At 37.8% G+C, this 144,179-nt stretch overlaps 6 protein-coding genes and 1 pseudogene across 14 annotated transcripts in view; 2 read left to right on the forward strand and 5 right to left on the reverse strand.

Annotated features, from left to right (window-relative positions):
* Positions 1-407: 407 nt before the first annotated feature.
* Positions 408-791, reverse strand: LOC123638926 (histone H2B type 1-A-like). Its single transcript, XM_045552731.1, has one exon. It carries the CDS (start codon positions 789-791, stop codon positions 408-410), a length of 384 nt encoding a protein of 127 aa, XP_045408687.1.
* A 6,355-nt stretch (positions 792-7,146) lies between these two features.
* Positions 7,147-33,631, forward strand: SLC17A4 (solute carrier family 17 member 4). 2 transcript variants are annotated; one of them, XM_045551926.1, is made up of 12 exons: positions 7,147-7,227; positions 14,541-14,664; positions 24,702-24,907; positions 25,516-25,749; positions 25,834-25,921; positions 26,364-26,450; positions 28,355-28,473; positions 28,596-28,757; positions 31,009-31,141; positions 31,223-31,370; positions 32,277-32,367; positions 33,263-33,631. In XM_045551926.1, exons 2-12 carry the CDS (start codon positions 14,574-14,576, stop codon positions 33,416-33,418), a joined length of 1,515 nt encoding a protein of 504 aa, XP_045407882.1. In that variant the 5' UTR covers positions 7,147-7,227; positions 14,541-14,573; the 3' UTR covers positions 33,419-33,631. The 2 variants fall into 2 exon arrangements, with proteins under 2 accessions (XP_045407882.1, XP_045407883.1); XM_045551927.1 differs by lacking the exon at positions 28,596-28,757.
* EID2B (EP300 interacting inhibitor of differentiation 2B) lies at positions 19,207-20,245 on the forward strand. Its single transcript, XM_045551928.1, has one exon. It carries the CDS (start codon positions 19,207-19,209, stop codon positions 19,636-19,638), a length of 432 nt encoding a protein of 143 aa, XP_045407884.1. The 3' UTR covers positions 19,639-20,245.
* On the reverse strand, positions 32,716-80,429 carry SLC17A1 (solute carrier family 17 member 1). 2 transcript variants are annotated; one of them, XM_045551923.1, is made up of 13 exons: positions 80,285-80,427; positions 78,788-78,871; positions 74,593-74,765; positions 66,457-66,690; positions 66,285-66,372; positions 65,827-65,913; positions 61,792-61,910; positions 61,526-61,687; positions 60,396-60,528; positions 60,156-60,303; positions 53,208-53,298; positions 46,052-46,188; positions 32,716-33,957 (listed from the first exon to the last, which is right to left on the reverse strand). In XM_045551923.1, the coding sequence occupies exons 1-12, from the start codon at positions 80,382-80,384 to the stop codon at positions 46,054-46,056; spliced, it is 1,554 nt and encodes a 517-aa protein (XP_045407879.1). In that variant the 5' UTR covers positions 80,385-80,427; the 3' UTR covers positions 32,716-33,957; positions 46,052-46,053. The 2 variants fall into 2 exon arrangements, with proteins under 2 accessions (XP_045407879.1, XP_045407881.1); XM_045551925.1 differs by lacking the exon at positions 78,788-78,871 and having other exon boundaries at positions 80,285-80,429.
* A 7,772-nt stretch (positions 80,430-88,201) lies between these two features.
* Positions 88,202-118,026, reverse strand: SLC17A3 (solute carrier family 17 member 3). 4 transcript variants are annotated; one of them, XM_045551930.1, is made up of 13 exons: positions 117,820-118,026; positions 113,770-113,893; positions 108,861-109,072; positions 108,428-108,661; positions 108,255-108,342; positions 101,554-101,640; positions 95,877-95,995; positions 95,591-95,752; positions 95,184-95,313; positions 94,941-95,088; positions 94,494-94,584; positions 93,473-93,609; positions 88,202-93,388 (listed from the first exon to the last, which is right to left on the reverse strand). In XM_045551930.1, the coding sequence occupies exons 2-12, from the start codon at positions 113,858-113,860 to the stop codon at positions 93,475-93,477; spliced, it is 1,497 nt and encodes a 498-aa protein (XP_045407886.1). In that variant the 5' UTR covers positions 113,861-113,893; positions 117,820-118,026; the 3' UTR covers positions 88,202-93,388; positions 93,473-93,474. The 4 variants fall into 4 exon arrangements, 3 of the variants coding, with proteins under 3 accessions (XP_045407886.1, XP_045407885.1, XP_045407887.1); XM_045551929.1 differs by lacking the exon at positions 117,820-118,026 and adding an exon at positions 116,643-116,915; XR_006735316.1 differs by lacking the exons at positions 94,494-94,584; positions 117,820-118,026 and adding an exon at positions 116,643-117,046.
* Positions 118,027-124,078: 6,052 nt separating this feature from the next.
* LOC123638927 lies at positions 124,079-124,441 on the reverse strand (annotated as a pseudogene).
* Positions 124,442-139,097: 14,656 nt separating this feature from the next.
* SLC17A2 (solute carrier family 17 member 2) overlaps positions 139,098-144,179 on the reverse strand; it is a 16,230-nt gene continuing 11,148 nt past the window's right edge. For 2 of the 4 annotated variants that reach the window (XM_045551933.1, XM_045551932.1), the window contains 6 exons: positions 143,058-143,176; positions 142,774-142,935; positions 142,134-142,266; positions 141,896-142,043; positions 141,003-141,093; positions 139,098-139,819 (listed from right to left, as the gene is read on the reverse strand). In XM_045551933.1, coding sequence (XP_045407889.1) covers positions 139,685-139,819; positions 141,003-141,093; positions 141,896-142,043; positions 142,134-142,266; positions 142,774-142,935; positions 143,058-143,176 — 788 coding nt within the window. In that variant the 3' untranslated portion in view covers positions 139,098-139,684. Of the gene's footprint in view, positions 139,820-140,955; positions 141,094-141,895; positions 142,044-142,133; positions 142,267-142,773; positions 142,936-143,057; positions 143,177-144,179 lie in introns of all 4 variants that reach the window. The other 2 variants (XM_045551934.1, XM_045551935.1) reach the window with 2 other exon arrangements.

The following is a 144,179-nucleotide window of genomic DNA, read 5'->3' on the forward strand; positions in this document are numbered from 1 at the left end:
CATGATAAAGTTTGAAGCAGTAAGAGATGTCCTAGAAAAAGGCAAGTCTTGTTTCCCACAGCACTTGTTCACAGAAAAGACATCCATATGGCCCCAGAGTTGGTTATTCGTGCTTTTTTCAGAGAACTCCCTTTTCTGCCATGCATCAATTATTTGAAAGTTCGGTTAGTATGAAGTTTAGAACTGAAGAGTCAAGTTACCTGTTCCGCTTATTTTCGTATCACAGTGTGTAAGAAGTGAACTTGTCAAATACAGCAAACATACTTGGTAGCTCAATCAGTGACTTCGGCAGTGAGGCCCACTCACGTAAAAGAAAACACGCACACAAGGCAGCTTACAGCTCTGCAAAGTGGCTCTTAAAAGAGCCTTTGTTTCAGGAAGGTCATCTAGTTAGTGGCTGGATCATTTCACTTGGAGCTAGCATACTTGGTGACAGCCTTGGTGCCCTCGGACACGGCGTGCTTGGCCAGCTCTCCCGGCAGCAGCAGGCGCACGGCCGTCTGGATCTCCCTGGAGGTGATGGTCGAGTGCTTGTTGTAATGTGCCAGGCGAGAGGCCTCGCCCGCGATGCGCTCGAAGATGTCGCTGACAAAACAATTCATGATACTCATGGCCTTGGAAGAGATACCGGTGTCCGGATGGACCCGCTTCAGCCCCTTATAGATGTAAATGGAATAGCTCTCTTTGCGGCATCTCTTGCGCTTCTTCCCCTCCTTCTTCTCAGTTTTAGTAGCAGCTTTCTTGAAGCCCTTTTTAGAAATAGTAGCGCCTTTGGAAGCAACCTCTGGCATACTTAATGTACAGCTCAATGTGAAGGCACCAAGGACATAGCGTGTAATGGAGAGGAAGTGTGGTATTTATAGGCACGACCCTCAAATGACGTCATTGGCATCCAACATCTGATTGGATAGTGGGCGGGGAGTGTATGCAAATGAGGTGAAAACGGTAAGGTTCTCTGATTGGACAGACAGCTATCAGCCAATCAGATAACAAAGGACCGTCTGCCGTCAGACTATGAACCCTCCACGTGCCTTAACTGTTTCTTTTTCCGTTATAACGGCTTTTTTGGGGTTAAGTGTGGGCGCTGGAAACATCAGGGAAAGGCAGGAGCTACGCCTAAGTCCGGTTCATCCGGAGCTGGCCTGCAGTTTCCCGTAGGCTGTGCACCGCCTGCTCTGCAAGGGCAGCTATGTCTAGGGCATTGGTGCTGGCAGGCCAGGGTACTTGGCAGCAGTACTGGAGTACCTGATCGCTCAGATCCTGGAGCTAGTGGGCAACGCAGCCCGCGACAAGAAGATGGCCATCAACTCGCATCACTAGTAGCTGTCCGCATCAATTAAGAGCTCAACAAGCGGTTGGGTGGCGTCACTATCTCTTAGCGTGGTGTCATGCCCAGCATGTATCCAAGCCATGCTGCTGCCCGAAAGATTTAGAGTCACTATCACAAAGTCCAGTACAAACAACCTCACAGATTATAAAACTCCAAGAGTGACTTGAACGTCTGGAAGAAAAATCATAAAAACCCAAAGTTGAAACCACAGGCTCTTCATAGCCACTCAAAATTTCTGAGCAAGAGCTAAGGTTTACCAAGAACAATAACTAATGATTCAGCAACAACAAATTTAATTAACCACAACGTGAACGATCAGCACTCTTCAAAAGTATCTACTTCTTGGTAGGTAGGGCAACCACCAGAGCAAGTTCCTGATAGGGGAAATGCCATCCCTGGGAAAAGGAACAAATTTAGACTGGGACATTGTGACAACCTACATAATTCCTGAGAAAGAGAATATGAAAATGTAGAATCCCACTTTGGGGCATGTATTTTACTCAGAGTAGAGTTAGACTAAATAATGACTGGATTAGAAGCAAAGGAAGATTTGTAAACTTGTAGCTTTCAGCACAATTTAGGAGAGGGATGCCTACAGAACATCAGTCAAGGAGGAGCAAGCATATCTAAACATACATCTAGGCCAGCGGTCCCCAACCTTTTTGGCACCAGGGACCAGTTTCATGGAAGACAATTTTTCCACTGTCGGAGGTGGGGTTAGGGGAGGTGGAGCTCAGATGGTGACACCAGTGATGGGGAGCAGCTGCAAATGTAGAGGAAGCTTAGCTCACTCGCCCAGGGCTCACCTTCTGCTGTGCGGCCGGGTTCCTAAGGTTCCTGGAAGACAATTTTTCCATGAACAGGGAGTGAGGGGGTGGGAGAGGTGGGAGTGGAGGTGGGGGTGCCAGTGGAGCTTTGTGGCCCAGTCCCTAAGAGGACGCAAAGCCATACCCATCTGCCGACGGTGGGTTGGGGACACCAGATCTAAGCTGCACGTTTTCTCAAGTACCTTCTAGCAAAGAATTTTCTTCCAAGAGTTCTACGATGGTTACCTGTACTGAAATCTGTAACCCAGCCATGTTAATAAACCAAAAGATAAAAGGCATGAACAAATATTTGTTACCTTATGTGAAAGCCCTTAGTACAAATGAATAATAGGTTTATATTTTAGCGTGTAGGTTATATCTCAAACCAAAGTGTAATGCCTTTTCCATAGTGAAATACAGTCATGTGACAAGGCTGCTTTTTTATCATCAATTATTTAGGGATATTAGGCACTGAATTCTAACCACTGAAAATGAGGCAAAATATTTTGTTGAGCCTTTAGCACTGTATATTAGTAAACACCATGGAAACAACTGAAAAACAGTGAAGCAGCCAAATTACCAAAATTATAGCATAAAAATGAAACTGCCAAAATTCTCTAAACACAATGCAAAACAAAAATCTGCACAGTTACAACAAACTACAAAACTTCCTTTAAAATTCATGTTAAAAATTATTTTCTTAACAATGATTGTGTCTGTAAAATTATGCTCAAACCTAGAGAACTTAATAAATATGAGAGCTATTTCTTGAAAACAATTATTAAACCCTCTGGGAACTTCACTTAGAAAAAAGAAAAAAAAAATACGATTGTTTTGTTTTAAAGTTACAAGGACACAGTTTTTGAAAACCTATGTTAACATATTTGAGAATACTGATGAAATGTAAGAGTTCCTGAAAAAATATAAATTGCTGAAATTGAACATAGAAAGCAGGACTAAGAAGAATGAAAAAAAATTGAGGTTCTCAATGAGCTAACATCCTGATATATCAGGCTTCCTCTTAGACTTTTAAGGAAAACGTAAATCTACAGCCAATAAAATGATTCCAGATTATGAAAAAATTCTGTTTGTATTTTTTAAGAAATATGACAAACTCTAATGAGGAAAGGATGCTACTAAACACAGCATATGCTCAGTTATAAATGAGTATCTATAAATCTGCCATTAAATATGAACAACCAACTCTGGAAGCCCATTAAAAAATTAACAATGACAAGGATGCATCTAAGAATGTAAGGATGTTTGAATTTTTAGTAAAATGCAAACTTAATTCACTATATAAAGTTAAAGAAAGAATAAATCTTATGTTAAACTCAGTAGATGCTTAAAAGGCCTTTCCTTATATGATTAGTTGGATAATTTTTTGTTTCTTAGTGGAATATTAATCTTGTTAGACAACTTTTCATTACTATTATTTAATATTATTCTAGAACATTAGACAAATATCTAAAAATGATACTAAAAAATTTCTGCTGCGCTAGTAGAAGGAAAATAAAATCAGGTGTAAGTAACATCTGTAGGGTAATGCCCCAGAATTAACTGGCAAATAATTGCATTGGAAATCAACGGTTTTCCTCAGAGCCATCCACACTTTCAGAGAGCTGTGGTCAAGTTTCAACAAATACCATTTTAGTAACTCACTTATATTCACTGTAATAATTGCAGCTGCTTCAAAATGCTGTTGTTAATTTATCATCCTCAGTTCATGCAATTTATATTACATGGGAAGGCATTTTAATATGTAAAATAAAATAGGACTTTTTTGGTGAGCATTGGCTGTTTTTTATTTATGAATTCAGGAAGTCAAAGTAAACACTTATTAAAAGAAATGGCAATATTCCACTGTAATTAGACTGTGGAAAAGGGGAGCATGTAAAGGGATTAAAGACAGATGAAACTGGGAATAAGCAAAGACACATAGGCTTGATCTTAAAGCCCAGAACGGAAATAAGTACAGGTGATTACTCTCTAAAGTGGTTGAATGAAGAGCAGAGAGATTAAGTGAGCAATCATGCTCTAACGTGGTCTGTTATGCAAAAGATCAAACATCTAAGCTGGGAACATCAGCACTGATAGAATTCAAATACACAAACTCTGTGCAGCACAGCTCAAAGATTTTCAAATATTTTTAATTGCAACAAACATTTTGCCAGGAGCGATGGCTCACACCTGTAATCCTAGCACTCTGGGAAGTTGAGGTGGGAGGATAGCTTGAGGTCAGGAGTTCGAGACCAGCAGGAGCCAGAGAGAGATCCCCCCCATTACTAAAAATAGAAAGAAATTAGCTGGACAACTAAAAAGATGTAGGAAAAAAAAAATTAGCTGGGCATGATGGCGCATGCCTGTAGTCCCAGATATTCGGGAGGCTGAGGCAGGGGGATTGGTTGAGCCCAGGAGTTTGAGGTTGTTGTGAGATAGGCTGATGCCATGGCACTCTAGCCCAGGCAACAGAGCAAGACTCTGTCTCAAAAAAAATAAATACATAAAAAAATACCTTTTATTGCATGACCAACATCATACCCAGAAATATATGCACATAACAACAGCTAAAACAAAAGTTTTTGAAAACAATATACTATTGTGGAAAGATTCTGAGATTATTATTCTAAATTATTCCTTTTTTTGGTTTGTTTTTTTGAGACAGTGTTGCCTGGGCTAGAGTGCCAGGTCGTCAGCCTAGCTCACAGCAACCTCTAACTCTTGGGTTCAAGGATCCTTTTGCCTCAGCCTCCTGAGTAGCTATAACTACAGGCTGGTACCACCACATGTGGCTAATTTTTTCTATTTTTCATAGAGACGGGGCCTCACTCTTGCTCAGGGCTTAGACTGGTTTGGAACTCCTGAGCTCAAGCGATCCACTGGCCTCTCCTGCCTCGGCCTCCCAGAGTGCTAGGATTACAGGCGTGAGCCACTGAGCCTGGCCTGGTCTATTGTTTTCTTGTGTATCCTATTTCACAAATGGTTCATGGCTTGGTGTTTGCAACAAGATTGGGATGATGGGAGCAGTCAATCATGGCAGTCCACTCTGCCCATAGGTTTAGTCAATAAAGGAACTGTACTCGCTGGGCCAAATGATTGGTTGAAAGACTGGGAGTGCTGCCCAAGCTTAGCTAGGAAGAATCTTTCCAGAGATTTTAAGACCTGAGGAATGAAGGGACACAACGGATCAGAGATTTAAATGTAAAATGTAAAACTATAAACATTTTAGAAGAAAAGTATAAAAGAAAAATCTTTTGGATCCAGATGGAGGCAAAAAGTTCTTAGACATGAAACCAAAAGAATCCAGAAAAAAAGGTAAGCCTCATCAAAATAAAAATTGTTGTTCTGTGAAAATCCCTATGAAGAAGATAAAAAGTACATGATACAGACTTTAAAATATATGTTTGCAGACCACATATGACAAAAGACTTGATCTGTAATATATAAAGAATTCTCAGTGTTCAGCTGTAAAAAACCAAACTATCTGATTAAAAAATGAACAAAATTCATGAAAAGACATTTTAGCACCACCAAGAACATATGAATGGCAAATAAGCTTCTTGGAGAAGGCAGAACTGGCTGGAATTTAGTGAGTGAGAGAGAGTAGTGGGGCAGAGGTCAGAGAGGCTGGTGTGGTCCAGGTGATATTAGGTCTTGAAACACCTTATACAAAAAGAATTCACTCCATTTTGTCGTAAATTCACTGGGAAGGCTTTGGAAGACTTTTAAAGCAGCAAGTAACATGATCATATTTACATTTCAAACATTCTGCCTGCTATGTGGAGATGGACTGAAAGAGAAAAAACGGTGGGGCCAGGTGAATATCATTGTACCTACTCTGGTGACAGATGATTGTGATGGGACCAGAGGAAACGAAAAATAATTGTGGGAAAAGTCTGAAGGTAGAACTGACAGAACATGCTAGGGGAATGAATTTTGAGGGAAAGTATGGAATCCAGACTGAATGCTTTTAGAAAACAACTGGGAAAATGGTGATGCCATCAACCAAGATGAGGGAGCCTGGGGCAGGGGTAGGATGAAGGGGGATTCAGGAGTTCTGCCTGTGGCCATGTAAAGACTCAGATGGCTAATGGGTACTCAAGGAGAGATGAAGGCAGCTGAAGTCTAAAGCTCAGAGAAAAGGTCAGATGGAGGAGAGACTGGCTGGGATGTACTTGAGAGTGAGTTTAGTTAGGTAAGAAGTTCAAGGACAGAGTCCTATGTACGCCAACATTAGAAATCGGAGAAAAGATGAGTATTCGGCAAAAAGCATTGAGCAGGAGCATTCAATAAGCATAAGAAAAATCAGGCCTGAATAAACCAAATGAAACAGGGCATCAGGAAGGAGCGACTGATAAAATCTATCACTGACAGATAAGGCCTGGGAAGTGACCACTAGATTTGCCAGCACAGAGGCTGGTCATGGAATTGCCAAGAGCTGTCTTGTTGCTAGTGGGTTTGTGAGAAAATTGGAGGTGAGGAAACAGAATGCAAGTATTATGAGTATGAGTCTTCTGAAATGTTTTGCTACAAAAGAGAACAGAATGGCAGAGAGTTAATTTTCATAGAAAACTCAATGGCCTTTTTGTGCAAATAGTTATAATCAGAAACCCACAAAAATCACTCAAGTCAAGCAAAATGTTTTCAGTCTCTCTTCTGCGAAAGACTCAATTCTATTAAACAAGGGGGATGGTGGAAAAGCAACTCAAAAGAGATAAGATGTAGTCCCATCCCCATGAAGATTATATTAACTCTGAGAGACCTCAGATGGTGACAGTGCTGTGTAGATGGTGTTCAGGCTGTCAGGATCCTTATAAGAAGGGGCATTGGTTCTGATTGGAGGATGAGGGAAGATGTAAGTGGTCTCAGCTGGGCTTGAAGCTTGATGAGGATTTAATGAGTTTGATCTGCTCATCAATTAAATAGGCAAAGTTAAAAATTAAATCACTGAGCCAATAAAATCCTCCCAGTTGGTAATGTAAGGGCTAAAGGTTTTGGGTAATCATTTACCTCCCAGGGATTAGACAACTGCAAAAAGCAGAGAGAAATTTATTGGAAAGGAATGAGGATCCTGCACTCTACCTCCCTCAGGTTAGCTTTCAAACTTTTGCCCTTAATACTCTACTTTTGAGATGATGGGGATGGGTCTTTTTCCCTTATAGAGCAGCTTAATTTGCTGTTTTGGAATAGAGATTGTGAGGGTGGGGAAGAGAATGTCTCTCTCCTGGGCTAAGTCTGAAAAGTGAGAGAAAAATGTTGCCTTTTCCTAAAAGAAACAAGAGCCCTGGAACTCCAGGAAGTAAACTCCAGGGAATAAAATTCTCCAAAAGTATAGCTGGAGAGGGAGGGAGAAAGATAAAGACACACAGAGAGAGAGAGGTAGAGAGAGAGAGAGAGAGAGAGAGAGAGAGAGAGAGAGAGGAGAGAGAGAGAGAGGGAAAGTGACTAAGTCATATGATGCATCTGGAGGTGAACCAGCAATTTTAAATTATACCTTTAAGGGTTAATATCATCCAATTATTGGAACCAGATGATCTGCCGCATAAGATTCATATATCGAGCTTGTTTTTGTGGAATGCATTAACTTTTTTAAAAGCACTGATTGAATCTATGGTGAGGCTGTAAGTGCAGATGCTGAATTCTCACAAAGGAAGTTTCATCAGGCCTAAAAGATCAACTTAAAACAGACCAAACCCTTCCAGTGAATTTATGTACAAGGGGGAAAGCAAAGCAAATGAAATTCCATATGGCTTTGGAAAGTAGGTAATGAGTGAAAAGTTTGGGGCAGAGGACTTTTATTCGGGAGCTGTGAATAGAGCCATGAGCTGCTTCACACAAGGAGGAAATGTTCAGTGCCCAGACCAGACAGAGATGACATCTGAGCTATTAATAGCTCTGCACCACACCTTAAGGAAAAGTCTCATTCTACAGTGAACTGGTGACTAGCAGAGGAGCAGGACATATGTTAATCCAAAGGGAACAGACATAAACAGTCCTGACAAGAAAAACTGATGGACACTGATATAAGGGTGACTGGTCAGATTTCTTTGCTGGTTCTTCCTCAGTTACCTGGTCTCAAGATAAATAGATAAGGCTGAAGACTTCCAAAGTTATATTTCTACCAAGGCCCTCTGTTCTAAGCTAAAGACTCTCAGACATAAAGCCTACCTGGCAGTCTTCCCTTCTGGGCCTAACAGGCATCTCAACCCCAACAAAACAAAACTCTTGCTTTTCCTCTGGAACATGCTCTTCTCCCCACTAGTTTCCCTATTTCATTGAACACAACACCATTCACTCATTTGCTCAAACCATAAGTCTAGAAGTGTCTGAAGATTCCCTCCTTTCTCTTATCCCCATATCCACCCCCTTAGCAAGTCTTATTGGTTAATTTCTAAAACAGGTGCTGAATCTGGTATTTTTCACCATGGCCAGCCTTGCCCAGCCATCAGCATCACTTGCACAGGTGAAGACAACAGCTTCTTGAGGCTCTTGGTTCCTGGTCTTGTCCCTTACAGCCATGCACCACATAGAAACCAAAGTAAATCCAGTTCCCTTACCAGGCCTATAGGACCCTGCACGGTGGCTTCTGCCTACTACTTTGATCTCATCTCTTACCATTAGCCTTCTCACTCACTCTGCACTGCCATTTTGGACTACTTTCTACCTCAAAAAACATGACAAACATGCCGGCTCCTTTGCCTGGAATGCTCTTGCCCAGTGCTGCCTTCTCATTGTTCCCATTTCAGCTCAAATATAACCAAACTCCGTAAAGTAGTTAGACTAGGCAGAGTGTTTGCCCTCCTCTCCAGATGCTAATGACCTAGTTGCTACTGTCTTGTTTTCTTCATGGCAAATGTTATTCTTACTTACTTCTTTTCATATTGTGGCCTCCTGGGATGTGACTGTCATGAGGGCATATGCCCATGGCTGTGTCCTTACCCTACAACAGCTTTGTTGTACTTTCACCCTCTGCTACCTGCTTCCACTGCTCTCGTTGACTCCAGCAAAACCATTATTGCTGTCAATAATGGCAATACTGCTTCTGGCAAATGCTTCTATTATAACAAGTATAGGGAGGGGGCAATTTAATGAGAACTAAATCCTTCAGTCATGCAGGAGAAAGAGCTATGGAAGCAGAACATTCTATTTGTTGATTCAGTAAATATTTGCTGAATCAATGAATGAACTAGGGGTCAGTGAACTTCTTAGGCGCTAAAAGAGTCTTTATGGGAAAAAATGTTACCCTGAAAGCTAAGCCTCCACATCTTGTGAATGATCTAATTTTTTCAATTCAACTAATTGCCTTAAGGTATGGACAAGCAAATTATTTTTACAGCAGATTATTCAGTACCTTCATTTTACCAAGTTTCTTCTCAGAGTTACCAGAACCACTCTATTTTGCCAATGTGTGTTACTTTGGATTTCAGGTCAATTTTGAGTTTGTTTTTGAATTCCAGTGCAGACTGGAGGGACCCATGGACTAGCTAGCACTTGTTTCCGAAGGACATAAAGGAGGCAACTCATCTGTCAGTTGCTCACTTACCAACTTTAGGGGTGACTTGCCCAGGCATTATGTGACATTTCCACTTAGAGTTAAAAACAATATCAAGAAATGACCAGATATATTTTCTTTTCTATTAATAGAACTCCACAGAGAGCAAGTGGAAAATGATTCCATTTCATGAGAAACAACTGCCCCACCCTTATCCCTTTACATCTTCTGTCTCCATAACTTCTCTCATCATTTTCCCATGGTAAAAAGTCTACTGGTTATTTTCAGCCTTTGAATAATCTCATCTTGGAATTATTAATAGGTCCAGTCCAATGAAAAGCAGAAGACTCCAAACTTTATCTAAAAGTAAAGCTTCTTCCCTCCTCCAGCCTGGGTCTGGGGAGGGAAGCGGTCATTTGGGTTGGCTTCTTCTTCCCTTCTCTACAAGCTCCTCCTCTCACCCCTCTTGCTAGCTGTGGCTTCTGGTCCTTCCAGGGATAGTGATTAGGGAGACAGAGGGATGGTGAGAGGAACTCTTATGATCTGGCATTGGTGCTCTCTGAGTGGGTGGATGTTTGATGCTGAGTCCTTTAGAGGACCCCACTGGGGACATCTGTCAGTCCTTCCCATGTCACAGGTAATTTGTGTCCACTGACTTGGCCCTTATGCTTCCTCCCTCAGCCATTGGGCATCATGCAGTCTGACTCCTCTTTTGAGGTTATGTGGCCTCTCCAGACAGTTCTCTTGGGCAGGATGTTTAAAAGCTGTAAACTGGGTTGCTCCTGAGTCATGCATATGAGATTCATAAGAGGCCTGCAGCCCTCTGTCCATACATCTCTGCCCCTGCTGCTCGCAGTGTGGTATGGACTTCAGAACCTCCCAGTGTGGTACGGACTTCTCCTGCACTCTGCAGTCTCAGACCAATGTCACCACCTCATGCCCTTAGATTCTGAGGCATGTGTCACTCACTAGTTCCCTTCACATGTACACATGCCTGCACACACACACACAAATCTCTAGGGGACATACATCAAACTCTCTAAATGATCCCCTTGTAGGCAGCTCCTATCATTTGACTTGAAGTGAGGGCCCTCCTCCCCTTTTTCATGGAGTCAGGGTGCATAAGAGGTGGAAAATACCAGCACTTTTCTCTAAAGAAATTCTCTCTCAACTTCTTCAACTCAGCTGTTTGTGCCCTTGAAGTGGGCTCAACAGCTTCCTCCTTTTTAGGTCCTGCATGGTGGTCTTGCCCACTATTCTGAAAAGGGGTAAAACTTATTGTTTTCTTCTCAAAATAGTATATATTCAGTCAAGTTGGAGTTAGAAGAGTCCCATTTTAACCTCCAGTCACACACACACAAACACACATCCCTACACACATATACACTCTTTTTGAGGATGTCAGTCAGAACCAAAGATTCCCACATTTCATAGATTGGGATCACAGATTTGTGAGAGGTGTTTTCTTTTTATTTATTTTTTTCTTTTCTTTTCTTTCTTTCTTTCTTTTTTTTTTTTTTAGAGACAAGGTCTCACGCTGTCACCCAGGCTGGAGTGAGTTGTGTCATCATAGCTCACTGTACCCTTGAACTCCTGGGCTCAGGAGAGCCTCTTGCCTCAACCTCCTGAGTAGCTGGGACTACAGATGTATGCCACTGTGACAATGTTTTGTTGCTGTTGTTTCAAATTTATTTTTTAATACTAGTAATAGTAGTAATAATTCACAGATACATTATTATTGTAATACATTTAAACACGAAAGACAAAGTTACATTCCTGCATAGCCATTCCTGCCCTCCTCATTCCCTTCTACAGAGATGACCAGGATTATCAGATTAATATATATCTTAATTTTAAAAGCAGAGCTCAGGACAATGTGGATGAGAGGTGTCACAGTGTTACTATTGTAATTTTTCTTTTCATAATTTTTATTCACTTGTAAACATGTATACACATAAAATACATTATGCAATATCAGTATGTGTGTTTGACTTATTTAATTATCTTATATTTAAAAATTGTTCTACAATTTGCTTTCCCATCTAATGTTTTTTAAATCTTTATGTGCTTTTATATACAGATCCAATTCTTTTGATGGCTGTATAGTAGTCCAGAAAATATATGCACTTTAACTATACAAATATTAATGATCATTAGTTAGCTTCTGATTTTTTACTTTTACAAATATTGCTACAAGGAGTATCCTGGAACATACTATTCTGTGTGGCTGCATCTGTTAGCCTGTGGTACACACCCAGAAGCAGCAATATCAAGTGGAAGAGTGTAGTTTGACTCCCATTGTAGGGCGGCCAGAGATCACCTCCAACTCCCTTTAGTTCTTAGGAGGCTGTTCGGCTGAATCTAGAAACCAAATTGACACCAGGCACATTAATAAAAGCATACAAATTTTATTAGTTTTACATGTACATGGGGATCTTAACAAGACAGTGAGGACTGAAAAAGTGGATACAGCAAGATGATCTTGAACTTTTTAGATAAAGAACAATAAATTTGAGAAGAAATGACAGGACAAAGAAAACCTGGCTATGGACAGTAAATTCTAGGGGAGTCACTAGGAGATATATGAGAGGGTATAAAACAGGTGGAAGATAAAAGTAACTTTGTTAAGTTTGTCTATTTAGGCTGGGCACAGTGGCTCATGACTGTAATCTTGGCACTTTGGCAGACTGAGGCAGGAGGATCCATGTGCCTATAGTCCCAGCTACTCAGGAGGCTGCGGCAGGAGGATCACTTGAACCTAGGAGTTCGAGGTTACAGTGACCTATGATGGGGCCACTGCACTCCAGCCTGGGTGACAGAGTGAAACTTTCACTCTTAAAAAAATAAAAAGTATGTTTATTCATGTCTATTGCACTCTCCAGTTCAAGCCTCTGATGATAAGGGCTATTTTCTTGCCCTGGTACGAAGAGGGTGCACCTCCCAGAGGAATCTTTATCACTTGCTGCATGCAGGAAGAGACAAATCAGTTTGCCCTTTCTGGAACTATAATTTCTCCAGTGTTTCCAACTGGAAAGAATATACCAATTTGGTATATTTTGAAATGTCATGTTCTTCACTCCTTCACCACAAACAACAGCTTATATTCCCACACTTTTGTCTAAACTTGGTGATAACAATCTTTTAAAATATTCATGAAAGCTGATAGGTAAGAACTAATATGATCTTGTTCTTTTCATTTCCATGTCCTGAAGCAGAGTACATTTTCCCATGTTTGTTCTTCATCTATATTTATATATTGTTCTGATAGTTCCTTACTTTTTGCCTATTTCCTATATTTTGTCTTTTTAAAATAATCTTGACAAAGTTTAAAAACTGCGACTCCTTATCTGATATCATGCTGTAATTAATTTTTCCCCTTCTATTAGTGATCTTTTATGTATCTATTATTATAAATAAGTTTTGTGCATTTTGTGTCCTAGAGTCTCCTTATGATATGCCTAGGTATAGATTGAATTTTATTTCTCTGGCTTCAGTTGCATTGTGATTCCTGAATCTGAAAAATCTTGTGTTTCATCTCTTCTGAAAAATTCCTATTTGTTATTTCTTAAAGTATTGCCTTTCCTCAATTCTCTTTTTTTTCTCCTTCTAGAGTCCTACTTAATGTACATTGGACCTTTTCACTCCCTTTGCTATCATCCCTTATTGTCTCACTGAGCTTTTTATTCTGTATAATTTACATAGCTCTACCTTCTATTTCATTCTTTCATTAGCTATATCTAGTCACTTAATTTCAAATTCCAATGCCTAAATTTTTCTTTTGTATTTCAAATAGTCTTTTTCTTAAATCTGCCCCTTCTTTTTGGTATCTTCTTATGTTTTAGACTCCATAGTATATTTCTTCAATTATTTTAAGCATACTTACATAATATCTTTAACAGTTTATTCTATTTTTGGAAGTTCCCTGCAGTCTAATCCTGCTATATGTTGAATCTGAGAACCTGATTTGGATGGATCACTTCTCTGAGTGTTTATAATTTTGGATTTTGAGTTCATATTAAGTAGAGCTTCATCGGTAGTAAATCTGTGTGACCTGTGTTGAGCAAATCAGCCTGGACCCAATGCTTCAATCAGTTTTTTAGCTGGGGATGCATTCTCAGACAATGAAGACAGTATGAATTCCAGTTTTTGACTCTCTATAACATAAATATGAATTTTCAGAATTTTCAGGGGAGACTTTTTATTTTCAAACCAGAGCTCAGGGCAATGTAGAGAGTTGTCACTGTCTTAATGTTGTAACAGGCGGAGCCCCTTTAACCAAATTTTGAACTGCTTCAAGGCTTCTGGCTTCATATTAAGATCTCCCTTACAATCTCCTTTCTGGCATTGGCACTCCCACAGCTGTAGATCTCAAGTCCCCACATTACTGAAATTGATGCCTCCTCTGTGATCCAATCTCATGGCCACTGAAGAGTTAGTGCATACCTCTAACTTTTCATTATATCCATGAGGATATCTCTTACTATCTTTGGAGCTATATATTTAAAAGGATGTTTGCTGTATTTTATATAATATACTCAGATGTTTATGATGGACAGTTTTTCAGGTAATTTAATCCACTGAAATCTTCCAGATGAAATTTCAAATAAGATGGTCATGTTTTAATGTTCAGTTGATGCTAATATCAGTTTAGAGACATGGGAACACAGAACTAGAAAGAATCTTACCATTTATCAAGCTATTCCAGGGCAGATCCCTCATTTTAGAGAGGCAGATTCTAGGACCCATGGTAACTGTGATCTTTCCATGGCCAGGCAATTGGTTGGTGATAGAACCAGGATGACAAATTAGGTTTCCTGAACCCTAATCTATCACTTTTCCCACCGAGAAACATTTCCTCTTAATTTTTAAAAGTATCGGGGCAGTGTCATTTTGTATTCTTTTATTTCGTTAGGTAAGTGCCAGTCCCTGGGAGGAGAGGACCAAAATGTCTACTGGAGCAGATATCAAGACTACAGTGGGAGATATTTCCAATGATGGCAATTTAAACATGGCTCAACAGCAATCCTCCAGGAGAGGTAAAGTCATGCACAGGAATCTGGATGTGGATAAAACTAGGATCTATGTCACCTTAACTTCTGTTGTTTGGATATATAGTATTCTTCTTGCTACCGGCGATTGCCAAGAATTCTATATAGCTACAAAATATTTTTTACTGATAATTATTTCATTTCTCATAAGAAATCTTGAAGGTATATAGGACAGGCAGGTATTATGATATTATTTAAAGATGAATGAAAATTCATAGCAGATTCTAAGTAGGAAACCTGGAAACCAACCTTGGTTTATCTAAGTCTAGGGCGTGTCCCATTAGATCTCTCTGCTCGTGTTGAACCCAGACCTGCCTCAGAAAGAATGGGCTTTTTCTTTCCACCATGACAGAAAAATCCTGCCTCTTATCTACATGGCAACTTTTTGCTTTTCCATAATATGCCCTAAGGAAAACTGTGCAACACCTTATTTTACCCCAAACACTTAATGACTTATAACTATGTTATTCATTAATTCTCTTAATGATATAGGCTTTTCATAAGATAATGCCTTCAAAAAGCAAAACACTAACCAAGATGGAATGCTTTTTGATACCCAACACTTTAGCTATTACAGTTTCTCTGTTAGGGAGTACGCATACCTTCATGAAGAAGAGGGTTCTTCTAATTTCATCTACCAAGGAAGAAATAAGGAGACATACATGCTAATACTCATCCTACAATCAACCACCATGTGATGTAGCATGAATACCATTCCAGTGGTCTTGGGTAAAGATCTCATCCATCTCCAAATATTTTAGAGTCTATTGTACCATACCATTGGCCAAATTCTCCTATACTAACCCTCTTTCTTGCCTTCAAAATCAGTAAAATGAAGAACATATATATGCATAAACTTTTATCAAGTTGCAGTATGGCCCACTGGGTAAGAGCATAGGTTAGAAACCAGACTGAGTTTTCCATCCTGATTCTACTACTTATGAGCGGTGTGACCTTAGGCAAGTTTACCTATATCTCAGTTCCTCCATTTGTAAAAATGGGATGATAATAACAGTAGCTAACTCATAGGTTTACCACAAGGATTAAATTAGTTAAAATATAAATACTTAGAACAACACCTTGCACATAGTAAACACTTTATGAACATTAGCTATTATTATTACTGCTAACACAGGTTCCCCTCCTCAGACCACGTATTGGCAGTCACTTCAATGTTCATTTATAGTTTGTGTAAAATGGGACTCATATGTGGTCTTTCCAGTTTTTTCCAGTCTTCTAAAACATCTGTCCCACCATGCTGCTCAGTCCTCTGGTGACTGTTCCCAAAGCTACAACTGTATTGGGCAATATCTCTATAACCCCAGCCTATTGTTACAAATGGTATCATGCTAATAACATTCATGCTTTTCTGTGAAGTCTGTTTTTACCTGGTAAGGCAGAACCCCAGCTACTCCTCAGGCTTACCAAGTTATTTTGTTATGTTGTTGCATCTCCAAGTATTAATATTTCTCATAGTGCTTAGGAATAAACCCTGCTGATGGCTTCACCAGTTGATGTCCCAAATCAGCTTTCCTCACATCTCTCTCCAGTCCATGCCCAGGTCCTCTGTATCAGATTCCTGGGGCTTCCTTTGGGTGCTAGTGCCCTCAAAGGCTACTGATGTTTTGGCTGGGCACTGTTGTGCTTCCAAGACACTCAAGAGAACCATGGAACTCAATCATGGAACTCAAATCCAGGTTCCATGAGATGTGGAGAAATGCCCCTTCTTCCATTATATGTCCCATCTGGTCACCTGGTCACACAACGGAACTACTTATGCTCATAGATCCCCAGAGACCCTAAGTGAAGAAAGCTGGGTTCTGAGGTTCTGCTGGAAGGTCAGTGGTCATTATCAGGTTGAACTAAGGATTTGTGGGGCTGGGGTGGAGACAGGCACCACATTGACCTTTGATCCTATTATCCCCCAGAGGCCCAGGAGCTGCTATATCAGTCTGTGTTATATCAGAAAACCAGAAGTCAGTCTAGGTATTTCCAGAAGAAAGGAGTTTAATGTAGAGGACTAGATGATTCCGCAGCTTTTGGAACACTGGGGAAACAAAAGTCAGGTTGGCCACCCTCAGGAAATCCAGAAGTCCAGGACGAGACACTGCCAACGATCCCAGCTATGTGGACAGTTTTTGGGAGGACACCCCAAAGTCACAGGCAAAAATCCCATGTCTACCACGACTGATCCTCACTCACCTGCCTGAAGCTTCCTTGGGAGCATAATGTTTTCTCATTGAGTTCAGCCTTACAAATTGTGCCAGGATGCCTTTATTAGTAGAATCTAAATGAAATCCTTCTTGCATGGTCGTCTAAGGATTGTAATTTCCAGGTATTTGCCCCTCTGTTACTGTGGTGACCACAGAAGGGTGGGGATAGCACTGAGAATTAATAAGCAGTATCAGGGAAAGCTGCTTTTCTCCCAATCAAAAAGCCTACAGGGAGGTGGATATATCCCCACCTATGGGGAAGAATGCACCTGAAGGCCAATTTACAATAGAACCCCTTTCTGAAAGCCACGGAAATAAATAAAACAAGCACAATGTTTTGAGAAAGTACTTCCATCTCGTTTGAAACTAGGGAATCATTCCTACCACACACTACAAACTCCTAGGCTTGCTGTTCGATTTAATACAATTTGGAAAAAATTGAGAGAGGATGCCAAGAGCTGACAAAACTATTACTGAAGCATGGTGCAGTGTTATAGGAAGAAAGACGAAGATGCTGTGGAGCTTCAGCTCATGTTCCAGCTTGGAGTAGCAGTGTCTAGAAGCTGGACAGACCACAGGCACAGTGAGCCCCTCAAGGGTCTGCAGTGCTGGGATGTGCTGGGTAGAGCATACGTGGGCCCACATCCTGGAGTTTTCCCCCCGCAGCTCACCAGTCTTTCCAAAGATCTGCAAGTTGGCATCAGGGGGCCAGTGCAACAGAGGACAGGAAAATATAAGTGATTACAGAAATCAACTTGGAAATTTGGGGGGCTTCCCCCCCAAATTCTGCAGTGTCATTGTAGGATTAAAATGGAAGCGGAGTTAACTTCCCTTAAATTGGTGAAAAAATTCCCTGATATCTTATTTCCTCCCATCCACTGCCACCAGCCCACCCACATACACTGCATGACAGACAACCTCAAACCAGCAAAGGTGGCCCCGTGCTGGGGTTTCAACACGTGAGAACAAAGTCAAGCATGATTGGCCTTACAGGGCAAGGCTGTAGAGGTGGACCACAAGGGACCTATGTAAATACATTAGCACAAAAGAAAGGAACAGGAAAGGAATGTGTTAGATAAAAGAAAAATCAAGAACACTTGTGAAAGATAATAGTTCATTATAATAGCTATAGCATAATGAGTGCATGTTCTATGTCAGGCATCGTTTTAAGCACTTTGTATATATTAATTCATTGAATCCTTACAGCAATCCTTCAAGGAAGGTACTACTAGCATCATCCCCATTTTATAAGAGCCAGAACTCAGGCACAGAGGGAATAAGTAACTCATCTAAATCATCCAGGTACAAAGCAGCAGCAGCCAGATTCACATGAGCTGTTGTTGGCTATTATATCACACAGCTGTGCTTACTTTATTTCAGGAAAATTGAAGAATATTTTCATCTCCAATTTCAAGTTCTTAATAATAATAACAATAAATCTTAGAGTAAATCAATAGGAGAAAGTGAAAGCAGTCCCCCATAGATGAGAAAAGAAACTAAGGAGGAAAACAATGTCACAGTAGAATTAAAGTAGAACTAGCAGCAGCAAGGAGAGAAATTATCACTACAGAAAATCAAGTGACATGAAGTTGAGGTTTGAAAAAGTCATGAAAAATCAAAAGGGTAGCAAGACAGTGAATCAGAAGATGATGGATGTCAGGAAGGGAAGTAAACAAAGATTATATAATAATAAAAGAAAACTAGTTAATTAAACATCAAATCCACTGAGTCTACAACCTCAATGAAAGTATGTAGAAAAACAAAACAGACAACTTAAATGTAGAAAATAATGTGAACTCAAATCATGCAGGAAATTAAAATGAAAAATATATATAAGCACTTTGATAAAGAAGATGCCATTCATGGCAATAAAACCAAAAATCCACTGCTCTAACTAATCAAGCAGAGAGATTAAATACAACAAGTAATCATGAAAATATAGGGGACAGAAGCATTTAAAATGTATAAATATGCTAATTATGGAGAAAATAGGTAAGCAAATGATTTTCTAGAAATTATAATTTATAGTTATATAAATTTAATTATATAATAACATAATTATGATTATAAAATTTAATTATTAAAAGATTTAATATTTTAAATATAATTTAATTGCAGTATACTTTTCTAGAAACTATAATTTTAAATTTATAAATTTGAATACAGAAAAATAAGAAAAATTACACATGTCAAAAAACATGTAAGAAATGGAGAACATTGTCAAAAAGCTATCCCTTTTAAAACAAACAAATTATGTCCTGGTAGTTTAACTAGAAAAGTTATGTGAAATCTTCAAGGAGCAGAAAATGGATTTAGGATGTCCAGGCTGCCAAGAGAGAGCAGTGTCCCAGAGATGGGAACAGCGAATGGCGTCAGCCACGTCCTGTGGGCGGCAGTAGGCGGCGGCAGTCGGGCACAGGAGGTCCGGAAAGGCCCAGAGGCCGAAGCCGCCCGACCCACGGTGTGGGTGCCGGACCCAGCTCTCCGGCACATCCCCGGCAGCGCCGCGGGCCTGCTGGCGGTGCCCTGCTTGCATCCGCAGCTGTTGTTCCGCGGGTACGTGCAGAATTGCCCCTTGATCCCCGTGCGAGTGCTGCGAGACTTCGAGGAACGCCGCAGGGTGTTTGTGGAAGGCTGCAGGGCCAGGGAAGCTGCCTTTGATGCGAACCCGCCGCAGATGGACTTGGATGCCGCAGCTTTCACTCTGGCTCTGACCGCGTCGGAGGCCATCTCCCCTCTGGCCGACTGAGTGGGCTGTGACGAGATTGGTGGCAAGGGAGAGGCGGGTGCCTGTTCGGATCGAAAGGACAGACGGAGGCCTGTGCCGATGCATTAGTCATCAAGGGGGAGAAATGCAAAGTAGGCGAGAATATGGCAATGCGCAGCTGAAAGGAGGAAGCGCACTCAGAAAAAAAGAAACAGATACTCTAGAATGTCGAAGCTTGTTTTCAAAGAGGTCCTGAGACATTTCTGACTTGCTACTTTGTCAGCGATTCTTTTTCCTGCATTTGTGGAAAATGTTTCAAGATTGTTTCACCGTACAGGATGGTTTTGCAGAGTTAAGATCTGAGAAAAAATGTGCCAATAATGGAACCCATTGAAATTAACCAAGATGATGAAAGAGGTTAAGGAAATACAGTTGTTAAGAATCCGGTTGGGTATGCATTATAAGAACTGGAAGGCTATTGAGAAAACTCTGAAATTTCAGAATTTGTGGTCATATCATGTCAGTCAACAACTCTTAGACTAATGTTTGTGTTTCCTGGAGTACTGTAAATGAATACTAAATATTCAAATAGAAAAATCCTGTCAGATAAATATGTTTTCAAGTCCATGTGAACTTGGGTAGGTGTGGGAATAGATTTGTTTTTGTTAATTTTAAAGCTTTTTGTTGAATTCTAGAATATGTAATCTCACAAGACTCAAAAAACGAAGTATCAAAAGATGCCGTGAGAAGTCTCTCTGATATTCATATCCTCTGTCAAATTCAACACTATTCCTAATAAGTATCATTGTTAGTGGCTTGGGGGTTTATTTATTTATTTGCTTATTTTGATTTTGTTTGTTTTTACTGTATGCTTTTCGGCATTTTCCTAATGTATATGCAAATAAATATCAATCTAAATATTTTGCATTTTTCCCTTTTTAAATCAAGGTAGCATATTGTATACCTCCATCAACATCTTGGGTTTTTTCACTTTCGTTGGAGAGATTTCTATATTAGTTTTGTTTTCTGTTTGTTTTTTTTTTTTTTTTAAGCAACCTCAATATAAGGCTGTATCATGTAATGAACTAGTCATCTTTTGGACATCTGGGTTGTTTCCAAAATGTTTTAACATTTTGTATATATTTATACATGTTTACTCATTGTCCATAGAGTAGACTTCTGTAAGTGAAAGCTCTTGACTCAAGGGCATATGCGTGGTATTTTGTATAGTTACTACAAGAGTGCTGTCTTTGGGTGATGCTCTGCCAGTGTACCTTCCAGTCTTTCTCCACAGTGTGGCCAGCCAGACTTAGCTTTGGGAGAATCAGACAGTGAAAAATGGTTTCTCAGTGTAGTTTTAATTTGCGTTTCTCTGATTATGATCAAAGATGCACATGATTTCAAATTCTTAAGAGCCGTTTGTTTTTGCTTCTCAGTAAACTACCTGTCTGTATCCTTTACTTACTTTTTTATTGGCTTGTAAGTTTATTTATATAGCAATCACTAAAGAAGTTAGCCTTTTGTGATACAAGATGGAAATATAGTATCTCAGTTTTGACTGTTTATGATCCTTTTGCCATGCAGAGAAGTGTGTGTTTGTTTTAACGTAGCTGTATATATTCCGTTTTTTTCTTTTGTGGCTTCTAGACTTTGAGTCATGGTTAGAAAGGCCTTTGCCACTCCAGAATCATGAAGGACTACTTTTAAGTTTTAAATGTGAACATTAAGATTTTTTATTCCTTTGGGATGTTTTAGCTTCTGGTAGTGCTATTTCACCCACGTTGCTCTCCTTTTCTGAAGTTTTTCTGGCTATGTGCTTTTTTAATTTTTCTGTTGTGGAATTTTAGGATCAACTTGACTGGTTTCAGTTTTTACAAAAGCTGTTAGTATTTTTACTTGGAGTGCATTAAATTCATATACTTTTGAGTGAGAATCGAGACGTTTATGATGTCTTCCTATCCAATAATGTGGTAAGTCTTTCCTTTTATTCAGGTACTTTCCCATGTCCCTACACGTGGTGGTGGTTTTGTTTTGGTTTTGGTTTTTTTAACATGCTCCCTAGAAAAGTACCAGATGGGTTTTATAAATTTCCTTTATATAGTTCTTAACACTTGTTGTTTAAAATGTTCCAAGGGTGCTTGGTTTGTTTGTTTATGGCTATTGTGAATGAGGTTTTGTTTGTAAATTTGAATGCTGTTGATTATTTTTTTTTTAGTGCTCTACTAAACTTACTCTATTCTCTTATTGTTTGTATGAGTTTGGTATAATCACATTATTTACAAAGAGCAATGGTTTTATCTTCTCCTTTCTAGTTTTAGTATCTCTGATTCCTTTGTCTTGTATAATTGCTTTGGCTACAAGCTCCATCCCAACATAGTGTTTAGTGGCTTTAGTGTTTCCCCACTAAGTATGATACTGACTTTTGAGTTGAAATAAATACATTGCATCATGTTGAAGTATAAAAAAAAAAAAAAAAGGAGCAGAAAATGCCTATCTACGCTGTGCAGAAGAATTTCAAATAATTTATGTGGACATCCTACCTTAAGAAGATGGAGTATAGGTACTCACTCCTGAAGTGTGGACTGGTGGATATGAATTCTTTCACAGTACATTTGTATGTGTTAATTCATACAAAAAATTAAAAAGAAAAGGAGGGGAAAAGAAAGGGTAATTTCACAGTGGAGAAACCTGACAAACACTAGCTCAAGCCAGGGGATCAAGGTCAACATTGACAGCAAGGAACATGATGACAGTGTGCATTCTTGGTATGAGGTGATGAGAATGGCAGTTTGCCTCTATGGTCTTCCTCTCAAAAACACATAATCCCAGCCTAATCTTGAGAAAAATGTCAGACAAATCCCAATTAAGGGACACTCCACAAAATACCTGACTGGTACTCTTCAAAACTGTCAAGGTCATTAGATACAAGAAAAGTCTGAGAAACTGTTATAGCCAAGAGAAACCCAAGGAGAGATAATAGCTAAGTGTAAGGTATAAGTGTACTCTGAATCGGATTCTGGAACAGAAAAATGACATTAGGTAAAAACTACAAAATCTGAATAAAGTGTGAACTTTAGTTAATAAAAATATATCAGTGTAGGTTTATTAATTGTGACAAATGCATCATACTAATGTAATAATAGGGGAAACTTTGTATAAGGTATACAGGAACTCAATATTTCTATAAATCTAAAAATTCTTCAAAAATTAAAAGTTTATTGAAAAAAGGAAAATGCTATGTACCTAAAATACTTCAGATCATAGATTGAGATGGAAAACTTATAACTTTTAAAAAAAGTATAGTATAGTAAAAATAACACACACATAAACCACAAATTAAGCTCAACTATATATGCTAAATAAGATTCTAGCTAAAATATTAGCAAATAAATCATGTTTTTTCATTAAAAGTAGCCTATTAAGAATAAGAAGAGATCATGCCAAGAATGCAAGGATATTGGCTATTATTAATAATAATTATAATGAATTTACTTATTCAATTGTCATCACAGTACCTTAAGGTAGACTCTATTATTAATCCTGTTTTACAAGTGAAATATGGGGGCCACAGAGAGCTCAGTATCTTGTCCCAGAACACACAACTGTAACTAGGGCAGCTGGGATTAGAATCCAGGTATCTGATTCCAGAATTGAAACACATTTGATAAAACTCATGCATTTCCATAAAAATATTTAAAAATAGGAAATGAATAGTTTAATGGGATTAAAGTACATGTTACACCAACAACAAGCAGTGTACCAACTAATGGAGTAATGTGAGAAGCATTCTCAGTAAATTCAGATATAGCAGGAATTCCCACTCTCACCCTTCCTATTCATGTTTTGAAAATGCCAGTGAATGAAAGTACCCAAGAGAATGAAGTAAGTGTTGTAAATGGTAAGTATAATCAACTGTTTTTTCCATTATTTGTACATAATGTGTCTTTATTTATTTATTTAGTCTAAACCAAAGGGGAGGAAAACCGTGACAGAAATGATAGGCAAAAGAACTCAGTTACAGAAACAACAAAAAGTACTTTACAAAATGTGTACGGGCCTTAACTGAAGATAATTATAAAATTCCACCTTGGGACAGAGTAAAAGACTTGAATACTCGTACATGGGTAGGCATCCCTTCTTGGCAAGAAGAAGACAATACTATAAATGTGGCAATCCTTTGTAATTAATCTGTCATATCAATACGACATTGATCAAAATTCCAATGTGAATTTTTCTAAACGGTGTGAGGGGAGGGGATTTTGATTAAATGCTCTCAGAGTTAAACCAAAGGTGAGGATCTGTCAGTTCCTGGAACTTAGCAAGAGCATCACTACACAAAAGGAAATAGCACTGGCCACTCCAAGAGCTTTGCTTTCTTTTGGGAGCCAGGAATCAGGGCACTAACATACCTTGAAGCAGTGATCACATATTACCTCTGAGATTTCTCTACAGGGATAATTGATCAATCCTTAAAGCTATTGTCAAACTAATGTATTTGGATTCAACCACAGGGATAGTTCCAGAGTGCCTACGGAACACTGGCAAATTTTGTGTAAGCACAGATTACAATACTAATGTGGAGTTTAAATACTTCTATAATCTAACCTTAGCTTTTATCTTTCAAGTTTCATCTCCCCCCAGACCCCAAATAAGTTTATCTTCCATGTTCTCCTGTTATAAATGGCACTTTGAGCTATCCCAGCTGCCCAAGCAGGGCACTTGGAAGTCATTTCCAACAATTTCTTCTCTCTCACTATTCATATATAGTCAGTCACTACTTCCAGGCAATTCGTTCTCCAAATCCACTTCTTTCCATTCTCACTGTCTCTGCTCATCCCAGGACTCCTGCTTGTACAGCTCTTCCCTAATGCTTGCTCTGACCAATTCCACACATTTTTCAAGTCTCTGCTTGAGCAATGTTTCTGAGGGCGCCACCTCCCCTATTATCTCCCAGGGACACAGGGGTCCACTAGACATCTACAGAGCAATATCTGCTCTCCCTATAGTTCTGTGTTGCAGTCAGACACCAATATTTTCCTTCTTCCAGACTTAGGAAGGGTGGGAGAAAAGCATTCTAAGATTTTTTTGTGCCCTTCTCCTCTTAGGTTTTTGTTCATTCCCACATGGGATAGCCCTCATCTTGCAGCTCTGTAATTTTTCGATTTACACCCAACAAATGAACTTGAGCATTGCCATCCCAGCCATGGTGAACAACACAGCCCCACCGTCCCAGCCCAATGCCTCCACAGAAGTGCCCTCCACTGAGTCCCAGCACTACTGGAATGAAACTCTAAAGGGGTTTAAGGCAGTGGTAAGTTTAATAAGACTGGACTCTTTTTTTTTTTTTTTTTAACTCAAATGGTCTGACTTAAAGGGTTATCTAGTTAAAGAGTGAAATTCATTTACCTAGTAAATATTTATTGGTCATATGCTATGTGCCAGCAATAGCACAGGAATATAATATGTAGCTAAGGAGGTTATATCCCTACTTAGTGTCTATGAGTGTAACCAGAGGCTAAGTTAGAATGAAGGAAAACAGATTTTACCATTTAGTGGACATTAAATTCTTCCTGTGCAATGATGAAAATCACCACAAAATATGTTTCACAGATTTAAGTCTACTTTCTCTTCCTTCCTTCCACATATATTTTTATTACTTTGCCTATGATGCTTTCTTCTTTATAGGCTTTCTTTCTTTACAGACTCTCTTATGTTTTAATTGGTCAGTTAATTGTGTCAGGGAGAGGTGAAAGAGTGTGTTGGGCATATATTTAGGATTTCTTTTTATGAAATTGGTATATTGGAGGAATTCAAGAGGTAAAAGGAAAGAGAACTGCCAATTATTTTTTTCCTCTCAAGTCCTCACAATAAAAACTGTCAACTCTCTAACTGAACAGTGAAAATCTCTTTGCCATCTAGGCTCCTACGTATGACTGGAGTCCTGAAATCCAGGGAATCATCCTCAGCTCCCTGAACTATGGCTCATTCTTGGCTCCAATCCCCGTTGGCTACATTGCTGGAATATTTGGAGCCAAATATGTGGTTGGTGCTGGTTTGTTTATTTCCTCAGTCCTGACCCTCTTCATTCCACTGGCAGCAGATGTTGGAGTGACCTTGCTCATTGTCCTTAGGGTTGTCCAAGGCATAGCCCAGGTACCAAGATATTTTCCAAGTACAAGCAGAATATAGGTTTCAGAATGACCTCAGATATCCAAGAATGGAATTTTTTTCTCCCAGGTTATGGTATTAACAGGTCAGTTTTCAATTTGGGTCAAATGGGCTCCCCCACTGGAAAGGACTCAGCTCACTTCTATTGCTGCATCAGGTAATTGATACCCTAATCCTCACCTTATTTGTCTGAGAGTGCTCAGCAAATGCTTGTCAACAGAATCAATACCTTATATTCCGATTACTCTGGTCTTCATAGTCCTTGCTCTAAATCACTATCCTATACTGTCTTTCTTGATCATAACTGAATGCTTTCTATGCACCAAATGTCCTTATGTGTTATACATACTAACTTCATTTTAGCCTCAAAACAATCTTACAAGTCAGCTATATGTAATTATTTCCATAATAGAATTTGAGACACAAATAGACTAATACCTTGTCCAAGATTGCACAGCTACTGAGTGAAGTAGGATTTGAACAAAAGTAGTCTTATATGAAGATCATACCTTCAATCATTGTGCAACTCAGCTTTGTAGAAAACACAGAGTCCCAAGACTGACCTTCTCACCCGGAACATCCTTGTGTCTTCTGTTCAGGGGCAGTGCTTGGGTCTTTCATCATTCTCCTAGTTGGTGGTCTCCTCTGCCAGACCATCGGATGGCCTTATGTCTTCTATATCTTTGGTGAGTTTGTGTTTTTCAAATCTCAGAGTTTTATTTTATGACAGAGAATGCTGGGCATGATTTCTGTGATGCAACTTATCTACAGTTAACCAAATCCTAATAGATATGGATATTTACATAGCTAAAGTTGATATATTCAGAGCTAATCATGTTGTGAATCTTGCTGGCTTGTAAAGACGACATTTAAGTTTTAGTAGCCTGAGTATATAGCCAGAATAACCTTATAACTTTAAAAGAATTGTAACATTTCTCCCTGCTTCTAAATTGAACCCAAAGGATCCCAGAGCAATTTCTTTCACAAGATGTTGAAAATGTTATCTTGGTGGGACTATATTTTTAGTTATGCTTATTTATTCAATACATTTTTAAAATTTTTTTCTGTTATTACGACAACCAGAAAATTGTGTGAATGTTACCTAATCATAGGTAAAATAATGATTAGAGTGGAGAATCAGCCAATAGAGCTTGCAGAACAGGGCAGACTATGTGAGATTCAGGAGTAGACATAAAATGCACAGAGATGCTGCAGAAAAGCTCCAAGGGTACATGGAGTGTTCCAGAGGCAATATTTTACCACGTCACCATTTACCTTTATGGACCTCTGGTTGGGATCTGCCCAGATGCTGTCAACTAATGTTTATGTTTCTTTGATTCTTGAAACATTTTCTGAAATCCCACCTGCAAATTGCCTGATTCTATATGGTAAATTCTACTAATGTTTTCATTAGAGAACAGTCCTCTTAGATAAAGCATTCCTGTAACACAGGTCAATATATTCACACACACACACACACACTCAAAATTATGACAAGTGCTTACTATAGCACATCCAGCCTTTAAAGGTTCTGTCATGAAAACTTCAAAAGGGCAGGTTACAAAAATTATATAAACAATGAGAGAGCCTTAATGTGCGTGTGGATTTTGAGAAACAGTAATGAGCATATACAACATAGAAACTCACTAAATATTTGTTGAATCAATATTAACATCCTCCAACTCCAATGTGCAACATTGCTAATTTTCATATCTATCCCTTGCCACTTGATTAAGTTCTTGATGGCAAAATTGTGTATTTATATTCTTATTTTTTCAGAATTTTGCAAAATTCCTGGTGTATGGTGGCTGCTGTATGATGTTTGTAAATGAATGTGTAAATGACAAGCTAGAATTTCTTAAGATTCTAAAACGGGAAATTAGAGATGAGCCATATTTTCGCTCAATACTGATAATGTTGAGTCCCCAACTCTGTAATAATGTACATATTAGAGAACATTTCTTTGCTGAGGATTAACTTCATTTCATGTCTGGAAATTGGGTAATTAATTGCAAATAATAATGGACTGCTCCTAACTCCTAAGTGCTTTCAGAAAGGTAAGAGATAGATACGGAAAGGTTTAATGGTGAAAGGAACTTTGAAAACATGACAGCAGGAGGGATGCTTCACTTGGGGTAAACAAATTAAGAACTTGTAACAATGTGCTATAGCTTTAATAACAGTGCATTTCAAAACCTTCTAAAACTCAGTGGTTTAAAACAACAATCACTTATTCTCATAGTTCTGTGGGACAGCTGGGTGGCTCTGCTCTCTGTGTCTGTCATTGGCCTTGGACAATGGATTAGTTGAAACATGTTCGTTCTTCCCATGGCAATGGCCAAGTCCCAAGAGGACAAGTAAAAAACTGCAGTGCTTCTTAATGCCTAGGCTTGGAAGTGCCCCATGCCATGCCCAAAGTCAAGTGGTGGGAAAGCACCCTCCACCTATGATAGGGCCATGCAAGGGTGTAGATGCAGGGAAGATTGGAGTATTGGGGCCAGTCCTTCTGTTAACCACAGGAATAATTTCAGGGCAGAGTTAATCTGAATGAAAAACTTCAATCCAGTGCTAACTGGATCCTCTTTCCTAGGTGGAATTGGCTGTGCCTGTTGTCTTCTCTGCTTTCCTCTCATTTACGATGACCCCGTGAATCATCCCTTTATCAGCGCTGGTGAGAAGACATACATTGTGTGTTCACTGGCTCAACAGGTACATTGAAAAACACTGCTGCCATTTCTCTGTGTCCATCTGGATGTCTCAGAGGTGAAGAATGCAATAGAGAAAACACTTGTCTTCTGATGGAGGGGATACTGACATGTGCTTTCTTCCAGGATTGTTCACCAGGCTGGTCTCTTCCCATTAAGGCTATGATCAAATCTTTACCACTTTGGGCCATTTTAGTCTCTTATTTCTGTGAACACTGGCTTTTTTATATCATTATGGCATACACACCAACATACATCAGCTCTGTACTTCAAGTCAACCTCAGAGATGTAAGTACAGAGAAAACTTATTCTGTTCTTCTGTTTAAATGTTTCATTATATGATTCTTTGTCTCTCTCATGATCACAAAATCAGGGACCCAGGACCTCCATGTAGGAAATGCAACCTGGTTAACTTGGATTCTGATTAATTTCAATGTGGTTTACTATTTATTAGAGCAGGGTGGTATAGTTCTAGGTTAGCTTGATATTCATATTAATAGAATGTCATATTTTTAAGAGACCTATGCAAAAATTTTATACTCACTCCAATCAATATTTGCAAACAAGACACTTTGCTGGCAGCATAAACAATAAATAAGAAAACAGATTCTGCCTTTGAGAAAATTATGACAGAGAAACATAACGTGCTGAAAATAAGACAGTATTAATAGGACATAAAGTCCTAAATAAGACTGACATAAAAATTTGTGGATAATGCCTTTTTAAAAAACATTTTATTCAAGTATAACATATATAGAGAAAAATGCACATATGTGTAAAGCTCTCTGAATTTTCAAAAAATGAAGGGATGCTCTGATCAGCTGACAGGAGCCTTTCAATTCCTGCTAGATGGATGTCTTAAAAGTGTATCAGATGTCACAACCATGACAGTTCACAAGGCCACTGAGTTACCATTACACTCTCACCCTTTGTATTCAGAAAGCAGCCTTCTCACATTGACTGGGCTCCTCTGGAGAAAACTTGCTGAGTGGCCAGCAGAGAGCTGACCTTCTCAGCAGTGGTAAGAATCCGGTGAGCATGCAGGCAAGCAGGCTGGAGGCATGAGGTACTGAGATCAGGAAACCCCGGGATGAAGTGGCTCTTCTTAAAGAGGAGGAGGGCCAGAGGCAGGCAGTGAAACCAGCACGTCAAGCCAGGGAATCAGGGACAGAAGGGCCAGACAAGCAAGAGGCCAGTGCTGAGGGACAGACATCCTGAGGCAGGCTACTGGGAATGATCTGTCTCTGGTGCAAGGCTAGCTCCCCATCCTCAGAGGCCAAGGCTGAGGAGGAGGGAGATGGGGGAATAAATAGAAAGATAAGTTGTGACCAGACAGCAGAACTTCCCATGCTGAGAAGTCAGGAGACCTGGACTCCATAGCTATTAGGAGTTTTTCACTGTGACATAATCTTGATGGCCTTGGCTTACTCGTCCATAAAATGAACCTCTTGAACCAGGTAAGAGCTAACTCCTTTTCTTTGTTTGGCTTATACAACAAAGGATGGTCTCCTTTTCATTGCATTTTCTTTAATGGAATTTTAATTTAGAGGTTTTAATTTATAACACAGTTCAACATTTTAAAAACTATATAGAAAGTTAGAGTGAAAAATCTTTCTCTCATTCCTGTTCTTAGCTGCTCTGTTCTCCCAGCCCACACAGACAGTTGTCTCTTATAGACAATTCTTTAAATTACTAATCTATTCTTCCATTGTTTCTTTGGGAGAATGCAAGCACAGATGCATGTATAGTCTTATTTTCCCAACTTTTTTTTTTTAACACAAAACATACTCTGTATATGCTGCTCTGCTTTATATACTAGGTTTTTGCCACTTAATATACCATGGGGATCTTTTCATATCAGTACATGAGAACATTACTGAGCAATATTTGGGTTGTTTCCAAACTTTGAGTAATGCTGCAGTGAAAATCTCGTTTATTTGTCATGCGTTTGTGCAACTGTTTCTGTGGTGTAAATCTCTGCATGTGAGATTGCTGAGTTAAAGGGTAAATGCACTCTAAACTTTTATATGTATTGTCAAATTGCTCTACATAGAGCATTAATAATATCTGTGAGTATCTGATTCTCCACAGTGGCAGCACACAGTATGTCAAAAAATTTTTGAGTTTTTGCCAATTTGATCCATGGAAAATGGTATCTCACTGCAGTTTTATTTTGCATTTCTTTCATTATGAGTGAAGTTGAGTACCTTTTAGCGTGTTTAGGAGGAACTTATTTTTCTTTTTTTCTATAAATTTTTCATATCCTTTGTTTTTATTTTGGTCTTTTTAATATCTATTTCCAGGTGATCTTTATATATAAAGAGAACATTAGTTCTTTTTTTTTATGGCAGACTGAGCTATATGCATATTTCCCCCTGGCACTAAAATTATATTGGCTCATTCTAATAACATGAAATTTGTATTAAAAGTGATGTGCATATAGAGAAAGCCACAGATATGAACAATCTGTCCAGGGTCAATCTGTGTCATGGTGGGGGTAGTAAGGGCATATGTACCTGACCTCATCTCTGGTTTTCAGAGTGGGATACTGTCATCCCTGCCGTCTGTTGTTGGCTCTATCTGCATTGTCCTTGGAGGTTTATTGGCAGACTTTCTTCTCTCCAGAAAAATCCTCAGACTCATCACCATCAGGAAACTCTTCACTGCCATTGGTAAGGGCTGAGATGGACACAGGGGTGAATGTGGGAAGCTTAGGGCAGCCTCCTATTTACTCTGTTTATTTCCTACCCCAGGGGTTCTCTTCCCATCTGTGATCCTTGTGTTCCTGCCCTGGGTCAGATCCAGCCACAGCGTTACCATTACCTTCTTGGTACTATGCTCTGCCGGCAGCAGCCTCTGTCAAGCAGGATCCCTTATCAACTTCTTGGATATTGCTCCTCGGTAGGGACCCCTTTCTTTGCCTCATCCTCACATAAGGTCAGTTCAGGTCCAGTAACAGGAAACCTGCCCTGACACACGGGTAAAATGTGACATATGCAATAACAGGTCACAGGAAATGTCAGCAACAGCCCTACATCCAAATAATGCCTGGAAGAGACCCAAAGCTCTTGTGAACTTAGTTTTTTCAGGTGTGAACAAGAAGAGTCAGTGCCCATACTCACAGCTCAGCTGAGGGAGACACACACAAATCTCTCTCTGTTGAGGAATGCAGCAGTTACACAGGGTTGGATCATTGAAAGGATTCATGAGACTCTACAGCATATGCTCATGTAAGGCTTTGATAAAGGGGAAGGACACAGCATTGCAGAAGAAATATTTACCTCTGATACAGGTAAATACCAGAGTTCACTAATACTTCCAAATGTAGCTCACAGGGTCCTGCCCCTCTCAATAGGGAGCGCTTCGTCTTCAGATAATGAACCACCAAGATACGTGGTAGATACTGGTAGATACGTTGGTCTCAGGGGAGCCAACATTTCATCCAATGAGGGGTCTTTTATACCCAAGGAGGGGTATTTTATACCTAAAAACAAAGCTACAAAATCAGACTCAATATCAGAAACAAACACTCCCCCCCAACAAAACCTCTAAACCAGGTGCAAACCATCAAGGTGCACATTTTGTATAAACAATGTTGACAAATTAGTACAGGTTATCCCTTGGAAGTCTCAGACCCTAGCACAAGATTATACAAATCATTAGTCAGTATGTTTATCCAGGTTTAACCAAGGGGTCACACAATTCCAGGCATACACAGAGACAAGCACAGAGTTGTAACAGACCAGCTGAGATTAACTGTTTGTTTTTGCATGGGAATGTTTCCCCCCCTCTTTTTTTCTCTCCCAGGTACAGCAGCTTTCTCAGGGGATTAATGCAAGTCTTTGCACACACAGCCGGAGCCATTTCTCCCACTACTGTTGGATTTTTCATCAGTCAGGTGGGGTCAAATGTTCTGATAAATATTCACAAGAGAAACCATAGAGGCATGGTGTTTTTACATTTGTATAGCATCCTAGAAGATGCTTTTAAAGTAGTCAAAATAAACATTCACCTGATAAAGACTTTACATGAAGAAACATGTATTGGACATTCACATAAATATCATTCCTTAACTTTCCTGTGGTTTTCCACCAGTAAGACAGTAAAATGGATGGAGAATAACAAAGAAAGGGTATTCTTTATGAAATCAAGTCCTTTCTCTTTTTCAAAGCCTTGAATCCCTTCCAGACACTGACTAACACATTGTCAGAAAATGGTTGTTTAAAATGAAAATTCTCAAGCTGACCTTGTTTGTCCTGTCATTCTTTAATTCATTCATTCATTCAATAAGTATTGAACATCAGCATGTGCCATTTTATTCACTTAAGAATAAAATAAACAAAAGTTCCTCCCTTTGTGAAACATATTGTAGGAAAAAACCAAAAGAAAACTAATGAAATAAGTAAAATATATGGCATATTGAATAGTGATAAATGCTAAGAAAAGATGAGAATAGGGCACATAAAAGGAGGTGGAATTTCAATTTTAACAGAGTGGTCAAGGAAGGACTCACTGAAGAAGTAACGTTTAAGCAAGGCCTGGAAGGAAGTGAAGGAGTGAGCCAGATGGGAATGAGAGGTGGAGAACACTCCAGCCGAGGGAATGGCCAGTGCACTGGCCTTATGGCAGACATGGTCTGGTATATTCCAGAAGCAGCCAGCAAGCCCACACAAGCTGCAGCCGATGTGGGGGGTGGTGTGGGGGGAGCAGGAGGACCTGGAGCAGAAGCATTTCTGAACCAAGAGGGACAATAACTGGGTGACTATTAATAACCTGTTGTTTCCTGCCTCCAGGACTCAGAGTTTGGCTGGAGAAATGTGTTCTTGCTTTCAGCTGCTATTAACATATTGGGCCTGGCCTTCTACCTCATCTTTGGCAGTGCAGACCTGCAGGACTGGGCTAAAGAGCAGACATTCACCCACCTCTCAGCAAACAGAGAGATGCGTTAGAACCTATTACTTAGTTGTTCATCATTTTCCCTCACAGACATTCCTCTTCCATGCCTGCCTGACTGATCAGCCATTTAATTGGAATTGACTTTGTTTCCAGTGTCTTCTCAGAGACCTTGGCTATGTAATACTAAAGTTTTTTTTTTTTTTTTTAACCATTCCTGGAGATTTTATAGCGGAGAATAAAAAGAACAGTGATTTAACTGTGAGCTCCTAAAAGCACAAGTGTATTGTGATTTCTAGTTGATCTCCTCTCTTTCCACTATTATTCTGGTAAAAGCATCAGGGTCTGGGGGACAATTTCTCACCAAAGCAAAACAGGAAGCCAGAACCACAGGAGTGAGAACTGAGAGTCACAAGGGAGTTGTGCCCAAACATGTAGAATAGATGATGAACCCTATGACCTGCTGTCAAAGGAAAGCCTGAAACAATGGAAAGCTTCGTGTACGCAATCCAAAGTCCTGGGCCAGGAGCCAAAGCAGGTGAAGTCGCTCTCACAGGATACAGTGTCATTCTGAAGCCTGGTGTGGGCAGGATGCCTAGGAGAAAAATGCCAAGAAGGAAAGGAAAATAGGAGTGAATCCATCATGACAAGAGGAATAAAAATGTCTATAATTAATGGGGGTGACAAACTCAATTTACATTCTAGGTTTTTGATTTTCAAACTCAAAAAGAAAAGAAGGGCAATTTTTCAACATAATAAAATACTTATTTTAAATTAACAACCAATTTATTATTTAAGAATAAGCACAAAGGCTATGCAATTAAAGCCATAAGGAATAAGGGAATCCTAATATTAACCTACTATTTTAAGTTTTCTCTGGAAATTTTATTTAGGGCAATGAGGCAAAGAAATAAAAAAAAAAGAGTGTAAATATTAAAAGAGAAGAAACAAAATTTTTATTATTTGCGGATGGTGAGGATCATCTACCTGAAAACCCAAGAATCAATTCAAAACTTTATTAACAAGATATATACATGTAAATATATACAACATTGCATTGCTAGCTGTAGTTTTTCAGTTAAAAATTAGGTATATTCAAACAGTATCTTTCCAATATTCCTGCCCAAACTTGTGAGAAAATACAATAAATAAAAAATCAAATTCAAATTCAGAGAATATAAGATAACTTTAAGTTTTATAAGAAATGCACAGGAAATACAGGAAGCAAATTATGGTAATTGACTGAGGAAAAACTGAACCAAGTTCAGCACTGGCAGTCTTATTATGCTCTTCTAAGTAAGGTTGTACTATTATTAATATAACTATCAATTTCTCCCAAAGAGATTTAGTGCAATTCAATGCAATTCTAAAAAATACTGCAATAGGTTTTTTTAAAAATGGCCCACTGATTATAATCTTTCCTATAAACTTTCCTGGAAGAATAACAGCTGATACAAGAAAATAATATTTTCAAAAATAAAAATGATAAAATTTTTGACTTGCCTGATATTTACATAATTAAAAATTTAGACTAATGAATATATTATATAATAATTCCCAGTAATAATACATATTAAACTAAACATTAAGCCCAGCAATAGACATAAATATATAGATTTTTATTTTACTAAAAGTTGGTAAGGCCAGAGGGGCAAAAGTGAATTATTTTTCAAAAAAGATGTTGGTAAAACTCAAGCACTTGGATAACAAACCCAAATCCCTATTTAAGCCATGCAATATAAAAGTATATAGACGAACTAAAGACACTAAAAAGGGATCAAGAATTGTCTAGAAGGAAACAATTATATGCATCCATTCTTCTTTCTCTCCTTTTCAGCTCTGTGTGAGCTCACACCTCTTGGATGACAGACTACCCTAATTTATGGTCACAGCCAATTTAAAAAGCCTGCAGGAGGTTGAGCTGCTATGACAGTCCTGAGTTTCTTCTTTGTCCACAGCCCATGTGGCTGAGATTGTGTCCCAGGGAGAGGCCACAGGCCTGTGAAGTGAACAAGTCCACTCTCCGGGGCAACAGGTGGAGGGAATCTTTCCTGTCACTCACCTGGTTTCATTCTCTGTCTCTGGCTTCAGGGAACAAGAGCAGGACAGTATAGTCTGTTTCTCTTTACAGACTCAAACACATTCACTTAAATCTACCAATAATAAAATCCATTTATGTCAATGCAACATAAAAAATTTAAAAGAATTTAAGAGCACATATTTATACTTTTTAATTTACATAAATTCTAACCAACTTTTAATATTCTCATTATATAAACTACTGAATAGCCTTATTACAGTACAATAGATACTCTGACAACTCAGTTCACAAATTCTCATATTTCTGTGCTACATAGTATTTGTGCCCCAATGGTGGTAACAGCGATACACTATAGAGTGAAAGCTGAAAGATCTGTGTAAATTACAGAATTACCCCTCAGAGGGCACCAGCTTCCAAAGCCAATGTTCAACTCCCTGACATCTTGATAGCTCAGGAATTTCATACTGGGCAGAATGTGCTCCTTACCAGACAAGTTTTGCCTTAGGCTTCCTGCCGGCTCCCACTTTTGTCTGTTTTAATTCCTACCTTACTGGCCACTTTCTAATCTTTTGTTTCCACCATCTCTATTTGGTCTATCCATGTTGGCATGGTAACTGGGTCTGTATTTTTGTGAACATACTTTTCCCCTAGGTAATCCCAACTACATGCTGATAATCCCAAAATGTTTATTTTATTTGGACCTCTCTACTGTGTTCCTGACTTGTATGCTTACCTGTCTCCTGGATACTTTCATGAACAAATGTGAACCTAAAGAGCCAATCCTTCAAAATGGATATTGAAGTGCTATCAGGGCCTAAATTTAAAATAGAGCCAAGTAGCCACTTAGTGATTAGGAGTCATACACTTACTCTGACCTCCTTGAAAACCCGCACGATTTTTTATCACTGGGACTTTCAGAGCTCACCTGAACCAACCAATCAGAGCTCACTTGCCTCAGCCAATCAGAGCCCAGGTGTATTGATTAGAGATCAACTGTATTGACCAATCAGAACTAAGCAAGTTTCAATCCTTCATTTGCATAACCAGAACAGATTGGGAACGTAGGCTGGGACTTTTGCTGTAAAACCTGAGCCTCCGTGTTCTCCTGAAGTCTCTTTCGTTTTACCCTGGAGGTAGTGTCTGTAGTTTGGAAACTGTTCACTGGAATAAAGTCTATTTACTCCAGGTTAGTTTTTCAGAGAACTTTTGTTCATTTTTCTGAGTCAAGTGATATTTGAAGCGGACCTCCAACTCTCACCGTATCACCTTCATGAACTGATGCCATAGCACCTCCAAGAGCTCCTTGAGCTCACTTGTTTTCTCAGGGGCGTGAGGGGCTTGGGTAAGTCCTGTCAAATTCAGACCTCCCAATCTTTGGTAGAGGTCTCTGAGACTTCGTTCCTTTCCTATAGGTGCCCTCCATGCAGACCCCAGAGGGATCGAACCTTCTTTTTCTTCTGGGGGTTGGAGGGGGGGCAGCTTGTCAGTGTTAGCTGGTTCTCTTTATTTGGACCCCGGAGGCTTGCCTCTGAGCCAGCCCTGGGTTTAGGGTTGGGCCTTCCCATCACGTTTAGCCAGTCTACAATTTTGTGGAGACACTCACGCTAAGGGCACTGCAAAGGGACACCTTCGTCAGGTCAGTGCATTGGGTAGCCCATGTTTTAAGTTTTCCTGATCAGCCACCTTCTGGGATTCCAGCTGGTGGAATTTACAAGCAGAAATTATGGTCCAAGAAGTTGTAATCGGCTAGGTGTCTGGAAAAAAATTACCCAAAATAATCTTAAACTTTGTTGGCCAAAATGAGCATTCTTTGAAATTTAAAATTTGCCTGTGTGCACAGTTAGAATAAAAATAATACCAAACCAGAGACAACAGGAAGCCCTTTTCACTTGGCACTTTGAAGGTTCTAAACGGAATCAAGAGGCTACCACCATTGCCTCCCTTAGAGAAAACAATTCCAAATTAGGTGAATGCCTTAATTAGGTGAATAGAGAGATTAGTGCTTGTGAAACTGAAACTAAAGCTGGAAAAACAAAAACAAAAAAACTCTGGAAGAACTTTCCTTCACTAGCCTCCCTTTCCTGCTGCTCTGCCTGTCTTGTGCACCTTTCTCGCTACCTCCCTTCTATCCTTCACTCTCTCCTTTTTCACTCTTTCACTTGGTAATTTTGAAAAGGTTTTTAAATTTTTCTGCTTGTCTGTATGTTTCTTGTGTAGTCCTCTGATGAATTTCTGTGATTTTGTTACCTTAACATCCATTTTTGATATTCCTCTAACACATCTAGACTTCTTGGAGAAGCTTGAAATCTCTCTGTGCTTGGTATGTAAATTTGTTACTCTGAATTCTCTCTGTGCTTGGTATGTAAATTTGTTACCCTGTTTTCTCTAAAATTTGGTAAGGGCTTCAGCCATGTAGAACAGATAAATTTCACCCTCTTTATTTATAGAGATGCAGTTTGAATCCAACTGTCCTTTTAAACTAGTGAGTTTTACCCAACTCATGGCGAAAGTTTTAAACTTACAAGATCTTTATTTGCTGTATTTTTGTGTGTCTTTTGAGTTATCCACAAAATATGCATGTATTTAACTTTAAGGTTCTTACTTTTATGGATACTTGCCTGGTATGCAGTAATGTAAAATTGGTTGATAGAAAATTTAGTTTGGGATGATGGCTGGATTTGTCTGATGTCTCATGAAATTTTCCAGGCATAACTGTTGAGAATGAATGGATTAGGTAGATATGGATGAGATAAAAGCTTGTTAATGAACTTTTGATAATGGTTATGTTGTTTACTTCAGAAGCTTTCTCACATCTTTTTAGTAATTATGCCTTTAGAATTTTGCTAAGCTAAATTAAATGATCGATGTTCATTGACTCTCTAGATCACTTCTGGATATTATGCTGAGACTTTGGTTGCTGAATGAGTTTAGGCTCATATACTTTCAGCTTCTTATTTCAGAGGAACAAAAGCTATTTGAGTCTGTCAGTAAAAATGTCATGTTCTATATTAAAGAGTTTTGCTGTTAGAAAGACCATGTTTCTGGAAATTGTAAAATATACAATGTGACACATCTGTTCCCCCTTGCCCTTCTGCTTTGATTGGAAGCTCCTGAAGCCCTCACCAGAAGCAGATACTGTCATGACGCTTCTTGTACAGTCTGCAAAACTGTGAGCCAAATCAACCTCTTTTTTTAACAAGTTATCCAGATTCAGATTATTTCCTTCATAACAATGCAAAATGGACCAACACAAAGATTGAACAGAAAAGAGAATAATTTTGTATGAGAAAGAATCTTGTGGTAAATTTTTGCCCTAGAGTAAAATGGTTATTTAAGAAATAGAAAGTATAGTACAAAGCAGAAAGTCTCAGCATGTCATAGTTTAAGTAAGTCATGAAAGATAAATGAAAAGAAAGTTTATTAAATTCTGTGTAATTCGGTTGGCTACAATTAGAAGGAAATTGTTTATGGGTTTTTCTAAAGATTGAACTTTCATGTTAAAAACACTGATACAGAACTTAAAGATTTTGGTCTTTCATGTTAGAACAACAAAGTTTTCTCAAAATATTGATTTGCTCTTAGTAAAACTGCAAGAGGTTTTGATTTTTTATTCCAAAGTCTATTCTCTTAACAGCTATTCTCTAAACTATTAACAGTTTCTATTTCTGCCACTTTTCTTCCTAAGAACTGTCTAGTTTCCCTGGTTTCAGGTTGAGAAGGTAGCCCTTCTTTCTGCCCTTAAAAAAGGTATATCTTTTTGTTTGGCTGGGCTGATGATGCTCCTTCAAACTTCATCAGTTCCTGTACCTCTGCTGTTGTGGCCTGACAATAAAGTGTTAATATATCTTGAAGGTGTAGAAAAGCAATGTTTCCCTCCAGTATAATTTGATTTTGTATTCTTGGCTTTTTTTGATGTCTGAATTGTTCCATGTAACCCAGACTTCCTATTCTGTTACTGAGAACCACATATTCCTCTGCTCAAGATACTAGTTCTCTTGTTTACATTCCTCTGTAATAGTGTCACTAACACTTCCCCAAGCACCTGGGTAGATGCTTCTAGGCAGGTTGAATTGGAAACATCTAAGATCCTAAAGCTGGGCAAATCCCTGAAAGGGACATCTGCAGATAGCCTCCTGGCTGGACTTACTGGGTTAAATTCCAATTTCCAGATATTTTCGGCTGCTTTCCCCGGGTATGGGATCCCTTCTGTGTTCTGCCTTACAAGTCTTAATGATGTTCCTCATATTTGGGCTAAGAATTTGGTTCTTGCTTAAAATTGTTCTTCCTTATGAACAGTTGTCTGCAAGAGTCCCCCACCAGAACTGTATTTACCCAACCCTTGAGAATTTAAACTTGCACTAGCCATAAACTGCAAGCAACTTAACCCAAGAGACTTTGATTCAAATTTAACGGGTACCTGAGTGCCTCTCATAAATAAATGGCTCTAATTGCTCAATTGGCCACTGTGCTGCCACTAGGATCCCTTCATATGACTAAATGGACCTGGAGCAGGTAGCCAACCAGTCCAGCACCAAGATGGAACACCATCAACATGTTTGATCATAAACGCTCTCTACCAATAGGTTTTGATTAAGCAGGGGAAATGTGAACAAATGTGAACCTGAAAGAGCCACTCTTTCAAGCTGGATCCCGAGTGGCTAACTGGGCCTGAATTTAAAATAGAGCTAAGCTGCTATTTGTCCACTAGGGATCACACACTACTCTTGAGTCCCCCTGAAAACCCGCACGATTTTCTCTTTGGGACTTTAAGAGCTCACCTGAACCAACCAATCAGGGCTCAGCTATATATCTCTCTCTCACACACACACACACACACACACACATACATACACACATATTTATATATATATATACACACACACACACACACACACACACCCCAATCAAAAATAAGCAAATTTTAATCCCTCATTTGCATAAACAGGTCTGATCTGTACTCTTGCTATAAAAGAGCTTTACTTTTGTGCTCTAGAAGGTACCTGCATTTTATACCTGAGGCTGGGTCTTCCTGGTTTGCAAACTGTTCACGGTAATAAAATCTCTTTTCTCTGAATTTGTTTTTCAGAGAACTTTTGTTCACACTTTGAGAATTCTAAACAAGCGTGGCCAACTTAATGTGGACAAAACCCCATCACAGTTCTCCTCCCTGCAAGCCTTCCAATCTCATTAGCGAATACCCCTTAGTTGCTAAAGGCATAATCTAGGTCCTATCCTTGATTCTTCGCTTTCTTGCACAGTTCACAATCTCCCTGCCTTGTCTGGCCACCATCTGAATCTGGTTGCTTCTCACCACCTCCTCTGCCTCCATCCTAGTCCACACTACTACCTCTTACTTGAATTTCTGAAACAGCTTCTGTCCTGGTCTCCCTGCCTTCACTATTGCCTCTCTAGACTCCTTTCTCTAGAAGGTGGCCAGAAGGATCTTTATAAAGCATTAATCAGGCAAGTTACTTCTCTCCTCACAAGCATCCAACGGATTCGACCAGAAATGAATTCAAACCAAACTCTTACCATGACCAGCAAGTGCTATGTGATCTGGCCCTTAACCACTTACAGATTTTCTCTTTTTGCTCACTAGATAAGCATCCTGCCCTCCATTCTCCCTTTTAGGCATCCTGAACTCACTCATTCCAGATTATTTTCCTTGGTTATTTTTTATGCTTGGAGCACTCTTTCCCTTGATTTTAATGTGGTCTTTTTTCTTATCACTGAAGTCTCAATAAAAATGTCACCAACTGTCCTCCAGCTAAAGCAGCTATCCAGAACACTGTAACCCCATTTCATGTTTTTCATAGTATATCTGTGCCTGGAATTATCTTAACTGTTTAAATATAGTTATTCATCTCCCCTGACCAAAGTGTAAAGCTGTTTTAGGCACAGAAGTGAAGACAGGGATTCTTAATCTGAGGTCTGTGAATTTTCTTAGAAAAAAATACATTGTTATTTCCCTAAACCCGGGCTGAAATTTAACATTTCCATTACAAACGTAGGCAACAAGCCACAGTAGTGGTAGTACCAATGACTTTGATACCAGTAGAAATCACCAGTATTTTCTTATGACATTACCATTGTGAACTCTGGAAAAGCCAATCCTTTAATCCTGAGTGTCCAACTGGGCCTAAATTCAAAATAGATCCAAGTGGCCATTTGCTGAATAGAGGTCACACACCTGTGAGTGAATTCCTGCAAAATCCACAGTCGTTTAACTTTGGGACTTTCATAGCTGCCTGTCACTGTTTACTTCACCTGAACCAACCAACCAACCAACGGACTTGTGACCTGCATCGATCAATCAGAACTCAGCATGCATCAACCAATCAGAACTAAGCAAATTTGAATCCTTCATTTGCATAAGTGACCCTGGGTGGGCACTTTTTCTATTAAAGGCAAATCTTTGTTTTCTTTTTCTCAGTATATCTTCGTTTTACACCAAAGGTTTAACACATTGTCCTCATTAGCAAACTGTTCATGATAATAAAGTCTCCTTCCTCAATCACTCTTCAGAGAACTTTTGTTCACATGACTACCAGTATCTCAAAATGCATTGTTTTGGTCACTCTTTTTTAATTAATGCATTAATAAAGCAGCATGTATTATCATAAATTTGCTTTTTAGTATCTTGATAACTACTTCAACATAATTAGTTTCCTGTAAGATCTGCATTATGTTCTGACTAGTCCACACAAAAGAGGTTGAGACGCCCTCCTATAAAGGAACTTCCATAGGCCGAATGCATGCCATTTTATATAATTATTGTCCCTGGAATCCACAGAAATAAATTCAAAGAAGCAAAAATAGAAAATTAACAAAAAGTAGGGAACTACTTCATACTGAAACCAACAAGGAGTATTTGCTAAATTCAAAACACTGAGGACCAAAAGAAAAGGTGACGTTGGAAGATCCAGCTGCCTACCAAGCTCCAGAATCGGCAGATTCAACTGGAAGGGAGAGATGGAAAAGCTGCTTGGGCTGATGTGGCCCTCCCCCTGCCTCCTCCCACCCCCCACCGCCTTTACTTTCGTGAGGCAGGGCTGGAGAGGAGGCTTCTGGGAACCAATGGACCCTTGTAATCCTGGCACCCCAGTCACGTTGGCAATGGCTTCTGGCTGACAGAGAACCACGTGGCCATGACTCAGCCCTTTCTTATTTTCTTGCAACTTATTAAACCTTAATGGAAAGTTATAAAGTAACCAGTTTTGTAACACTGGTCAATTTGAGAGTGATGGGAAAAGTACTGCTGATTCTACAAGTAAAACATCTGTGCTCTGCCAAATGGCTGACAGCCCTGAGCATGCAGGTTGAAGAAACAAACATCAGTATGAGAAAAAGAACAAGACCAAGAACATCTCTTGCGTTATGGCACTGTCTGTACTGGCATTCCCAGAGCCCCTCTGTTACCTAGCCTAATATCTGAAAGGTGAATTTAAAATTTCCACCACCAGCCTAATGGGAAGATGCCAAGGGTGACCAGGTGAACAGAGAGGAGAATGGAGAAAATTGTACCCACACCATGTTTCGGGAATTACAGGCTCAGGAAGAATTGGCCCTTGCCAAAGAAAAGTAATTAGAAAAATTGAATGTGTTTGATATTTTGGAAGGGAAAAGAAAGGAGAAATGGAACATAGTATGTAACTGGAAAAATGAACACACATTTTCAAAGATTTAGAGAGTGTAAACACAATCAAAATTTTAAATATTCTACAAATCTTCCGAATTACTAGAGGCAGGCAGGAATGCAGGAGTAGGAAGAGGACCACAAAGATAATGAGTAATTTTTTTCAAGGGAATATAAAATGAGGTGAAAGAAAATGAAGTATATTTGTAATGACAATAAATGCAGTTGGATTCAACTCATCTATACAAAGACAACTCCTGAAGTGGGTGAAATAATTGAACCCAACTATATGCCCTTTGCAAGAAAAACATATTGAATGAAATGACTCAGAAAGGTGCAATTTAAAGGCTATGCAAAAGTATTCCAGGGAATCTAAAAGAAAGACACACAATTTGAAGTAGTCATTATCAATATCAGGAAGTGAATTAAAATTAAAAATCATAAAATTAAAAAGGCTAATGAATTTATAAAATCATAAGTAAATTTCCAATTAAGATATACTGGTCAAAATCTTTTTGAAATTATAACGTAGAATGCAGTATTCAATACAAACTCCTTGGATATGAAAAGGGAAATGAGAAAATAACAATAATGGAAAACTTTGGTATAACCTTCAATATTTAATAGGCCAAATATAAAAAATCAAATAAGATTTATGGGGTCTGAATAAAGCAATGTGATGGTTCCTGTAACTGTGCCCAACTCTGTACCTTAGAAATAGAGGATAAACCTTTGGTAAGGCCAATGGGATATTTTCTAGTGCTGTTATATGATTGTTCTTAAGGATAATCTCAGTCGTTTCAACATTAAAATATTCAGATAAGCTTTTATATTTTTAAACTGCTGATTATATTCCATTCATTTAAATAAAATTTATTAACTAAGGCTGCATTGATAAAAATGTTTAATTCCAGATCTGGGTTTTTCCCATTTTTAATCAGCAATCTTGAGTATGCTTGCATCTTGGCAAATTGCTGTGAGTGTACCATTATGGAGATTCTTAGTAGTGGTGACACTGAGTCAGTTGAATCCTTACTCAATTTAATTTTTGATTGATACTATCAAATTTTACTCCAAACATCATTTGGATCATTTCTTTCAATAAATTTACTGAAATAAATTCTAGCTAATAATAATAAAAAAGCTTACTGGCTATTTTTGTTTAAAGTGAAACAATTTGTTTATTAATGGGTTTTCCAGGAAACTTACTGCATATATTTATTGTTTCTTTAGTTTTCTAATCAACCCACTTGGATTTTGTAGGTAAATGATCACATCTTCTATTCATAATGGTAATTTTATCTTCTTTTCCAATTTGTATTCTTTCATTTCCTTCTCTCTCTATTCCTCCCTCTTAAGTAAAAACCTCACTGCTTATTGCACAGGTAAAATGCCAGCCTATATATTGACCCATTGCACAAACTCTACCTTCTTCCTATCACTGAGGATACAACTGTAGGATCCTATCCAAAGCCAACTCCTGCACTGGTGCTTGAATTTCATCCCCTCTGGATGACTCAAGAACTTTAATTGTGTATTTGTGCCTTCTCTCCTACATTGTGAAACCTCATTATTGGATCATACCATCAGCTTATATACTATTACATGTATCTTCTGAAACAAACAAACAAAAAATCCCTCCTTGATTCCATATCCCTCTACAGATACCACACCATTTCTCTGCTGTCCTTTATAGGAATGTCTATCCTGGCTGTCTCCATTTCCTCAGCTCATATCCTCTTTTTTCCTCTTTTTTTTAACTATAAGAAAACACAACAAAATAAAACATAGACACAGAGAATTTCACAAAACAAATGTTTGGCTCAATGAATTATAATAAGGTAAACACTCTTAATCACTAGCCTAGACATGAAAAATAGAATATTGCCAGGATCCCAGAAGTTCTCCACATGGTCTCTCCCTCCCCTTAAAAGTAGCAACTACCCTGACCTTTATAATATTCACTTCTGTATTTCTTTATAGATTTATCACCCACGTGTATATCCCTACAGGGTTTAGTTTCACCAGTACTTAAAAATTTGGTATGTCTTTTAAGTACCTTTTAATCCAGAGAGTCCTCTTCTATCCATTACTTTTCTTTATACATAATTTATTTGTTAAAGAACTTGAGTCCTTTGATCTACAAAATCTCCCACAGTTTAGCTTTGCTGATGATACACTTTGGATTTAGTTCAACACATCCTCTGTTCTCTGTGCATCTTGCAATATGGTAGCATATCCATAGGCTTGATCAGATTCAGCTTGATTTTCTTAGGAACACATTAGTGGTGGTGTGTTCTTTCACCAGGAGGTACCCAATGTCTTTATGCCTCTCTTTTTGTGATATTAATATTAACGGCCAATGACATTCAACAGCTGGATCCCTTAATTCATTGGAGGTTGCAAAATAGGGATATTCCACATCTTTCAATTCTTATCATTAGCTGAAATTATTCTACAAAGAGACATTTTCCCTACTATTTACCACTGATAGAGTTTATATAAGAAAGGCACAATATCAGTGCCTTGAACATATTTTAATGAACTCTTTGTCTCCATCATTCATTTGAAAATAATTTTAGTCAAGGTCACCTTTAAGGTACCTCTTGCCTAACCCATTATTCTCAGATCTTATGTAATTTAACTCCTTATAGCACGTGCCAAAGGTACTTACTCCCACGTGGTTTCAATTCTCTTCAAAATACCATATTTTCCAACTGTTTTTCTTACTTCATTGAAGGCCCTTCCCAGTCTCCCTTGCAAACTTCTCCTCTTCCTTACCTTTTAATGTCGGACAGGCCCAGCCTCCCAAAATTTATATTCCTAGCCCCAACACCCCTCCAGAATTCTAGAGCCATTCCCATCATGATGTCTAATATTTTCAGGCTTCACATGGTCCCCCTTCTCCAAACCTGCACCCCTTATTCTTCCCTATTTCAGGGGTCTTTCTCAGCTCCTCTCTCTCCTGGATCCCCAGTTTCAAAAGTTGTCCTTAATGTGATCACTGCTCACCTTCAGAGGCGTGTGTGTTGTCTTTCCTTAGCCCAATCTTGAATTTCTGCTTTACCAAATATAAGGTAGAAAATCAGGCTTATCACATTAATGGCCGCCATCAGGAAGAAGACTTTAAACCAAGCAGATTCTGGATCCTGAGGGATTAAAATTCAAAGTAATTATAAAATTATTGATCTTGTTTTGTGTTTCATAACATTTAAAATATAATATTAAAATAATATAGACTCGACACAGGTCACTTAACAAATACATAGCCAAAAAAAGGTCATCATTTCACTTTGCGAAAGTAACCACTTTTATCTTTCTACTGTATATATGTTTTCTAAAATTCTATTTTAATCAGATATTAAGTTTATACACCAGTTTGATGTAGTTCTTAATTAATGTATCTTTTTGTTCTATTCTGATCTATTATTTCAACATTTTCGGCACCTTTTCAAATGTATATTAATGTAGCCAACAACATATTGTTGTATGACCTAAACATAGATAAACAAGTAGAGAAACAAAGTATGGTTTTTTATTTTAATTGACAAATTTAACCTATTTTCATCTACTGTAATTATTATTTTGTTAGGATTTATTATTGCCATATTATTTCATATTTTCATTGCAATGCTTTTTTTTTAAAAATTTTGATTCACTTTGGGGAGATTGAATTTTCATCTACTGGCTTAAAAGTTATCCATATTGCTCTTTTGATGTTTATTCTTCAGATCTATGCTCAAGTTGATAAAACTATCTTGACAGATCAAATGATATAGCTATAGAGATTTAAAAATACATAGATAAGTATGTCTATTTATAGTAGATATATATTGAAAACTATATAAAATACATAGGAAGATAGATGTATAAATCTTTTCCCAATATTTATTTCTCTTATAGATCCAATATTTAGCAGGCTCTCATTTTCTGTTGGTCCTCTCCTCCATCTCCATCTCCATCCTCATACAAACAAATGATTCCTATTTTGGCATTTCTTAAAAACTTCTAATTATTGATTATTATGGATAGTCTTTCACTTTTTTTCTTTTCTTTTATCCTTGATTTTGTTTAAGATAACAAAGATATAATCAAGATAACTAATACTCTTATTTTTCACTTATTTTCTGATTGCATCTCCTGGATTTTTTAAACTTCTTTAATTATTTATTTTCCCCTGAAGTGTGAGCCATTGTGTGGCCTTGTCTTCTTGCATCCTGTGCTGTTGACAACTTTCAAATGTTGCCTCAATGGGACTATTTTGAACAATGCTGCTATGAGAAGGTTGTCAGAAAAATAGGATGCTTGGTTAAATTTGAATTTCAGATAAACAATGAATAAATTTTTAGTATAAGGATGTCCCATGCATTTGGGTAATGAAGCAAAGTCTCATATTCACGCTGAGAAATTACTCCTTGTTTATCTGAAATTAAAATTTAACTGGACATTCTTCATCCTTAGGTTGTATTTTTGCTAAATCTGGCTTATGAACATTTTTTGTACATGTTTCTGACTGTATATATATTCATTTATCTTGGAGTGAAATCACTGCACCATAAAGATGCATAGCTTGAGATGCATATTACGAGGTAGTACCTATTCTCAGAAGTGTTGTACTGATTTATACTTATCACCGTTTGTAACTAGTTTCCCTTTGCAGCACACCATGACTAACTCTTGGTATTATAGAGCACCAATCTAGCAGGTGTGCAGAGTGAGCAAGATGTGATTTTTAATTTGCCCTTTACTCTATTTATTAGCTGTCTGGATTTCAACTTGTAAAGTGCCTATTTACATCATTTTTTCTATTGTTTTTTTTTCTTTTTCTTATTGATTTGTAGTAACTGTATATTTTGACTAAAACCCTTGGTTAGTTATATGTGTTACAAATATCTTTTCAAACTCAATGACTATCTAATCTATTAGTGGTATCTTTTGAGGAACAGAAGTTCTTAATGCAATCACATTTATCACTCTTGTCTTGATCTTTATGTTAGTACTTTTAGTATCTTGTTTAAGAAATAATTCCCTCTGTCAGATCATGAAAATATTCCTCTAGAAACTTTATATCATGCTACAATTTTTAGATCTTCAGTCCACCTCTAATTGACATTTTTGTATATGGCAAGATAAGCTAAATTTTATTTTTCTTCATAAGGATATTTAATCTGGTACCATTTTATGATAAGCACATTCTTCCTTCACTGCTCTGCAGTGCTACCTTTGTCATAAATCAAGTATCCATATGTGTGATCTTTTCACACTCTTTAGTTCCACCAATCTACTTGTGCCAATACCATAAAGTATCAATTTCCATAGTTTTGTAATATATCTTAATATTAGTTAGAGCAACTGTTCCAGCTTTTCTTCATCAAGACTGTCTTGGTTATTCTTGACCCCTTGTGAATGCATGTCAATTGCATAAAGATATTTTCAATTTCCACAAAAATAATTCAGGGTTTTGACTGGGATTACATTGAATCTGCAGATCATTCAGGAGAATGGGGAGATATTTTACAATTTTGAGTCTTTTAATATATGAAAGTGCCATCTCCCTCCATTTATTTAGACTTCGTTCAATTTCTCTTAAATCTCTCTCAAGTTTTTTTAGAGATCACATAAATTATTCATTAACTTTATTCTTAGATATATTATTTTTTCTTATGTGTTATAAATGGTATCTTTTAAAAATTTTTATTTTCACTGTTTATTCACATATTTAGAAAATAATTCATACTGATATATATTTATACAAGATTTGACATTATTGTAAGACCTACTTATTGATTATAATAATTTATAAGTAGTCTCTGATTTTCTTTGAACACCACCTATAAATAATGCTAATTGTATTTCTTCTTTTTCCATTCTTATTTTTTATATTTTTGTGCCTTATAGCATTTACTAAGAAAAAGAACAAAATTTAATATAAATAAATAGTGACAGCAGACATCTTTTTTTGTCCCTAGTCCAGAGAGAAAATGTTCCATATTGTACCAATATGTATGATACTTGCTGTAGGAATTTTGTACCTACTCTTATGTTCCATTAAGGGATAGACAATTTTCATTTCAGCTTTATTTCTTGGATGTAGTCCCAACTTGCCCTAACTTAGGCTCTGAACTCTAATTTTTGTCCCCCTAGGTCCATGAGGTTGTGAAAAGCTCTGCTCAACTTCTCTACTTTTTGGTTGTCTATTCCAGAAGGAAAGAAATGCTTATAGGGACAGATCACCAAATACCAGAGTAATGTTTATGGCCTAGACTGTGGCCCATAAATTCTCCATACATTGTTACATCTATGTTACCTTCAAACATAAATATAAAACATTTGTGCAATTTTCCCTCTAGTCTTAGAGAACTGAGCCAAATTACTGAGCTTGCCAATATCAGCAGCTGAATACCTAGAGTGTATTTCTTGTTTTCAAAACGTGTGGATTTTTCTACTTATCTTTTTTGTCTTTGATTCTTGTCATAATTTTAATTGTGATTGGAGGATACACTATGTATAACTTCAGTTTTTTTACAATTGCTAAAATTTACCTAATGGCACAGTATGAGGTCAATTTTTATAAATGTTCTAGGAAACCTTGAAAGAAATGAGGATTCTGACGTTGAGTGGGGTATTCCATATATGTCAATTAGACCAAATGTGTTGTTCAACTCTTTTATATTTTTCTTTTTAATGCGATGATTACTAGAGGTGGGATATTAAAGTCTCCCATTATAACTATGCTTTTGTCATTTTTCCTTGTATTTTTATTAATATTATATAATGCAACATAATATTTTACATGCATACAAATTTATAATTGTCATACTTCCCACTGAATTGAATCATGTATAAATATCATTATGAAGTGACTGTCCTCATCTCTAGTGATACTTTATATTTAAAGTAGTTGCTGGTATATCTAATTTACCTACTAATTTTGTTTGCTTTATATTTGTACCTCCTGTTCTATATTGCCTCCTTTCTTGCCTTCTTTTAGATAAAGTATTCTTATCATTTCATTTTTCTCTCTAATTTATATATCTTTTCCTATTTTTGTAGTTATTACCTTGGAAGTTATAACACATTCTTTTTTAAAATAGTTGTTTTATTGTTACAAAATAAGAATTAATTAAATTTTCAAAAATTAAATTTAAAATGTCAGCTTTATTTAAATAACTTAGATAAAAATCTGATATCTGTTGATTATATTTGCCATTTAATTAAAAATTTTTTTATTGTTGTAAGACACATAAAATTCAACATCTTAACCATTTTAAGTGTACCATTAAATGGTATTAAGTACACTCATATTGTTGTGCAACCATCTCCACTATGCATCTCCAGAATTCGTTATATCTGGCAAAACTGAAACTCTGTGCTCTTTAAACACTGACTCTGCATCTTCCCCTCCCCCCAGCCCCTGGCAACCACTGCCATTTAATTTTAATACATGATTTTAAACATTTTCAAAGAAAAAATTTTTTGAAACATAAAATATTTAAATATTTTGATTTTTAGCACCTGACTTGTGATAGATGCATCAATTGAGAAAGAAATAAACTTTTATAGTTTTTAGCTATTGGTGTTTGGGATTGTTAGCACTGTAGCTGTGTCTATTCAACTCATCCATTGAGTTCCTGATTTTGTTTCTTGAGTTCTCTATTTTTAAAATGTATTTTAGTATTTTTCAAATATCCTATGTGAATTATTACAGTCTTGAGCCTTCTACAGAAACTTTCAAGCTTTGGTATCCTTCTTTTAAACAGAGTAAGCATATTAATTTTACAGTCTGATTTGATAATCCTATTATCTGTTGTCTTTGGGATCTCTTTCTTGTGCTGTTGTTGTTTGCTGTTCTGCTCATCCTCACTGTGCCTGGTTGTCTTTGGTTGCCTGCAGAAGTTGTACTTACAAAACTATTCTAGGGACAGTTTGATGGGTGATGCCATCTTCATCCAGGCAGTGTGTTTATTTGCTTCTTCCTGGCTCACTTGGGGGCACCAGTACTCCTGAACCACTTTAAATTAAGGCTTAATATTTTCTATCTACCCAAACGACTCCAAGCAGATCACTGAGGACTGGTTTATTTCTGTTCATCTTTACACCTTGGGTGCAACTCTTAAGAGGGTCTCAGCCTAAAACACTTTAGTTCTCAGGGCCTCACCCTTGGCAGGCCCTGGAGAGCTGCCAAAAAATCAAGAGTCCTCACCCTGGCAGAAAGTAACTCCTGATCCTTTGCTCAGTTTATTCCATTCCTAGCTTCTCCCACATATTGCCTGTTACAGCTTTCCATCTCTTTAGTTCTCTGAAGTTTCACAGAAGATTCTTTTTTCTATTTTTTCAGCCTTTTCAATTGTTTTTATTAAGAGAATTGGCAAAAATTACTTACTCTTCCATTAATGGATGCAGAAGCCTCGCAAATTCTTTTTAGCTGTATTTAATATGAATTTTTTAATTTCAGTTTTTATAGTTTTAACTGCCAGAGGTTAGATTTTATTCATTGTGAAATCTCATGTTTCTTATTTATATTTTCAAACCCCTTTTTTACTTCTTTAAATATAGCATAAATTTCCAATATCTCTGAGGGTCTCATTCTGTGAGGATTTTTTCCCTTAATTTCATCTAACTCTTACAAGTGATATATTATTTCTTCAAGTGTTTTGTGGTCTTTGATTGTAGTATCTTATTCGCTGAAACTATATGCATAAAGAAATTCTGGAACATGAATTCAGGGTATGTTTCTCCAGAAAAATTGTATTTGCTTCTACTATAGTAGACATTTGTGGACTACTTGAAATTCACTTCTTAGCTTGTGGCATTTGGAACAAATAGGGTTTCAGTTTGGGCCTCAAACCCTTATGAAAGTTGGTTTATTGTTTCAAATGCTCAGAAGAGTCTTTATTCAGTTTTCCTCTCCCTCTGAAGCCGAGGTCAAAGCAAAGTTAACTTACTAGGCAGAGACAACTTCGGACAGTTGTGAAGCCACATTTCCTCCCACATTTTGGAAGTTAGCAGAGAAGTTAGCTCAGCTAAGAACTTTTGGAAGTCAGCTCTGCATATCTGAGGAAGAACAGGCTGTAGCAGGCAATATACTCAGAAGAAGAAAACAGGCCCTGGTCTCCTGGAGTTTACCCTTTCTAAGGAGGCCACTTCACTGATCAGGGAGCTTCTATGGTTCTAGTGATGTTTTCTGCCTTTTTGATACTATAAGTATGGAGAGTGTGGTGGTGGAGAGCTACTCTCTATGGGAAATTTGGCCATGGTACATGCAGACTGTCTCTCCCTGGCCCAACTATGGGACAAAGAGCATTTGGAAGAATTGCCTACATACTATTAATTCTTAGCCTATAAGCTTTCCTTCAAATAAACTACCTATGATTCATATGGTGCTAGTGGTATGAGGGTGTAGTCCTTTGTGATTACAGATTTATTCCATAATTTCCATTCTGACTTTTCTTTTTTGGGTGGTTTTAGAATATTACTCTCATCTTTTATAATACCTGTTCATTATAACTGAAGATAAAGATCACCCAGTATGGGCAATGACCCAAGGCAGGCAGTGGCTTCAATGGTCATTTACCTCTCTGGAATCAAACTCTTCTTTCAGTTTTAATCTCTGAAATTTTCTCTTACTTTTTTTTTCTCCAGATGAGGCATGCATTTAAAATGACCATTAAAATTTTCTAGGGCATTTTAAGTGTTCTTAACAGGAAGATTTCAGATAACTTTATCCATGATTCTTGAAGAAACTGAAGTCAGCCTTCATAGAAGTGAATCTTTTGATCATTCTTTAATTCTATTTACTCCTGATTTTTCATTCTTTTCCTAACAAAACTATATTGTTACTTATATTAGCACCCACCCAGTCAAATTCCTGTTTTGACCAAACCAAATATTCATTATTAAAGATAACAAAGGTCCGCTTCTGTTCCGATAGCCAATGACTGAAGAGTGCCCAACACAACTAATTGATATATAATGAGAAAGAAATTGTATTATCTGTAGATTTGGTGGAGGTATGCCACATTTGACCAAGTTAGTTTTCACAGGACACAAAATCTCACAACTCACCTCCTGCGGGTATCTCCTCTGCAGTTTTTCATATAGGTATTACCTTTCTTCTCTGTACAGTTTATATTGGAAAAATAACTATGCATGTTTCCATGTTCCTTACCTGACTAAGGATCAATCCAGTCAAAGTGGAAGAAATTAGTGCTCCTGATATTCCAATTAAAGATGTAAATCCTTTAAGAAATCCATAGTATCTATACAAAAGAACAATAATACACAAATGTAAAGTAGTACACATGTTGCAGGTAAAGCTAACCTAATGAAATGAAGTTTAAGAGAGATAATTGCTGATTTTGTGAATTAACCATTCCTACTTCTCAAATTCCACTAAAATGTCAGAAAAAGTATGTAAATATAAGCAGCTTTCTAGTTTCAGCACAAAATCAGAAACATTGGCATTAGCAATGAAGAATATGAAGATATTAAGAAAATGGGGCCATATTGAGAGTAAAATTCAGCAGATTTAGGAAGCACACAAATACAGCTGAGAAGTTCAGAAGGTGATGTATATTGGTAATGGGACTGATTTGAGGTTAATAAAAAATAGAAGGGCTTTGTTCACCTGGTCTAGTCCCTCAGTAACAGAGCTACTGACCCCAAGAATTGCTCCCAATATTCAGGCAAGGAAACCAGAAGCCTAGTTTACAAGCAACTATGATTAGCCAATCCTGGATGGTCAAACTAATTTCAACAGGAAATAAGCTACAAAAGCAGGAAAGCCATAGGATAATAAATAAAGAAGGGGTCAAATCCATCAGCCGTGAAGAACAAGGAAATGCCTTTTGGAGAGTAGCATAGTGTTGATTAATCAAAACATGAGTTCAGTCCAGGACTAGGAGTCTATTTTTCCTGCTCTGCAGATTTTACTATTAAAGTTTTGTGTTTCCAGGTTTTCCCTTTTATTAGAGGGAGAGTTTTTTGTTTGTTTCATTCTGTTCATTTTGTTTTATTTGCCTAGGTTTAGCCCATTCCTACTCTGCCTTTGCATGCTGAATATGGGAGGAAGTGTATAGTTTGTTTAATAATTTATGGGTCCGTGGTCAGAGAGGAGTCACATCTGGACCTAGAGTCCTTGGATGTGTCACTGGGTAGAATTTGCATTGTCTCTTTTGGGGGAGCTGCAGAGTGTGTTCTAATGTGTGAAGAAGAACATTTATGGTTATGGACAGCCACAGGTGTAGACTGTGGCAGAAACTGTAAATTGTCCCCAGTATTTATTGTTCCTTTTTTCATTTTAGCAATAGAACTCCTGGCATTTAGGTGGAAATTGGGGTTCCTCATGACTTTTATGAGCCCTTGTCACTTTTGTCTTCATGAGCCCCTTATAAAGGTCATATATTAAAAAACATTAAAAATTTTATTTTATGACTTCTGTGGTATAAAGACAAATACATTAACATTATACATCAAGATATTTTCTTCCCACTGAGTTTCCTGAGGGAAGAAAAAGATATTTTCTTCCACCTAAGTGTTTATTTTTTCTTTTCCAATTTTAAAATAAATTAAAACATTTTCATGGGTTCCTAAAAATATTGTAGGCCTTAGGTACTATGCAACTGGTAGAAATATGATTATCCAGTTAGTAGTGCATTTTAATTGACATATATTCTACACCCTATAAGGTAGTATTGTTTTTCTATTTTTTTATTTTTAAAAAAATTTTACCTTATTTCTTTTCCTTTTTTAAAAATATAATTTTTATTTCAAAATATTAGGGGGTTCAAGTGTTCTTGTTACATGAATGAATTGTATAGTGCTGAAGTGCCAGGGCTTTTAGTGTGCCCATCACCAGAATAGTGTACACTGTACCCAATAGGTAAGTTCCCCCCCCGTCACAGTCTCCCCTTCTTAGTTTCCAGTGTCCTTTACACCACTTTATGACCATGCGTAAAAGCCTTTAGTTCTTTATTTTACCTTAATTCTTGAAGGACTTCTAGGTTAACGGTGATTTTCTTTTTTACATTTTAGAAGTATCAGTCAGTTGGCTTCTGGCTTTCATTGTTTCTATTGAGAAGGCAGCTGTCGGTCTTATTATTGCTCCTTTGAAAACAATGTGCCTTTTCTGTGGGACTATTTTCTTAAATAATGTTCTCTCTGTCTCTCTTTCTCTTTCTCCCCTCTGCCCCACTGGTTATTAGCAGTTTTGCTATGATGTATTTAGGTGTGGTTTTCTTTGTTATTTGTCCTTTCATTTATTTCTTATTTATAACATTTGAATAATTGTTCACTTCACAGATTCAAAAGCCTTTAGCATCCTGTGGCTGTGGGAAAGGATTTCATCTATTTTTACTAAAAGCGGTGCTTTTATTACATGATTAGAGATACAAACAGAATTCTCAGTGTCAAGAATCCTGGGTGCCACAGACAGTTCCTCTGAAATTCTACATCCACAGGATGGAGCAGTTCACCACTGTTAGGGTAGCCAGGTGAGCACTTTTTATGCCCTTACCCCTCACACCACCCAGTCTCCTAACAGTGACTAATTGATATGGGAAATCAAAACAAACTTAAAGTTGCTTTAATGCAAGACAGTTTTCTGGACAACACTCGGATATAAATTTGCTTATTATTCAGCTACAACAGCCCATGGTGCAAAAGCATTTTGCAAATTTAATATCCACCATAGTAGACTTTCAATTTTTTTGATTTTATACTTTAGTGTAATATGAACAAGTAAAACTTGAACAAAATTCAGATATCTGAGCTATGGTTCAGTCTCACATGGAGGAAAATTCAAGAGTGTACAATCTACGCATCAGTCAGAAATAATTAAAAGCAATTAAAATTTTTATTTCACCCTCCCTTTAAGAATGCCAAGGGAATGGGAGTGCCTTGTTAATACATCACAGAGCATCTTAAGAATCCTCTATTCTTTTCCCCTCTTGATAACCCCAAAGAAATGGCAGCCACTACATTCCCAGGCCTTCTATGTCTCACTCAATCTCATTTCTCAAAAAATACTCTTACAAAACTACATCTGTGTGACTCTTCTTCTTTCTTCCAGACCTTCTTTCTTGCCAGCTCTGTTCTGCCCAAACAAATGTAATCCCTTTACCCATTCTTCAGTTCTAGCAAAGATCAAATTCCCCTAAGAGGTTAATTTAGACATTTTATCTTCTAAAGAAATTCTTTTTGACAGGCAAAAGAGGTCTGTGGTTAGGAACATTCTTAGTTAATTAAGTTGTGTCTCCATCTCATTAAGAAAAAATGGTTTAATACAAATTGATAAGGTTGAGACATAACATATATGCCTTAAAGATAGAGGATGAACTAGCTTAAGAGGCCAAGAATTTTCTTAAAATTGTATATTAGTATACTCAGACTCTAGAAAATTACCTGGCTAATATGGAATTTAGGCCTGTTGGAAGGGTGCAACTGAGGCAAAGTCAGACGTTACCCAAACCATTGCTAGCTGAGATATTTCATATCCTACTAACTAGGTGCTGGCAAACAGCACAGTGAGAAAGTGACTACAGCTAGTTAGCTTTGAATGCAGACATGTCCAGGTGTGAACCCTCATTCTACTTATTACTAACCATGTGACTTTACACAAATTCGTTTCCCTGGTCCTTTGTTTCCTCATTCACACTATGTGGATAATATTATCTCACTCACATTGGGGCACAACAAGCATATAAAAAGCACCCAATAAATGGTAGCTATTTGTAATTTTATATCTATTCATATACGAGGGCTGTCTGGAAAGTATCTAGCCATGTAACTGTTAACAATGGCTGGATACTTTAAGGACAGCTCTTGTATATATAAGTGTTAGTTTTTATGTTTTTTTAAAGTGAATATGATTCAGTTGATATTGTACATTCTCTATCAAATAATCTTTTTATGTCTTTATACAATTCCAAATAATTTGAACACCTGCAGGTATTTTTAAGGCAGGTCTTGGAATTGAATAAATCAAATGGATACACATCCTAATTACTCTGGCACTCACTTTGTGCAGATCTGGTGGAAAGATTCTTTACAGAATTGTAACAACATGAATTATTCTTGGTTGAGTTTGCCTTTCTACCCCACTGCTTTACAAAACTTCAGAGAATTCTGTTGATTTTGGATTTATGTTCTCCAAGGAGTGCTAGCCCAACAAAGTATAATACAATATGAACAGTGTCCCCTAGGTTGTGCAAAGGACAGAGCTGCTTCTGTTAGCCACACTTATTACATCTCTAAAGAAAGCATAACGTACTGAAAAGAGCAAAAGTTTTGTGCCAAGCAGATCTGGATTAAAATTGTAGGTAAGATTTTAAACCAGTGGTGAAATCTTGAGCTGAAAATTTAGGCTCTGAACCTCACTTTCCTTAGTTGCAAGATAAATGTGACTGATTGATGGGTTGTCATAGGAACTAATAATATGTAGACATGTATACAATAGCAATAGTGATGGAGTAGCTAACACTTACATAGTGTCTGTCAGAATATGCCAGGTACTATTATATGTACTTGAACTACATTAACTTATTTAATCCTCATAATAATTCTGTGAGGTAAGCATTCTCTTATTACTCCCATTTTATATACGAGGAAACCAGCATGGAGAAAGTAAGTAATTTACTTGAGATAAATGGTCCTGCTAATATTGAAGTTCATCAATCTATCTCTAGAAACTGTGTTTCTAATCATTGAGCCATACTTCTCCACATGTCTATGACAGGTACATACATTTATATATATCATTAGGTACATAACTATTAATGATTATGCTGGACTTACATAGATACTTCTTCAGAACTTTTGGCCTACTGGCTATGAACTATAAATAATTGAAATCTTAAAACATCTTTCAGAGCTTGGATTCAAGAAAGAAAGAAATTTTTAAAAACCCTACGTGGTAACTGGTAACGATTATCAAAAAAAGAAATCAAGAAAATAATCCCATTTACAATAGTTACAAGAAAAATAAAATACTTAGTAATAAATTTAACTGAACAGGTGAAAGACCTGTGTGCTGAAAACCATAAAACACTGATGAAAGAAATTGAAGAAGACACAAATAAACGGAAGGATATCCTATGTTTATGGATACGAAAAATGAGTATTATTAGAATGTCTGCACTACCCAAATCAATCTACAGATTCAATGCAATCCTTATCAAAATTCTAATAATATTTTTCACAGAAATAGAAAAAAAAGATCTTAAAATTTGTACAGAATCACAAAAGACAAGACCCTGAATAGCCAAACAGTCTTGAGCAAAAAGAAAAAAACTAGAGGCATTATACTACCTGATTTTAACATATATTTCAAAGTTATGATAATCAAAATAGCACGATACTAGCATAAAAACAGACAAATGGACCAATGGAACAGAATAGAGAACTTAGAAATAAATCCACATATTTATAGTGAGTTGATTTTTGACAAAGCTGCCAAGAACACACAATAGGGAAAGGACGGTCTCTTCAATAAATGGCGTTGGGACAACTGGATATTCACATGCAGAAGAATGGAATTAGACCCTTCTCTCACACCACATACAAAAATTTACTCAAAATAGATTAAAGACCTAAACATAAGACTGTAAACTACAAAACTACTAGAAGAAAATTTAAAGGAAAAGCTCTATTACATTGGTTTGAGCAGTGATTTTTTTTGGATAGAACCATAAAGGCGTAGGCAACAAAAACATAAATAGACAACTGGAATTACACCAAACTAAAAAGTTTTGCACAGGCAAGAAAACAAACAACAGTGTGAAGAGACAATCTACAGAATTGGAGAAAATATTTGCAGAACATACAGCTGATAAGAGGTTAATACCCAAAACATATAAGGAATTCAAACAACTTAAGAGCAAGAAAATAAATAACCCAATTAAAAAAATGAGCAAAGGACCTCAGTAAACATTTCTTTTTGTTGTTGTTTTGAGACAGAGTCTCGCTGTGTCACCCTGGGTAGAATTCAGTGTCATCATCATAGCTCACTGCAACCTCAAACTCCTGGGCTCAAGCAATCCTCTTGCCTCAGCCTGCCAAGGAGCTGGGACTACAGGCATGTGCCACAACGCCTGGCTAATTTTTCTATTTTCAGTAGAGACAGGGTCTTGCTCTTGCTGAGGCTGGTCTTGAACTCCAGAGCTCAAACAATCCTCCTGCCTTGGCCTCCTAGAATGCTAGGATTACAGGCATGAACCACTGTGCCTAGCCAGACGTTTCTTAAAAGAAGATGTACAGATGACCAAGAGGTATATGAAAAAAATGCTCAATACCACTAATCATCAGAGAAATGCAAATGAAAGCTACAGGGAGATATTCCCCCACTTTAGAATGACTGTTATCAAAAAGACGAAAGATAAGTGTTGGTGAGGATGTGCAGTGTCTTGGAGGGAAAGTAAATTAGTATAGCCATTATGGAAAACAGTATGGAGGTTCCTGAAAAAATTAAAAATAGAACTACCGTATGATCCAGCAATTCCAGTACTTGGTATATATCCAAAGGAAGTGAAATCAGTATGTGAAGGAGATATCTGTACTCGCATGTTTATTGCAGCATTGCTTACGGATGAAAGAAAATGTGGTATATATATGCAATGGAATACTATTCAGCCTATAAAAGAAAGAAGTCCTGTCATATGTGACAACATGGATGAACCTGGAAGACATTATATTAAGTGCAACAAGCCAGGCATAGAAAGATAAATGCTGCACGATCTCATTTACAAGTGGAATGTAAAAAAGTTGAACTCACAGAAGTGGAGAGTAGAATAGTGATTACCAGACACTGGTGGCAGGGGAGAGGGGTGGACTGAGAGAGGATGTTGGTCAGAGGATAGAAAATTTCAGTTATACATGAGGATTAAGTTCAAGAGGTCTATTGTACATCATCACTATAGTTAATAACAATGTATTGGAGTCTTTAAAATTGTGAAGAGAATGGATTTTAAATGTTCTCACCACCAAAAATGATAAGCATGTGAAGTAATACAAATGTCAATGAGTTTGATTTAGCAATTCCACAAAGTATCTATAAAATAAATGTATACAATATTTATTTTATTTGTTAATTAAAAGTTAATAAATTGTTTGAAAACCCTACCTGGGAGCAATATCCAAGGCATTTATAAGTGCTCCACCCAAGGAAAAGCTGCTTGTTGCACTAGCAAGGATCAGGAAAATCACAGTGCTATGGAAGCTGGAAGTCAGGTAAGGCAGGCATGCACTGAAGATTGCAGGAAGGAGAAATCCTGGGGAGAGATTCAGACAAAGCAGTCAGGTGCATCCTGAAGATGGGGGTGAAGTATCCCCCAAGTGCTTGAATGTTCTAGCTGTTACTTACCTAGTATGGTGAAGAGTTTCCGGATGGTAATTATGCTAAAAATATTCCTGGTCAGGAAGAAGTCCGATATCTGGCCTGCTAGGATACCACAGATCCAGGCAAACAAATAGGGAAGGGCAGACAGCAGCCCATTCTGAAAAGGAAACATTATTCTGAGAGTGAATATGATGGGAATAATCCCTACACTGAAATTCAGTATCTAAAATGTGTACTTTCCAGGAAACCATCAACATACAACACCAGAATTACTGCTGGGCCACACTACCCAAAAGAAGGAAAAAAATCGTTCTGAGATCTCTAACATTTGTCATAAACTCTCAAGTTTTCTACTTTTAACATCATGAAACCTGAAAGCATTGTGTAATAGAGAAGAAGACTACATAGGGAATGGGAAATAGTGGCCCTCAGGAAAATGATAGAGAGGATAATGGTACAATTGCAAACATGCATATGGTGCTTTCCCTGGACCAGCTGCTATTAATCCTTGCAACAACTCCATGGCCTCATGGAAGATAAAATTTAAGTCAGAGAGAGTTCATATGACCTCACGCTGGTTTACTGGGAATTCATTACAGAAAGCCACAAAGCGGGAAGCCTAGACTCCATTTCTAAAGGAGTCTTGTCAGGTTATTACAGTATTAAACAACAGGAGGTTCTAGGCATTAATGATTCTCTATGTCAGATAAGCAATTTGTGTGCCCATCCCTCGAAAGCAAGACCTGAGTCCTGGGTTCATAGCCTAGACACCTTGCCTTACCCTGGAGAGAAGATTGGTAAGAGCTGAGCAGAGGGCCAGGGTCTGGCTAAGTGATTTTCAGGAAAGGATCCCAGTCCCCATAGGGAATGGTGGTGCTGAGCCCTAAGTAACACACAGGGTAGTCATATAGTGAATGGGAGATAGAGAATGTACGGAAATATGGGTACACGTGGACTGTTGTCGGAGTGCCACACTCTGTCTATGTCAACACCTTTTGTTCTGGGCAATGTTCACAGAAAAATCAGAGACAATGAGTGTCCAGGTAAAGAGCACTTGCTAAACAGTGTAAGGGCTGAGACTGGGGTGATTCGAGACAAAAAAAGGAACGCAGAATCCTTCATAAAGTTGAAAAGAGAACAGATGGTATACTTACCTCTCTTATATTAACATGAAGCACAGAGTTGATAAAAGTTGGAGTGTAGATAAGCATGGTGTTTTTTGTCCAGGAATAAGCAAGATTACTAAGGGTAATAGCCCAGACTGGAAGCGACTTAAGCATATCCTTGATAGGCAGAGATTGTCTACTTGAGCTGACCTGGAAAGAAAGGAATTCATTAATCATTAGCACATAAGGACAAGTTGGAACGTTTAGTGTGGAGCAGAATCTGGGAGATGCCAATTTGGAGCACTGTGTTCTACCTGGTGGTCGAGGGAGGATGTGATGTATTCCTTCTCACTGATGCTTATACATGGGTGGTTCTTGGGATCATCATAAAACTGAACGAACCAGAGAAGACATAGAGCACAGCCACAAGCACCTATCAAAGCAGGACAAGTTAGAATTGGAAGTTTCTGTTTGTAGTGGGTCTCTTTCCCAAATTGGCATTTTTCAGTGTATCACTCTGAGAACTCAGACCTTCTGTTTCTTTTTTGAAACGGCAACAAGGCTCACATTTTTGTATCCTCAGCTGCCTCTCCCTACAGAATGAATTTTACAGAAACGGTGGTAAACGCTTTGGCTCCTAGCCTCTGCCTGCCTCCACCTGTGACAGCTGTGCCGCCCTACCCTCAGGCCCTCATCTTTTCAAATTCCTACTGTGTTCCACCCTGAGAGAATTGCACAACTGAGCCTGCACAGGGCTTGACAATCACACAGTTTTGAGAGCTTGACCTCTGCCATGTTCCTGAGCTACAGCACAGGCTTCAGGGATTATACAAGGTCTATTAGAGTTTGCCAAATTGAGACTAGGGGCATTAGAGACAGAGAAATGAACCCAGACTCCTTCATAAAGTTAAAAAGAGAACAATGGTATACTTACCTCTCTGATATTAACATGAAGCATGGAGTTGACATTGCAAGCATAATGTTATTTGCCCATGATCGGGTTACACTAGTAACCCGATGATGGGGAATCCTCCGTTAGGACAGGAAGTATGTAGTGCTCACCAGTCACTCTTCCAGAAATTCGTTCATTCATTTGACAAATACTGATTAAATGACCACTATGTACCATGCACTTATTCCAAGTACTGAGGATACTGCAGTGAATAATGGACAAAAATCCCTGCCTTCATAGAATTGACTTTCTAGTGCATGAGAAAGAGATTATTTTTTTCAACCCTCAAAAATATTCAGGTAATGCTATCATTATCTCTTTTTCAAATTGAGAAAACTGAGACTCAGAAAGATCAAGTTATTTGCCCAGGGACACATGGTTAGTAAGTGGTAATTGACCCTTAAGCATGAATTATATTGTTCAGGGAGGGAATATAGCCCTAGAGGAAGAGGCTGTGGCAGAGCTCTGAAGATAGGTAAGAGTTAACGGCAAGTAGAAAGGGGCGAGTTAGCAAAAGAGACTGAGAAAAGATGGCCAGAAGGATGAAGTCCAATGCAGGGAGGGCATAGTCAAAGAAACTGAGATGAAAGGGAATGGCCTGGAAGCTTTAATAAAGAATCAGAAGGAAATGCTGGACACCGAAAACACTATAATGGAAATGAAGAATGCCTTTAATGGTCTCATCAATCGACTGAACATGACCAAGAAAGAATCAGTGAACTTGACAAAATGGCAATAAAAATTTCCAAAACTGAATTGCAAAGACAGAAAAAGACAGAACAGAATAGCCAAGAAACGTGGGACAATTGTAAAAGGGATAACATATATGTAATGAAAAATACCACAAGAGGAAGAAAGAGAAAGAAACTGAAGAAATATTTGAAGCAATAATTTCTGAGAATTTCTTAAAATCAATGATAGACCTCAAACTATAGATACAGGAAGCTCAGAGAACACCAAGAAAGATAAATAAAAAAAAATTTACACCAAGGTTTATCCTATTCATCTGCAGAAAACCAAAGTCAAAATTTTGAAAGAAGCCAGAGGAAAAAAATGACCTGAAGAGTCAGGTTTAAATTTAGAATTTAGATATTTCACACTTAAGTCATTCCAGATTTCATACTTAAAACATTTCAGGAGTGATGACTAGAAGGAAGGTCATGGGCTCCAGTGAGCCTACTGTCTTGGGCCGGCAGACTCCCTGCTCTATGAAGAGAACCTGGCTGGAGAGAAGCCAAAATGAGCTCTCTACAATGTGGAATCCAGGGTAAGGACCCTCTTGCCTGGGCCTAGGGCAGCTCTGATGGAAGCCATAGGTGATCTTGACAAGGGTGATGTTGATGGTACAGTAGGTCAAACTCTAGTCAGATGTATGCTGAGGAGAGAATGAAAAGCTAGGAAATGTGGGCAGTGAGTGCAGATAGATTGTATGATAATTTTAATTATCAAAAGTAGGTTACTTGAGATAGAATACAGGGGAAAGGAGCCATTTTAGAGATTCAAGAAGACTTGAGAAGTTTGAAGTAGTCTTTGGAGACAAATGGCAGGACGATCAGGCCATTTTAAGTGCAAGTGCAAGTGTGACACAATTTGCTCTATTTGGTAATCTCCAGCAATTATTAGCTACTTAGACATTGTTTTATTCTTTAAAACACTATCTGTTCAGATTTGTTTAGCTTTATTGGCAAAAATATTCAAATGGAGTTTAAAAACAATCTTGGCTTTAGTTTTGCCTCTGCCACTAACTTGGGCAGGTCATCTGACAACTGTGGGTGTCATGTGACTCACAGTAAGGGTTATGGGGGCAGGTGTCTAAATCCCTAAATCACTGCCATCTAAGCCCTTTTCCTCTATTCTCAGTGATAAGTAAAACACACATGAGGCACTTCACCATAAAGCTAGATTCATAATATAATGAATATAGTCCCTTCTTTGAGTTTCATGGGGCTACCCATGATAATTGCAAGTGGCTATGCTGCTGTACATAATCTTGTATTAGGAGTACAACATGAATATTGGATGTCATCCAACCCCTGACCAGCAATATGGGACAGCACTAATTATTGAAAAGTTGTCCTTATATGGAGCTGAAACCTCATCTCCCTGTAATTTCTGCATATTTTATTTAGTTTTGTAATGTAGAAGAGGTGTGCATTTCTCTTATATGACAGCCACACAAGACATGCTCTCTCAAGTTTTCTTTTCTTCTAGAAGGCTAGGCAGTCCCAGTTTTCTCATCCCATTTCCTGATACATGGTTTGTGTTCCATCACTAGATTGACCATTACCTTTTTCTGATGACTTATACAGTGATTAAGAGCAATGGAATTTGAAGATGGAAGACATGTTTTCACATTACAGCTCTGCCATCTGCTCACTATGTGTATTGGATAGCTTATGTGTGTCTCCATAGATGTACTGTCCACCCTTCATCCTGCTCTGGCTACAGATGGCTGATTTGGGTGAACGTCAGTAAGCCCCCACCTCCTCTGCTTGCTAGTTGGATTTGGCCAACAGAAATCCCAGGCAGAGATGAGAGGGAGAGAATTGAGTGAGATTCAGGTATCTTTTCAAACCCTAGTTCTTTCCCTCCTAGGACAGCCTCAATCTAGGTGTCCTTGTATAAAAAATCATGGGTCCTTTCAAGGCATCCTGCTCTATAGGACTCTTTCATAATGGATTCTGATAACTACTTCCTTGCTTGTCACCTTTGGACCTGGGAATGGTACTAGCTCCTATATTGCTAGCCCCAGGTTACTGCACTATCCCTGTGATCCCACCACATCTCAAGCCTACCTTTATAAATAATCATTTTGTAAATAAATCCTTCTGAATTTACCCTGAGTATATGACTTTGGGCAAGTTGCCTAAGGCTTTGTAAGTTTCCTCATTTGTCAAATGGGCATATAGCACCCATCCACAATCCCTTATTCACAAATCTGAAACCAAGATCTGAAAGACAAAAGTGATTTTATAACTTATCTGTCAACCTCAATTTTTTATAGTTTTTTTATATGTTCAAATTTGTATGAATTTCATTTTTTACTGCATAAATTAATGTGTTTGATTATGGGGTGGTGCTACACATCATGCTTGGAGTGTTAGGTACAAATAGTATACTCATCATAGTATCTTTCTGAAATCTGAGAAGTTATCATTTGATAATCCCTTTCCCAAAGTTTCATATAAAGCATGTATCTGTCGTACCTACATTATAGAATTATAAGTTTGTTTGTGATAGCAACTTAATGAGTGTTGACTTCTATCTCTCCTTCAGTGGGTTTCATGATTTTTAATATTAACCTTACATAAATTATTATATTATATTAGGTTTTTATTTTTAATTTTTTCTTCTTAAATTCTGAATAATAACTAGGACTTTATAGAAGGAGACTCACCAAAAATATAGAAGACCATGGGCCAGCCCAGAGATTCACAGATGACTCCAGTCACAAGCAGGACAATGAAGGGTCCCAGCATAAGCCCTAATCAGAAGACACAAAGAACACCCCTAATTAATGCAGGCATCTACAAATAGAGATAATGTAGCCTCATTGTAGCAATGAACAATTTTCTGTGAGATAAATCTATATAGCATAATGCCAATCAAAAGAAAAGGGAATATTTGCTTTTCTCTCTCCCTTTTTTTTGTGTTCTTTGAGATAAGAATACCTCTTCTCCATTTTTCTTATCTTACCTCTTCTCTATTTTCTTATCTTTAAAGAAAAAATACTGAAATAGATGATTTCTAAAGCCCTTAACAGTTCAAAACACACACATTTCTTATGCTCTAGGGAAGAACATGACACAATGAGATGAAAGTGGGATTCAATCATTCTAGGCTCTAAGTCCTTACCTGACAGACTCATAGAAGTAAGTCGGCCTCGTTCCAGGGGAGGAGCCCATTTGACCCATACTTCATGCTGAGCTGTTACTACTGTTGCCTGAAATGAGAAAGATTTGGACATTTGAACTCTAATACTTTCTGTGAATTTAAGCCTTGTTCAGTTTTTGCATTATCTTAATACCTGGGATATTCCTTGAACTACACGACATGCAATGACCCAAGTTGCTCCAACTTCAGCTGCTGGTGGGATGAACAGACTTAATAGAGAGCTGAGGAATAATGCACTGCCAACCATTTTCTTTACAGAGTATATTCCAGATAAGTATCCAACAGGAATTTGGATGAAGACAACACCATAGAAGCTGGAACTGAAGATGATGCCCTGGATTTCAGGGCTCCATTTATACACGGGGTTCTGAAAGAAAAGAGGAGACACATCTAACCACTCTGCATATTGAAGATTTACTGTGACATTCAGGGATTCCGGAAAACTGGTCTTCAGGGGCTCATCCCATGTAAAGTAGGTTCCTTCTCCCTAATACTCTTTGTCACAGGACTTTCTTTATTCCTTTATGATATCATTTTTTGTATGTATTTGCATCGTTGATATCTTCAACTATAAAGTCCTTATAGCCAAGGGCACCATCTGTACCTCCGAAAACCTGTCACAGCATAGACATTTAATACTTGTTTATTGAATGTTGCTAAACTGCACGTAAACTCTCCTGAGGAGTTCTGGATAGCACTACATGTACTGCAATAGTTAATTTCCTGTACTGCATGGTACTACATACACTGCAATAGTTAATTTCCTCTTGCTCCTCCTCTAACTCCTCCATTAATTTAAGCTTATTCACAAAACTACCTTTCCCCACATGCACGTCGCTTCCAGAGAGAAAAGTAGTGATAGAGCAAACCATGAAGGGCTCTCGGTTTGAGCTGTGAAAATGACTGCATGGGACAGTGAAGAAAAAGTTCGTTTCTCTTCCTTTGCTTGGCTCTGATGTGGCATATTTTTTTCCAAGGAATGGATTTATTTGTCCATTTCTAGGTTAGGGAGCCTTCTATAGTTTTGTTACATTACTAAAGGCTGAGAAAAGAAATTCTGAATGTTGAACTTATTGTTGAGCCTATGAGGAAGGAGGTGGCACATGTTTTTGGACTGATTGAACAGAGAGAAACCTTAATGGTAGTAGGGGAGGACAGGATAAAGCTTCTTTGGAAGCATAAGATAGCCCCATTCTCTAAACTTTCTGTTAGTGCATAATTAGGAGGAACATATTAAGAAATGAAGAGTGCTAGGTGGTATTTTTGGTTGAATATTAAATAAGAAAATAGGTAGGAATCCATGCATTTGTTCTCATAACTATAATCTTGTTCCTCCATTCCTCTTTTTTTTCTCTTCTTTTCAAGTTTCTGTCACCCTATAGATGTGACCTCTGGATGGAAATGTCTCTCTTGGTTGGAAAAGGACTTACATGGAGAGATCTGGTAGGAGTGTCACTCTGAGGATAGTGAATAATAACCAATGAGGCATATTCCTATAGTAGCCAGGCAGTCAGGGAAGTTCAGATCTTTTCCATTGAGGGGAGAGGGCTACCCAGAATGCTCTGTCAGGTTTTTTTTTAAATAACAGGAAAGACCAGGGAAATTAATATTCACCCTTACTCATATTGGGTAGGCCAGCAAACATTTGTTCAACCTGTGCGCATGAACAGATCGCTGAAAATCTTGAATAGTTTTTCTTATCACTCTCCATATCAGAATGTAGACAGAGAGCCCGCTAGAGTTGGATTAAAGTCCCAGGGGAAATGATAAACAAAAAAGAGACCTGCTGTCCCTTTTACCTTGAAGTGTTTGTCCTTAGGGACAGCACAGTTTGTGCAACCCTGGAAGCATTACCTTGGGACACTGTTTTGAAGTTTACCTCTCTTCTTTGCTTTGGGAGAAATTTCTTCCCATTCCTTTGCTTTTAAACCCTCTACATCAGAAGGGAGCCCTCAGTAACCAACTTCGCTCTTCTGTTGTTCCTCCCTGCTTGCATCTTCTCACTGGCAGAGCACTTTCGTACCTTGAGATATCCAGGTGATTTTGTCTGCTCCCAAAGCAGGTCCATACCAAGTAATAGAGGCACTTTGGCTTCCGCTTGATAGATTAAGGCTGATCATAATACCCTGCCAGACAATACCTAAGAATGACCTCTGAACAGTGTTGACCGATTTGAGTACCCAGTCTCAGTAGTCATTGTTTTTAAGTACAATGATTGTGGGGAGTTAGCTACGCTCCCAGCAAAGAATCGGGTTACTTAGGCAGGGGTCGTTGCAAAGGATGAAAAAGATAATAAAAAATAAAAATAATATATAAAGACAAAAATACAGTTTATAAAAAATAAATTTATAAATATAAAAAAAGTGAAAGTATTTGTGTGTCCCCAAAGTATTTCTGTAAATTTTGAGGCCAAAACTAAAGTTGTATATCAATATTTATAGGTACAGTGAACAGTTGCCAGGAGTAACAAATTTATATAATAACAAATAGTTTGTTTTAAGTTTAAATCTCCCAAAAGACTTTTATAGGTCCCTTAATTAACTCTATTTATGTAAACAAACAGTTACAAAAATTTTTTTAAAACAAACTTTAAAGTTTTAAAATAAAACTATCACTTTAATAAAAAAGTTAAACAGAGACATAGTGACTCCATATTTTATCTAGTTATTGTGTATTGAGAACAAATTTTTTAAAAGTTAAACAAGAACCGTCCTTTAGACTAATTGTTTTTAGCCACAAGTGTCTGTCTCTCGGAGGACACCTCTTTTTAATCAACTCCCTGACCTGTGGCTCCATAAAAACCTGCTTTGTCGTTCAAAGCAGGCCAAAACCACAGACTTGAGACTATAATGTCACCTTGAAAAGTAACTGTTACTGACCATTGAGGCAAGAGAGTTTTTGATATGCAAACTAACACGTTCACATACTCGTTCAGGGTAAAACCTTACAAAACTTCTAAAATCATTTGTGTCTCTAATACGTTAGTAATAATATAACTGCTGACACAATGATCATTGTGATATTTGTTCTTGGATTGCAGTTTCTTATGTTTAAAGTTGATATTCGGAATGTTCTTAGAAAAGAATGCCATTTTTTTTCCTTTCTGGAGCTGCTTTGATTGGCTGTTGGGATAGATAAACATGGGCTTAAATATGTGTTCCTCCCAGTTTTCTCACCTTTCTCATTCTTTTCTTCCCTCCCTTCCCCATTCCCTCCCTCTATTACTCTCTTCTTTCTTTCCTTCTTTTTTCTCTGCCAGGCCATTTTTCAAATTTACATCAAAGATACCTCAAGTGTTGGTATCTGATAATATCTGTTACTCTTATCTGAGGAGTGACCCTTTATTTTTAAGATGACTACAGACCTATTTTTAGATATGTTTTTAGTAAAATCGTGACCCAGCAACTTCTTAATTAAACATCTTCCAGTGTTAGGAAGGTGAAAAATGTCCATAGGCAAGTCTGCTGTTCTCTGTCACTGTCCTTTGTCTCCCTGAGTCCCTTAGGAGTTCTTTCTTTCCCCCTCTAGTTTTGGGTTTGCATGTTTGGCGTTTGTAGTGGGTGGTTTGTAAAGCTGGAGGCCTTTGTTCTGGTTTTTTTTTTTTTTTTTTTGCTACAAAATGTGAACTTTGTTCTGTTTTTTTGCTACAAAATGTGAATACTTGAAAGAATGAACACCTTTTGTGATGGTCGACTTCTCTCAGGAATAAGTTGGATCTCCAATGTTTTGGGGATGCTCTGAGTCTCAAAAATTGATACCCAGAAAAGTATTTTTGTTTGTTTAATATATCCATTTTACAGTTTTAATTAAACTTCAAATTTTGTCTCACATTAAAAAAAAGTCCCTGGACTCACACTGAAACTTCACATACCAGGAAGATAAAACCTCAGTTTATATTTCCCTATTCAGTGCATAAACTAGTTGTCATTATATGAAATATTTCACATATAAATGTGCAAATTATCCTACATGAATCTTATAAATAAATATGTATACATTTGTATGGGTCATATAAATGAATAAGAAATATATAATACCTCAATGGGTAAAATAGACCAAGAGTATCAATAGATAATTTATGAGAGAAAAAATTGAAATGATCAATAAACTTAGGTCACAGAAATATAAAAATGTATAATCCCATTATTAATGAAAGAATATCTATTTTAAAGTTATGGTAGAATTTCTAAGTATCAGATTGGTAGTAAACTTTAAATAGAATAATGACGCATACTGCTTGACTTTGATGACAGAGGGAAACCTGATAACAGAATACTCCTCATTCACCTTCTTTCTTGTCTTTCTTCCTCTTGTATACTCGGTGTCCCTTACTGTGATATCTCTGTGGTATCTATTCTTCCTTATTTTCCTTGTTATTTTATCTTCTTTTCTAAAATGTTCTGTTTTATTTTTTCATAATCTTTCTCTGTCAGTTTCCTTTTTTCATTCATCTGCTGTCTGAGCATAGCCTTGTGTTGTCTGGCCATGTCTGCTTTGAGCTCTCATAGGTACTACACTATGATGTTCTTTCCATAGCTATAATTGCTTCACTGATTTTTAGGTTCATTCTGTAACATTAGGTTAGAATTTACATATGCTTTGTGGAAATAATTTTCTGGTGAGTTTACCTATTTTAGAATAAGTATGTGTTCTATTTCTTCAGTTTTCATATGGTACCTTTGCATAGCAATAAACTACATTGTAGCAACAGGTTACATGGGGGCAATGGTGGTAAGTGAATGTGGTAGAGAAATGTTCCAAGCTCCATAGCTCAAGAGTTCCCTTCTCTTTTGCTATAGTGAAGGATCTAAAATACAGGCCCTTTGAAGGGGTAGCCATTTCTCTAGAAAAGGGGGTTCTCTATTTAAACCAAAGCAAGAGAATACTACAAGTGTTTAAGAATATGATTCAAGCAAACACTTTTGAATAAAGTAAATTTTTGATAATTGACATAATAAACTGTGTATATGTGTACACTTGTGAAACCATCACTACAATCAAGATAGTAAACATATTCTTTATCTCCAAAAGGTTCCTCTTACCTTCCCTCCTGCCTCTTTCCTGCCACTGATCTGCTGCCTGTCGCTATAACTTCTTTTTCATTTTCTAGACATTTTGTATAAATGGAGTCCTATAGTACATACTCTATTTTTTTGTCTAGCTTATTTCACTCAGTGCAATTATTTTAAGATCCATCCATGTTGTTGAGTGTGACAATAGTTCATTCCATTTTAGTGCTAAGTAGTACTCCATTTTATGGGTATATCATAGTTTGTTCATTCATTCACCTATTGATGGACTTTTAGGTTGTTTCCAGTTTTTTGGCTATTAGAAATAAAGCTATTATGAACATTTATGTACAAGTCTCTATATGGACGTATGCTTTTATTTTTCTTAAATAAATACCTAGTAGCACAATGGCTGTATCATGTAGTAGGTGTATGCTTAATTTTTTGTGAAATGACAGAGTATATTCTAAAGTGGTTGTACAATTTGCATTCTCACCAGCAGTATTGGAGAATTCCAGTTCCTCCACATTTTTGCCAACACTTGGTAGGTCCAATCTTTATAATTTTAGCTATCTGAATCGGTATGTAGTGATATATCTTTGGGAATTTAATGTTTATTCCTAATAACTAATGATGTACTAATGATGTAGAGCAGCTTTTCATGTGAGTATTTGCCATTCATGTATCTCCTTTAGTGAAGTATCTATTCACATCTTTTTCCCATTTTTTAATTGGGTTGTCTGTTGTTTTTAAATTGAGTTGTGATAGAAGTTCTTTATTAGGTATGACTTGCAAACATTTACCCCTGTCTCTGGCTTGTCTTCTTATTCTTCTAATAGTATCTTGAATTTTGATGAAGTCCAATTTCATGTCTGTTCTTTTGTGTATCCTGAAAAATCAGTAGTTCATATGCATGTAAGTCTTCTACTCTATTTCATTGGTCTATTTTCTGTCTTTACGCTAATTCCATGCTGTCTTGATTACTGTAACTTTATAATCAGTCTTAAAATTAGGTAGGTAGGCCAGGTGTAGTGGCTCACACCTGTAATCCTAGCACTCTGGGAGGCCGAGGCGGGAGAATGGCTTGAGGTCAGGAGTTCAAGACCAGCCTGAGCAAGAGTGAGACCCCGTTTCTACTAAAAAATAGAAAGAAATTAGCTGGACAACTAAAAATATATATATATATAAAAAAATTAGCCGGGCATGGTGGTGTATGCCTGTAGTCCCAGCTACTTGGAAGGCTGAGACAGAAGGATAGCTTGAGCCCAGGAGTTTGAGGTTGCTGTGAGCTAGGCTGATGCAACGGCACTCTAGCTAGCCAGGGTAACAGAGTGAGACTCTGTCTCAAAAAAAAAAAAAAAATTAGGTAGGTAGTGTTAGTCCTCCACCTACTAATTTTTCAAAATTCAGAGGCAATTCGGTGAAGAAAGAATAGTCTTCTCAATAAAAAATGCTAGAAAAAATTGTGTCTCCATATGTAAAGAAAGATCTTTAATGCAACATGTATAAAAATTAAGTCAAAAAGAATTACAGATTTAAAAGTAAAATTATAACACTTAAAAAATGAAAACATAGAAGAATTTTTTTGACCTTGGGCTATGAAAAGATTTCTTAGATGCAGCAACAAAAGAGCAATCCACAAAAGAAATGTTAAAAGAAGTTCTTCAGGCAAAAAGAAAGTGATATAGCCCAGAAATGTGAATCTGTGTAAAAAAGTAATATCATTAGACAAGAATAAGTGAAAGTGTAAATTATTGTATTTTGAATTAATCTAAAAGATAACTGTTTAAAGGATGTATGGGTGTTTATAGCACACCATCTTTTAACATTTCTTGTGTGGCAAGCCTACTCGAACTGAATTCCATTAGTATTTTTTGCCTGAAAAAGCCTTTATTGTCTTTCACTTTGGAGGATAATTTCATTGAATACAGAATTTTAGGTTGGCAGGTTTTTTTTTTTCTTTCAATACCTTCAAGAGTTCATTCTTCTTTTCTTGTTTGCATGGTTTCTGATAAGACGTCTGCTATAATTCTTATCCTTGTTCTTTTGTAGGTATGGTATTTTTTTCCTCTGGCTTCATTCAAATGTTCTTTTTGTCTTGGTTTTCTGCAGTTTAAATATGTTATATCTAGGTGGTTTTTCTTGTCGATTGTTTTTCTTTTTGCTATTTATCCTGTTTGATGTTCTCTGAGCTTCTTGGATCTGTGGTTTGGAAAGTTCTCAGCCATTATTTTTTTTTCAAATATTTATTCTTTCCTATTCTCTTTGACATTCTAGTCATGCATGTGCTACACCTTTTCATATTGTCCACAGTTCTGGGATGATCTGTTTTTTTTTTTTTTTTTAATCTTTTTCTCTTTGCATTTCAGCTTCTATTGACCTATCTTCATGTTCACTGATTCTTTCCTCAGCTTTGTTGAGTCTACTGATGAGCCCATCAAAAACATTCTTTATTTCTGTTTTAGTTCCCTTGATTTCTAGTATTTCTTTTTTATTCTTTTTATACTGTAGTTTTCATCTCTCTACTGACATTACCTATCTTGTATTGCATGTTGCTTGCTTTTTCCGTTAGAGCCTTTAACATATTAATATTAATTATAGTTATTTTATTTTAATAGATTCTCTTCCTAGGAATTCCTACATATGTGTCATATCTGAGCCTGGTTCTAATGATTAATTTAACAAATCAAGGTTTAGTACATTGCATATAGAATGTTATCTTTAATCTAAAAAGGGGTGACAATTTTTAAAAAGTTCATATTTGCTTATATATTTATAAAGAACATAGGGAGAATATAGTGAAAAAATCTTCTTCCCATCCATTTTTATTTTTTCCTTCATCTACACTTTCTCACGGATAAAAACTCATTAGCTTTCAGGGATGAAATCAATGAAATGTTTACATATATTGCATGTTTAGAAAGTTAAATAAAAAATAGAGTATGCCTTCAACTTCTACTTCTGGTTTAAAAGTTTTCCCTTTTTTCTCTTGTCCAAACTTCTTGTTATAAAGAAGCCCTAACTCTTGGGTTTTATTCTTCCTCACATGTAAATATTAACACAACTCCTTCAGAAATATTGAGGCATATTTTAATCATGGGACATGTTTATTTAGGTCATTACTGGCAAGGTAGATGAAGACTTGAGCTGCTTTTTCTAATTATTATTGTCTTATCAATAATATTCAACCTTTACACAAATTATAATAATTAGCAAGACAAATTTTAAACACTTGACTGTGAGCAATACTTTTTATATACCTTCATGTCATCCTGGAGCTTCTTTGTAGATGTGTTGGTCATGCCATGTGGATCTGTGCTGTTCACCATGGCTACCATTGTGAGGCTCAGACATGTGCGCTGTGCCGTTACTGCAACATTACAGCAGTGCAGGAGGAGAGACAGTCCATAGCGAAAAGAACAAAAACCTGGAACTAGAAAGAAGAACAGAAAGTCTTAATTGTTAACACAACTGAGATAAAAAACATACTTGAACTTTAGGAGAACCATTCAGAAATTTGGAGCCCTAGATATTAATCTAAAATTTTGTTATTACTTAATGGCCTTTGAGAAATTACTAGAATTACTATATAATAAGAGGATATATGATCCCATGCCCCTCTAAAATATAATCCCAACTAGAATGACCCAGAAAATTAAGCCAGTCTTCCAAGTACTTTAGCTCATATCTGTTTTAAAGGGACCTTTTATAAATACCCTGGGTTACTCTTGGAAGTAAGTCCCCTTAATAAAAACAGAGACATCATCTCTCAAGAAAATTCCTTCTTTTTCCAAACTTATAAGAATGCTCTGGTTGAGAAATTCATATGTGCATATTGCAGAGAAAAACTGCATTTCAAAAAACGTAATCACTTGTTGAGATAGAATCAATCTAGATTAATCAGTGTAGTGTTGTAAGCCAAACACATTCATCAGTGGAAGAAAGTAGGGAGTTCAGAGACAGATTCATATATATGGTCAAATGTTTTCAGATAAATGTACTAATGCGATTCAACGGAGAAAAGTGTTTTTTCAATGAATGGCATTTTTCAAGAGAAATGTAAATATATGTCTACAAAAAGACATGTACAGAAATATTTACAGCAGCTTTATTCAAAGTAGCAAAATGTTTAGAAAAGACGAACATACTGTGGTATATTAATACAATGCATATTACTCAGAAATAAAAAGGAAGGAACTGCTGATCCACACAACAATCTTGATGAACTTGGATGAATTTCAACAAAAACATGCTCAGTTAAAGAAGCTAAACACTGAATGTATTCTATAGAAGTTTGTCTTTATGAAGTTCAAAATGAGATATAGTTAAAACGTATGGCTCTCTTCATCTCCAAAGCCAGCAATGGGAATCTACTTTATGTTGAATCTCTCTGACACTTTGAATCTCTCCAACAACTCTTTCTGTCTCTGACCTGTAGACCCAGATTTCAAGGTGTCATGTGATTAGAGAAGTCCTACCTGCATAATGACATCTGCAAAACCCCATCAAGCAGCATGCAGCACCTAGCTTAGCGTTTGTTTAAATAAGAGGGAGAAGGTATGTATACAGCATGGGCCAGGAATCTCAGGGATAATCTTAGAATTCTGCCTACCACAGTCCACTCTCCAGCCCTTAAAGATTGCTGTCGATCGCACTCACAAAACACATTCACCCCATCCCAAGGTTCGCAAATCCCTCATCTTATTACAGTATCAGCTCAAGTCTAAAACTTCATTGAAATCTCATTAGCACAAAGTCCAAAATCTCATCATCTAAGTCAGTTGTGGATGAGGCTCCTAGAGTAATCCATCCTAGGGGTACAATTTCTATCAGTGGACTTGTGATACTGAACAGACAGTTATATGCCCCTAACACTTTCACCACATAATGGTGGAATGGGCATAGGATAAAGTTATAGACATTCCAGCTCCAAAAGGGGGAAAATGGAGGAAAAAAGTAGTCATTGATCCATGAAAGTTTTGAAGTTCAGCCAGACAAGTGATAGATTTTTCATGAGACCTGGAGATAGTCCTTGTGGCTCTACCCTCTGGGCTCTTGGCTCTGTCTTCTGTGCTTATGGTTCCACCAAGAATACAACAGAGGCTGGGAATCTTGACAGCCATCTTAGAATTCTGTCTACCATACATCCATAATTAACTAAGAGTTTTTATTGTGAATAAATAACTTGACAAAGAGGTTTTTTTATATCTATTGAGATGATCATATAGTTTTCCTTTTTTAATTAATTTGTGTTGGATAACATTTATATATTTTCCAATATTAAACTATTCTTTCATTCCTGTGATAAACCTGACTTAGTTTTAGTGACTTTTAAAAATGTTTTTATGATTCTTAGACTTGTTTTGCTAATATTTTGTTTAGGATTTGTGTGTCTTTATTTATGATTTTATAGGGTTATTTTGCTTAATATAATCTACCTGGAGCTATTTTATTAGATACATAAATATTTTAATATAATCCCACTGAATTGAATTTTACATCATTAGGCAACATTTTTATAAAATTGTTTAAAGTACTAAAAGATTTTAAACAAATTAGATGTCTTTAAATCAGTGACCAGTCAAATAAATTAAAATATATATATCCATACAAAAGTCATTTGCAGTTCTAAAAAATTCTGAGGCAACTCTCTGTGTAAAAATGTAGAATACTTTTTAGATATACTGTTAAATGAAAAAAAACATTAGTATCTGACAAACAGTTGGCTGGTTTTCTGGACTGAGCTTCCATTGTAAACAGATAAGAATATTAGATAAAATATGTTTAAAATAAACCATTTCATTAAAAACATGGATGATGATCTAGCAGGAAAGATGGACTGTTCAGGCCAATGCTTAGTGAAGACAGGGTCCTCAAAACATAAGCTGAGCATTGAAGGCACATTTTTCCCTGTGGATTTTTGGCCTTCCAGGGTGCAGGAACAACAGAAATCAAATACCAACATCCTAGCAATGGGGGGTAGTATAGTAGGAGACCTTCCCCCGAAATGCTTAGATGCTAAAGACTTACTGGGTCAATGAAAGATGTCCCCAACCTTGACAGCAGACTGCCAAAAAATTTGCCCTGTGTGAACCTTAGAGCTGAGTAGAAGGGAAAGAAAGAACGCCCTGAGAAATTTGCTCATCAGCCAGCCCTTCCTTAGATTTGTAGTCTAACCTCACTGTCTTTGGGTCATCTAAGACAAAAATCTCAAACTACACACACACATGCATGCACGCACACATGCACACACACACACATATACTGAGGATAGCTTGCTCCAAACCTTTCTAAACACAACCCTCAAACGCAAAAGGGAAGTGATTGGACCTAGAAAGCTAACCGAAACACTGTGAGAACCTCTGGAGGAGAGAAAAAAGCCTCTAGGTGGTGAAGGGGAAGCAATCCTTACCATGTGCAGAGAAAGGCTGACTGTCCTAGTCAGTTAGTGGTTACTTTTCGAATTTTACTCATTTTTTTCCTCTGCATTGCTCCAGGAAGACCATGAATTATGTCTAAATAAGTTTTGAGTTAAAAGGAAGCCACAAAAAAATAAATAAATAAATAAATAAATAAATAAATAAAATGATACCACAGGAGGGATTATAAAGTACTTGGGACTGAGTAACAGTAAGAATACTGCATGTTAAACTCATAGAGCAAAAGGTACATCTCTAAGTATATTTATCAGAAAAGAAGAAAGAACTCAAAAACTTGGAAACTGAACAAAGGAACAAACCCTAAACAAAGGGTTTAAAAGGAAGTAAACACTAAGCATAAGGGCAGAAATCAATAATATATAGAATACATATATATATATATATATATAAATTTGAACATAGATGAAATGGACAATTTAAAAATCAAAATAATAAATGTCAAAATTGATACAGAAATATAAAATTTAATAGACCACTAATCTTTACATAAATTGAAAAATTATATATTCTACTGCCCAACCCCTCTTCTGGGATTTTGTCCCCCGTGACATGGACACAACTCTAAGGCAACAGTGGTAATTCCTTATTGTCCTTACTCTGACCTGCTTAAAATAAACAGTTTCTCTCAAAAAAATGTTCAGTAAACATCCAAGTGTTGATGTCCAAGGATGCAGTGACTCAAGAACATTCATCCTGTCTCAGTTCCTTTTATGGATCTGTCTCCTTCTGCATTAGATGGAACCAAAACAGCCCACTTTTTTCTAATAGTTTTCACCCAGTGATAAACTGACAAGTGTACAAGAATGGAAGTAAGTTAAAGTGTGAGCAAAAAGGGTACATAGAATCTTTATTTAGGGCTTTTCTGATGGAAAACTATAGCAGAAATGATTTTTTTCACTTACTTTCCTAAAGACCTCTTATGTGTTTCCATGGTAAAATTCCTTCACATGGAATCTGTTGTGTCCCATTTAAGAAGGAGAAAGCCTGTATAATGGAACTGAGAATAAAGTGCTACCTTTCTTGGGAGGGAACTGGTTATCCATTTGCATGCAGGGCTGAAGTTGCTTCTGTTCTTGCTGAAGGGTTTGGTTTCCATCCACTGTGAGTGCAAAACACATTGATGTCAACATAACTTAGGGAGGCAACTGACTAAATGTCACCCAGTACTTCTGTCTGATTTAAAATCTGCATCAAAGCAAAACTTGCTCCATCATGCCAGTGCACATTCAATTCCATTATATGCTTCCTTTGATATTTCACTTTTATGATATTTTTGGTTGATTAAAAATATACAGAAAACGTGAAAACTATAGAAAAAAAAAAAAAAACTCTGCCAACCCAGAATTCTATATCCAGTTATCTCTCAAAAGTGAAAGAGAAAGAAATACTTTATTAAACAAACAAAAATTGAGGGAATTCGTTGTCAGTAGAACTGCCTTTCAAGAAATGTTAAAAGAAGCCCTTCAGACAGGAAGAGATTGTTATAGATCAGAAACTTGGCAGTACAACAAGAAAGGAAGAATGTTAGAACAGGAATAAGTAACCTTTTTTTCTTTTTCTGAATCATAATACAGCTGAAAGGTAACTACTGCTTATTAATATTGCCAGCTTAAGCAGCAGCACATCACACCCACATGCACCTGTCTCTATCTTCAGTATCCATGGATGGAGCAGCCACTGCTGCCAAGTCCCCATTTTATGGCAGGAAGTTCAGCAAAGCAGATAAATGGGAATGGAGCAGTCTCAAATCAGGCAACTCCTTACAATCAGAATTCAGCACCAACATGCATTGATCAGTCTAGACCTCAAGATTTGACCACATCAGTTTATATGACACCAGGTACCCCAAAGATACCCTAAGATTGGATTTGCAAAGTATTTTTGAATAAGCAATTTGTCAACCACTGTTATTGGACATTGGCACTTCTTCTGGAGTTGCTATTTATTCAATACACACATAAACACATACATAGAAACTTAACACATACATATCACACACACACACAAACCACCCATACATAACACACCACACACATAAATACAGTATAAACACACAGCACAAACCCCTCTTCAGGCTCTCTACCCATATACTCCATACATACACACAAACCAAACGCGTGTACAAACTACACACACCACACAAACATAACCACACACATACACAAACCACAGGCACATTCACACCATAGACACACAGTGCACCACACACATCACAGACACATCATACTCCTTACAGCTGCACGAGCACTATACACCGCACAACACATACTTCTCTTTCCCTGTGTCCTTGTGCACAACTGTCTACCTCACACTCATTCCTAAAATATGTTCTTTTTCTTTCCCTTGTGAAAAGCCTCAGAAGATAGGCATAGGTACGTTTTTCCCCCCCAATTTTTCCATATTGGTAAATACCTTCAATAAGGTCTTTGCCAGAGAAGCCCCCTTATTGCCCTCTGGGGAATTAACTAATTGTTTATTCATTTAATGAGCAGCTTATGAAAGTAAGACTAACCTGATTTGGAACAGAAAAATGATTCCGTCTTCCCCCGTGTGGACTTTTCTCTCAGCTTTACACAATACTGAATTTGTACATTTGCCAATTTTAGCCCCATAAAGCCCTTGACAAGTCCTTTGACATCACTATGTCAAAGTTAAAAGCTTATTTTTTAACTTTACTTTACCCTTTTCTTGAATCTTCAGGGGAGTTGTATGAGTCCCAGAATGACCCAATGGACTTGAAGCCTCCTGGGAATTTGCCAGTAATTTCCCAGCATATGAACAAATAGCTGCCCAGGAGGTAGAACTTGCCTGCCGTAAGTACTCCCAAGATTTCTCTATTGAGGATGGTTCTGGGTATACAATGGTATTCTCACAGGAATGTTGTGACTTTCCAAATGTCCCCTAAATGCTCTGTTAAATTTTCTCCCTGTATTCCTTCCCTCCCTCCCTTTTTTCTTTCCTCCTTGTCTTTCCCTTCCTCTTTCTCTCCCTCCTTCCTTTCCTTCCCTCCTCTCTCCCTGTCTCTGCTTCTCCCTCCCTCCCCCACATTCCTCTCTCTCAAGGGTCACATCTGTTTGACATTCAGCATACTCGGAAAGAGGTACATTTTATAGAGGCATGTCCTCTGAAAGGTGTGACTTCCTCATGATGTTTCCTGCAATGACTCTGTAAGCTCTGGTTCAGCTACCTGGCTATAGCAATACTTGGGAGCACTTTTAACTTGGAACTCTTTGAAGGTGATGAATTAGAAACATCTTAAGCCCCTAAATCAGTGATTTTGCACTATAGATAATTTATCATATATTTAGTAAGCATTTTTATTTTTTATTATGCTTTTAAAGTGCCTGTTAAATGTTTGGCACATAGCAGATGCTCTATAAATAGACCGGTTATTTTCTCTCTAAAGAAATGTAACTCTTTAACCTCTTTGCGCAAGAGACTTTGATGTCTTATGATTTAGATTTTTTCCTCTTCAGAAGTCCAGGTTCTGATGGTCCTCTTCTCTGTGTTACAGAGTGTCTGAATTGTCTGTTCTGTTTGATGCTATTTCTGGCACTTTCTGATTGAGAGCCCTGCATCAGCAGTTGTTCAAAGTTCGTATTTAGATAAACAACACCTCCATCTGGCCTCAATGTCACAGGTTCTGGGTACTGATTACCTAAAAGGGAACCATCTTTCTGTTTGCTGTTCCCAGAGCTTTCTGTTACCCTGTGAGATTCTTTGAAATTACTTCTTCTGGATTCTGGGTTTTACTAAGTTTTTTAATGTGGCATTTTATTATGGAAATTTTCAAACATACAAAAAAGTATAACACTCTAAAATAACCATATACCTATTAACCAGCTTCAACAATTATCACTATTTGGTTTTCATATCCAATGGCTGTTTTCTGTAGCATTTTAAAGCAAATCTCAGACATTATGTCATTTCTTCTATGCAAAGTTCAGCATGGATATCTAATTCATTAGGATTTTAAAAAATGTAACTAACATGCCATTGACACATCTAGTAAATAAATAATAATTCTGTAATATCATGTAATATCCAACCATTACGGCAATTTTCCCAGTTGCCTCAAAGTTGTTTCCTTTATAAGTGCTTGATTTAAGTGATGATCCAAATAGAATCCACATAACAGCACTTAATTTCATGTTTCTTATTTTACAACAATCCCCTCTCCCATTTTATACTTGCTGTTACTTAAAAATAACAACAACAAAACATGGTCATTTGCAGAGTGACCCTGCAAATGGGTCATGCTGGTTTGACTGATTGCTGCCTTTTGGTGTCATTTGATACATTTCTTTATTCATCCTTAAACTGTTAGGTGTATATATATAGAAGTTTGGTTAGATTCAGTACAAGAACACTTCACAGGGGTACTGGATACTTCCTATTGCATCCTGTCAGGAGGCATATATGAAATACTAGCAGATTGTCTCACTTTTAGTGACGGTAAGAGTAGCTAGTGGGTTCAGATATTCTCTGCTTGACTTACTTATTAATAAAGTTCTCATCAACCTTTCACCAGTGGCTTTTAGCTACTGTTAGTAAATGTTGCCTCCATTATTTGATTAGAAGTTGCAAAACAGTGATTTTCTAATTCTATCATGTCTTCTTCATTTATGAACTAGAATTTTTTACAAAGAAATAGTAAATTTACCTTACCAAATATTTGGTAACCTGGAACTATAGATTTAATAGGAAAGTCATGATAAATACTTGATAAAATTTCAGAATAATGACTTAGTGCCTTAGCAAAGATGCCCAAGTACAATTATGATTTCATGGATTTTATTTGATGTTTTTCAATCTGTCACAGTTCTGACTTTTTTTGATGCTCAAATTGTCCTTTCTTTGGCCAGTAGGAGTCCCTTCAAATTGGTTTTCATGTCATTAGGACATGACTCTTGTGGTCTTGGACAGCTTCCTTGTTTTCTAACACAAAAAATCTTTTTCCAGACCCCTTTATATATTTCCCATTCCCATACCAGGACTCTTAAAAAATGCTGGTTCTTTTTAGTAGGAGATAATGTTTAGAGACCATGCTCTGGTGTGGTCATTACTCCTGGGTCTCATTGCTTCTAGACCTTTTCAGTGGAAGAACTTGGAAAAAAGAATTTTTTTTAATTATAAAATTTTTCTTATATTTCCAATTCAAATTTAAGATTAGAGTGATTTTCAAAATTCCTTTGATTTATATTCTTACATATTTCTCTTGTGTTGAACATCTTTGTTCCTAATAAATATACTTTTTTGCTTTATTATAACATGTCTATATTAATATCAAAATAACACTAATAGTATTACCAAAATAATATCAAAATAACACTAATAATATTACCTTCTTCAGAAGCAGGCCCTCAGATGAAGATTTGTATAAAAGTTGTATAATAATGTTTTCAGGAAAGTAAACCAACAACAAAAATAGGAAGTTGAGAAGTAGGCAGAAGAGGTGAAGCAAGGGTATGGTAACAAACCAAGTCTGGAAGAAGGTAATTTTGGACTAATCCTGCAAGGGAGCAATGGGAACAGTGCTGGCCACACCTCAGAGTTGTCCTAACCACAGTTAGAGGAGTTGGAATATTTATGTGTGGCATGCATCAATGGTTGGCTAAAGGCTACTTTAGGGAGGTCCTGAATTTCTGATAAGCACAGATAGAGTGGGTTCCAGCAGCCCTGGAGCAGCCCTCAGACTAAGTTCTCAGCATGCTGGCTGTTGGGAGCGAAAGCACAAGGGTAGCTTTTGTGCACCAAGAAATGAAGGACTTGGGAAATATGGACAGAGCACTGACAGTATCTGTTACCCATTATACTCCTCAGTTCCATTCTCTCCTCTCTGCAAGTTCATTCCAATACTCCTTTAGGAAGAAAAGAAGAGGGCTAGAGAAACATTTATGTCTCCACTGCTGCAGTTGAACCCAAGGACTTTAACGATATTAATGATCTCTCTTCTACTCATTCTAGGTCCCCTCTACTCTTGCCCAGCACTTCTGCAGGTTTGGGAAGAATGCTCATTTGGAAGAATTCCCCTTACTCTTTCAGGGCCACTCCCCGAGTGTAGCTGTTGTGCAGCAGCTGTCCACTTTTGGCTTGCACCAATATATTGAGCCACCATATTTGTGACTCAAACCAGAGTATTTTCCTTCTTCCTTAGTGGGCCGTAAGTCACCCCCTGTCATGGAAAAGCATTGATGTGACAATGGTAGGTGGCACGGAAGTCTGGGTCATCTGTACATGAAGCTTTTTTGTGCCTTCTGAGTCTGCTCAAGCCAGATCCCAGATAAACTACTTCCATTGTACAATGGATTTCTTCTGTGCCTGCTTGAACTTATGACTTGAAGAAAACATCTACTTCTGGTTGCAGAATAAGTTGATCTCCCAAGGTCAGATATTCCATTTTGCCAGGACCCAGTAGTGGATGAAGATCTTCTTCTTAGACAGAACATAGTACTCTGCTTCAGATGTCATGACCTTATTCCAGAGACCCAGGGATCTGAGCTATAACTCTCCTACGGGGACTTGATAGAGCCTCTACATAGCACCATAGGATCTAGGGGACAGTATGGTCTAAGCAGCAAGGCCACTTGTTCCACAGCTAGTTATGTTGCAGCCTTTTATTTTTCTGGACCCCGCTCAACACTGGCCTCCTTCCTGAGTCGCCTGATAAATGGGACAGTACAGTATTCCTAAGTGTGGTATATATTGCCCCTGAGTTTTATGTCTTTTTCTACCATGCATTGGGATTCTTTCTTAGTGGTAGGAGTTTCAAGATGCAATAACTTGCCTTTACCTTGTAGATGATATCCTGGCGTATTCCAGACCACTGGATCCCTGATAACTTCACTCATGTGGCAAATCCCTGACACTTGGTAGCCTTTCTCTCCCTTCCTTGGGAGTGTGTACATCTTTACAGGGCATCCAGAGTCCTTGTCCCTTCTTACTATTCAGTTCCAGTTGACAAAAATTTCATGTGTATAGTGCAATAATATGATGATTAAGGTAATCAAGGTCCCCTCAGATTATATTGTGAAAGGGGTTGGAGAGTTAGTATAGTCCTTGGCAAGACTGTGAAAGGGGTACTGTCGTTTATCCCAAGTTAATGCAAACTATTAATATTCTAGTCCTCCTGTCTGATAGCTGTTCCAAAGAACACACTTAGCAAATCAGTACCTGCATACCAAGTAACAGAGCCTGTGTTGATCTGTTTTATCTGACACGGTATATGCAATTAAGCTACCATTGGATCCTGTCTATGGTGGCCCTCCACCACCTACTACAAACCATTTTTGCTGGAGCCACATTGATGAGTTGAATGTGAATATGATAAGGATCATCACTGTACCATCTTCCAAGTCTTTACAAATGGCATTTTCTCTCTGCCATTCTATCTGGGCTGTGGTATTGCTTCTGAATTACTAATTTGCCAGGAGTGGACTATTTTGGGAATTACTATTTAAGCTTAAATGACATTTAATATGGAGTCTCAGCAGTGTATCCCCATATTGACAACATTTTGCTTATCCAGGGTTACATTCATTCTGTCCCCAACACCCTGGTCCCATATTCTAAGCATCTTCTCCTTGTCCCTTCAATTTTGTTGGTAAATAATCCTTTCCCTCCCTTAGCAGAGGCAGCAGTACACCATTTGGGCCCTACTAAGACCTGACCTAGTTATTTGTCTAGTATTTAGGTTTATTATTTGTCAGATATTTGAGAAAGTGAGGATGGAACTTGACTAAGCAAATATTGTCTTGCAACGCATCTGTTTCAGGTGTGCTTTCTGTGTGGTCTTCAGGCAAAGGGAGGCTGCTACTCCCCAGCATAATGTATTGGGCCACTTCTGGAGAATAAGTTTCAGGTCTTCCCAGGACTTGACTTTAACGTAAGAGATTTGTTGTGGTACTGAATTCAGCCTTTGTGTTTCTTCTACCCTGACAACCGAACCCTGAGTCTGATTCTCAGAACAGGTCTTACTCTGGCTACTGGAGATCAGGATATCTTTAAGTGCTGCCAGGCAGGTTGCCTGGATTTCATACCATGCTCTTATGTAATTGGCCATCTTGAGTACATCCATGGTAATGACCAGCAAACAGCCAACTTGTTATAATTGCCATTTCCCCATCTCTCTCAAATGCTAGAGGTATTGACCAAGCCAGTGCATTCTCTTTCACCTGTATCCCATCTCCCATTTGAATGTACCACAGGAGAGAGCCTTAGCAATTGTAATGCTACAGCAGGGCAGGGTTATCACCATTGCTCTTACGAATATCTAGGGAGTCCTTGGGCCATCTAGCTTGTGACTGATCTAACTCTGGAAGTTATCCTGAGAATCTGCAACTGAGGTCTTTTTGTGGGAACAACTGGCTTAGATCAGATTATCAAGAAGCAAACCCTGAGATGAAGATTCCTATAAAAATTATTAGGATATATTCCTAGGAAAAACTGGCAAAGGAAGGATAAGTAGGATCTGGAAGGGATATAAAGTAAGGTCTAGCTCAGTTCTTAGGGAACTTGGGAGACAGTTTGGGCTTTGAATCATTTTTACCTAGCAGAGGCAAGGGAGATGGAGCATTTGTATCTTGGTAGCAATCAGTTGTTGACTAGGAGCTGCTCCCAGGCACGTCCAGGCTGGCAGGCAAAACAGACTCCTGAAGCCTGAGGGCAGCACTCTAATAAGGAGAAACAGGTTCCAGGTGTTGGGAATGAAAGCTCATCAGGAACTGAGATGCAGCAAAATGGCAAAGGGAACTGAGGAGATATGGGTGGAGTACTGAGAGTGTATGCTATGATTACTGAATGCATTTGAATATTTCTTATTTTTTGTGGAAAAGAACCTCTAAATTGATTTCTTCCTGCACTTCTGAACATGTGCACACACATAATTAAGGTGAGGATTGTCTCCCACTGAACTTAACCTGTTTTCATTGCTAATATTCAGTGAAATGTGTATATACCTGGTGTATGGAGAAGTCCAATGTGATAGGACTCACCAGAAACCTCTTCATTATGACTAAAGACCCCCTGGAAATGAGGAAAATAAAGAAAAAAAAACTTACCAAAAGGGATGTTGGAGGCAGGCACACAATTTCAGTATTAGTGAATCAGTAACAGTGGTTCAGTAAATGGAGAAGAAAAGCAATTAATGGAAGAGTAAAAGTGAATGTATGGTTCAGACCCTAGGATATCATGAAGAAAGAGCATCTGACAGGTAAAAACTATAAAGGAGTGGCTTTACCAAAACCTCTCTAAAACGTTTTAGACAAGGCAGTTATGCTTGGAAGTGCATGCAGTGAATTGTAGCGGGACATTTGGAAGACATCATTATTTCAGCTTAGTTCACCAGATATTCATTAAATGCCTACACTGAGGCCCAAAGAAGCATGGCCCAGCCTCAGAACATCAGGGGCTGCTACACCTCAAGTATATCCATTTAGTACTTCCAGTGACAATATTAAGGGCCTTTCATTTGCCTGGGCCATTTCCAAGGTCCTGGGGGGGAGGCGGGCAGTAGCAGTATGTTCATATTGTCTTTTTGAAAATTTGTAGAATTAAGTTATTTTAAACACAGTTGTTTAAGGCCACTACCTCCATTCTGTTGTACACTACAGTGTTCAGTGATGGAGTGGCCAAGGGCATTTTTTGATATGGTGAAGGGAAAGCTGAGGTGGGCCTATATTTAGTTAGGGCTAAAAATTGGGATATACTAATATTTATCTGGTTTGCATTGATAATGGGTATAGTTGTTACTGAACCCAGAGGAGGTCTGGCCTAGGTCCAGTTACTCACCTCACAGAGAGCCAATTACTAAAACAATGAGGATTGACAAGGAAGAAAGGAATTTTATTAAAGATGACATCAGCCAGGAGAATGGGAGGGACAGCCTCAAATCTATCTCACATCAGCCAGGAGAATGGGAGGGACAGCCTCAAATCTCTCTCCCTGACCAACTAAGGCAAGGTGGGTTTTATAGTGGGTTGTGAAATGCAGGTCAGATTTTGTGGGATTTGAAATCATGAGATCTGCAGGTGGTCTGATTCGAGAGTCAGCTGTTGGTGATGGATGGTGAGTCATTAAGAAGTCCTGTGGAGAAGTTAGTTGAGCAGAGATTACAATATTCTGTTCGTTAGGCTTGACTGGTCTGAAAGTCTGAGGTATTGGGGAGAGAACAAAAAATAATTTATGGAGGGGGGTCACTTTGAAAAGCTGATTACAATACCCCTTTCTATTTGTTTGTTCCTCAATCTTTTGGGGAATCAAGGCATCATTCTATCTGGTTGCTTCCTGATGAAATAGGATATAGCTGGGGTATAAGGATGAATGAAAGTATTGGGCCTGTAACTGAAAGTACTCATGGGCCCCACGCATCTTATTCATTTGATAGTAGGCTTAGTTTGAAACAACTTAAGATCACTTAACAGCTCACAAGACCAGGCTGGCTTAGTTCTTTATTCAGGTTCAGAGAGGACAAGTTTTATCCAAGTATAGTGAATTCATGGTTTTACTCCTGCTAGCTTGACTGATGCATGGGTGTCAGGAGTATCTCAAAGGGACCAACACACATTGTGGCTTCAGCTGATCTTCAGGATGTTGGTTCCTCCAGGTTTTAAGCAGCACTCAGTCTCCTGGCTTCAGTGAATGGAGGGACATGTCCATCAGGAACTGGAGCCTGCTAGAAGCAGACTTAGAGATACTAGTTAGCATGTTACCTATCTGTATACATATAAAAGAGCCTCCATTTCCAGGGGCAGAAAATCCTTAGACAATACCTGATTAGAGGACTGCAGGAATAGTCTTCCATATAAAATTTCAAAGAGGCTAAGTGTAAACTTACTTCTGGGGGACACCTGAATTCTCAACAGGGCAAGGGATCGTACTGTGTCACAGATTAAGTTGATGTCCTTGCAGATTTTAGAAAGAGTCTTTAATTTCACACCCATGACCTGAATTTCAAAAATCTGGTTATATTTTATTAAAACCTTATTACTTCTTAGTAAGAGTATCCGAAGTATCTGATATGGCATCCCAGTAACTGAAAGAGGCCAGCAGAAGGAAGAGCTGCTCTGATCTCACCATCTGTAGCCAAAACCAGCCAAAAAGCACCCCTCCCAGGAGAGTCAGATGCAGCTAGAAGTTTATACTAAAGCCTAATTACTTTACTTTTGTACACAAGAGCCAGTTCACTTTTTTTCATGTTCAATATTTAGCCTTGGTGAAATTTTGTTATGTTCCTCCTCATCTGTTACTGAAGCATTTGTATTTCTATCCCTCTTGGTATGAGTTCCTCTTTTAGTTTTCTTTCTATGGGTAAATTTTGTAGGACTCTTCTGTTTTTTCTCAACTTCACTGTTCACATCACACATTATCTTCCATCATTCCCTCCAGTAAGCAGCAAATAGAATTTTGGTAGAAAGACCTGGGACACCCCTAGAGTGTGGCCCATAGATCTTGAACAAATCAGTATTCTTGGTGCCCAAGTTTTTTGAATCGGCACAACAAAGTCAAAGATGCCCATATTCCAAAAAGGCCAGAGCTAGGGGTTGAAGACCCTCCTTAGCTTGAAGTTTTAATGGGTACTGCCTGACTCGGCGGAAGAAATTCCTGGTTTTACCTTGATATGGCTGGGGTTCACATTTGCCCGTACTTCAGGGTTGCACTGATTAAGAACTTCAGTGGGCAGAGTTTGCTGCTTGCAAAGCACAGTTATATTCTGGAGGAACTCTGATATGTACTCGTTTGTTCTGAAAGGTCACTTGAGCCTGCAACTTAGAAGACCTCAACCTAACAATGGGAGAGAACACTCACGTGTAAAGGAAACTGTGTATGAAGAATTTCCAGTAGCATAATCTAATGGCTGGGGGAAAATATATTCAAGAGGGTTCTCTAGACACCCCAATTACCCACATTGAGTCTTTAGTGAGCCAACTTGAGATTTAGAACTGAGTACATTGCATCAATTTAAAAAAAAAACCAACCAGTCTATCACCCTCCTTAATTGTTACCCTGGACTCCTGGTGGAAGACATTAGTTATGGGCTGTAATTCCATAAGGCTTTGGGCACCATCAATCTCCACCTTCTCCATCTAGCCCAGGCAATTGCAGGGCAAGCTCCCTACTCTTCTGCTTCAGCTTGGGACAGTCCTTCTTCCAATGACCTGCTTTACAACAAGCACATTGATTTTTTTCATGGGGGGTGGTAGCCTTTGGCGAATTCTTTTTCCCTCTCCTTGGGGTTGCGAGTCTTTTTCACTGGGACCCTTAGAAGTCCTTGTCAAGGCTGCTGTCAAAAATTTAGCCTACTATTTCTTGCAATTGTTTTCATTTGTTGTTCTTTAGACTGTCATGATTTATAAAGACTTTACAGGCTACTTCAACCAGGTGAGATATTGGCAAGGTTAAGGCACCTTCCAATTTTTGTACTTTGGTGGATTTTAGGCATGCTTTGACCAATAAAGTTCATGTTGATCAGATTTGAGTTTTCAGGGTTCTCCAAGTCTACATCTGTATACTTTTGATATGCTTCTAAAATTCTTTTTTAAAAGGCTGATGGATTCTCATCTGCTTCCTGTCTTATTTCCTGAACTTTGTTTAGGCTTTTGAGCTTAGGGACTCCTTTTCTGAGCCCAACTAAAATGTAGCCCCCAAAGTGTTGGATCTTACTTTTATCTCTGTCATTCAGATTCCAGCTGGGGTCATGAGTAGGGATCGACAGATTAGTGCTGGTCCTTAGCTGCTTATTCAGGTCTTCTGTATGTAGTCAATCGGTCTCTTCTTGGAATTTTCCAAAACAATACAACATTCTTCAGAAGTTTTGCACATCCACTCAGGTGGGATGATTTGTGGTAAAAATAGACTCAGAGATATGTTATCTGTCTTGGGTCATCCCTGTAGGCAGGGTTATTTTGTTCCCAATTATGTGAATAAGAAGTGGTGAACAGGCTATAAACCCACATTAGTCCAGCAGGTTGTCCATTTTCTTTTAATCCCCCAATGGGGACCTGCCTCAAAAGAAATAGCCCTGATGGGAATGGAGGAGCCAAATTGGGTGCCCTGGCAGGTGTGGAAGGGAAAGACCATAACCAGTTATTTTAGCGCTGCCCTCAGAGTGAGAGAACTAAGTCAGAGACTTAATTTAGGCAAAGATGTTAAAAGGCTCAAAACATTTGATCAAAACAATCACAGGTCATTGTAAAATAATAGCAATTCGTTTAACCAAAAGTGATAATCAAAAGACTTTAAAGGCAATATAGAAGGTTACATGGATGTAAAAACCTTAACTTTTTAAAGCTCCCTAGTGTCCTGTCCTGTGCACAAGGAAATATCCAATATATTGTCATCTAGACCTACAAACCCATCAGTAAGCTTCTCCGGGGGCCTCCCAACACCCTTTGTTATACCAAAAGGATTGACCAACCCTTGGTATACTATAACATGGGCCTATGAAATCCTAAAGTACTGTCATACAGATAATGTGAAGACTCAGGGTGAAGTTCATTTTCAAGCCAAGGAACAGCTTTTAGTTTCCAGAAGCTAAAAGAGAGGCATAGAACAGATTGTTTCTCTCAGCCCATAGAAAGAAACAACCTTGCCAGCACCTTAATTTCAGACTTCTAGAAGTGTTAAGATGATAGATTACTGTTGTTTAGACTACCCAGTTTGTGGCACTGTGTTAGGGCAGCTCCAGGAACTAATACACATGCCCACTTGATTATCCCACTGTCATCACCAATTCAGATGTCCCATAGTCAAATTATTACCTTCCCCCTGAAAAGGGCCCATCTTCTTGCATTGTCTGCCTTAGTTGTTCAGACAACTCTCTATCCAGTCTCTCAGGTTAGAGACCCAGAACTCCTTGATTCCTTCTCTCTTTTCTTGCATCCATCTAATCAAATACCATGATTTTCCAATTCTACCTTATAAATATTTGTCATGTCTCTTTTCTTCATCTCAGCTCTCCTTGCCCTAGTTCAGTCTTCATCACTGCTGTGTAGACCACTGCACAGATGGTCCTTTAACTAGTCTTCCTTATTCTTGAATTAGGCCAAAGTGTTTTATCTAATGAGGAAATCTGCCCATGTCAATATTGCTTTGATGACTACCTTATTGCTTATAAGATATACCTCAATTTCCCTGATAGGTAAACAAGACCTCTATATTCTGGCGATGCACACTTCCCTAAACTCATCTATCCTTTCCTAACTGATTATTCAGGCAGGTGATTCCCTTCAGAATCCATCTTATTTCTTGTTTTCATGCTTTTGCAAAAGTGTGGGAAATTCGTTCCCTGTTAAATGTTTAGCTCAGCAATTACTTGCTGGAGGAGATCCCCCCTGTGCCCATCAACTTGGGATGGGAGCCCTCCCCACCATCTGGTCTCCCATAATGACCTGCATGTTCCTTTGCTATTATACCACAGTATACTGCTATCTGTTACTGTGTCTGTTCTCCACATTAGAAGGGAAAACAGTGACTGTGTCTCATTTACTCCAGTGTCCCAAGAGCCCAGACTCTAGACTGTAACACTATCTCAGTAATTATTGCGTTTACTCAAGCTTGTTTCTCTATATCCGTGCCCTGATTTTTCACTCATAACTATTATCTATCACATTGCCTGTATATGAAATGACTCAACGGCTCTAATCCCTATTCCATAGTAGAAATCAGCATAGGGGTCAACCCAGAACATGGTCCTGAACCCTCTGATCATGCTCTGACCCACTGACATCTACAAATGATCATTTTACAAAAATACTAATTAATTTCATGTTTTGAGCTTTATATATGATTAAACCACTGAATTAGCTGGATCCTAGAAGAAGAAAGATGACAGACTTACACTGGGTAATTTGGGGACAGTGTTAAAAGGGACAATTTTCACAGATTTGGGCAGGTGGTAGGGAAACCACAAGGGATTCTGTAGCACCCCAGAGCTAGCAAAATAAAGGCAAAAAGGGCCTGAAGGGACAAGGAAAGAGAGAAGTTACCAGAACATGTGAAGAGGGCTGCCTGCCAGGAGCTGTGAACGGTAGTGGAAAGATCAGCCACTTTCAGACCCCACAGGAGAGACCATCAAAGAGATTCCCTGTCTTCACTTTCCTGTCTCCATTGAAAATCTAGTAGAAGCCAGTGGACAAGGGAGTGTGGGATGCAATCCATGATGGTCAGCCTCTTGGGGCCTGAGCAGGATGGAAAGGAATGGAGCACACACAGGGAGTCCCACATGGATAACACCCAAGCCAGTGAATATAAATTAATATTATTTTCCCAAATAGGAAAAATCATGGCCCTAAGAGGTTGCTACCTGGGTTTATGAGTTTTAAAACATTGTTTCTTGCACCCAGAAACAGAACCTAACATACTGGCTCCCACTCTGCAACTCCTCTTAACTCATTGTTAATTCTATGAAGATGACAACTTTGTTCTGGGTTATTACTTTATTTGAATTTTTATTCATCTAAAATTTCCTCAAAAAGAAGTCTGAATAAAAGAAAGAACTGATCTCATATTTGAAAAGAGCCACAGCAAACGAAATTCTTTTCATTGGTATTTCCATCACCCGAGTTGTCTTATTTATTGAATAAAGTGCCTTATGACTTTTCCATCCATGGTAGAATAACTAAAAAAGGAAAATGACATGGAATTAAAAACTTCAAATAGTGTTTCTATGGTTATAACCATGGATGTAATCATTATTCTTTACCTTCATAAACGAGTGAGTTTCCTCTCTTTAGCCCAATCTTGGATATCTGCTTCTCCAAATATGATGTAGAAGATCAGTCCGAATAGGTTAACACCAAACAGCAAGAAGAAAGTATTCTTCCACCCAAACTCAGGGTCCTGGGGACACAAAACCCCAAGTTAATATTATCCCTTTCATCTTTTTCCTATGAAACATCATATTAATAATTCAGATGACAAGATTCACTAGTAGGTTTCCATATAGAAATTCATTTCCTAAACATGGTTGATGGTTAGAAAGGATTTCAAAATACATTAAAAATGTTCTTAATAAAAGAGATTTAGAAACCTTCATGATTAACCTACAGACCTGCATTTGACCCCGTTTATCAAAGTGCCATACATTTTCTCTTTTGCATGAATCTTATTTACGTAAGTGTTCAAGTTTCTTCCTATGTTGTGATGGTGTAGTGAAAAAATTATGGGCTTTTGAGCTAGAAAAGCTTAAGTTAGAAGAGTTCTAATTGTACATACTCGTGGTAGAAAGACTTATTCTATCAGATTTTTAGTCGAATCATTAGGAAATGAGGATAATATTCAATTTTCACAATTGGTGTGAGAATCAATAATTAAATGAGCTTACTGAATATGAAATACCTATGTTAATGCCTGCATGCATCAGACACTTAAAAATGTTTGTTTTCATTATTCCTTAACTTTTTCATGGTTATGCAAATGAAAATTTCAGTATTACAGAGGACACGGCAGGTTGGCATCTATGCTTGGAATCATCACCCCAAAACACCTATGTGGCTGTATGATTTCAGTTTCAAAGATGGCAATTACCAGTGGTTCACTAGTTCATTCTTTGACTCCAGAATGAACCAAGATTGAGGTCACCAAAGAAATCATTCTTTACCAGGTTTATCTTCATTACAAATTTAATTTTATTTTCCAATCTTTGAATACAGTGTTTATGCTGTCACCTTTATTAACGGATTTGGCAGAACATTTTAAGAGTTATTCTTAACAAAAAACTCTACCTGACTGAGAAAAAATCCAGTGATCATGGGGACCAGGATAGATGCTATGTATGAAAGTTGCCTCGAGAGTCCTATGAGGAAACTGGAATACCTGTGGGGGACAGGAATGTTCCAGGCTAGATCCAGAGATGTTTCATAATACCCTTCAGCCCTGCTCCATGTATGAATCCATAATTCAATTATATTTGTACAATTGTATATAATTATAGTTACATAATTATAATTTGATAATTATATCAAAAAGACTTGTACTGTGTATTTCAAAGAAAGGCACTAAGACAAATCAATACCCACCCCCCCACCAAAATAACTGAAAAAAGTGGCCATAGATCCCTCTGTGGTCCTGGCCTATGATTTATCCTTTTCTAAAATTTGGGGCTCCCAGAAAGCCGTAGTCTAAATATTTTTCAGAAAATGTGAAACTAATAGTGGAGATAAGAGTCCTACCTTGGAGCAATATCTAAGGAATTGATATAGACTCCTGATTGGCAAAATTGGCTTAGTACACACGAAAGCGTCAGAAAGGTAACTGTAGTGATATAGTTGGAATTGAGGTATGGCAGGGCCACAACAAATGCTGAAGCGGGTAGATTTCCTAGGGAATGAGGAACAGACAAGTTAAACAGTGAGATGCATCCTTTGGCTGTTGCATACCTTATGAATTATTCAACTCTCAGGCCCTGTTCTTACCTAGAACTGTGGCAATTTTCCTCACTGTGATGAGCCTAAAATTCTTGCTCAGAAGGAAATCTGCCAGCCATCCTCCCATGATACCAATGGCCCAGGCACAAAGAAAAGGAAAGGCTGATAGGATTCCATTCTGAGGGGAAAAGATTAAGTAAGTCATCATAATAAAGGCAGTGAGATCACAACTCTTATTGATAAATCACCAATAATCATACTGACATTCTGAGATCATACTTTCTTAGGAAAATCAGTAACCTCTTAAATTACACCCCCAGAAAAGCCCCTTGCATGACCGTTAAATATTAGGTTATTTTTAGTAATAAGAGATGCATTTCTCTAGATGGATTGATTTGTGAAGACAGTAACAGTGAGTCATGCAAACAGAAGGGGATGGAGGGAAATATACTCACATCTCTGATGTTAACATTGTGCACAGAACTGATATAAGTTGGTGTGTATACAACTATTGTGATAAGTAACCAATTATGGCCGAAACTGCAAATACAGATGGACCAAAAGGGTAGCGATCTGAATATAGCCTTGATGGGAAGAGGCTCCTTAAAAGAACTGACCTGAAAACAAATTTACTCAGTCAAAACAGTAAGATCTGAGAGATACTCACACACTCTTAGTTACCCTTAGAAATCCACATGCTGACACAAGGTCCCTGGAAAGGGTTAGAGTCCTTATGCATACCTGTTGGTCCAAAGAGGATACGATGTATTCTTTTTCTGAGGTGCTTATCCATGGGTGAGAGGCAGGGTCATCATAAACCAGAACAAACCACAGAAGGCAAAAGACACAGCCAATGCCTCCTGCAAGCACAGGGTAAACTTGGTAACTGGGCTGATTTCTGCCTTTTGTGTGAATTTCTTTTATGATGGGACATTTTCTGGTATAAGTTCTGGGAAAAGATCTTATTCATTATATTCCCTCTCCATTTCTCAAACAATTCACATGAATATCACAGCTAGAAAGCACTCATTTCTTTACATTTCTTGTTTATTTGTGTGTGGAAATTACAGACCCTAGGAATGGTACCACACTTGGCATCTCAATCTTTTTAGTATGAGCTATTCTAAAAGATGTATAAAAACCACTCACTCTGGTTTCTATTTGCGTTTTCTCAATGACTAAGGATGCAGAATTGAGCGTCTTTTCACATGCCTATTTTCCCTTTCTGTATCTTGTTTGGTGAAGTGTCTATGCCCATTTAAAAAAATTTTTTTTATTACTGAATTTTGTGAATTATTTATACATTCTGGATAAAAGTATTATACGTGGGTTTTGCAAGTATTTACTCCTTGTATCAGCTTGCCTTTTTAATATCCTAACAATGCCTTTTGAAGAGGAGACATTTTTAACTTTGAAATCCAATTTATCAATTTCTTATTTTATGGATCATGCTTTTGGTGTCATTTAGGAAATCTTTACCTAACAAAAGAACAAAGATATTTTTTTTCTAGAAATATTTTTATATTTTTTTCAGATTTTATATTTAGGTCTATCATTCGTTTTGAGTTAGTTTTTGTATATGATACAAGCTATGGATCAAATTTCATTTTTTTGCATATGAATATCTAATTGTTGAGCACCATCTATTAAAAAGACTATCCTTTTTCTAATGATTACACTTTTGTCAAAGATAAGTTTATATTATGTCTATTTATGACTATTTTGTTTCATTGAGCTATTTGTCTATTTTTAAGCCAATATCATACCATCTCAATGACTGTAACTTCATAATATTTCTTGACATCAGGTAGTGTTAGCCCTATAACTCTGTAATTTATTTTCAAAGTTATTTGGCTACTCTAGAATCTTTGCATTTTCATAAGAATTTAGTTTTCAGTGCATAGCTCTTTCACATCTTCTGTCAGATTTATTCCCGTGTTGCGTAGTTTTTGATGTGATTGAAAATGGTACTGTTGTCTTTAATTTAAATTTCTAATTCTTTCAGCTTTTGTATGTTTGAAAATATCTTTATTTTGCCCTTGTTTTTGAAACAATTTTTTCACTTGATCTGTAATTCTAGGTTGGCAGTGTTTTTTTTTCTTTTTCTTTCACTATTTTAAAGATGTTGTTCCACTGCATTCTCTCTTGCACTCCTTCTGAAAGGAAGTGCATTATCTTTGTTCCTCTGTATAAAACATGTCTTTTAGCTTTGGCTGCTTTCAGATTTTCTCTGTATTACTGGTTTTGATCCATTTGATTATGATGTAATTTGTTGTAGTTACTCAGACTTGAAGTTCATTGACCTTTTGGGATCTGTGAGTTTATAGTTTTCATCAAATTTGGAAAGCTTTTGGACATCATTTCTTCAAATATTTTTGTTGTTTTCGTTCCCTCATCCTACTCCTTTACTTTGGGCACTCCGCCACTTACTGATGTTCTCATTTTATTTTTATATTTTTCTCTGTGTAGCTCATTCTGGATTGTTTCTATTGCTGTTTTTAAGTTCATGAATTTTTTCTTCTATTGTATCTAAGCTATCATTAATTCCATCTAGTGCATTTTTCATCTCAGATATTGTACTTTTCATCTCCAGAAGTTTGATTTGGGTCTTCTTATATTAATATTTACTATGTTTCTATGTAACTTTTTGAACATTTAGAATTACGTTATAATGTAATTATACTATTTTTAATGCCTTTGTCTGCTAATTCTAAAATTTCTGTCAGCTCTGGGTCAGTTTTGATTGATTTATTATTCGCCTCATTATAGATTGTATTTTTCTGCTTTTCCTCATGTCTGGTAGCCAGACTTTACTAATTATATCTTTCTGGGTGCCAAATAGTTTTTTTTTTTTTCAGAATATTATGGGGGTACAAACGTTTTGGTTATATGAATTGCTTTTGAGTCAAAGTTATAAGTGTGTCAATTCCCCAGATATTGTGCACTGTACCCATTAGGTGTGAATTTAACCATCCCCTCCACCATTCTCCCACTTGCTTGATTTCCATTGAATTTACTACCTATATGTACACATGAATGTTGATCATTTAGTTCCATTTTAATAGTGAGTACATGTGGAGTTAGTTTTTGCATTCTTGAGTTGCCTTACTTAGAAGGATGGTCTCCAGTTCCATCCAGGTTGTTACAAAAGGTATTATTTTACCATTTTTTATGGCTGAGTAATACTCCAGGGTATACATATACCACATTTTATTAATCCACTCATGTATTGATGGGCACTTGGGTTATTTCTTCATCTTTGCGATTGTGAATTGTGCTGCTATAAACATTTGAATGCAAGTGTCTTTTTTATAAAATGTCTTTTTTTCCTTTGGGTAAATACCCAGTAGTGGGATTGCTGGATCAAATAGTAAGTCTACTTTTAGTACTTTGAGATATCTCCACACTACTTTTCATAGTTTTGTATTCCTAGAAATATTATTGAGCTATGTTCTGGGATATAATTGATATGATCAAATCATGTGGAAATATTAATAGTTTGATCCTTTTAGGTCTTGCCATCATCATTGATTAGAGAAATCCACAGCAGTGCTCACTCTAGAGCTAATAATTTCCCACTGTTGAGGAAAGACATTTATGAGAATTCTACCCAATGACCCATGAATTATGAACTTTTCAGTCTTATGTGCAGAGGCACTATCCCTGATTCTCTGTGAGTCCTGTGTACTGTTCTCTAATATTTACCAGTGATCCCCACCCACCCCCCACACACATAATCTGATCAGTATGCTGAGTACTCAAAGGGGACTCTGCAAATAACTGGGGTTTTCTGTACATGCAACTGTCTCCTCTTAGATAATCTATCCTATGAACTCTACCTGTTGTACGCTTTCCAGATTCTTAGCTCTGCCTCCTCAACTCAGAGGTTCTGCTGAACTTTGCCTAAATTCCCCTTTCCTGTACCATGCCCTAGAGCTCACCTCTCACAGGTCATTGTTTTTCCTCTGAGGTCCAGTGTCTTTGACAGTCACTCTTTCATATATTGTGTCTGATTTTCTTTTTCTTTCCAACTGTTTCACACCAGAAGGTATATCTAGTGTGTCTTACTATGTGTTAGGCAAATGTGGACACTCAACACAGTTTGCTACCGGCCTCATTGTGTCCCTGAATTACACTGAATTTTGAATGTTGAGTATGCCTTACATTCCAAATATAAATTTTCCTAGTCATGATGCACTATGCTTTTTATATATCGATGGGTTCAACTTGCTAATATTTTTTTCAGGATATTTGTGTTTAGGTTCATGAGAGATGTTAGTCTGTAGTTTTCCTGTTTTGTAATATCTATGTGTGGTTTTGGTATTAAAGTAATTCTTGCTTTAAAACCTGAGTCATGAAGTATTTTCTCTTCTTCTATTTTCAGGAAGAATTTGTGTAGAATTGATATCATTTCTTACCTATTTGGTAAAATTTGGCAGTGTAACCATGTGAGTCTGGGCTTTCTGTTGTTGGAAAGCTTTAAACTAAAAAGTTGATTTCTTAATGTCCATGAAATATTCAGTTTATCTCTTCCTTCTTGTATGAACTTTGTTACTCTGTGTCTTTCAATTAGTTTGTTCATTTTATCCAAATGATTAAATTTGTGAGCATAGAGTGTTTTGTAATATCCCCATATTATGATTTTAATGTTTGTAGGGCCTATATTTAGATTCCTTTTTCATTCTTGGTATTGGTTATTTGTGTCTCCTCTCTGTCTCTTTCTCTTTTTCTCTTCATCTCTCTCTCTCTGTCCATCTGGCTAAAGATTTGTTGATGCTATTGATATTTTCAAAGAACCAATTTTTAGTTTTATTGAAACTCTTTTTTGTTCCTTAAATCCATTAATTTCTGCTCTTATTTTTGTTACTTCCTTCTGTTCAATTTGGCTTTAATTAGCTCTTCTTTTTCTAGTTCTTAAGGCATAAGCTTAGATCATTAACTTGAAACCTTCTTTTCTAATGTAAGCATTTAATGTTAAAAGTTTCTAAGCACACTGCTTTAATTACAACCAACAAATTTTAATATAGTGATTTTCATTTTCATTCAATTCAATTTTAAAATTTTCCTTCTGTTTTTTTCTTTAGCTCATTGGAAGTATATTGCTTACTTTTTACATATTTGGGGCATTTCCAGAAAACTTTCTGTTATTTATTTCTAATTTAATTCTATTATGTTCAAAGAACATAATTATACTTTTTATAATTTTCAACTCATTTAAATTTGTTAAAGCTTGTTTTTAAGGGCCATAGATTGTCTATCCTGGTGAATGTTTGAAGCACGTTTAAAAACAGTATTTTACTATTGTTGAATGACGTGTACTTTGTCTTTTTTCTTCTACTGATTATTGACAGAAGAATTTTGAGGTCTCCATCTCTAATTTTCAATGTCTTTTTCTCCTTACTGTTCTATCAGTTTTTGCTTTATGTATTTTGAAGCTCTCTTGTTAGGTGCAGATACATTTCAGATTGTTATGTCTTCTTGATGAATTGATAATATTCCTTGTTCTGAAGCCATTCTTCTCTGATATTATTGTATCCACCTAGTTTTCTCTTGATTAATATTTGCGTGGTACATCTTTGTTCCCTGGACTCTGCAGGGTTCTGAAAACCAGTAAGATTCTATCTCTGCCCTAAAGGAACACACTGACTAAAAGGAGAAGTGAATGTGTAAACAAATAAATGTAAGCTGATGAGAATTTTGAAAATAAAATGTAAAAGCTACTGAAGTGGAAGCTGTGAAGGGAGTAGTTGTTTCTTGATTTTTAATAGTTAATGGAAGGGTCTGGGGCAAATGCTGAGGTTGGCAGAATTCATCCTCTTGGTGTTTAGTGTTTTCTCTTCTTTAAGAAACTGGAGCCTTAACCAGGATGCCTCATTGCTATGGTTAATCTGAGACAAAACCCACAGCAAAACCTATCTTTCTGGATTTCTTTCTTCCATCTCTTAAAAACTATTGCTCTATAAGCCTATCATCTACTACCTACAATGGCAGTAGAGCATGCCTGATCACATTGTGATAATAATGCATTGTGGTAGGTTAATAGCACTTTATAATAGGCAGGAGGACTTCCAAATTTTTTGATGGCATAGGTCAGAGGTGGAGAACCTGCAGCCTCGGGGCCACAGTGTGCCTTTCTGGATCCTTGAGTATGGCCTTTTGACTGAATCCAAATTTTACAGAACAAATCCTTTTTCTGTAGGATTTATTCTGTGAAGTTTGGATTCAGTTGAGGGGCCACACTTGGGGACCTGGAGGGCCACATGTGTTAATTGTTCCCTTATATTATACTAAGATATTTTGTTTTTTGAGGATTTTTTTTATTTTAACTCGTTTCCTTTGAAAAATTACATACAAAGGTACATACTCAGAAGAATCTTGCTGAATATGAAAACCTGGGAATTTGGAGACAGTAGCTTACCAAAGATGTAGAAGGCAAAAGGCCACCCAATGGCTTGAGTAATGAAACCACCAGTGAGGAGGGCAGTGAAGGATCCCAGTGCCATTCCTGCAAAGAGACAAAAGTATAATCTGTGGGACTCTGGACTCCCACCCAACAAACACATACAGACTGATGGATGACATGTTAGAGAGTAGTGACTCCAAACCATAAAGAGACAAGCATATTAGAATATATGAACTTCAGATTTATGATTTAGTTCATAGGTTCTCCTGAGAACACATTTTTCTGGCAGTTCCCTAGTAACATGGCAGCTGATAGTCATATTTCCTTTCATACTGCTTTAATTTTTAATTACATAAGTCATATATGCTTATTGTAAAAGTAAACTACTGCAAAGAGTCAAAGTTTCTATCATGTGCCTTCCCAATTCAATTTCACTTTTCTCTCTAAAGTTAACCATTAGTAACAATTGATTATACAATATATAATTGCATACCTTTTCATTTTTGCACACATACATAATATATATCTACACATACAATCTTCTATAAGTGTGCTAATAACTCTGTTTTAATTTCCATAGCTTTATAGAGTATTTTAATATGGTACGGCATGTTCCCTTTTTACAATTTTTTCAGATATTTCTAGGCTATTGTAATTTTTTATTTTCCAGAGGAACATTAACATCAACTTGCCAAATTGTATGTATATAGGAATTATTATTTTTAAATAAGCAGGATCATAATGTTTCTATTGTTTTGTGACTTCATTTTTCATTTAACAATTGGTCTTGTAAGTATTTCCATGTCACTGTGGATTCTACCAAGTTAGTTCTGAACATAGCATAATTAACTAATTTCCAAACATAAACATAATTTATTTCTGTGCAATAGAATATCAGAAATAGACGTACCAGATTAAAGGCTATGTGCATTTTAAATTTTGGTAAATACTACCAAAGTATTAGGTTGGTGCAAAAGTAATTGTGGTTTTAGCATTGTGGAAATTTGCTGTTTGATATTGGAATACATTCTTAAATAAATGTGGTTATGTGATACATCATTTTAATGCACATTTCTGGCTTTATGTTTTTTTGCTAATGACTTATTAATTGGTGTTTATTTTATATTTATTTTAGACTATGGAAATTATGTTAGACAAAAAGCAAATTTGAATGATTTTCTTATTCAAGTTCAAAATTGATTGTAAAGCAGTGGAGACAACTTGCAACATCAACAACGCATTTGGCCCAGGAACTCCTAACAAATGAACATACAGTGCTGTGGTGGTTCAAGAAGTTTTGCAAAGGAGACAATAGCCTTGAAGATGAGCAAAGTGGCTGGCCATTGGAGATTGACAATGACCAATCAAGAGCAATCATTGAAGCTGATCCTCTCACAACTACAGGAGAAGTTGCCAAAGAACTCAATGTTGACCATTCTATCATCATTCCACATTTGAAGCAAATTGGAAAGGTGAAAAAGCTCGATAAGTGGGTGCCTCATGAGCTGACTGAAAATCCAAAATATCATCATTTTGAAGTGTTGTCTTCTCTTCTTTTTTTCATAATGCATTTAATTTTTAATTATGTTACATGATTTCCTGAATTTGTTATATAGTGCATGTGGTTAAAATTTGAGTTTTAGCCATAAACTAGTGAAACTTGTTCCAAGGTAGCTATGACAGTTATTGTACTTTTTTCTGAGCAGTATTAATAGTCAATTTAAGAAAGAATAATTGAATCTGTTATCTTCACTCCTATTCAACTTGCATAATTTAATTAAATTAGTCTTCCTTAATCACTGCTTTTATGCTGTCATTCCCCTTCTCAGAAGAAGTTTTTTGTTTTTTTTAATTTCAGAATATTATGGGGGTACAAACATTTTGGTTACATATAATGCTTTTGCCTAGCCCAAGCCAGAGCTACAAGCTTGCCCTTCTCCCATACAGTGCACTGTGCACCCATTAGATGTGAGTTTACCCATCTCTACCACCACTCTCCCACCTGACCAGCACCCTATGAATATTACTTCCATGTGAGTACCTTATGTTGATTAGTTGGTCTTCTCTTCTTATACGCAAAAACAATGAATCATTTCTGGATCGGATTGTGATGTGTGACAAAAAGTGGATTGTATACAACAACTGGACCAGCTCAGTGGTTGGACCGAGAAGAAGCTCCAAAGCACTTCCCAAAGCCAAACTTGTACCCAAAAAAGGTCATGGTCCCTGTTTGGTGATCTACTGCTGGTCTGATCCACTACAGCTTTCTTAATCCTGGTGAAACCATTACATCTGAGAAGTATGCTCAGCAAATTGATGAGATGCACCGAAAACTACAATGCCTGCAGCCAGCATTGATCAAAAGAAAGGGCCCAATTCTTTTCCATAACAATGTCCAACTGCATGTTGCACAACCAATACTTCAAAAGTTGAATGAATTGGGCTATGAAGTTCTGCCTCATCTGCCATATTCACCGGACCTCTTGCCAACCGACTATCACTTCTTCAAGTATCTCGACAACTTTTTGCAGGGAAAGCATTTCCACAACCAGCAGGATGCAGAAAATGCTTTCCAAGAGTTCATGGAGTCCCAAAGCATGAATTTGTGTGCTACAGGAATAAACAAACTTATTTCTCATTGGCAAAAATGTGTTTATTGTAATGGTTCCTATTTTGATTAATAAAGATGTGTTTGAACCTAGATATAATGATTTAAAATTCACAGGTCCAAAAACGCAATTACTTTTGCACCAACCTATACCTTATTAGAAGGCCACACCAAATTAAACTGCCAACAATTTTTTTCCCCTTATCCCCTTGACACCATTTAACATCCTCAAAGTTTTAAAAAATTTTTTTTCAATATGAATAAAGAGTATCTCATTTTAATTTCCCTTTTTATAGTGAGGTTGCACATTTTTTGTATGTTTAACTATCATTTTTATTTCTTATATGAACTGTTCATAGTCTTTTTTGTTTGTTTCTTTTGCTTGTTTAACTTTTTGTCAATTTACAGAATCTTTATGTATTGTGAATGATCCTTCTCTCTGGCATGCTGGCTGCAACTCTCCCATCTTTAACTTTATGTTATGTTTTGATTCTCCTTTATAATGACCTCTGCATTTACTATTTTGCTTAGAAGGTCTTTCCCCACCCCATAATGTAAAAAAAAAAAAAATGTCACATAATGTTTTCTTTCTCTTTTAGACATATTCTATTTAAATATATTACTTGTGTTATCTCATGTAAGTACCAGTAGTCAAATTTATTTAGTAGCCAAATTGAAACAGTGACATGGAAAAGTTAAATAACTTGCCAAAGGTCACACTGTTAGTAACAGGGGAAGGCAGCATTTGAAATGAGGCCACCTGACGCCAGGGCACAGATAGATGAAGATGGAAAACAAGCATCTTTTTCTACCACTAAGTCCACCAAATCTGCATCTTTTTCTTGAACTCTTCTGCCTTTGCTTGACTATGAGAGGAGACAGGTTCCTGCATTCATCCAAGGCAAAGTCTCTTCTTGTCCTCTGGACCTACAGTCCCTAATCCCCAGGCCAAGGCCCAGTACCGTCTGTGGCCTGTTAGGAATCAGGCAGCACATCACTGCCTGAGCTCCACCTCCCCGCCCCCCCGCCCACCCCCCGTCTGTGGAAAAATTGTCTTCTGTGAAACTTAGGAACCTGGCCACACAGCAGGATGTGAACAGCAGGCTAGCCAGCAAAGCTTCATCTGTATTTATAGCTGCTCTCCATCGCTCACATCACGCCCCCATACCTATGTCCCCCACGTCCTCACGTCTGTGGAAAAATTATCTTGTCTTCCATGAAACCGGTCCCTGGTGCCAAAAAGTTTGGGGGTCGCTTCTGGACTGTGGTCTTCTCCAATCTACACCAGGTGTGGTCTCCTAAAAGTATGAATTCTCACTGCATCTTCACTTCTTTCCTTAACTCTTGAATCTTTCCCATCCACATGCAAACATATCTTTATATGGCCCATGTTAGAAACAAAACAAAACAAAACAAAACAAAAAAGATTCCCACCTCTTCAGAACTCCCTCCAAGCACTTTGCCATTTCTCTGCTTCTCTTTAAGGCAAAACTTCCCAAAAGGCTGTGCTTACTGCTTACACCTCAGCCAACTCCCACAACACTGATGTGGCTCTTGTCAAGGCTCTTTTGACAGCCACCTTGTTAATCTCAGGGCCACTTGCTTAACCCCAGAAGCATGTGGTACAACTGACCCTTCACTTCTGACTGACTGTTGTCTCATGGCACCTATCACTCATAATTCTCCTTGTCTTCCTACTGCCTCATGGGAAGCTTCTCAGTCCTTTGCCAGCCAGTCATTCTCTTCTGTCCAAGGCCTGAATACTGCAGGGCCTCAGGGCTATTTCTTTCGTTTCTTCTTTTCTCCATCTACGTTCTTTCTCTAGATAGTCTGGTCCAGCACTAGGGCTTTAAATACTGTCTATACACTGAGGAACTTCGATATGTCTTATTGTTTCTCATATCGCTACTGTATTTGAGACTGTAAACCAATCAGTCTTCACTCAGATGCCTAATAGTTGATAGCTAGCACTTGATTTACATACATACATTGGCTCAGTTAATGCTCAAATATGCATATATTAATATATACACGCACACACATCTACCTTTATCTTTATCTTTTTATCTACCTATGTATGTGTATGAGAGCTGTGTCATACATATGTGAATATTTAAAGTGTATTTGTTTTCTTATGTTTTGAGCATTACTGAAATTATTAATATATCATCCTGGATGTTCTCTTCTAGGATATTGTAATGTGTTTGCCATATTATTTAAGAATATTTATTTCTACCATAGGAAATAAATAAATTCACCTTGTAAGACATTAGTCAAATACTATAAGATGTGTTAGGTATGGATTATGATTAAGTCAATAACTTGTGAGATATAGATAAACAGGATTCATAAGCTATGTTAATAAAATGTAAGGAATTTACTAAGAATAGCATATTTGCCTTTGATCATAGATAGAAAAGGATGGAAAGAGGAAGATACAGTACACTTTGTCCTAAAGGCTGGCAGTACTTGAGTCCTTCTACTGAAGGCAGGTACCTTTCTGGGGAGTCTTCCTCCAACCTTATGGCCTGAGTAGTCCAATCCACCAGTGTAGCCTACTGAGGGGCTCCAGCATCACTTGAAATGGCAGTTTCTATAAGACATACTGAGGCAAGAGGGTAGGTTCAGCCCACTTTACCTGCCTATGTGTTTCTGCAGTGGCTTTTTGTTAGGTGCCTTCAGATAGCCATGGGCTCTGTGCTTTCTGAACAAGGTTCTGGAGGCCAGAAAGGATCACCTCTTTAGAGCCTCTCAAACAGTCCCCCAATGATAAAGACAAGAAAGCCCTTGGAACTTGCAGCCTTGTAGGCTTCTAAGATTCTTCTAGATACCGTCAGCTGACCTATTCTGGTTGTTCAGTCTCTATATAGTAGGAAGCAAAAGGAAAGGAAGTTGGCACTTTCTATAAGGTCTCTGTCTTCATTCCACTGTCTTCATTCCAAGTCTTTTAACTTTTCTTTTATGCATTCCATCTCCTGATTTTCTTATGCAGTATTCTGGGGTAATCCCTCAGTGTGATAACTAAAGTGAATTTCCTTAGTTCAAATTGCACCGTCCATTCCCCTATCAGTGAATACAAGCTCTTCAGGGTTGTGAAGGGCTTTAGAGGGGTGTGCTGTCAGGGAGGGTGAGTATGTAGCTTATTTTCTGGACTCTAAGAGTCCCAGGCATTCTTTTTTTTTTTTTTTTTGAGACAGAGTGTCACTTTGTTGCCCTGGCTAGAGTGAGTGCCATGGCATCAGCCTAGCTCACAGCAACCTCAAACTCCTGGGCTTAAGTGATCCTACTGCCTCAGCCTCCCAGGTAGCTGGGACTACAGCCATGTGCCACCATGCCCGGCTAATTTTTTCTATATATATTATAGTTGGCCAGATCATTTCTTTCTATTTTTAATAGAGACGGGGTCTCACTCTTGCTCAGGCTGGTCTTGACCTCCTGACCTCGAGCAATCCACCCGCCTCGGCCTCCCAGAGTGCTAGGATTACAGGCGTGAGCGCCTTCTTTGTACTCATAAATTACCTGAAGTTACCCTTCTTGACCCGGCATCCACTTTGGCAATCTCCTGTTTCTTAACCATATAGTGTCCATTTTACATTCTTCCTGGGCATAACTTTGGTTTCTTCCTCCAGAATATTCACTCTGGGCACAGTCAGATCATTATCAGAAAGAAGTTCTGAGGACAACTGAGAATGATTCTAAAGAAGATTAAGTTGGATCTATACCTTACACTGAAAGCTAGTATAAAATCCAATATGTCAGGAATGAATATATAAAAACAAAACCCTACAAATTTAAAAAGAAAACATGGATGGATGTTTTTATAACCTTCCTATAACTCAAAATCTAGATGCCATAAGAATCATCAATTTGAGTACATAAAAATATTACTTTTAAATGGCAAAAATCATACTGTAAGCAAAGTCATGCCACAAATGACAACCTAGGGAAAATAAGTGAAAGTCATGTCACAGGCAAAGGATCAGTCTCCTTAATTTATGCATACTTTATTGACATTGAACATAAGATGAAGAACTATGCAATAGAAAAATTGTCAAGGAAACCCATGAAAGAATGTTGGATAGTATACCCATTTAGATTATATGTTTACCTGATAAAGCAATGGTGCAGAGTCTGCTTCGTTCATGTGGAAGACTCCATTTTTCCCAAACTGCAAACTGACCCCCAAATCCTGAGCCCTGAAATAAAAAATGATTCGGGTTTTTGATATGTGGTGCCATGTAGAAATTCATATCCAGCTCAGATTTATAAAGTAGTGAGTACCTGGCTTAGGCCGTGGACTACTCGAGTTACAATGAGGGTAGTTAATCCAAAGTCAACGGCTAGAGGGGTGCAAAGGGTGAGAAGCGAAGACACAAACAAAGAGAAACCAAACACTCGCTTTGTTCCTATTCTTCCAGCCAGGTATCCACTGAGACCCAATGTCAGAATCATGCCATAGCTGAGAGAGCTGAAGATGATGCCTTGCACCTGGGGGCTCCAGTCATACACAGGAGCCTTAGAGAAACAGAGAATGCTGTAATAAACCATATACATATTCTTATATTCTCTAAGAAGCTTCTTTAGATTTTTGACTTGCTTTCAAATTACTATTTTCTCAATTAAAATTTTTGAACATATAAACTCTAGAAAAATAAATATCCAGACAAACAAACAGCAAAAACAAATGCACAAATTCAAATTTTGCATTGCTTACCCTTGCAGGAAGACTCTTTGGAGTATTATTTGGGCCACCAAATGAATCAATAGGCAGCCCCTCGGTGGAGCTGTTGAGCTGGGATTGATGGTCTGTGCTATTGACCATGGCTACCATGGTGATGTACATGACAATATTTTGTGTTACCAGTGACAAGTTGCAGAAATGTAGGGTAAAGGCTAACCCATAGCGAGTGGAACATAAGCCTGGAACTGAAATATTATGACATCACATTAGTGCTTTTTTATTGAGTCAACATTAGTTGTTCACAAGATATAATACAAAAAGATATTGCAGATCATCAGCTGATGATTTAAATGACACTTAAATTGGCTTTAGGAAAGGAAGATACAAAAAGAAGAGATCATTGAGATGAGCCAAAGGGCTTTTAATACCACAGCTTTACAGACTAGGGCATTCTGTCCTTCCTGTGATTTTGTCTTTCCCATTCCTAGGTCATCATGTTTTATAGTTGATGAAATTACTCACAAGGAAATTTATATATATATATAAATTTGTGTGTATATATACACACAAGTATATTAAAAGTAAATATATACATATAAATACATATACATATTTAAATGACTATATAATTTATTACATATAATCTGCATGTATAATTACATATACATGTATGTAATATATATATCATATATTACAAATATTAAATATAATATGTATGTTATGTATAATGTATATAAATTTTATACACATAAATAAAATGTAATTTAAACTTTGAGGGAGTTCTTCATTGGTGTAGATGACTATTCCACTCAAATCTTCTGGCATTGAGGACAAACTTTCATATAAACTTGGAGATTAAACCCCATGAAAGATTTTCTCATTAGAGAAATTGGCAGCCACAAACTTCGAAAAAGAAATGAGCACAGCATTCAAATAATCTGAATTTGTACATCAAGGAAAGATGGCAACTTAAAAGCAGAAATCTCATTCTTGCTTTCTCAGATCCTGGCTGCATTATCCAAAAAATGTAAAACATGGTGAAATTAGCTTTTGTGATGGAAATTAAAGAATAGAATTGTTCAGAAGTTGACATGTGAAAAAAATCAATTAGATGAGATCAAATGGTACAAAAACGTCAAAGGTTAGCTCTATACTCAGCTTCTTCAAAAGTTTTGTGGCATTATAGTAAGTGAGTAGAAGATATCCTGGCAAAACATAGCTAACGGTCTAATTTGAAGAACAATTAAAATGTGTGAGGCAGGAAGCTGTATTTACCTGATCTCAGATTTCTTTTAAAAAACTTCAGGCAGATGAGGCTTTTGGAACTCTCTCCACTGCCTTCACTTTTTTCCCCATGGGAAGAAAAGGGACTTAAATCAAGGAGTTTAGGTAAATAAATTGAGTATGTATAGCTCAGCATCCTTTCCAGCCTTCCTGGAAGCTGTCTACTCTCCTACCATGCAGCTATTAATACTTTAGCAGAGCAAGCCTGGGCTTGTCCAGTTCACCCCATGCCTGGATAGGTAATTCTGTTCAATTCAGGAAAAAATAGCAGGGAGCTGGACAGATGACTCTTCTAAGCCATGTCTACCAGTACAGATTTTAGATCTTCAATCAGTCATTGAACAAAATATTGATCACCCCCAATATCAGGCCACAGAGGTGTGGCAGCAAACAAAGTAGACATATGGGTCTGTGTTTGTGGACCTTACATTTCAGGGAGAAGCACAAAATATGGAACACAAAACAGTAAATCATATAATGTATTAGAACATTAAAAGTGCTGTGGAGAAAATAAAGCAAGAAAGGGCAAAGTCCTAATGACATACCAGAGAGTTGGTCATGCAGATGTCTGGTGAAAGTGCACACTACGTAGAGGAAACAGCCCTGAGGCTAGATGGAGAGTGCCTGGTGTGTTCAAAGAACCAAAAAGAGGTGAATATGACAGAGTGGAATGAGCCCAGAGGTAGAAGAGCAGATATGAGGAAAGAGAGAATGGGGCAGGAATCTTTCAAGGCCACGTGGGCCATTGCAGGTACTTTGGGTTTTACTTTGGATGGGATGGCGGCTGCTGGAGGGTTTTAAGCAGAAGTGGGACATAATACGACTTACATTTTGAGGGGATTTCTTTGGCTTCAGAATTGAGAACAAAATGATAGGGAGGAAATGCAATGACGAAGCTTTTGCAATAATCCAGGAGAGAAGTGAAGCTGGCTTGCGCTGGGCTGGTGGCAGTAGCTAAGAAGTGATCAGATGCTAGGCAAATCCCAGCATGGAAAAAACACCAATGTTTTTTCTGTTCAATTTTACAGATGGGCGGAGGGCAAGGAGGAGGGGAATTGGAGATGTTTTTATTCTAAACAACTGGAAGAAGACTTGTGCTTCACTAGGAAGAGAGTTCTGTGGAAGGAGCAGGTTTGGAAGGTGGGGTGATCAAGAGCCTGTTATTGAACATGTTAAAACAGAGATGCCTCTTAAGTACCCAAGAGAAGGAGTTGAGAATACTGTTGGATATACAACTCTAAAGTTTAGAAGAGAGGGAGGAGTTGAGGCATAACATTAGGAGTTAATAACATACAGAGGATACTTAAAGCCATGAGAATTGGGAAATGGAAATAAATAGAGAAGAGAACCAAAGACTAACTCTGGGGCTCTCCACTGTTTAGAGGGTGAATAAATGGGGGAGGAGCCAACAAAAGAAAGTGAAAAGGAGTGGTCAGTAAGATGGGAAGAGAACCAGGAGACTATGGTGTCCTGGAAGCAGGGGACAAGGGTTTCAGGGATAAGGGAATCAGCCAGTATGTAAGATGTTCCTGTTGCGTCACATAATATGATGCCTGAGAATTGACTCCTTAAATCCTCACAATAACCCTGTGAGGCAGCTACTATGGCTATCCCAACTTTACAGATGAAGAAACAAAGGCACAGAGAGGCCACCTCATGATGTAGCTCTGGTGCTTATCTTTTCACCACTGTACCACATGTATACAGTGGCTTTATTTTTCCCAGATGATTCCATGAGAATACCTCTCCTACAACCCAAGTGCAACCATCTGTAGGGTTTATGTGGCTATATGATGTGGGAGAAGAGGGCACTCCCTGTGTCTTCAAGAAGTCCTTAAAACTTCAAGGAAGGAAGTGCCTTGAGATTAATCAAAGAGGCTTCCCCTCAAGGCTATGCTGTCATCTCTTTGTGGAGTACAAGTCTTTGTAGTGAATGGGGGCAGCAGAAGAAATTTGGAGGAAACTGGAAAATATACCGAATCAGAGTGAGGAACTCAAATATATCTTTGTAAAGGTTTTTCTTTCTGATTCGGGGCTAGGTGGTGACTGCCTATATCAATCAAATCAACTAACAATTTGTAAGTTCTTGTGGTCTATAATTTCCCCCAAGTCGCCTTGGATTCTAGACATTAAAGTCTACCCAAAAGGGTATTAGCAAACCAAGAGACTGATGGTTTACAAATGAGGAGCTTGAACACCTACCTCATGAGATTGCTGAAAGATTAACTAGAGAATGTCTTTAAAAGGCTTAGCCTGGTGCTTGCTAGATGTTAAGTATTCCCTACAGAGTACTGTTTGTGTCCCTGAAAGTTATTTGTATCCTGTGTCTATTCTGAATGAATTGTACCAGTTGTGTCTACTCTAATAGATGGGTGCCAGCACTATGCTGTCTGTTAAATGTTTTCAGTGATCATTCCTAGCTATATGAGAATGTGTGAGTTTGTATGTGTTTGAGAAAGTGTGAATTATTAAATATCTGAGGGCATAGTATTTAACCACTGAAAGAGGGCACTGACATGACGAAATCATGGACGAAACTGGGAGGTTATATTGATGAATTCAGTACTACTTTAATCAGAATCCCAGATGCTTGTTTTTTAACTTGATGTGACAGAGAAACCCTAAGGGGACTCCCAGTAATTCCCACCTGATAGTCTTCTCACATTTGTGTAATTCAGCTTGATTCCTTGCTTCCAATCTATTCTCAGTACAGAAGTTGGAGGCCTCTTGTTATATCAGAAATAAAACCACCTCTTCTGCTCAAAATCCTCCATGTGATTTCATTTTTGTTCAGATAAAAAAACTAAAGGTCTCTATAGTGATCAGTGGAAATGAAATATGTAAAATCTTTGCCTCACAATTTTCATTTCTTGGGAATAAACCCGGAGGAAATAATTCCAAATGTGGACAAGTGTTATGTTAAAGAATGTTCATATATCATACATATAATAGCTGTCATATATAGTTCATATACATATATTAGCCAAGTAACATATGTAATTCATATATACATGTGACAGCCAAGTAACAAAACAAAACCCCACAACTTAAATATCCAATCACAAGAAGATTTTTCAGGTAAATCATTCTTCGCCTATTAGATATGTTGGAATATAATATGTATCCTTTAAGAATAACGTTTGTGAATATTATAAAGCAATATGGAAAAGTATTTTGCCAAGTTAAAACAAATAACATAATATATGCAGTATAGAACTATGCAAAAATGCATATAAAATGAAGGCAATAAAAAAATTATAGTGGTTAATTTAAGCTTATGAAAATCTTTTCATTTCTTGATTTTTGAAGTTACTATAATTAGTTTTTCTTACTTTACTTAATTAAGCAATACAATTATGTTTAAAATATTACATGCAATCACAAGCAGAAAACACACATGATGGGTAAACAATTTGATTGCAATTATCAAGAATGTAAGTGAATATAGATAAAGATTAGCAGGTAACTGTCAAAAATAAAAGATCTTTCGCAGAATAGTAGTATTTATTTCTTTCATAGTTGCAAAATGTATATTAAAGTTATTGTATTTTTAAAAAGAATTAGCTTAAAAGTTGTAAATTCATTTCCTTACATTAATACTTTGCAGAAAAGAATCCACTGAAAAAGTCTAAAACCAAGCAGTTGAGGTCAAATTTACCTTTGCTGGGGATGAATTTCTTGTCCACTTGCATATCTTGGGAGTACTTATTCTCCCCTTCTATGGGGCTCAACTCTGTCATGGTGGCCATTACATTTCTCCTCTCTTGGTGAATGGTTTTCACCTATCAGGATAATATGTAATTCGTATGTGTCAGGCAAGAGAAAGGGACTCCTTTGAAACATTTAAACATGGGGCACCAAGAAAACAAAAGCTGGCCCATTCCATCTGGTTGGGGTACAGTGAGGCTCATTACCTGCTCTTGGCTTAACATGACAGGCATACTGCACCTAAGTCTTGGAACTGTTTACTATTTAGGATCTAGAGTGTTCACACGTGCCAGTCTACAAGCGCTGGCTTTGGAGTGTGGCATTCCCAACTTGAAATTCAGACTGGAAATTTACCCACTGTGCCAAGTGCCACCAGGAGCAAATTTGTATAATTAAGTTTCCCCATCTGTTTTTAATAACAACAGCATCTTCATCAAAAAAGTTATTGTAAGGTTTAAATAGATTGCACATGCCAAACACAGTGCCAGGCACTCTAAGTGGTAGCTGTATAATGCCATCTATGTACATAGTACTGTATTATTGTCATGATTGCTGGAGCTACCACAGATGTGTGTCACTTCAGAGCTATGCTCCTCTGGAATCCTCTACCTGCACTTGAGAACCTGGCTTCTGGTGCCCTTTACAATTCCTATACGGCTTCCTCATTTGACCCACTGTGAATGTTGCTGATATGTGTCTCACTAATAACAGGGGGCCAAATTTGCATAACGAGATGATAACATTCAAAGCCCATATTATTATTGTCTATAGGTTGATGATGTATCTACAGAGGTCTAAAAATAACTAACATGGAGGTCCTGATCTTTCTGCATATAAGAGAACTAAAAAAAAAATCATTACTACTGTACAATATTAGGTTCTTTAATGGCCAAAGGAGTATGTGGTACTGAGTGTGCTAAATTTATTAAATTTATGAATCACTTAAAGAAAAAGTTTCAAATATATAACAGCATATACCACTAATAAACCAAATGTATAGATATATGCATTCATTTCTCTTAGATAAATACTTAGAAATGGAATATCTGGATCATATAAGTGTATGACTACCTTTTTTAGAAAATGACAGACTGTTTTCAGAATGGTTGTACCATTTTACATTTCCACTAACAGTGTATGAGAGTTCCAGATCCTCTATATATTCACCAAATTAGTATGGTAAGTCTTTTAAATTTTAGACATTTTTAGGCATGTAGTAATATTTCATCATGGTTTTAGTTTGTATTTCTCTATTGTTGAACATCTTTTCATGGACTTATTTGCCATCAATAATATATCTTCTTTAGAGAAATGTTTCTTCAAATCTTAGCACTGGACATTCTAATTCCATGATGTGGCCAGGCCATTTTTAAGTAGGCCTTTTGTTTCTAGGGAAATTGCCTAGATTGTACACTCAAAGATCTTTTGGGAAATATTTTACCAAATGACAAAGATTTGGCCACCTGCATTCTCCTGTGCAACCTGGCAATGCTGAGTAGGAATATGTTGTTTCCATTAACAGTTTTTCTCGTTGAAGATACTTTTCAAAGTTATCTAAGCCTTCATATGACAGTCTACCACATGCACATAGATTTTCCAAACACCACATTTCCTGATGCTCCAAGCAAACCAGGTTGCTTCACCTTATCCTGCTGGCAGGTCTGGCCCACCACCATCATCATGACAGACACCTACTGCCACACTAGCCTCAAAACGTTTCACTGACTGATTCAAGCCCTAGGGGAAGGAGAGGTAATGAAAGGACAGCTTTGTTAATGAACTATCTAACAGAGAAAATAACGAACCTGCTATCTCCAAGATTGATTGCAGGGCACCTTACCCTTAACCTAATATTTTTAAGATTAATCACCTGTCTTTTAAGACTAACTAACCTCCTGTGGAGATGTGTTCACAGAGTCTGAAAAGAGCTAAGCAAACAAAAAGAAAGTATAAATACTTCTTTATATTCACTGGACCAGTTTTGCCAGAACCACTAAGTGTGTCTCCAGGAGCGGAAAAAAACAGGAGAGACAGACACCCTGACTTCTTATGGCTGCCTCCTGCTAGTTACTCCACAGCTGCTTCTCTTACCAGCTGACAGCCATAACTACTTTTTCCCTCTTTTCTCTTTGTCCCCATAAAAATCTGGAGGTGCTTCTGCTCAGTGCCGGCACTTCCCTCTCTTTCTTTTGGGTGCCACGCCATCTTCCTTCTCTCTCTCTCTCTTTCTCTCTGTCTCTCTGTTTCCCTTTTCTCTCCCTCTCTGTTTCTCTCTCTCTGAGAAAACAAAATAAACTTTTTACTTCTTTATATCCTAATCTTTGTGTTATGAATTCTTTCTCAAGCCCCCATGCGAACTCACACCCTAACAGGTAATCAATCCGGAGGGAAATTTCAGAGCACATATTGCTGAGCTAAGAACCGGCTCAAATAACACAACGTAGGAAATGCAGTCTCCTCATTTTCTCTTAAATGCCTCCTTTCAAAGACTGGTAGCCTTTCTACCCCCTGGCCTTACTCTGAGTGACTCCTTCCTGTTTTAACAGCCCCCCTTTATTTGCCACCAGAAAACTGCACTATTGCCCGGGTCAGAAACTATATGGCACTCTGAGAAGTTTCTGGTCTAAAGGAGTGTTCCCAGGAAATCACACTGAGGATCAGCTTCTGGCAGAGATGGTTAGGTGTAAAGGCAGGGAATATCTTACTAATAGCACACTCCTTTTATATACCTTTGAGGTCCCAGGTGCCATCAAAAAGTTGCATCTTATACATTCTGGTCTTGAGGACTCTCCCTGTCTCCTCCCTACCACCCTCAGCACCTACCATCCTCTGCAGATCTTAGTGACTGTTCATAGACTCATCTCTCCGTTTCCTCTTCTATCCCCAGCCTTTTTCGTTTGGTTAAATTTCACACCATCACTGGTTCCTGATGAAGCATTGCTCCAGATGCTTTCTTGGACAGCAGCCACCTGGCCCTATCTTGTTTTCAAAGTCCTGGCCCCTGATTCATCTGGGCAATGAATTTATTTACAAAATGCTGGAGTACAGGACATTGCGGGTAGCCAGGTTGTTGCAGCAGATCTGTCCAGGAAAAAAACCCAGTACAAGCTTCTTTGGGGTGGATGGAGGTGGGGAATTGATTCTTCACATAAGAGATGGAGATGTGGTTGCTGAGCCTTTTTTATCTGCAGTGTTTCCTTAGCACTACCCTACAGCTCTTCCATGTGGCTTCATCAGCTGTTGACATATAGAAATAATTATTATAGCCACTGTTATAAACTACTGTACTAGGCAGTTTACATCAACCCCACATGGACATATCACTGATCTTCTTCCTCTGGGTCACCAAGTTGAGTGAAAGAGCTGATATTTGTTCACAAGCCACTCTAATCCCCACAATTTTGGTTTTATTTATCTATTTTGAGACATTTTTGCTCTGTCACCCAGGCTGGAGTGTTGTAGCCTGATCACAGTTCACTGTAACCCTGAACTCCTAGGTCCAAACAAGCCACCAGCCTCAGCCTCCCAAGTAGGTAGGACAATAGGGGTGTACCACCACACCAGGCTGATTTTTGTATTTTTAAATTTTTTGTAGAGACAGGGTCTTGCTATGTTACCCAGGCTGGTCTTTAACTCCCAGCCTCAAAGGATCTTCCAGCCTCAGCTTTCCAGAGTCCTGGGATTACAAGCATGAGTCATTGTGCCCAGCCCCAAATTTTGCTTTTAAACACCTCACTAGAGTTCCTATTTCTTAGAAATATCTTCCACAGTCAGCATTGTCTCCATGAGCCAGTTTCAAAGTGTATGGATGATCAGGGACAAAGCTTCAGTTTCCTGCTTCTCCCTCTTTCTTATTGTCAGTCTTGTTAATATGGGTTTTTACATTTCACCCACGTTTATCAATATGAGAAAACATGGGGCTTGGGGGGCCATATACAACTTGTTAGCTGTTACACATAGAAAGAACCCTTGGATAGCAACACCAAGATAAGTGACTTACCAGTTTAATGTCTGAGGAAAGGCTTCCTGTCGGACTCCGTGTTTCCTCCACGCCTGCTCCCTTTTTCTCCTTGCTGCAGCAGACAGCTGAGGATTATTTGCCATCCCAGGGCTTGAATCATTAATCATTAATGAGATTATAGAACTAGAAGCAGATTGAGAAAGGCTTCTTGAGAAGTGCTCTTTGGGGAAGTTTTCAGAAATGCATTCCTTCCACGTGGGGAATCCTGCCCCTGTGCTGTTCCTCCTGCTTTTTGGCTGATGCGAGCTTCTCGACCTTTCTCCTTATGGGCGTCTCCTTAGAACCTTAGAGGCATCCTCTGATTCAGACACTTGCATGTGGCTGTTTTGCTTTGTAGTATCTTTAACGCCTTTAGTCTGTTCTGAAAATGTTAAAACAGGAAAGAGAAAATATAATTAAATATAACAGTTTAGTATCTTTGTTGTTTTTTCCTTCTTTTTTCCCCCTTCATTGAAATTTTATTAATTTTTTTCTCCTTTGAAATATATAAATTATAATGTTATGGACAAACTTGAACTTCATTCACTCTATTTCTTTCCTTTTCCCTTGATCCCTTTCTCCTTTCCTCACCAAACAAAACCAAACAAAAAAAGCCTCACATACATAGAGTACTGTTTCTCCATATTATTCTATTTGTACTAATGTTGGGGCTCAGAAAAAAGTACCCCAAAATGAAGCTTCGGAAGCAAACGTTTTTCTCTGACCTTATCTTGTTCTCCAGTCCAATTCTACCCTGAGGCTAGCCACAGAAACTAGAATCCCTCTTCCCCAAGGCAGGTCATAAAACCAGAACTTTTCTTGAGAGCCAGCCATGAAACCTAAAAATATTTGGTGTAACAACTGGCCACAAAGAAATTATGACTTATGTCTGTAGGTCATAGGACCCTATCCCAGAGAGGGTCCTGCCCCATACCCAGAAGGAAGGAATGCATACTCAAGAGAGGCCAAGAAGCTAGACAGACAGGTCTTGCTGGATTTTTCCACTCAGTCTATTAGCATTAGATCATACCCTTTGTGTCCAATCATATTTCTATATAGCTATCTATAATTTGTTAAACCTGAGCCTAAAATGGACAATTTCTCTTGTACCTTTGGGTCTTCATTCTGAAGGCTCCCATGTAGACATGTTAAGTACATTTGTATATCTTTTCTCCTATTAGTCTGCATCTTGTCAATGATTTTTTTCACAAAACTTCAAAGAGCCAAAAGGAACCTTCTCTTTGGCCGCAACTACCTAGATGTGTGTTCACAAACTGTATAAAATAATGCTTTGTATTATTTCTAAATTTGCACACATGCAATCACATAGTATGGGCCATTCTATAACCACTTTGAAAAACAAGTGACATAAATTTGGCACACCCACATGGTCACAGTGAAGTCCAAACACTCTCAATTTCTCGAAGTTGACTCTTGCCAACAGCTAGGAAGTTGAAAGCATTCTCACTGCTTTCCAAGCTTACACATCGTTCAGTTTGTCCTTGTTACATAGATGAGGCAATACCTTCAGACTCCCAGCTATAGGCAAGTAGTTCATTTCTAGCTTCCCGAATGCCCTGGGTTTGTAACCCAGACTCTTTTCTTTATGTGAGTGTTAGCATCAGCCATGGGAAATTAAACCTGTTTCTGTACTTCCATGGCTCTCCTGACTTAAGCTCCTGCTCATCACTTTGACTTTAAGTCCCTTCTTAGTTTATGGCCCTGAGGGGCTGTCCTTTAGATTTTGAGTTTGACCATTTATACCTATTTGAACTATTGTGTTAGAGTAAACTACTTCCCAGCACACTGGCTGAGGAGTAGGAGCCTGGCAGAATCCAGCACTGAGAATTCAAAAGGAGAAGCCTGGGTCTTGGGGAGTCAGAGCTACTATTTGCTGAGTATTTTTTATATGTTATCCTCACCATTCTTTCAGGTAAGTTTTAGTATATTCTTTACAAAAGAAAAGAAAAACAGATTTGTTCCATCTACATTTGGGAATTTAAGTACAGAAAATCTAAGTGCATCCATTATAGTCAGGGTGTGTGTGTAAATTTTACCTTCTTGTGTAAGAGATTTTTTCCCTTAGTCATTTTTGAAGGACTCTGGACCCTGGGATAAATAATCATCAACTTCAGAATTCAAATATCACATGACAGCCTGGGCAACAAAGCAAGACCCTGTCTCTAAAAAAAAAAAAAAAAATTTAGCCAGTCATGGTGGTGGCACCTGTAGTCCCAGCTACTTGGGAAGCCAAAGCAGCAGGATCACTTGAGCCCAGGAACTGGAGGCTGCAGTGAGCTAGGATCATGCCACTGCACTCCAGCCTGGGTGACAGAGTGATACCTTATCTCATTAAAAAAAAAAAAAAAAGCACATGAACTATGTCTGACCCTGAATTATCCAAGTCAGAAAGTGTGACTTGGGGCTGGGCGCAGTGGCTCATGCCTATAATCCTAGCGCTCTTGGAGGCCAAGGCGGGAGGATAGCTCGAGGTCAGGAGTTTGAGACCAGCCTGAGCAAGAGCGAGACCCCTGTCTCTACTAAAAATAGAAAGAAATGATTTGGACAGCTAAAAAATATATATATATAGAAGAAATTAGCTGGGCAAGGTGATGCATGCCTATAGTCCCAGCTACTCGGGAGGCTGAGGCAGAAGGATTGCTTGAGCCCAGGAGTTTGAGGTTGTTGTGAGCTAGGCTGACGCCACGGCACTCACTCTAGCCCAGGCAACAGAGCGGAGACTCTGTCTCAGAAAAAAAAAAAAAGAAAGTGTGACTTGGTTTTGCAGTTCAATTTCTATCTTTATTTTATTTTAAAGTGCTCATGAGTTGTTTGTTCTTGCATTCTACTAGGTTTGACATGGTAGAAATAGACTCAAGTTGTCTCTGTGTAGAAAAAAATAAAAGCCCAGCTTTCCTTCATCTCTATGATTGGTTTTAAACATTTGAATATAGATTGAAATATTTCCTTGACTTAGATTGTAATACCCGTCTTTTAAAAAAATATGTTTTTTGGCCAGGTGTGGTGGCTCACACCTGTAATCCTAACATTCTGGGAAGCCGAGGTGGGAGGATTGCTCCTGAGGTCAGTGTTAGGTTTGTTCCAGGTGGGAACCCAAAAAGTATACACCCCTCCTCAGCTCAAAGAAGCTACAGAAGAAAGATCTCACTTCATTTTCCCAACTTCTGAGTTCATTTTACATAAAAGTTTAATTTTAACAACAAAAAGGGGGAATGTTAGGACGGCCTTGAATCTCCCAATTTTCTAATGACAGCTAAAAATCAATTCTGAACTCTCCCTACTCTTTGCTATCTCTCTCCCAAACTAGCAGGCAACCTGCTGGGACTCTGTTTTCACAAACACCTAAAAGAGCCCAGAAAAGAAATGTAAATCTTTCTCTCTACATTTCCCCAGCTCACAGCTTTTAGAATTTGTTTTACAGCCTCAAGGTGTTCCTGAAAAGCTCCTGAATGGACTGCAAGGGGCTGAACTCCAGGCCTTTATTGCCTGCCCAAAATCAAATCTCAAGGGCAAAGATCACATCCCCAGCAATGGGCCTAACTATGTTTCAAAGATGACCAAATCTTTAGGAACAGAAAAAACAAAAAGTCAGAAAGACAACACCCACTTCCCAATCTTTCTAATTTTTAATTTTTACCCCTTTTCCATACCTTACCCTTCCTTTTCTTATACGTATATAACAAAAAGGGTGGAATGTTAGGTTTGTTCCAGGTGGGAACCCGAAAAGTATGTATAGGACAGAATGTGGTTAATGTAAAACTTAGGCTTATAAAACAATAGCGGCAGGAGTCTAGAGAGTCCCCGGACTTTGTAAATCTAACAGACAGCTGCAGCCCTCATTCCTTCCGGTCCCTCCCTGATAGAGACAAAGTTTATCCCTCCCTAGCTCTTCTGATAAGGATGACGCCAGAGCTGAAGGATGGATGTGATCGGGGCAGGGGTCTCAGGAGTTGGTTGTTTGGAAAAGAATTAATTACAAACAGCTGTTGTGGCCCACTTACTTACTCCTCCCAAAAAAACCCTCTTTAAAACCCAAGGCTCTTCCCTTTTCTCTTGTGGACACTTTTTTGCTTCCACCCATCTGGACTCAGATGCTCAAAATAAACAGCATTTTGCTAGACATGAGGCTTCGTGTGTCTCTCTCTCAGCTTTCAACCTAACAGTCAGGAGTCGGAGACCAGCTTGAGCAAGAGCAAGACATTGTCTCTATTAAAAATAGAAAAAATTAACCGGGAGTGGTGCTAGGTACCTGAAGCACCAGCTACTCAGAAGGCTGAGGCAGGAGGATCGCTTAAGCCCAGGAGTTTGAGGTTGCTGTGAGCTAGGCTGACGCCATGGCACTCTAGCTTAGGCGACAGAGTGAGACTCTGTCTCAAAAAAATAAAAAATAAAAATAAATAAAGTTGAAGGAGCAGCTGGAACAAGTACAGTTCTGGAGACCAGAGAAACTAGAATTATATCCTTGCCCCCAAAACAAATCAAAACCCTTCAAACTCTCATTTCGGCCATCTTGTACTTTCCTTCCCTTCTCTTAATCCTCTTCAAGAGGCAATAGACATGTCTGCTGGCAGTTCTGGCACCTCCTTCTTTATATCCATAGAAGAAAAAGAATCTACATTGAAATTCCACATCTGAAAATCCCAGGAAAGGCACTTACTGGCCCAGCTCAGCATACTTCATCATCATCTGAACCAATCACTGGTCTTGCGGGCACAGTGTCAAGTACTCTGACTGGCAACTCCCATCATATCAATGTTTTTCACACTACAGGTCACTACTCTTTCAAAATCAATTTAGTGCCTCTTAAACAGCATTTTTTTTAAAACAAAATGGATTAGATTAAAATAGAATGGAATTGATGAGAGTGCATCCCACTTAGTAAAAGTAAGGATTGTTTTGTGAAACTTCTGATTCTGAAACACATACATATATGTAATAAACCCATATATTAGTATTGCAGCACACTGTAAAAATGTATATTTCTTCTGTAGGTCATATGCCAAAAGGGTTGAAATAGTTCACTGCACATTTTACAAATCTTATTTCTATTAATAATGCCTCTGTTTTCTAGATTTAATGCTTTTGTTTGGCCTTTCAGAAAGAACAGCCTGGAAAATAATTGCTCAACCACATAATTTCTTCACTTTTCATTACCCTATGAGTTTAATGGGCAGATACACTCATTTCTCCTCTGGACTCCAAAGTCAAAGGTTTTGTTTTGTCTATGTACTTCCTTCCTCACTCTAGGTTAGACTCTGTTCCCAATCTGGGAACTGACCTAAGGTTCTGTTTGTTAAGCAATGGTAGCTGACAAAGAAGCTTAAGGTGGTCTAGAGTTAGGTTTAATAAAAGCAAGTTTTAGGCCAACATCTGCCACAGGTACAGACATTTATGAAACCATCTAACCATCACATTGCACGGAATGTTCATTTCTGGCAGATGCAACAGCATTCCAGAGGCAGGATACTGTTACCCTTAGAGTTAGTATGAGGCAAAAGGAAATCAATCTAAACCAATGATTTAGACACATGCTCATTTAAAAATAAAGATTAGGGTACTCTTCATAAAAATATGAGCTAAAGGCCTTGCTGAATTCTCCAGATCTGGACTCAGCAGAGTCTGGCTTTGGCAGAGAAGAGGCAGACAGAGGCTCTTCTAAGAGTGGCCTGTGACTCTCACATTCATCCTGGCTGACCACCCTTGAAGGAGACTTCTTGGGAAAACTGATAGCCCACAGAGTGAAACCTTAAACCAATTCACATATACATAGCTTCCTATATTAAAATATCTAAAGGCTAACTAAATACAATCTTAACATGCCAAATACAGTATATTAAAACACATACGTTAGGCTTAGAGAAAGAAATTAATCAACAATTGACAGATTCATTGTAACTTAACTGTAAATAAACCAGCCCAAATGAACAAAAGTGCTTTAAAAGTGCTTTTCTGGATACCACAGAATACTGTCTTTCAAAAAACTACAACTTGCATGAAAATCCAACGCTAAACTCACTTTTAAAGAAACCACTGTTACATAATGTTACTGAAGAAGACAAAGTGGAGACTATCAAGGTAACGAATGAAAGGAATGGAGAGACGTTCTTGAAATTCTGTTTTGCAGTATCTGCCTGTACTTTTCTCTGATTTTATTGCTGGCTCGTAAAAAGGAGCCTTTGGTTTCATTTTCCTTTTTCCACTGAAAAGCAGGCCATCTGTTGGGCTTATCTAGGGGCAATCACTTGCCTTTGGCCTTATGATGACTTTAGGTCTTGGGCAGCAGCACTACCTCACGTTGGGCAGGACGCTGCCCTGCGTGACGGTGATTCTGCCCTGCAGCTTATTGAGCATCTTGCTGTTGCGGATGGCCAGCTGTAGGTGGCGCGGGATGATGTCTGTCTTGTCGCGGGCGGCGTTGCCTGCCAGCTCCAGGATCCCAGCGGTCAGGTACTCCAGCGCCGCCGCCAGGTACAGCGGCGCCCCTGCCCTGCCCCGCTCCGCGTAGTTGCCCTTGCAGAGAAGGCGGTGCCCACGGCCCACGGGGAACTCAAGTCTTGGCTTTAGCGCGAGCCTTGCCTCTCTGCTGCCCACGACCAGGCATCTTCTGCGACGTAGCGCCCTCTAACGCAAGAGAGAAAATGAAAATCAGAGGTGAATGACGGATCTATCCCTTAAACACACACACACACACACACGCACGCACGCACGCACGCACGCACGCACACACACACACACACACACACACACAAGCTGAAGCCTGCAGTTAGCTTTCTTATTGGCTTGACTTCTTGAAGGTGCCTTATCCAAGCACAGTAGAAATGCTTTTTCCATTGGGTTTAACCCAATCGGACTTTAGTGTTATTAAGGCTTCATTTGAATAAAAGAATCTGCAGGACTCCCCTTGTCACTTGTAGACACTCTTTCTCTTTTCAAGGAATCCAGAAAGGAGTTTTGATATACCTGGGGTTTTGAAGTGTTCTACAGTCTCTAGAAAGAGCTCCAAGAAAGCCATGTGTAATTTGTATTTTTTTTAGAAGTTGAGCATATTCATTTCCTCTATAGAGGACAAGAAAATGAATGGGATGTAGATGTATGAAAGTCATAAGATATGTTTATGTATTGATGGTAGTTAATAAGTAGATCGTATGTAGGTTAAGAAATAGAAGGACCAAAAGATACCTAACATTCATGGGGCCTGAAGTAAACATGAGATACCTGGGCACAAAACACTTATAATATTCTAAATATATAACAGACACTAAATATCCAGGGTACACTTAAGATATATGAGCACCCAGTATATTTGAGGCCTTGATTCAGCCACTTATTAAGGACACTCATTCTGTCACCATGTGTTCTCTGTTCAAGAAACACAATACTATTCAGCCTTAAAAAAGAAGGAAATCCTGTCATTTGTGAAAACATGGGTAAATCTGGGGAACATTATGCTAAGTAAAAAAAGCCAGGCACATTAAGACAAATACTACATAATCTCTCTTGTATGTGGAATCTAAAAAAGTCAAATTAACAGAAGCAGAGAGAACAGCGGTTAGCAGAGGCTGGGGGCTTGGAGGAGATTGGAAAAATGTTGGTCAAAACATACAAAATTTTAGTTGGAAGAGTAAGTTCAGTTCAGGAGATCTATTGCACAACATGGTGACTGTAATTAACAACAATGTATTACATACTTGGAAATTGCTAAGAGAGTAGATTTTATGTTTTCACCACAAAAAAAAGATACATATGTGAGGTAATAGATATATTAATTATCTTGATTTAGCCATTCCCCAATGTATATATACATCAAAACATCATGTTGTACACCATAAATATATACAATATTTGTCAATTTTTATAAAAGAAACAAATAAAACCCATAGCTGTTTAGCATATATTTCCTATAAAGCAAGTGTGTGTCATTATCCCCTCCTATGTCACCTTTTGTCTGTGGGCTCCCTTGTTGGAGTCTCAATGCCAGTCCTTGTAACCACACCATCAGCAGGGAAAGTTAATGTGGCAGAGAGGGAGACAGGATATTTGAACATTACATACTCCCAGATTCAATCCTATGGTCCTTCCATCTTGTTTGCTTCCTATTCTAAGTTTGTAAAATTGTCCTCTATTTTCCCCCTTGGTTCTGGCAGTAGATTTTAAATTTATTTAACCAATAGTGCATATCTATCATCTTAATTTGGTCTATGAGCTTTTCTGTTCCATGGATCGCCTGGCTTTACATAGCAAGCTCGGAAGCTCCATTGCATCAGGATAATTTCCAACGAACCACCATCATTAAGAGCAAGAAGAAGGATGGGAGAAACAGAAGTTCAGCTGCAGGAGAATCTAAGTGAATAACTAGCAACTTTTAGGATGTTGAAGCAGATACACTGGCATCTGATCCAAGGTCATGTGCATCATAAATTCCTTTTGCAATGGATCACTGGTGAGGCCTCCCTCCTGCCCCATTACAACAAATGCTGGACCATTATCTCCAGGTGGTTCAAAAGCTAAATGCTTCTTATTGCCTGGGGAGGTGGCCAACCATGCCATGTGCTATTACCAACTATGCTAGCTGCCCCAGTGAGTTTCTTTTATCAAAACTTGAACATCATATACCAAAGACATTTTTAGAGCCATCTAAGTTTTTAAAATTAGAGTTCTAGTTAATGCATTTTTTTTGCTAATTTATTGGTTGTGCTAGTAATTCCTTGACTGTGAATCACATAATCAACTAGTAAGTTAACACAGCTGGGGGCAGGTTAGGGTGGGAAGAGAAATTTTAAATTTTCTCCCAGCTTTGATACTTTTCCTTATGAATAAATAGGCATTTTGTGTTTTTTTGTTTTCAAGATTGTATAGTACTGTGTGCATGTGCTCTAATGTACACTTATAAAGCGATAGCCTCTACTCCCTTACTTTTATTAGAGGCTTTAGATGTCATGTCATGCTATGTTTGAAGCTTTTCTTTAGGGTTTAAATACCATCTTCATAATGTTCTCAATCTCTTATGTTGTCTTAGTTTAATCTGTTTCCTAGTTTGCTGGTCCAACTCTCCTTCCTTCCTTCCTTCCTTCCTTCCTTCCTTCCTTCCTTCCTTCCTTCCTTCCTTCCTTCCTTCCTTCCTTCTTCAGTCAGTCCTGGAGACATTGGTGTCTCGATCCAAGTGCCATTTTTTCTAGGATCTCTTTTCTTTCCCTGGTCAGATAATTCCTGCTCAAGCCAGGGTTGGCTCAACAAGGCAATCTCCAACAACAGTTGATTGTGGGTGAGTGGATATATGACCTAAACTGGACCAGCTTCATTTCTCATGGACTTAGGTTAGGAAGATCAATCTCTCTTAAGCAGTTGAAACTGAAACCTGTAAAATTTAGGTGCGGTGGGAAGAATCTTTTCAAAGTACTCTTGGTATAGGCCACACTCAGGTATTAGACTGCATGGTTGCCTTTTGCTTTCTGAGGGGTTCGTAACAAGTGTGAACATCATCCGATCAGAGTTGACTTTGATCAGCTCATTTACATTTTTTCTTTACTTTTCATCCAATCAAAGATTGGGTTGTCCTTGTTCCTATTTTGTTTCTGGTTTTCCTAATGAGGGATAGTATATGCTTGTATGTTTGTGCTTTAGAACCCTACCATGTGGCCAAAAGTGGTTTCAGTTCACATAATTTAGTGATGGTCTCATTGATGTTAGTGTGAACAGCCTGAATTAATTTCTCTAATTATGGGGTTAGAAACATGTTGTATAATTATTGGATTTTATTGTTTTTCTGGGTTCCCTTGCCATCATCTTATATCTTAGTTTTAACATATTTTTGGCCACAGTAGGGCAACTTCCCTTTGAAAGTTCTGGAATCATCAGTTGAGCTATACAAACATTTTGTCTCTCAAGTTCTAAAGAAAGTTTTATCTGAATTGCAATGGATTTATAGATTAATATAGATAGTAATAGATATTTTTATACACTTGTGATTTGCCATTTAAGAAGCTAGGTGCTTTGAAGTATTTAAACTTTTTATGTATTTCTGTAAAGCTTTACGGTTTTCTTCATGGAGCTGTATAAATTTTTTCATGGAGTTTATCTTAAGGTATTTTTTGTTTATTAACTTATCTGGGTGTAGATATAATAAGAGGTTTTTACATTATATGTTGTAACTGCTTTTCTATGGATGAATGCTACCAATATTTGTGTTATAATATTGTATCTGGTTGCTTTGCTGAATTCTATCATTCTAGTTTTCCAGGTTTTCCTGTAGGATTTTCCAGGTAGACAGAAACTTTCAAGCATGTGAGTAATCCCTAAGCAGTAGCACAGTGGCAGCTGCAAAACTAGCTTGCCACATTTTCATATATTTAGCTAGGAAGGAGAGAGTCCAAACGTTAGGCCATTTGTCTTACTTTGGATGGCCATAAAAAATTACCATAGACTTAAACAGTAGAAATTTATTTCTCACAGTTCTGGAGGCTGAGAAATCCAAGACCAAGGTGCCAAGAGATTCAGGGTCTGGTGAAGGCCCATTTCCCGATTAGCAGATGGCCACCTTTTCCTTGTATCCTCACATGGCAGAGAGCAGAGAGGGCAGGAAAATTCTCTCTTGTCTTTTTATAAGGACACTAATCTCATTCATGAGGTCTCTATTCTCATGGCCTAATTGCCTTCCAAAGATCCCTCCTTCTAATTCCATCACAATTGGGGTTGGGATTTCAACATATGAATTTGGAGGAGACACAAACTTTCAGTCAATAGCATAGTTTATTATTTATACAGATAATGAAAGCAAAATCAACACAGTATCCCACCCCTGTTTCCCTAGTTCGATAGGAAGTCATGGAACTGGAAGGGCCAGATGACAAACGACACAAGAGACGGGCTGTTCTGTCATTGAGGAGCCAACTACAAACTATAGCCATGCAATTTTATAGCTTGCATCTGTACCCAAAGGACAGATGTAGAAAGTCCTATGCCTCGCTGAAACCAGAGAGGAGGTGGATGAGAAATTACCTCACAGCAGCTTTCTGACAGTGTAGGTAACTTCTATCTAAATGTGGAGGCCGATGATAAATGGCCTCGTGATGATTCTTCACAAACCTACCTCTTCCCATGTCTCTGGGAAGATCACAGGGCATTGTGCCATGGTGGATCAGAGTGCAGTTGAGCCTGTGTGGCCTATGTGCAGATCTGCAAAGTTGCCAAAGTGCCATGAAAGAGCCACTCTTGTACACAAACCATTTAATTATTTTGCTGTATTACTTTTAGTGGTTAAATCTCTCCTCTAAAAGCATTGTATCATAGTCTGAGGAAACGATAAAAGAAATAGTGATAATAGTGAACTTGAATTTCTGAAATATAATATGTAGCTTTATTTTACGTATATTAGTCTCATATTACTATCAGACTTTAATTAAAAATAAATTTAAAACATTAGCATCTACCTATTTAGCAACTACAAAGATGCATATGGTTCTTTTCTCCTTTAACTAGTATCATGACTTACAGTTATAATTTTTAACATTAGCAACAATAGAAACTATAAAAATATAATAATATCCTGAAAGTACTGAGGCAAAAAACACCTTTCAATCTAGAATTCTATGTATAACTAAACTATAATTTAAGGGTGAGAGTGAAATAAACACATGTTTAGACAAAGTGAAAAATTTTGCAACTCACAGAAAGATGTTTAATTTAATGTATATTAAAATGGCAAGATCATTTTCACCATTTGGATTTCAGAAAAATGGGAGCTAATTATATGGGTGTATTAATTTGAGAAAATGTAGTTCATATGTGTAATTTTCTGGATATAAATTATACTTTGATAAATATTAATTTAAACGAGGTAATCTTGTAACTACTCTTTGGCTCTACAATTCAGAATTCTTTAGTACTGAATATTATGTATGTTAAAAAAAAAGTTTTATTTAAACATACTTATTATTTGAACATGTAACACATTCATGTCATTTAAAATTCAAATCTGCAAAAGAAAATCATAAAAAGCAAGCAGACAGACAAACAAAAACAAAAACAAAACACTACTTAGCCATTTTCTCCTGTCCTTCATTTCCCTGTTGGAAGAAACCAGAGTAATGTTTCCTGTGCATCTTTCCAGAGACAATTTTTTTTAAAAAACACTCTTTTTCTTTTTAACAAAAAGGATAGTGTACTAATTATTCTAAAATAAATTAATATACATACACATTTTTCTTTTTCTTGCTATTTAAGATATATTTGGGGAAACAGGAAAAATTGTCCAATATTCATCATCTTTTCACACCAAAAATTTTCAATTATATGTATTTCCCAGGTCAGTTTTTACCTCACTTATTTTTTATTTGGTTTGATATCATAGTACAGATATTAATAAAATTTGAGGCAAGTATTTTAGATGTTTTATTTCCTTTAGTCTCATGAAACTTTAAGAGCACCAGGGAATCTTGAAATACTCATTCAGTTATTCACCAAAATATTGTTATAACACATCTATTTTGTGTCAGGCTATTTGTTAAGAACTAAACTAAAAGAAAAAGATGGTTACCATCCTCTAGGAGGTTATATTCATGTAGAACAAATAAAAGTACAGAATTTTAACTAAAATAAGATGTGAAAATGACTCTTAGATGACTGATTCTGCCTGGGAACATTTTAAAAGGCTTCCTAGGAAAGGAGATCCTTGCATGCGTTTTCCAGGTGGGAAGGTGTCTTAGTCCATTTGTATATGTAAAGATATATCTGAGGCTGGGCAATTCATACAGAAAAGAGGTTCTGTAGGCTATACAAAAAGCATGGCACCAGCATCTGCTTCTGGTGAGGGCCTCCACCTGCTTCCACTCATGGTGGAAGGTGAAAGGGAGCTGACAATGTGCTGAGATCACATGGCAAGAGGAAGCAAGAGAGAGGAGGAGGAGGTTTCAGGTTCTTTTTAACAACCAGCTCTCACAGGAACTAATAGAATGTGAACTCACTCACCTTCTTTCAGGGAGGATATTAATCTATTAAATAGGAATCTGCCCCTGTGTCCCAAACACCTCCCATTAGGCCCCACCTCTAACATTGGGGATCAAATTTCAACATGAGATTTGGTGGGAACAAACAACCCATATCCAAACTACAGCAGAAAGCATGCACAATAGAAAATATACATGAAAACTGTGCAGACTTGGAAATCAGGGATTACATATCATGACTAGAGAAAAGGTTTGATGCCTACAAAGAATTAAGATCGCAGTTGTTTCTGGACACATGGAATGATGACGGCAAGGAAGAAAGAAGTCTAAGGAAAGGAGGAGTTAGTGGGAAGCCAACAAGACATGGGGAGAAGAGAGAGAGCTGCAATGACTGAGAAGAAAAATGGCAATGCTAAAATTAAAGTATAAAGAAGGAGGAAGGATGGCACAAGCTATGAAATCCTTTCCATGAGGCAATGGGACAATGACCTTGGAATTGCTGAGTTAGCAGCAGTGACAGATTCAGTGCCAAATTATGTAATAGAAAACAAATCAAATAGAAATAGAAAAAGCTCAGATCCAATGAAGGTTTTCAGCAGTAAAGCAGACAGTAGAACCCACCCAGATTTCTAGCGTATGGGGGATTCCTTTCCAGGCATCAGGATCACTGGGGAAGCAGGAGAACTAGGCATGATGGGTCCAGGTACAGAGCCTGTTCAACTCACAGTGTAGTCAGGCACTGCCAACTGAGAGCAACCCCTTCCAAATGCTGCTGCTGTGTTTAAGTAGGACTCTTGAAAAGCTGATCAGCTGGTGTCTTATTGATTTTAGGAGAAAAATGGGGCAACCTGCAAGATAAGTGGGAGTTAACTTCATGTTGTCTCCTATGCACACCACGCATGCATACTTGGAGAGCATGGCAGCTCTGTTTATTCTGTGCACAGCTGTGTTTTTGGAAGCTTTAAATTAATTAGTCTTATTAGCCTTCATTTGGATTCAAATGCCAGGTAATAACCTCCTAACTCTTAAGTGGAGCCCTTTGAACTAAAGCAAGGCTTAAGTTTGGACAAATTTTCTCCTAACTGTTTGCTATTTCTCCACAAGCTCTCTTAAAACACTAAATGCACACTAAGAAGGCTCTCAGCACCTTGAATAGTATGACAAATAAAAAACTAATAACTTCCATAAACATTCCAGTTTATGTCTTTCTCAAAATCATTGTATATTAGTCAGTGTTCTCCAGAGAAACAGAACCAAAAGGACATATATACATAGGACTTTACCCAAATGTCACCTTTTCAATGAGTCCCCCTCCCATGCTTAATTTTTCTTCTTAGCATTTATCTCTTCTGCACAATATGCACTTTACTTATTTATTGTCTTACTCCCTTTCACATGGGCTAGGATAGCATATGTTTGTTCACTATTGTAACCCTGGCACCTAGAGTGGTGCCTGACATACAGCAGGTGTGTGATATATATATTTGGAGTGAGAGTATAAGTCCCCATTTACAGTATTCACTTCTGTGATAAGAACAACACAGGCATCACTTGTCATCGCACCTATAGCACCTCACCAAGAGCCACACAGAAGTGCCTCAAAGCATGGGTAAATGAAGTGCAAAACAGAACAATTCCATCTGAAGGTCAGGTTATAACAAAAGCACCATGCTTGTTTCTGGAAGGACATGGAGAGCTTAATACTAAAGACTAAACTTGAGAAGTAACTGTTGAATTACTGTTGAAAAGAACTCAATACAAAAAATAGTAAAAATGAACTTCAAAGAAATATGAGAATAATGATATCTACATAAGAGGAGAGAGTTCCTCAATTTCACTGTAGCTTAGTTGTAAATAATATTGTAGCCCACCATTCCGAACCTATTTGACACATTTTATTTAGCTCCTCCTTATATCCATATGTGAGTCCAAAGACCCATTTACACTCAACCTCTGTGTGCCAGCAGCCATGTGTACCAGACTCTAAAATGGCTAAACAGTTATTCTTCAGGATTGGTTCCAAGAACCCCAACAAAAATCAGAGCTCTCAATGTCAGATTGGCCTGGATTTTCAAGCTCCTGGGTAATCACAGAGTTGTAAGAAAGGTGGCTCTCCACTGATCTTCGTGATGCCAGCCTTTCTGCTTCACTGAACCTTCCCCTTGTGTCCGTGGCACCAATTTCTTTGATAGTCCTCCCAGGGGATAGGGTTAGATGTGGGTCCATAGTGCTGGACCACTAGTGATAATTCACCTTTAAGACTAGGGAGCACTTTCTGGAACTGAAGAGTCACATATTGAAAGGGGCAGGCCCCTGAAAGCAGTTTCAACACAGTTGAAAGCTGTTCAAGTTGACGAAAGCCATCGCATTCGTCCTGCTAGGAATACCCATGGACTCTGCTCCCTCTGCACACTAGAGTCATTTAAATGAACTAATTGATCATATAAACTGACATCACCTGGGGTAGAGCTCAGGTCCTAAGAATTGTAGTGGCACTTGGAACAAGGAGGAGTCCCAAAAAGAAGCCATCCTCACTTCATTTTGGCAAACATCTGGCTTAGGTAGAACTGGTCTTATTCCACAATAATTAAAAAAGAAAAAATAAATTTTATATAAACCGATTTTCAAGAGTTCTTTCCCCTTCTTACCAGCATTACTACTTTATTTTGGGGAACTATCTCTTGCCCACTTTGTGTGATATATCGTGATAGTGAATTATGGTGTGCTGACCTTGCCTTTGGAAACTGAAAAGTTCTGGCAAGGCTCTGCCAAGCAGCTCTTTCTCTAGGCTATGCTAAAGCTAAGGAGTGAGCATTTTACTTAAATTTAACCAATTACATTCTCTCCTGAGGGCTTAAAAATTGAGTAGAAGGAAAGGAGAATGGAGAATACAGGTTCAAACTCATTTATTTCCGCAATGAAGCCAGCTTCTGCATCTAAGACCTTTTGAGGCTACCTGTTTCTTAAGGTTTCCCTTTGGTTCTTGGAGTAACCCTCACCTCAATTTCTTTGAATAAATCTACTATGGCTTAACCAACCCAGTTTCTGTAACTACAGTGCAAAAATCCTCATGGATACAAACTTTAAAAAAAAAATTCTATATAAAAAAGGAAAATCAATATCATGGGCTATAAATGATTGACATATTTTTAAAGAAATTTCCTCAAGAAAGTAAATTCCTAAAATTCCCAAAACTTTGTTAAAAGACTCTAAACAAACATATATTCTACAATGTAAATTATAAAAATCAAAATATGACAATGGCTGAGAGGAAAGGGGAGCTGGTAATATTAAATAAAATTTTTAATTAACAAATAATGCTATGGCAAAATTTTAAAGACCAGAAATAATAAATGTCAGAGTGAATACTGCTTAAAAACAAACAATTTGTATAGAGAAGTGGTGTTCAAAGTCTTTTGATTGTGTACAAAATAAAAGAATTTTGAAAACTTTAGGGACATCTTGAATATTTTTAACTTGACATCTAAAATTTCATCAAAAATATAAATTTTCTTATAAATAAAAGAAAACATTAAACATGTTAAAGATGAAATAAGATGAGAAATGACTACAATAGAATAAATATTTCACAGCATCATTTAATTTTAACATAAGTTTTAACCAACTTATTGTATAATTCATGCAAAAGTTATTGAGAGTAACTTGAAACTTGGCGCTCTGGGAAAATATTCCAGCTTCATTTGAAAGAACCAGTTCCCTATCCTGTCCTGCTTCAGTTGTTCTAAATTCAGAACATTTCCACTCTGGCCAATATTCTCCTATGATAAAAAGAAACACACACAGAGGCAAGGAAAGGCAGATAAACCAAGAGCCAAGGTGAATGTGTTAATTATTAACAGGTTCTCCCAAGCAAATATTTGGAATTATTCCTTTGTTGACAACCAGAAAGTGTTGACACTTCAGGCATTTCACCAAAATAAGGTATGGCTGCCTTTCCTTTTTTAAAGTTGGGGGAGAGATATCGTGGACATAGCTGCATTCTTGTGCAATTTTAAGAAGTAAGCTGAATCTGATTGAAGTTGAGAAAGACCTTGGAAAGCATTTGTCTGCCTCCACCACTGAGAAGTCCATGGAGAAAGTAAAACAAAAGGTCCAAGTATGGAAGTCAGCAGAAGCTAGAAGATGGACAATAAGGTTCTACCACATAGCTAAATAGATGAAGAGTGCTGAGTAAAGAAAACATAACAAATTGAGGAGAATCACTAAATGAAACAAAATTGAAGAAAACTAGCTGAAAAACAAGTTACTCACAATATTTGATGCAACATCAAGTGAAAGTGATTAATACCTTGGGATATCTTGGTAAAAGTATGGAAATTCAGGGTAAATAAAACATTATAGCACCCAGCTTAAACATACCTCTCCTACAAAAATTAGCTGGCTGACTAGACTTCCTTATATTATATTATATACCAGAAGAGACCAGCAGGAAGTCAATATTGTCTTGAAGAAGAAAAATTATGAAACAAAAATTCTGTTCCCAGATGAGTTAGTATTTTAATGTATTAAGTCTCCATAATGATAGTTTAGAGTTCTAAGAAAGGAATTCTCAGTTACTCTGGAACTGAGAGAATTACCGAAGTACTGTTACTGTTCCAAAAAAAGATCTCCATTAAAATGTTTTGAGAATGATTCCCTGACAGAGAGGCAGCTGCCCATAAAAAAAAAAAAAAAAAAAAAAAATTAAAATGTTTTGAGAAGAAGGGTCAGGGATGGTCTGGTCATTAAAAAATAAAATCATTGGCTAGGGCTAGGCTAAGGTGCACAAGAGGTGTCTGGAGCACAAAATTAAGGAGACACTCACTCTCATGTGCCATTTCTGTGCTAGCATGAGGCTGAGAAACAGTGCCTCCTTAAATATTTCTCCCTGGGCATCTCAGTTGCTTCACCCTAGTTCCAGCCCTGGAATTATATCCAAATAACAGTGACAATATGGTACTGAATAGAATGAATACAAATGTTGTAATTCTTGAATGGAAATCACTCAATGCAAAACTAAATACATTGACTGCAAACGGCTAGAATAAAATTTTTAGAAAGCAGAAATAAAATCAAGGGGGTTGTACTTGAGTGAGGTGTTAGTATGTCTCAGTGTGCCAGTTTCTCCATTGTACGTAAGGAGGGAATCAACAGTTGCTTTTTACTCTGTAAGTTATTGACTTGAGAAATAAAGCATTATGCAAACAATGAATTTGGAGGCACAACACAACAAAGTGTAATCTGTCCATAAAAGTGGACTTGGAGGAGAAATCCTGCTCTAAGCCTTAACCTCTTTCCTAATTAAATAAACATGAATGAAAATGAACGAACTAAGTATTTGAAACAAAAGTTATAAGAAGTAAAACAAAGAGATATATAGGAGGTAAGACTGACAAAAGATGAAGCTAATAGATTATAAAATAAAAAAAGACAAGCTATTCTTAAATAAATTATTAAGTGGTCTCATGAAGCAGAAAGCACAGATCCATCATGTCAGAAGTACAAAAAAGCTAAAACTTCAGATATAGATACAATGAATTTATTATAAAAAGATAATTTGGTAAAATATTTGAATATTTTGCAAATACATTTCAAATTGTGTATAAAATGGGTGATCATCCAGGATAACTTAAATTGTCAAAATTAATTGAAGAAAATATAGAATCCCTTAGACCAATAACTGAAGGAAACTGAGAAAGTTATCAAAGAACTGTCCTCAAAACAGATTTAACCCTCCATAGCTTTACAAATCAATGCTTTCCAGGCTTTGAATAAAAATAGCAATTATAAAAATTCCATTCTGGTTCATCTTTTTCAGAGTATTGGAGAATAAGGAAAGTTTCCTTTTCTTTTTTTTGAAATTGGCCTAAGCCTCATATACAGACACAATAAAGACACAAAAAACCCACATACACATACAGAGCCAATCTCATATATCAACACAGCAGCTAAAGTCCTAAATAAACTGTTAGTGAATCAAATCATATTGTATATAAAAAGAATTTTCAAGGAAAATACAGCTCATCATTAAGAAATATGTTAATATAATTAATAATATTTAACAGTCAAAGAGAAAAAGCAGATCATTTTATCATTTGGTAGATGACAATAAGCTATTTGAGAAAAGGAATTAATTGCATGACCATTAATGTTATTACATAAATGATTCTTTAGGGAAGGGGGGATTGGTTAGAATTCATAATTGCATCTACTCTGAAGCCATTAAGAAATGTGAATGGTAACTCTTCCTCAAACCATCACATAGGAAAAGTACCCTAGAAGTCTCTGATACACAGATGCCTTCTGTCAGGAATTCAGTCAGAGCAGCGGCTCAGCTCCAAAAACCTAGACATGCTGGGCCATTGTTGTCTTACCTCCCATGGCAACTGATGCTTCCAGGGTCATGTTTCTTGGAAGCCTGAACTCATTCATTTCGCTGTTTGGGAACTTAGACTTTGATCTGAAAGCTAACAAGATAGATTGTTCCACTGCCTTCCCTTCTCCCCCAATGCTGGAGGATCTGGCAAAAGAGGAGTGAGGACCAAGAAGAAAAGCAGAGGGACCAAGACCCCTTCTCAACTGCTCCAGTGTTTAGACCTAAGTCAAAGAGAGAAGAGAAGCTTTGAAATGGATGAAATTTTAGATTTGTTTCAAGTAAATGTTTTAGGTTTTACATACATAAAAGTGTACAATCATAAATGTACAGTTTTCACAAAGTAAACACACCCATGAGACTAGCACCCAAGTCAAGAAACAAAATATTGCCAGTACCCCAGGAGCCCTTCTTAAGCACCCCCATCTAGTCACGACTCCCACCTCCACCCAAGGGAAATCACTAACTTGATATTTAACAGGATAGTTTTGTCTGCTTTTGAAAACTCTATATAAACCTTAGAAGAATGTACTCTTTGTCTTGTTTCACTCTGTCTTGTGTTCATGAGACTCATCTGTGGTGTTGTGTATTGGGATCTGTCCGTTCTTATTGCTGTATGAATAGACCATGATTTTATTTACTCATTCATTCTTCGCTTACCAGGCAATTTATTTGTTTCCTGTTTGGGCTATTATAGCTCGTGCTCCTATGAACATTGTTCTACATGTTTTTATGAATGTATATGTGCATTTCTAAGAGAAATGTCTGAGTCATAGGAATTGTACATTTACCTTTAGGAGACATTGCCAAGCGACTTTCGAAAGTTCTAATTTGCACTCACATTTATTGTATATGAAAGTCCCAGTTGCTCCACACTCTTGCCAACATTTTGTTTTCCATCTTCTTTCATTTTAGCCATTCTGTTAAGTATATAGTAGTATCTCATTGTGGTTTTGATTTTCATTTCTGTAATGACTAATGAAGTTGAATATCTTTTTATATGCTGCTGGGCCACTATTCAAGTCAAGTTCCTATTCAAGTCCTTTGCCGATTTTTCTATTGGATTGTCTACCCTTTTTTAGGGGGTGGTTCTCTTTTGTCTGTATATATTATTAATATAATTTGCCTATCTATTATACTACATCTCTCTTTTTTTCTCCTCCTTTTAGTTTTCTACAAACTCCCCTTCCTCTCTGTATTGTCAGTACTCACAAGGCAGGACCAGTGTTCTCATCTTAGTGTCACTCTCAGGGGCCTGACACTCTGTTTCCCTGAAAACACCTGCTCAAATATACCTGTTGATTTGCATTAAGACATTCTCTTCACTTGCTAAATTAGCCCAAGGTTCTTGACCTAGTGGTTCTATTGGGATTTTAAATATAGCAAAAACTTCTTCTCTAGAAAAGTTGCAAAACCAGAATTAGCTCTAGGGAGACAACATAAAAGATGTGTTTTAAGTGGTAGGAGCCAGAATTAATTTCTTCTAGGGTTGATGATTCCTATTTGAGTATCTTGAGAAAATAAAGGAAATATGAGGAAGGTCAAATGATCTTTTTCTGCCCTCAAAAGGTAGAAAGCATCACATCTCTCATATGTGATGCTCTGCTATGCACTGTGTCATCTTGTTATACCTTCAGTATTTTTCTCCCCCATATTAATTGTCATTTCACTTGAAAGTGCCTCCATCATCTCCTTCCAATTTTCATTATATCTCGCTCTAAACTATCTCTCTGTTCCTTCTGGAAGTGTCCACATTGCCTCCCGTCACATCCATTTTTCTCACAGTAGAAGCTTTCCAATTCTATCTTCACTCTCCCTGATTTCTAGATAACCTCACTCATTTTCCAGTCGTTAATCTCCTGCAATGGCTAGAATAAGAAAATATCTATTTCATCTGATGGAAATCATCCTAATCTAAATAATTGGAAAGTGGTCTATTTAATTTTAGCATGTAATTTTAATAGAATTTAACCATATAAATAAACAACCATGTTTTACAATGTATAAAAAAACAATGAAAATGTTAATTCTGTAGATTACAGCTTCAAAATTCTGTTCTGTGCTGAACTCTATAACATATGGCTACAATTCCCAGTAGATCTTCTCTGTAGCCAATAACCACCTCCATGAAGGTATTTATCAGTGATTATTTTCACATAGATTTTTATTCACCTTGAATTAAATTTCCAAAGAGGTAAATTTAAAGGCAACAAGAATTGACTTTTCAAGTTTGTCCAGCAGTTGTCAACCCTGACTGCACATTAGAACCCCCTGGGGGAGTATCTAAAAATTAGTGGTTTCTGGGTTCCACCCCAGACCAATTCATTAGGGAGTGGGTCCCAGACATCAGTATGTTTTAGAGGCTTTCTAGGGAAGTCTAAAACATAGCCAGAGTTAAAAACTGCTGAATCCATGGTCAAGAATATAAAAACAAAAAGGATAAATGTAAAAAAGGGTAAAAAGAGTAAAAAGTAAAAAATGTTAAAAAATTAACACTCAGTACTACATTTACATTTGCCACTCTATATCCTCAGAAGCGGGTGAGAGTCCTCTCTTTGGCCCAGTCCTGGATTTCTGCTTGTCCAAACATGAGGTAGAAGACCAGGCCAAACATGTTGACCCCAGCAGACAGGAAAAAGACATTCCGCCATCCAGACTCAGAATCCTGGCCACAAAGAAAACTCAGAATAATTATTAATGTTACAATATTAATGTCCTTCTCCACCAGTTCTAGTAGTCCTCTATGTTGTGTATTGCAACATTGATCACTAAGAATATAGGGAACTATAGGCAATAGCCACTTAACATCTTAAGTCATCAAAAAAAGTTCATGAAACTGTTGGAAACAAGATGACTCTAAAATGCATATTGCCTTCTGAGTTGGCATGAATATTTCTTTAAACAAACATAAATTAAACTACACTAATGTTTTTCTGGAAATTTGGATTTCAACATTCATGAAAATATAGTATTACTCACTTAAAATTATGCTTAAAATGGCATCTGTTAGATCTCATGTTTGTGCTTTCTCTGTTTTGTTTAGTTTTTGGCTGTTGACATCAATCACAACAACCCATCTCAGTGTAACACGAGTTCTATTTGGTCTGCCTGTGTGATCCTTCTCATTAAGCCCTAGTAAGTCATAGCTCATTTCCAGCATATGATCACAGTGGATTCCTAGCAATTGGGTAAAAAATTAACCTGGAAACTACCAATAGATCACATAGAGATGTTAAAAACAAAACAAAACTTCTCTCTGTACACGGACACTCATCAACCCTTCCATCCCAGCCTGGTTCAGCCTTTTCATCTTCCTGACCTGCCCACACTTCCAAATACTGAGCAGGCCTCACCGCCCACACTCGCTGCAATGTCTCACAGCCATTCTCTTTTTACGCATTTAACTTCTTTTTAAACTAGCCTTGGAACACTTTTTGTGTTTCCTTTTGTGACTTTTTTCTTAAAAGTTGAAATTAGTCTGAATAGATTCTTCATCATCTTCCTCTTCTGCCCTTTTGTCTTTATCTCTTGCTATTCCTTGACATGTATCATTCACTCTGGTCATAACTAAGAACTATTTCATGCTTGTCTACTTCTAGGAAGTCAAACATGCTGTCTGTCTTCATTTTTATCAATCTAACATCTATTCATTTTGAGAAATTCAGCTTATATTTTTCTTCCTCTGAGAAAAGTGACCTAACAGAGTCTGACTTAGAGACTCCCGTGAATGGAGCAATTGTGTTGACATCCATGCTTGTTTCCATCATGAGATTTTAAGAGCACAGTGTGTATTTCCAATACCTAAAGCAATACCTGCCACTTGCAGATGTTCAATAAACTGGCCCAACCTGACTGATAAGGAATCCAGTGGCAGTAGAAGAGACAATTCCTGCGAGAAGTCCAAATCCCCTTGAAATTCCCATGAGGAAACTTGCATATCTGTGAGAAGATGATTTTATAAATGATTTTATATAGAAAGCCACCTACAGCTTCTGCAGCAACTGAACTTTAGACCAACTCAGCTCTAACAGCAAAGTAGTTTTGCCTAAAGCAGACTTTCATTCACCTAAAGATATTCAGGGCAATTCTGAAATTACCTGGCCCCTGAGTCATTAACCAGGAAACAATGTAGTCTCCTTGGGAGCCAAGTTTCTCCACTCTGGCTGCTTAGCATGGAAGGCAGCCTGTGCAATGGGCAGGGCACAGACTCCAAAGCCAAACTGCCTGGGTCCAAACTGCCCGGGCCCAAACTGCCCGGGCCCTTGGGTGACCATAGTCGTACCACTTACACTTCTTATTCCTCAGTCTTCTCCCCTGTAAAATGGGGATAATGATAGGACCTACCTACTGTTACTGTGAGGATCAGATGTGTTCATAAGTGACAAGCCTTTAGCGCAGGAATTGGCTCATGGTGAATGCATACATATGTGGTAGCCAGTATGAGCAATACCCTGGAAACTTTTCCAAAACACATGTGTGTGGGCCTTTTCCCAGAGTACATAATCCAATCTCTGGTAGGAAAGCTTGGGAAGCCTTTTATTTAAACGATTACTAGGCAAGATTGTGGACTGTTGTTTTAAAAATGCTATATTAAGTCTTGGCCACATACTGACATTTCTAGTTATTTGTCATTCTGCCATCAGTTAGTGCGTGTTAACATGAAGGAGTTATATGGGCAGCGACTGAAGTCTAACACCTCTTGATGGGTCTGGAGGAGGGGAAAAACAGGTAAAACTCTTACCTGGGGGCAACATCTAAGGTATTGATGATAAACCCTGAGTCACACAGGTTGCTGGTCCCAGGAATAAGTATCAGCAAAATAATGGTTGCCATGTAACTGGAAGCCACAAAGGGCAGGGCCAGTGCACATAGTGATGGAAGGAGGAGCCCTGGGCAATGAAGACACGCTGTCAAGATCCTTCTCAGACCATGCTCATGGAAAAGGGATTGGCTAACCAAACCCACACGCCTATCCTTACCTAGGGATGAAAAGAGTTTTCGCACAGTGATCAATCTGAGAAGATTCCTGGACAGAAGGAAATCTGCCAACTGACCTCCTAGAACTGTACAGCTTGAGGCAGCAATAAAAGGCAGGGAGGACAGAACCCCACTCTGAAAAAAGGAAATTTATACAGGGTAGTTACAGAGGTGCATATAGCACCAAAATTTATCAGTTACACAGACCAAATCATTGGACTACCACCTCCTCCCCAACATTCTTAGCCGTTTGGGGGAAATTAGCATCCTTTTTCACATTAGAAGAACATGTCTCAGGTAAGAGGGCCAGCAGCTGCGTCACACTGGGCTGCAGATAAAAGCAATATTAATTTCTAAGAGAAACTTTAGAATCAGCTGCCATGGAAGTGTAGCACAGTGGTTAAGAGCACAGATGCTGCAGCAGCTCTACCACTTAGTATTGTGTAACCTGGGGCAAGTAATCTCACTTCTACATGTCCCATTTCCACAGTTGTGAGATGGGAATCATTATAATCTCTTAGCATCATTGTGAAGGTTAAATGAATGGTTACGTGCAAAGTCAGAATTTAATAGATAGCATAGAATTATTTCTCCTTATTGCCATTATCATCATTTTAATAGAAGTATAGGAAGTATACTTACATCTCTGATGTTAACATGGAGCACAGTACTGATGTATGTCGGTAGGTATGTTATGATTATGGTGCATAACCAGAAATGGCTGAAAAAACCCGTGAAAATGGCCCAAAGTGGAAGGCATCTGACCATGGCCTTTATGGGGACAGATCGTCTAGGAGAACTGGACTGAAAGGAAATAGCTAATCAACATGAGTGTTAGCACAGGCCAGAGGGTGCCTCTCCCAGGAGACCCACGCCCTGCCCTGGAGGTCTCTGTGTGGTCCACAGGTACAAGGGGTACACTGTACCTGTTGAGCCAGTGAGGACACGATGTGTTCCTTTTCCCTGACACTTATGCACGGGTGATGCATGGGGTCATCATAAATCACTGTGAACCACAGGAGACAACACACACAGCCAGTGCTACCTAGAAGTGGGACGAAATTAGTTTTCAGTTAGATCTCTGTACTGGGGGAAGGGAGTTGCCTCTGAAGTGGCATGTCTCACCCTACCACACACTTATCCATTCATAGTTATCCTGCCATAAGTACCTAAATTTTCCCATTTCTTCTTTCAATTCTTCTACAAACCTCCTACAAACCTCCTTCTTCTAGAGTTACCATTTGTAAATGTCAGAGCCCCTTGGAGATAACATGACACTGCATAGCTGATTAATTACTGTAAAGGCTCCCATGGTTATAGTGTTATGTGTTTTTAGCAGCAACTTCTTAATGCACACATTATTGTCTTGTTTTGGAAGATGTGAACAGTCAGGACTGAAGAAGAAGAGTAGTCATACATACTATGAAACAACCTGCCATGAACTCAGTGTGGCAAAGAAAAATTTTGGGCATATTTATAAGAGACAGTGTTATTTGTATTCAAACCAGGCATCTATTATGAATTTCCAGAAGAAATATTTCGTGACAATACCTGGTTAACATGTACAAACCAAAATGATCTGGGAGTAGCGTCGCTAATGAGAAAGCCATCCAAGCCAGAACCATATTCAGTGACATCATTTGGCTATAACAACAAAGCAATCTGTAGAAACTTGTCTTATTACTGGGATTTGAAGAAGAAGATTCTATCTTATTTAAAGAAGATTCTATGTTAAAAGATTCTGGGGACTAATGTTCTTTAAATTCCCTCTAATTACTGGATTCATTCACTCTTTTGTCAGGTACTATGATGGTAACAAAATGATAAAAACATTATAGAATGGATTCCTTGCCTCACGCATTTCACAGTCTAGTGAGGAGATAAGGAAAATAATTACACACCCACATAACCTAGAGAAGAAATCGCAGCAAGGATCACAGAGGAGAGAATGGCTCAACTGGGTGGAATAAGTTCAGGAATGTCCCATGGAGAAGGGGCATTTAAATTGAGCTTTGCAAGATTCACCTGGTAAAGAACAAGTTAAGGCA

The sequence above is a fragment of the Lemur catta genome, chromosome 5 (genome assembly GCF_020740605.2).
Source record: "Lemur catta isolate mLemCat1 chromosome 5, mLemCat1.pri, whole genome shotgun sequence".
Taxonomy (NCBI): domain Eukaryota; kingdom Metazoa; phylum Chordata; class Mammalia; order Primates; family Lemuridae; genus Lemur; species Lemur catta.

Bases quoted from the DNA above. Each gene is read 5' to 3' on its own strand.
- EID2B (XM_045551928.1), top strand. From the start codon at position 19,207: ATGTCCAGGCTGCCAAGAGAGAGCAGTGTCCCAGAGATGGGAACAGCG.
- SLC17A1 (XM_045551923.1), bottom strand. From the start codon at position 80,384: ATGGGGCTAAAATTGGCAAATGTACAAATTCAGTATTGTGTAAAGCTG. The intron at 65,914-66,284 runs GTAAGGACTTAG...TCTTCTGATTAG, and splicing joins TACTTCTATGAGTCTGTCAG to GGCTTATGCTGGGACCCTTC. The intron at 46,189-53,207 runs GTAAGGAACATG...TTAATCCCTCAG, and splicing joins CTGGATTGATCCTTAGTCAG to GATCCAGAATCTGCTTGGTT.
- SLC17A3 (XM_045551929.1), bottom strand. The intron at 108,343-108,427 runs GTACTCACTACT...TTTTTATTTCAG, and splicing joins TAGTCCACGGCCTAAGCCAG to GGCTCAGGATTTGGGGGTCA. The intron at 93,610-94,493 runs GTAGAGTTTTTT...TTGTGTCCCCAG, and splicing joins CTGGATTTTTTCTCAGTCAG to GACCCTGAGTTTGGGTGGAA.
- SLC17A4 (XM_045551926.1), top strand. From the start codon at position 14,574: ATGTCTACTGGAGCAGATATCAAGACTACAGTGGGAGATATTTCCAAT. The intron at 25,922-26,363 runs GTAATTGATACC...TCTTCTGTTCAG, and splicing joins CACTTCTATTGCTGCATCAG to GGGCAGTGCTTGGGTCTTTC. The intron at 28,474-28,595 runs GTACATTGAAAA...GCTTTCTTCCAG, and splicing joins TGTGTTCACTGGCTCAACAG to GATTGTTCACCAGGCTGGTC.
- LOC123638926 (XM_045552731.1), bottom strand. From the start codon at position 791: ATGCCAGAGGTTGCTTCCAAAGGCGCTACTATTTCTAAAAAGGGCTTC.